Consider the following 136,863-nt stretch of genomic DNA (forward strand, 5'->3'; position numbering starts at 1 on the left):
CGGTGGCCCAGGCTCTTAACTCCTACAAGGTTCTCCATCCCACCTATAAAGTGAGCTCAAGACTGGGTGCGGTGGCTCAAGCCTGTGATCCCAGCACTTTGGGAGGCCGAGGCGGGGGAATCACTTGAGGTCAGGAGTTCGAGACCAGCCTGGCCAACATGGTGAAACCCCGTCTCTACTAAAAATACAACAATTAGCCTGGCCTGGCCGGGCACGGTGGCTCATGCCTGTAATCCCAGCACTCTGGGAGGCCGAGGTGGGAGGATCACCTGAGGTCAGGAGTTCAAGACCAGCATGGCCAACATGGCGAAACCCCGTTTCTACTAAAAATACAAAAATCAGCCGGGCACAGTGGCCTGCGCCTGTAATCTCAGCTACTTGGGAGGCTGAGGCAGGAGAATCGCTTGAACCCGGGAGGCAGAGATTGCAATGCGCCGAGATCGTGCCACTGCACTCCAGCCTGCGCCGCAGAGCGAGAATCCAACTCAAAATAAAATAAAATAATAAATAAAGTGAGATCAGAACACCTTCAGTTCTACCCTGTAAGGAGCCAGGAAAGTGATGGACAAAGCCCTTAGCAACTGTAAACTGCTTTGGAGATGCAGGGAATAATTTTTTTTTTTTTTTTGAGAGGAGTCTCACTCTGTCGCCTAGGCTGGAGTGCAGTGGCGCGATCTCGGCTCACTGCAAGCTCTGCCTCCCGGGTTCATGCCATTCTCCTGCTTCAGCCTCCCCAGTAACTGGGACTACAGACGCCCGCCACCACTCCTGGCTAATTTTTTGTATTTTTAGTAGAGACGGGGTTTCACCGTGTTAGCCAGGATGGTCTCGATCTCCTGACCTCGTGATCCGCCCGCCTCGGCCTCCCAAAGTGCTGGGATTACAGGCGTGGGCCACCGTGCCTGGCCGATGCAGGGAATAATGTTAAGGCCTTTCAAGGTCTGCTGGAGTCCTCTCTCCAGGGGCCGCCCAGCTCTCATGCTCCCCCTACCCTCTCTCCCACCCCAAAATTCATTGTTCACCCATCTTATTCCATTTTTTCTTTCTTTACTTTCCGAGGTGATAACTTCATAATCAGGCAAACTGATCCCATTGGATGTGCCAATGCAATAAGAAGGAAGGTCATGTTCCTGGAATCCCACATACAGGAATTCCAACAGAGGGTTAAAGGGCTAAACAGGAATAACACCAAGGGTTAAAGGGATGAGAATCAGGACTTCTAGGCTGAGGCAGGGCAAAATGCAACTGACAAATTACTCAACATTTTTTTAATAGGACTTCCCCCCATTTCTGATTTCTGAAAGTGCTAACACACTGTGCGTCTCACCAAACTGCAGATTGCAGTTAAGGTGCCATATGCTTCATGATGGGAAAGAACTTCAAAAAGTTACAGGTTTCAAGGAAAAAATCACTAGTGGCCAAAGGGAGAGACTATCATATGCTAATCCCGCCCCTTTCGCCAGAAGCCACACCTTCCACCAACAGAAACTCTTGGATTGGCCCAACCCTCACACACTTCCAGTTCCATCAGCCATTCAGAATTAAAAGTTTACCAACGTTTCGGCCCCTCCCCTTAAGTCCAAGCCACTCAGAAGCAAGTTGTCACTGTAAGTCCCGCCTCCAAACAGCTCACTGGGCCAATGGAAAGCCATCTTGTTCCAGGCTTCATTCTCACACATCTAGGAGAGCCGGTTTTCCTCTCAGCTAGAGAACAAGTGGCTTTCAGCTGCCTGAGTGCTCAGAGGTTGCAGGGTGGCGGCCTATTCTGGGATGGAGGAGAGATCTGGCTGAGAGGAGACAGCCCTGGCGTGGCTGGCCTAGGTTCCAGGATTACCCTCTACCCAGTAGAGTGGTGGTGATGTGGTGTGAACCACTGAACCACCCAATGTTTACTAAGCACTGTAGCTTAATCTCCATAACGCTGTAGGGGAGGGCGGATTGTTCAGCCATTTTACAGAAGAGCAAAGTATATTCTGAGAAGGCTATGGACTAGATCTCACAGGAATTTTTTTTTTTTTTTTTTTTTTTTTGAGACAGTCTCCAGCGCCAGGCTGGAGTGCAGTGGCGCGATCTTGGCACACTGCAGCCTCCGCCTCCCGGGTTCAAGCGATTCTCCGGCCTCAGCCTCCTGAGTAGCTGCACCACCACGCCCAGCTAAATTTTTTTTTTTTTTTTTTTTTTTTGAGACGGAGTTTCGCTCTTGTTGCCCAGGCTGGAGTGCGGTCGCGTGATCTCGGCTCACCGCAACCTCTGCCTCCCGGGATCAAGAGATTCTCCTGCCTCAGCCTCCCAAGTAGCTGGGATTACAGGCATGTGTCACCATGTCCAGCTAATTTTTGTATTTTTAGTAGAGACGGAGTTTCTCCATGTTGGTCAGGCTGGTTTTGAACTCCCAACCTCAGGTGATCCACCCGCCTCGGCCTCCCAAAGTGCTGGGATTACAGGCATGAACCACCGCACCCGGCCATGCCCAGCTAATTTTTGTATTTTTAGTAGAGACAGGGTTTCACTATATTGGCCAGGCTGGTCTCGAACTCCTGACCTCAAGTGATCCTCCTGGCTCAGGCCTGTAATGCCAACACTTTGGGAGGCCGAGGCAGGAGGATCTCTTGAGGCCAGGAGTTTGAGACCAGTCTGGGCAACATAGTGAGACCTTGTCTCTACCAAAAATAAAAGAATTAGCCGGGCACAGTGGTGTGCACCTGCGGTCCCAGCTACTCAGGAGGCTGAGGTAGGAGGATCGCTAGAGCCCAGGAGTTTGAAGTTGCAATGAGTTCTGATGGTGCCACTGTGCTCCAGCCTGGGTGACAGAGCGAGACCTTGTCTCTCTCTCTACACACACACACACACACAGACACACACGTATATATGTATATATATGTGTATCTATGTGTGTGTATGTGTGTGTATATATACACATACATACATATATACACACATATATATATGTATATGTGTGTGTATATATATATAGAGAGAGAGAGAGAGAAAGAATAAAGCGCCAATCAGTATTAGTGCCATTAATAATGGAGATAGGCCAGGCGCCGTGGCTTACGCCTGTAATCCCAGCATTTTGAGAGGCCGAGGCGGGTGGATCACTTGAGGTCAGGAGATCAAGACCAGCCTGGCCAACATAGCAAAACTCCTTCTCTACTAAAAATACAAAAATTAGCCGGGCATGGTGGCACGTGCCTGTAATCCCAGCTACTCTGGAGGCTGAGGCAAGAGAATCACTTGAACCCAGGATGTGGAGGTTGCAGTGAGCCGAGATAGTGCCACTGCACTCCCGCCTGGGCAACAGAGAGAGACTCGGTCTCAAAAAAAACTTTTTTTTTTTTAAGAGACAGGATCTTGCTCTTTCGCCTAGACTGGAGTGCAGTGGCACAAATCATAGCTCACTGCAACCTCAAACTCCTGGGCTCAAGAGATCTCCCACCTCAGCCCCCTGAGTAACTGAGACTACAGGCACATGTCACCACACCCAGCTAATTATTGTATTTTTTGTAGAGGCAGAGTCTTGCTATGTTGCCCAGGCTGGGCTTGAACTCCTGGTCTCAAGCCATCCTCCTGCCTTGGCCTCCCAAAGTGCTGGGATTACAGACATGAGCCACCTCGCCAGGCCATAATAAGCCACCTTGAATCTTCATACTTGCCAAGCTGAAAGCCTGGGCATCTCAGGATTCTGGTGACCAAGACTTCCTCCTCTGGATTTTTGCTTTTGAGTGTTTCCCTCTTAGACCCCTCTTCTCCCTGTCCCACTGTGAAATCATTGCGAAGTCTTCTGCCATCCCCCTTATCACACCCCATTCGGTGACCTATCTGGACAATTCCCCAATCTGTGAATCAAGTCTCGACCTTCCAGGCTGTCTCCAACTATCTGTGGAACATCTGTGTTGTGATGAGAGCAGTGAAATAAAAGATGTGAATGATTTACACGAAATGACCTGGATCCCTCATAAGCTTTTTCTCTTTTTATTTTATTTTTAAAATTTTTCATGGACACACCATCTTGCTACGTTGCGCAGGCTGGTCTCAAACTCCTGGCTTCAAGTGATCCGCCCACCTTGGCCTCCCAAAGTGCTGGGATTACAGGCGTGAGCCACCACCTCTGGCCAATACCTTGCATGCTTTACAACATTCACAATCAGCTCCTCTTGCAGACAGAGGAAGGAGACCAGAGATGAAAGGGTTAAGTAATTGGCTCCAAGTCACAGAGCCAGTGAGCTCCTAAAAGGCTTGCTCAGAATGATAGACTAAAAGGAATCATCTAGATCATCCCACAAGGCAGATATCAGAGATGCCGCACTCTCCTGGTGAGTCATGAAGTCACGGCTTTCTCAGCCTCAAAGAGGATGTAGCACCCAACTTCCAGTAAGGATGAAATAAAGTAATGTGTGTAAAGTGCCTGGCAGAGCATTCCTGGCACAACATTTCAATTGATGGTAGGTATTATTATCCAGCCAACTGGAGCAGCAATTCTCACATGGGGTGTATCACAGCCTGTACTTTGGAATTCAGGCATAACAGAAGCCTCTTGTTTATTCTGCAGTCAGGACTGTCAGGGCTCGAGGAACACCCACAGGAACTTCAGGAATCAGGCAAGAGAAAGAGGGAAAATCACTACGTGTGACCATGAACTGTTTTATTTGATTTTTGGAGACAGGGTCTTGCTCTTTTGCCCAGGCTGGAATGCAGTGGCACAAACACAGCTCACTGCAACCTCAAACTCCTGGGCTCAAGTGATCCTCCCGTCTCAGCCTCCCAAGTAGTTGGCAGCACCGATGCGCACCACCAAGCCCTGCTAATTTTTAAAAAAATTTTTGTAGACACAGAGTCTCACCATGTTGCCCAGACTGGTCTTGAACTCCTGGGCTCAAGTGATCCTCCTGCCTCGGCCTCCCAAAGTGCTGGGATTACAGGTGTGAGCCACCGCACCTGGCTATAAACTATTTACTTATTTATTTATTTATTGAACAGAGTTTCGCTCTTGTTGCCCAGGCACGATCTTGACTCACTACAACCTCTGCCTCCTAGGTTCAAGAGATTCTCCTGCCTCACCCTCCCAAGTAGCTGAAATTATAGGCATACACCACCACACCTGGCTAATTTTGTATTTTTTAGTAGAGAAGGGGTTTCACCATGTTGGTCAGTCTGGTCTCAAACTCCTGACCTCAGGTCATCCATCCACCTTGACCTCCCAAAGTACTGGGATTACAGGTGTGAGCCACCACGCCAGGCTTAATATAAACCTCTTTTAGAACAGGGATGATGTCACAGTTATTTTTATGCCGCTGGTACTTAGGTACTTAGTTCAGTTCTTGGCACATAGTAGGTGCTCAATTCGTATTTCTGAATGCACGAATGCCTCCAGCCTATGTCTGCAGTTGGGGACAGTGAGACAGACGGATCACTTATCTCAGGTCACCCAATTGACCTGAGGTAAAGATAAAACCTGACTCCTGGTATCCCTGTTTTCTGTTTGTTTGTTTGTTTTGTTTTTGTTTTTGTTCTGAGACGGAATCTCACTCTGTTGCCTGGGCTGGGCTGGAGTGCAGTGGTGCCATCTTGGCTCACTGAAACCTTTGCCCCCCGGGTTCAGGCCATCCTCCTGCCTCAGCTTTCCGAGTAGCTGAGATCACACTCAGCTAATTTTTTTGTATTTTTAGTAGAGATGGGGTTTCACCATGTTGGCCGGGCTCTCAAGTGATCTGCCCGCGTTGGCTTCCCGGTCTGTTTTTTTTTTTTTTTTTTGAGAGAGAGTCTCCCTCTGTCCCTCTGTCCCCCAGGCTGGAGTGCCATGGTGGTGGGATCTCAGTTCATGGCAACCTCTGCCTCCCAGGTACAAGTAATTCTCCTGCCTTAGCTTCCCAAGTAGCTGGGATTACAGGCACCCACCACCACACCCAGCTTTTTTTTTTTTTTTTAAGTAGAGATGGGGTTTCATCATGTTGATCTCACATGTTTCATCACATTTAGTAGAGACAGGGTTTCATCATGTTGATCATCACCTGATCTCAAGTGATCCGCCTATCTGGGCCTCCCAAAATGCTGGTATTACAGGCATGAGCCACTGTGCACCCTGATTCCTAGTATCCTAATCCCAAACCAATCCATAGCCCAGCCTCACACTATACTTCTGAAGGTTAGAAGTGTGACTAGCGTGCTTAGATGTACATGAAGTTTCACATCTGTGCTCCTCCAATTGTCAGCTTCCTCTTTCCCATGCACATAAACCAATACTGGCTACAAGGTCTGTTCATTTATTCAGCAAGCATTATTGTCATCTTCTCAGGGCCTGGATAATTCCACTTCTTCTTACAAGTAGCTCACTTTAGCTGGCTGTTAAAAATACACTGTTTTGAGCCGGGCGCCGTGGCTCACGCCTGTAATCCCAGCACTTTGGGAGGCCGAGGCGGGCGGATCATGAGGTCAGGAGATCGAGACCATCCTGGCTAACACGGCGAAACCCCGTCTCTACTAAAAATACAAAAAATTAGCTGGGCGTGGTGGCAGGTGCCTGTAGTCCCAGCTACTCAGGAGGCTGAGGCAGGAGAATGGCGTGAACCCGGGAGGTGGAGCTTGCAGTGAGCCGAAATTGCACCATGGGACTCCAGCCTGGGCGACAGAGCGAGACTCGGTCTAAAAAAAAAAAAAACACGTTTTATTTATTTATTTATTTGTTTATTTTATTTTATTTTATTTTATTTTTGAGATGGAGTTTCACTCTTGTTGCCCAGGCTGGAGTGCAAATGGCGCTATCTTGGCTCACCACAACCTCCGCCTCCCGGGTTCAAGCAATTCTCCTCCCTCAGCCTCCTGAGTAGCTGGGACTACAGGCATGTGCCACCATGCCCAGCTAATTTTGAATTTTTAGTAGAGACAGGGTTTCTCCATGTTGATCAGGCTGGTCTCAAACTCCTGACCTCAGGTGATCCACCTGCCTCAGCCTCCCAAAGTGCTGGGATTACAGGTGTGAGCCACCATGCCTGGCCTAGGCTACACCAGCCTGGGCAACATAGCAAGACTTTGTCTCTACAAAAAAAATTTAAAAAGTAGCCAGGTGTGGTGGTGCACACCTGCAGTCCCAGCTACTCAGGAGAATGATGTGAGAGGATTGCTTGAGCCCAACAAGTCAAGGCTGCAGTGAGCCCTGATCGTGCCACTGCACACTGCAGCCTGGGTGACAGAGCAAGATCCTATCTAAAAAAAAAAAAAAGCCCAACACTTTTTTTTATCTGGAGAATATTTAACATACACAAAACCAGAGAGAATACATATTTCAAAGTATCACTTTGTATATGATAAATATATATAGTTTTAGCCAGGTGTGGTGGCTCATGTCTGTAATCCCAGCACTTTGGGAGGCTGAGGCGGGTGGATCACTCGAGACTAGCCTGGCCAACATGGTGAAACTCCATCTCTACTAAAAATACAAAAATTAGCTAGGCGTGGTGGGGCACACCTGTAATCCCAGCTACTTGGGAGGCTGAGGCAGGAGAATAGCTTGAACCTGGGAGGCGGAGGTTGCAGTGAAAATTTACAGAACAATCTCATTTCTTCCACAAATAAGTTGGAAGAAGAGACAGAGAGAGACGGAGAGGAAATCTACAGATTAAAAGAAAATTAAGGCTGGGCACGGTGGCTCACACCTGTAATCCCAGCACTTTGGGAGGCTGAGGCAGGCAGATTGCATGAGATCAGGAGTTCGAGACCAGCCTGGCCAACATGGTGAAAACCCATCTCTACTGAAATTACAAAAATTAGCCCGGCTGGGCGCGGTGGCTTACGCCTGTAATCCCAGCATTTTGGGAGGCCAAGGCGGGTGGATCACGAGATCAGGAGTTCAAGATTATCCTGGCCAACATGGTGAAACCCCGTCTCTACTAAAAATACAAAAATTAGCTGGGTGTGGTGGTGTGCGCCTGTAGTCTCAGCTACTCGGAAGGCTGAGGCCGGAGAATCGCTTGCACCCGGGAGGCGGAGGTTGCGGTGAGCCAAGTTTGGGCCATTGCACTCCAGCCTGGGCAACAGAGTGAGACTCCATCTCAAAAAAAAAAAAAAAAAAAAAATTAGCCGGGCGTGGTGGCATATACCTATAATCCCAGGTACTCGGGAAATTGAGACAGGAGAATTGCTTGGACTCGGCAGGAGGAGGTTGCAGTGAGCCGAGATCCCACCATTGCACTCCAACCTGGGTAACAGAGCGAGATTCAGTGAAAAGACAGAAAGAAAGGAAAAAAGAAAAGAGAGAAAGAGAGGGAGGGGAGGGGAAGAAGGGAAGGAAGGAAAAAGGAAGGAAGGGAAAGAAAAAAAAAGAATCTTGTGGCCAAATGTGTGGGGGTTTTTTCCCCACACACCAAGTAAGCAATCAATTCTGCAGCCGGTGTCTTTCAACCCAGTTCAATCTGGACACTACCTGGAGGTAGTGATAGATCCCACGTGGAGGCTCAGTCCCACAAGACTGTCCCCCACTACCAATGCCACTCACAAGCCTCAGGTTATTCTACCTGCACGTCTGACTGACCGGCTATATACTGAGGGTCCCATGACCCCCTGTTGGGTTCAATTAATTTGCTAGCATGACTCACAGAACTCAGAGAATCACTCACTTATATTCACCTGTTTATTATAAAGGATATTACAAAGGATACAGATGGGCCAGGTGTGGTGACTCACGCCTGTAATCTCAGCACTTTGGGAGGCTGAGGTGGGAGGACTGCTTGAGGCTAGGAGTTTGAGACCAGCCTGGGCAACATAGCAAGACTCCATCTCTAAAAATAAATAAATAAAATGAACAAACAAACAAAAACAAAGGATACGGATCGGCCAGAGGCAGTGGCTCAAGTCTGTAATCCTAGCACTTTGGGAGGCCAAGGAGGAAGGATTACTTGAGCTCAGGAGTTCGAGACCAGCTTGTGCAACATGGTGAAACCCTGTCTGTACAAAAAATAATACAAAAAATTAGCCAGGCATGGTGGTGCATGCCTATAGTCCCGTCTACTTGACAGGTTGAAGCAGGAGGATCACTTAGGCCAGGGAGGCGGAGGTTGCAGTGAGCTGTGATGGTGCCACTGCACTCCAGCCTGAGAGACAGAGTGACAGCCTGTCTCAAAAACAAAAACAAACAAACAAACAAAAACAGGGCTGGGCTCATGCCTGTAATCCCAGCCCTTTGGGAGACCAAGGCAGGAAGATCACTTGAGGCCAGGAGTTCAAGACCAGCCTGGCCAACATGGCCAAACCCCATCTCTATTAAAAATACAAAAATTAACCAGGCATGGTGGCACATGCCTGTAATCCCAGCTACTTGGGAGGCTGAGGCAGGAGGATTGCTTGAACCTGGGAGGCGGAGGCTGCATTTCAGCCTGGGTGACAGAGTGAGACCCTGTCTCAGAAAAAAGAAAACAAAACTATACAGATGAAGACATGCCTAGGGTGAGGCATGGGGAGTGGGGTTTGGAACTCCATGTCCTCCCAGAGTGCACCACCCTCCAAGAACCTCCACATTCTCACCTATCCAGAAGCTCTCCAAACCCAGTCCTCAGGTCTTTTCCAGGTGCTTCCTTGGATAGGCATGATTGACACCAGTGTAGAAGTGTGATTGGAAGCTGGGGCATGGTGGCTCACGCCTGTAATCCCAGCACTTTGGGAGGCCAAGGTGGGCGGATCACTAGAGGTCGGGAGTTCGAGACCAGCCTGATCAACATGGAGAAACCCTGTCTCTACTAAAAATACAAAATTAGCCAGGTGTGGTGGCGCATGCCTGTAATCCCAGCTACTCGGGAGGCTGAGGCAGGAGAATTGCTTGAACCTGGGAGGCAGAGGTTGCAGTGAGCCAAGATCGTGCCATTGCACTCCAGCCTAGGCAACAAGAGCAAAACTCTGTCTCAAAAAAAAAAAATGTGATTGGACAAAAAGGGTACCACCTAATACTAACAGACCGAGTGGGGAAGCCCAGCCAGGCCTGTCTGTTCAGATTCTCCTCGGCCTCTCTCTGTGTAGTGTTCCTTCCTCCAGGGGATGGGGCAGGACCTTTTCTGAAATGAGGGTCTCATGACCCACAAGCAGACAAGGTAGGTCAGAGCATCTCTTAATAACCAGCTTCAGACAGAACGGTGAGGGAAGAAGATTCCAGTATATTTTTAGTTTCTATGGCCTGCCTAGGTGAGAAAAAGGAGCAGGAGAGAGGAGGCCAGGAGGAGGTCAGAGACAGACAGATTGTGTTTTCTGAAGCCTGCTTCTGAAGCCAAAAGTGCCCCCACATTCTAACAAAAGACTGTCTTTCACTTTTATCGCTCTGAAGCTGTTCCGAAGTTGCTTCGGGAATTGAGGACATAGGCCAACTACTCTAACAAGAGAAGGGCCGATTGTTTTAGTTACTTAGGAAATAACAAGGGCTTTGGGAGTTATGAGCCAAGAACCTTGGACCTATATATAGGATCTATAAATGGATATATAGATAATAGCACAGTGCCCTTAAAAAAGAGACCTGAGAGAGACCCTCCTCTCTTCTCCGTGTGAGGTTAGGGCGAGAAGATGACACACGTGATGAAGTGAACCCTCTCCAGACGCCATTTCAGCTGGTGCTTTGATCTCGGACGTCCCAGATTCCAAAACTTTGAGAGCTATATATATATATTTTTTGAGACGGAGTTTCGCTCTTGTTGTCCAGACTGGAGTGCAATGGCACAATCTCGGCTCACCGCAACTTCTGCCTCTCGGGTTCAAGCGATTCTCCTGCCTCAGCCTCCTGAGTAGCTCGGATTACAGGCATGCACCACCACGCCCAGCTAATTTTGTATTTTTAGTAGAGACAGGGTTTTGCCATGTTGGTCAGCCTCTTCACTCTTGTTGGCTGGGCACGGTAGCTCACTCTTGTAATCCCAGCGCTTTGGGAGGCCAAGGCAGGTGGATTGCTTGAGGCCAGGAATTAGAGACCAGCCTGGCCAACATGGTGAAACCCCATCGCCACAAAAAATACCAAAATTATCTGGGTGTGGTGGCACATCCTTGTAGTCCCAGCTACTCGGGAGGCTGAGAGGCTGAGGCAGGAGAATTGCTTGAACCCAGGAGGCGGAGGTTGCAGTGAGCCGAGATTGTGCCACTGCACTCCAGCCTGGGCAACAGAGCCAGACACCGTCTTAAAAAAAAAGAACCCATGGATTGAAACATGTTTAATGTGTTTCAATCCAATGCAGTTGCCTTTTTTTTTTTTTTTTCAGACGGAGTCTCGTTCTGTCGCCAGGCTGGAGTGCAGTGGCATGATCTCGGCTCACTGCAACCTCCGCCTCCCGGGTTCAAGCAATTCTCTTGCTTCAGCCTTCCGAGTAGCTGAGACTACAGGCGCACACCACCACACCCAGCTGATTTTTGTATTTTTAGTAGAGACGGGGTTTCGCCATGTTGGCCAGGATGGTCTCGATCTCTTGACCTCGTGATCCGCCTGCCTTGGCCTCCCAAAGTGCTGGGATTACAGGTGTGAGCCATCGCGCCCAGCCTGCTGTTGCCTTTCTTACTGATGCTCAAGTTATTTAATTTTTGGATAAATTGCTGTTTTAAAGCAATACAGAGGGCCAGGTGCGGTGGCTCACACCTGTAATCCCAGCAGTTTAGGAGGCCGAGGTGGGATGATCGCTCCAGCCCAGGAGTTCAAGACCAGCCTGGGCAACATGGTGGAACCACTGCACTCCAGCCTGGGTGACAAAGCTAGACCCTGTGTCAAAAAAACAAAATAACAAAACAAACAAAAAAACACAGAAGGTCGTGACAGATTTTTTTTTTTTTTTTTGAGATGGAGTCTCACTCTGTCATCCAGGCTGGAGTGCAGTGGCGCAATCTCTGCTCACTGCAACCTTCGCCTCCTGGGTTCAAGTGGTTCTCGGGCCCCAGCCTCCCAAGTAGCTGGGATCAGGGGCACCTGTCACCATGCCCAGCTAATTTTTGTATTTTTAGTAAAGATGGGTTTTCACCATGTTGGCCAGGCTGGAGAAGGTCGTGATAGATCTTTAAGCAGAGCTATGGGGATGGCAAGGAGGGCCCTGGACCAGCCTGGCAGGTTGGCAGGTTGGGGAAGGTGTCTTGAAAATGGAACCTAAACTGAGTCTTGAAACTCCCCTTCCAGATAAGAGGTGCTGGGTCCCTCAGGTGGGAAGGGACAGCCTGAGTAAAGCCCAGGGCTGAAACACAGCCTGGTTTGCAAGAACAAGCAGTTCTGGGTCGTCTGCCCTGGGTGGGGCTGCACCTTGGACCCAGCCTGTAGGCAGAGGCTGGCTAGCCCCCGAGGACTTCAAGCAAGAGGGACAGATTTGCCTTCTGTGTAGAGACCGCCCTCTGGTGGCCACATGGAGGATGGCAGGAGAGAATAGCGCCGAAAGAAAAGCGGCAGGCTGAGCTCATAAAGCTGCGAATGCTGTTCCTTCTTCCTCTTTTTCAAAAGACGGATTTTGGGCCGGGCTTGGTGGCTCACGCCTGTAACCCCAGCACTTTGGGAGGCCGAGGCGAGCGGATCACGAGGTCAGGAGATCGAGACCATCCTGGCAAACACGGTGAAACCCCATCTCTACTAAAAAAAAAAAAATACAAAAAGTTAGCCAGGAGTGGTGGCAGACGCCTGTAGTCCCAGCTACTCGGGAGGCTGAGCCAGGAGAATGGCGTGAACCCGGGAGGCGGAGCTTGCAGTCAGCGGAGATCGCGCCACTGCACTCCAGCCTGGGCGACAGAGCGAGACTCCATCTCAAAAAACATAAATAAATAAAATAAATAAAATAAAATAAAATAAAAGACGGGTTTTGCTCTGTTGCCCAGGCTGGTGCTGTGGTGCAATCTTGGCTCAGCCTGTAACTCCTGGCCTCAAGCGATCCTCCCACCTTGGCTTCTCAAACTCTGGGATGACAGATGCATACTACCATACCCCGCCCATCCCCAGTGTCTGGAAAATGTGCCCACTGGAGAAATCTATTGGCCGGATTGTGACTGGTTGGATGCTCCCACGGCAGGAAAGAGGGAAGGACAAGTGGCCACGTCGAGGCCTGCCTGAACTCCAAGGGTATCCAGGCCGAGGTTGCTCAAACCCAGAGCTGATTTATTTTTATTTTTATTTGTTTTTATTTTTTGACACAGTCTTACTCTGTCGCCCAGGCTGGAGTGCAGCGGTGCAATCTCGGCTCACTGCAACCTCCGCCTCCGGGTTCAAGCGATTCTCCTGCCTCAATCTCTGGAGTAGTTGGGATTACAGACACCTGCCACTACGCCCAGCTAATTTTTGTATTTTTGGTAGAGACGGGGTTCACTATGTTGGCCAGGCTGGTCTTGAACTCCTGGTCTTAGGTGATCCTCCTGCCTCGGCCTCCTAAAGTGCTGGGCTTACAGGCATGAGCCACCGTGCCTGGCCTGAACGAAACATTTCTATGCTCCAACTTAAAATGAATGTAGAACTTATTATCTGAGAATGACCCAGGGAAGTCATGGGACTGCCCATATTTTCATGCAATAAAGGGAAAATTCTTCCCACAAATAAATTTTATAGGACAGTAGAAGCAAATATAGGGCATTCCAATTACATTTCAATGAGTTATTCTTGATGAAGTCCTGGATACACAAAGCCAGCCAGCAAATAGGATTGACCAAAGTCAGAGGATGCTGTGACCACCCCAGGGCTCTTTTTGTTTGTCTGTTTGAGACGGGTCTCGCTTCGTTACCCAGGCTGGAGTGCCGTGGCACGATCTCGGCTCACTGCACCCTTGACCTCCTAGGCTTAAGAGAGTCTCCCACCTCTACCTCCCAAGTAGCTGGGATGACAATCATAAGCCACCACACCTGGCTAATTTCTAGAATTTTTTTTTTCATTTTTTTCATTTTTTTTTCTTTTTAGCCGGAGTTTCACTCTTGTTGCCCAGGCTGGAGTGCAATGGTGCGATCTTGGCTCAACACAACCTCCGCCTCCAGTGTTCAAGCAATTCTCCTGCCTCAGCCTCCTGAATAGCTGGGTCTACAGGAGAGCACCACCACGCCCAGCTAATTTTTGTATTTTTAGTAGAGACGGGGTTTCACCATGTTGGCCATGATGGTCTTGATCTCTTGACCTCGTGATCCACCTGCCTCAGCCTCCCAAAGTGCTGGGATTATAGGTGTGAGCCACAGCACCCGGCCATAGGCCATAAGCTTTTTTTTTTTTTTTTTTTTTTTTTGAGACGGAGTCTGGCTCTGTCTCCCATGTTGGAGTGCAGTGGCACAATCTCGGTTCACTGCAAGCTCCGCCTCCCGGGTTCACGCCATTCTCCTGCCTCAACCTCTCAGTAGCTGGGACTACAGGCGCCCGCCACCACGCCTGGCTAAGTTTTTGTATTTTTAGTAGAGACGGGGTTTCACCATGTTAGCCAGGATGGTCTCGATCTCCTGACCTTGTGATCCGCCCGCCTCAGCCTCCCAAAGTGCTGGGATTACAGGCGTGAGCCACCACGCCCGGCCTCAGCTGTGTTCTTAACTCTATTTTTCCTTCACTGGGGATGGTACCATTTCCCCGTCCTGTTAAGTGCCCTTGACTGCTCTTACCTTTAGCTCTTGGAATTCCGCCATCTACCCTAACTTCACCTCCACCTAAATCCTGCTCACTCTTCAAAGCCTGCCTCTCCACGCATCCTCCCTCCTAACTCCATCCCAATGCCCAACAGCTCTTTGCTAAGCAGATGCCTTTATTTACAGACAAAGAAGTAAACAGGCAAAAGGAAGAGGCTTGTCCAAGGTCATGCCACAGACTGAACTCTCACTGGGAGGACAGTTCAGGGTCCTGATACCCAATCTAAGGCAGCAGCTTTGTAGCACATCAGGATGGGGGCAGGTCATGCCTGGCCATGTTCACTTCCAGAATGATTATAGCTTTAACAACATTTTTTTTTTTTTTTGAGATGGAATCTCGCTCTGTTGCCCAGACTGGAGTGCAGTGGTGTGATCTCGGCTCACTGCAACCTCTGCCTCCTGGGTTCAAGCGATTCTCCTGCCTCAGCCTCCGGAGTAGCTGGGATTATAGGCATGAGCCACCATGCCCGGCTAATTTTTGTAGTTTTAGTAGAGAGGGGGTTTTGCCATTTTGGCCAGGCTGGTCTTGAACTCCTGACCTCAGGTGATCCACCTGCCTTGGCTTCCCAAAGTGTTGGGATTATGGGCATGAGCCACCACGCCCAGCCTACTATAGCTTTAACCATCTTTTTTTTTTTTTTTTTTTTTTTTTTTGAGATTGAGTCTCGCTGTGTTGCCCAGGCCGGAGTACTGTGGTGTGATCTCAGCTCACTGCAACCTCCGCCTCCTGGGTTCAAGCAAGTCTCCTGCCTCAGCCTCCCAAATAGCTGGGATTACAGGCACATGCCACCATGCCCGGCTAATTAACAACATTATTTTTTAATTTTTGTAGAAATGAAGTCTCACTATGTTGCCCAGGCTGGTCTTCAACTCCTGGGCTCAAACGATCCTCCCACCTTGGCCTCCCAAAGTGCTGGGATTACAGGCGTGAGGCACTGCGCTGGGCCCAGAACTACCTTTTATTGGAGGCATGGAGTCCACAGTGGGTGGAGGTCTCAGTGCCTTGGGCTCAGGGGCTCAGCGAAAGGCCGCGGCCAAGCCTAGATGAAGGTGAGGCAGGTGGAAGCGGGGACCCCACAGCTTTCCTTGTGCTCCTCGAAGAGCTGCTCCAGGGCCATCATGTAGAGGGCGTGATAGTGATTGACTTCCTCCTCGGTGGGGTGGAGGCGCTGGGGGACAGGGATGGGGCGGCCCACTGCAGGGAGAGGGAGACAGGTGGGCGAGGGATCCCTGATGCCCACGCAGCTGCTGGTGGCCGTCCCCCCGGAGGTGGGCACTCACCCACAGTGGTGATGGGCACAGCAAAGGGCAGCAGGCCCCAGGAGGTGGCTGAGAAGAGACCACGACCCCAGAAGATGCAAGGAGAGAAGCCCATGAACTTCTTGAAGGTGAGCTGGCACCAATGCTGCCAGGAGCCTGTGGCAAAAGCCTTAAGTCTAAAGATGTCATTCTCCCCAAAGGAGTACACGGGCACCAGGGACGCCCTGGGAAGGAGCAAGAGAGAAGAGGGGGCTCAGGCTGCTGGACTGCTCCGAGATGGGCACCCCCAGGGGCTACAAGTCCTTCCCACTACGTCCAGATGCTACCTCCCAGGGTCATTCAAAGCACATGACTATGGCTACAAAGAAAGATCTAGAAGACAGGACTCGCATTTCTTTCTCTTTCTTTGTTTTAGAGAGAGGGTCTTGTAACCACACCTGTAATCCCAGCATTTTGGGAGGCCACGGCGGGGGGATCATTTGAGGTCAGGAGTTGGAGACCAGCCTGGCCAACATGGTGAAACCCCCGTCTCTGCAAAAACATAAAAATTAGCCAGGTGTGGAGATGGGTACCTATAATTCCAGCTACTACAGAGGCTGAGGCACAAGAATCGCTTGAACCTGGGAGGCAGAGGTTGCAGTGAGCTAAGATCACACCACTGCACTTCAGTCTGGGTGACAGAGTGAGACTTTGTCTCAAAAAATAAATAGGCTGGGTGCAGTGGCTCATGCCTATAATCCCAATACCTTGGAAGGCTGAGGTGGGTGGATCACCTGAGGTCAGGAGTTCGAGACCACCCTGACCAATATGGTGAAACCCCATCTCTACTTAAAATACAAAAATTAGCCAGATGTGGTGACGTGCACCTGTAGTCCCAGGTACTTCAGAGGCTGAGACAGGAGAACTGCTTGAACTCGGGAGGTGGAGGTTGCAGCGAGCCAAGATCGCACCACTGCACTCCAGCCTGGGTGACAGAGCAAGACTCCATCTCCAAAAATTAAAAATTAGAAATTTTAAAATAAATAAATAATTTAAAAAATTTTAAAAGAGACAAGGCCTTGCTCTCTTGCCCAGGCTGGAGGGCAGTGGTGCAATCATAGCTCACTGCAGCCTCAACCTTCTCCGCTCAAGCCATCCTCCCACCTCAGCCTCCCGAACAGCTGAAACTTCGGGCGTGCACTACCACACTTGGCTAATTTATTTTATTTTATTTTTGTAGAGATGATGTCTCCCTATGTTGCCCAGGCTGGTCTTGAACTCCTGGCTTCAAGTGATCTTCCTGCCTTGGCCTCCCAAAGCACTGGGATTGCAAGTGTGAACCACCACGCCCAGCTGGGACTCACATTTCTTGAGACACAGTTGTGTAGTGGGCCTTCTCATAGTCATTTTCTCATTCGGTCTTTGCAATAACAACATCGTGGCAAGGTAGGTATCAGCCTTCTTCGCAAGTAAAGAAACAAGTCCGGCCGGGCACGGTGGCTCACGCCTATAATCCCAGCACTTTGGAAGGCCAAGGTGGGCGGATCACTTGAGGCCAGGAATTCGAGACCAGCCTGGCCAAAATGGTGAAACCCCGTCTCTACTAAAAATACAAAAATTAGCCCGGAGTGGTGGTGGGTGCCTGTAGTCCCAACTACTCGGGAGGCTGAGGCAGGAGAATCATTTGAACCCGGGAGGCGGAGGTTGCAGTGAGCCGAGACCACGCCTTTGCACTCCAGCCTGGGCGACAGAGCGAGACTCAGTCTCAACAACAATAACAAAAAAAGAAACAAGTGCAAGGTCTTGCCTTTGAGTTGGGGTCAGAGAGGGAAGCCAGGGCTTCTGAGACCGAGGGCCCTGCTATTTGCATTATGGTCCTGTCTCCACGGATGTGGGAGGGAGCCTAGGGTAAGCGGGCCCCATGTTTGGTACCGAGTCATGCCCTGGAGAGCCCACGTGGGCCTCGGTGCAGGGCAGGGCGCTGGTCTCTGGGCACCCAGATCCCCCCTGCAGGGACCTAGATGTCTGGGGACTGAGAGAGGGCATAAACCAGCAGAGAACTGACAGGTAGGGCCTGCACGCGCACTCACCCGTGCCTCAGCGCCAGGCGCACGAAGCCTTTGCGCTTCTGGAGCGTTAGGCAGTGCTCCCCGGGGACTGAATACAGGGCCTCATGCGCACCCCCAACCATGATGACCACGGCCTGCCCGAGCTGGGGCTGGGACAGGATGAAGTCCAGGCTCTGGCGGCTCACGGGACAGAGTCCTGTGGGCAGGAGGAGGTGGAAAGTAGTTCCCATCTGCCTCCACGGCACCCCCGCCCCTCACCCAGCCTTTAGTTCCAAGCCCCCTACCCCCATCTCCAAGGCGGGGAACCTACCCAAATGCTCGCTGCAAGTCTGGGCAGTGCTCAGGCTGGCCCCTGTCCTGGGTGGGGGACTTATTATGGGGGGGTGGTCCCAGAGGGGCTGGGGAACATCTGGTCAGGAGTCTCCTCCCGTTCTCCTCCTCCCATTCGGCTCACCAAAGGACATGATGTAGTCGCGATAGACCGGGAGGTAGAAGAGGCCAGCCAGCACGGCTAACCAGGGCCGGAGCCCCGGGAAGAGCTGGGAGAAGCCATTGCTCTCGGTGGAGAAATTACAGAGGAAGCCTGTACACATGATCCCATGAGGGTGGGCGCCCAGCACGTAGTTCCGATCCGGGGGCAGCTCTGCCGTTTTCACCAGCTTCGGGGTGTTGAGCAGGATGAAGGGAGGATGGAAGGCAAGACACCGGCTAAAAAGAGGGGCCCTCCACCCCAACAGAGTTCCGAGTTAAAGGTTCTTAGGATAGGGTCAAGGGCCACCCCAACAGAGTTCTGAGTTAAAGGTTCTTAGGATAGGGTTAAGGGCCCAGGTTTTTTTGTTTTTTTGTTTTTGAGATGGAGTCTTGCTCTGTAGCCCAGGCTGAAGTGCAGTGGCACGATCTCGGCTCACTGCAACCTCCACCTCTTGGTCCCGGTTCAAGCTATCCTCCTGCCTCAGCCTCCCGAGTAGCTGGGATTACAGGCATGCGAAACTATGCCCAGCTAATTTTTGTATTTTTAGTAGAGACGCAGTTTCACCATATTGGCCAGGTTGGTCTTGAACTCCTGACTTCGTGATCTGCCTGCCTTGGCCTCCCACAGTGCTGGGATTACAGGCGTAAGCCACCTCACCCACTCTCTCTTTTTTTTTTTTCTTTTTTTGAGGCAGAGTTTTGCTCCTGTTGCCCAGGCTGGAGTGCAATGGCATCATCTCAGCTCACCACAACCTCCGCCTCCCTGGTTCAAGCAATTCTCCTGCCTCAGCCTCCAGAGTAGCTGGGATTACAGGCATGTGCCATCATGTCCGGCTAATTTGTTTGGTATTTTTAGTAGAGATGGGGTTTCTCCATGTTGGTCAGGCTGGTCTCGAACTCCTGACCTTAGGTGATCCACCCACCTCAGCCTCCCAAAGTGCTGGGATTAAAGGCTTGAGCCACCACAACCACCTTTTTTTTTTTTTTTTTTTTTTTTTTTTTAGAGACAGGGTCTCACTCTGTTGCTCAGGCTGGAGTACAGTGGCGCAATCATGGCTCACTACAGCCTCCAACTCCTGGGCTCAAGCAATCCTCCCACCTCGGCCTCCCAAAGTGCTTGGATTACAGGCATGAGCCATGGTGCCCCACCAAGGCCCCACTCTTGAACATCATCCACTCCCAGGCCGGGCGCGGTGGCTCAAGGCTGTAATCCCAGCACTTTGGGAGGCCGAGGTGGCTGGATCACTTGAGGCCAGGAGTTTGAGACCAGCCTGGCCAACATGTTGAAACCCTGTCTCTACTAAACTACAAAAATTAGCCGGGCATGGTGGCGGGCACCTATAATCCCAGCTACTAGGGAGGCTGAGGCATGAGAATAGCTTGAACCTAGGAGGCGGAGGTTGCAATGAGCTGAGATTGCACCACTGCACTCCAGCCTCGGTGACAGGAGACTCAGTCTAAAAAAAAAAAAAATCCATTCCCTGTCCCACTGCCTGAGCTTAGGCAGCGGAGAGCTCAGGCCCCAGCACAAGGAAGGGCTCCTAGGTGTGGGAGGGAGATGGGGAGAGGTAGGAAGCAGTGTTTCTGCAGGGTGACCCATCACCTTGACAGGATAATAATCCCTTAGTTGTCTCCAAATTGCCCAGTTCCTTATCCACTCCGAACGCCTTCCACCTGCGGACAATGAGATACTGGTGGGCGAAACCCCGGAGTCACCTCCCCTCACCCCCCATGTCCCCACCATCTCTGGCTACCTGGGCCCCCGTCCGGAGCTCACCTTGGTTGGGTGTGTCCCAGTCCACATAGAGCCACACCAAGTAAAAAACAGAGAAGGGCCAGAGTGACGTGAAGAGGAGGACAAAGACAAGAAGGGAGAAGAAAGGGCCTGGGGGAAGAGAGAGAAAGAAAAGAGTTCACTTCTGAAACTCCATCATTCCCTCCAGCTGCTCCCTTCCCTTCCTCCCCTTCAGAACAACCAGCTATCTCCTCTGGCCCTCTCCCAGACCAGTCACCTGGTCACTGTCCTCAGGCATGCAAGCCAGCAGCCCAGCCACTCTCCCTCCAAGCCCTACTCCCCTGGCAGACCCCAGGCACCCACGCCTTCCCAGCTCTCACCCATGAAGAGGAAAGTGAGCACATATTGGTAGGCGCCCACTGCTTCTAGATGCTGCTTCTGCAGGGTTTTGGAAGTGGTTGGGGGCAGCAGGGTTGTGGCAACTCCCATTGCAGAAGCTCCCCTCTTCCAGCAAGATCCCAGAACCCGGAGGACAAATGATGAAGGCTTGGATGTGGACCTGGGCAGACTTTCTCCCTACAGGAGCCCAGCTTTGGGGGCCTGGCTAAGTCGCAAATCACCTCCCAGAGTAGCGTGTGTCCGTAGGTGTGTGAGTGGGGAGATCTTTGGATCCAGAGCCCCAGATGTCTCTGGGTTTTTTCTCAGCCTGATCTTTGAACTTCCTGTCAGTCACCAGTCTGGGCTGGCTGCTGGGTGGGGCTGGGAGGCGTAAGGGGTGTGCAAGGGAGAGGTGACACCCGAGTGCCTCAGGAATTGATGTTGGAGTGGACAAGAGTGATCTGGCTAGCCCCACCCACTGGGTCCCAGGCGCTGGAAGGGGCCAGGAGCCCTGCTGAGACTATTTGACCTCCAGTTGGGGTGGGGGCAGGGCCTGGTCCGGGGCATCTCCAGGAACGTCAAGGTCACCACCCCTGCCTGGACCTCCCCCGCCATGCACAAACACACACAGGCTGCAGGTCTGTTTCCCACTTTAATTTTTTTCTTTTTCTTTTCTTTTTTTTCTTTTTTCTTTTTTTTTCACACGTTGTCTCGGTCACCCAGGCTGGAGTGCAGTGGCACGATCTCGGCTCACTGCAACCTCCGCCTCCCGGGTTCAAACGATTCTCCTGCCTCAGCCTCCTGAGTAGCTAGGATTACAGGCGCGCCACCACGTCTGGCTACTTTTTTTTTTTTTTTTTTTGGATTTTTAATGGAGATGGGGTTTCACCATGATGGCCAGGCTGGTCTCGAACTCCTGACCTCAAGTGATCCACCCGCCTCGGCCTCCCAAAGTGCTGGAATCACAGGCGTGAGCCACCGTGCCCGGCCGCCAGTCTTTAATTTCACTTCCCCACCTGCAGTCACCCAGCGGACAGGCGAGGCCAGGCGGTGGGGCGCGCCTCCGTGAGGACCAGGTGTCTGTCGGCGGGGACACCATAGCGCGCCTGGTGCTCCTCGAAGAGCTGCGTGAGTCGCCCCACGTAGCGCGCTTGCAGCGTGTCCACCTGGGCCGGACTGGGCGGGGGGCTCTGCTGCACGGGAATCGCCGACCCCACTGCGGGCGGGACGGGAGGCGATCTGGGCTGGGATCCCCGGTTCTCCTCCTCTTTTCCTCCTTGGGGACAGGCGGGAACAGAGTTCAGGGCTGGCGCGGTGGCCAAAGGCCAGTCTGGGTGGCGAGGCCCCAACCCGGGACGGGGAGGGAGCGGGCCCTGGGCCAGGATCGCGGGGCGGAGGCCGGGGCTCACCGACGGTGCGGATGGGCGCGCGGAAGGGCAGCGGGAGGCCCCGGCGGCCCAGGAACAGCTGCAGGGCCACGCTTAGCAGCGGACGCAGAGCCTCCTGCGTCCTCTGCACCCACGAGCTCTGCGGGTTCGGCAACTGCTGGAAGAGCTCATTCTCCCTGGAGAAGACAGGCACTAGGGAGGCCGCAGGAGAGCATGGCGCGGCTGACTCCTGGCCCCGGGGTCCGCGGGTGGCGCCACTCTCCTCCTCCCCGGCCCGGCAGCCCTGGGGCGTCCCCACCGGGTCACGCTCGGGTCCTCACTCGAGTTCCAGAGCTGACTTAACCAATCTCTTCTGATTCCGAATCGGCAAGCTCAGTTGTCCGGGTTTTGCCTCCAGCGCCTGCAGGGGCCCTCCCACGCCAGGACAGCCACCTGGCCACCACTGAGGCAGCGGGACCTTGACAAAGGAGACCAAACCTGGGGGGATGGCAGAAGCTGGGGGACCCAACGCCTGGGTCTTATTTACTTATTTATTTAGGGACGGAGTCTTGCTCTGTTGCCCAGGCTGGAGTACAGTGGCCTGATCTTGGTTCACTGCATCCTTGACCTTCAGGGCTCAAGTGACCCTCCCACCTCAAGCCTCCCAGTAGCTGGGACCGCAGGTGTGTACCACCACACCTGGCTAAATTTTTGTTTTTGTTTTTTCTTGTGTAGAGATGGGGTTTCACTGTGTTGCCCAGGCTGGTCTTGAACTCCTGGCCTTAAGCGATCCTCTCGCCTGCGCCTCCCAAGTGCTGGGATTACAGGTGTGAACCACCGCACCCAGCCAAAGCCTGGGACTTGGAAAGAAGAGTGGAGAGGACATGGGGAAAGGAGAGCTGGGCCCCAGTGTCCCCTGGGAAGAGGATGGTGGGGCGGGAGACAGCAGCAAGGTCCCCCTCTTCTCACCACCTGACATGATGTAGTCCTGGAAGAAGAGGAGATGGAACCAACAAGGCAGCATGAGCAGGTGTGGTGGGAGTTTGGGGAAGAGGCAGGAGCAGCCCGTGGGCTCTGTGCAGAAGTTGGCGAAGGCTCCCACGACCAGGACCCCGTGAGGGTGGAAGTCAAAGAGGTAGTTCCAGGAGGTGCCCAACTTTGCAGTTTTAACTAGCTGGGGAGCAGACGGGCGCACCCCACCCCAACGGGGAGATTGCACTTTGGGAGATGGTGGTCCCAAGAGTCTATTCTGAAGCCCCAACCGCACCCAGCACCCCACAGCCCAGGTCCTCACCGAGAGGGGGAAGTAGTCACGGAAATGTCTCAAACTGCCCAGTTGCAAACCCAGGCAGATCTGCGGGCTCCAGCCCTGGGTATGTTTCTATCCCAATAGAGCCAGACCAGGTAGAGGACCGCCAGCATCCAAGCCCAGCCGAGGAATGCAAGAGCCAGGCTGCCAGGTGCACCTGGGCTGGAAGATGGGGCAGGGGGAGCTCACAGTACAGGTGTTTAAGACCATTCAGTTGTTGCTCCTACCCATCCAGTGGCCTGAGCGGTGGGAGCTGCAGACCAGTCTTCTGTGGCAGGCTGAATGCTCCAGTCTTCAGTAGGGAACTGCTAGATAGCACAGAGGGCACCTGCATGCCTTCAGACCAGTCTGCAACCTCAGGTTGAGTAGCAGTGAACTCAGGAGCCGGAGCAGTCCATTCACCCTGAAATTCCTCCTTGTCACAGCCTTTTCAGCAGCAGCCTGCTCTTCTTTTTCAATGTCTTCATGATCTCTGTAGAAGTAGAGATCAGGCATGACCTCCCACGGGTGTTCACAGGAAATGGTGCCACACATGCGCAGAACTTCCCGAGCCAGCATCCACCACATCAGACCCACTGAGTGAGCTCCCTTGTTGTTGCTTGGGATGGCAATGTCCACATGGCGCAGAGGAGAATCTGTGAGACACAGAGCAAGGTAGGTAGGTTAACATAAGATGCCTCTGTGAGAGGCTGCTGATCAGCCCTGGGGTCAGTAAACACAAGAAGCCGTGGCTCCCGGAAGGCTGCCTGGATCTGGTTAGTGAAGGTTCCAGGAGTGAAGCGGCCAGCGATTGGAGTGGCTCCAGTGGCAGCAGCAAACTTCAGCACGGCCCTCTGGCCAGTATTTCTGGAGGGCATGACACTGACATCAGCGGGGTTTTCAATGGCAACAATGCCACGAGCTGCCAGCAGAAGCTTCTCCCAGGTCCTCTTCAGATTTGGGATGTAGATGCCATCACTTTTCCTTTTATACATGTACTGTTCCATCTGTAAGTCAAGATTGGTGCCACCTAATTGGTTTCCTGCTGCAAGGAAATTAAGGACATCTTCCTCCTTCATTTGCAGGACATCAAGGGCTCCGGATGTTGTGAAAGTTTCTAAGTTACAACAGGAATCCAGAACAACGCCGGATGGAGCCCTCTGTGGGTAGCGTGGAAAGCTTTTTTTGTTTTTTTTGTTTTGTTTTGAGACGAAGTCTTGCTCTGTCACCCAGGCTGGAGTACCGTGGCACGATCTTGGCTCACTGCAGCCTCCGTCTCCTAGGTTCAAGCAATTCTCCTGCCTCAGCCTCCCGAGTAGCTGGGATTACAGGCCTGTGCCACCACACCTGGCTAATTTTTGTATTTTTAGTAGAGACAGGGTTTCACCATGTTGGCCAGGCTGGTCTCAAACTCCTGACCTCAAGTGATCTGCCTGCCTGCCTCGGCCTCCCAAAGTGCTAGGATTACAGGCGTGAGCCACTGAGCCCGGCTTATTTATTTTTTTGAGTTGGAGTTTCATTCTTGCTGCCCAGGCTGGAGTGCGATGGCGTGATCTCAGCTCACTGCAACCTCCCCCTCCCAAGTTCAAGCAATTATCCTGCCTCAGCCTCCCAAGTAGCCGGGATTACAGGCGCCCGCCACCATGCCCAGCTAATTTTTGTATTTTTTAGTAGAGATGCGGTTTCACCATTTTGGCCTGGCTGGTCTTGAACTCCTCACCTCGTGATCTGCCCGCCTCAGCCTCCCTAAGTGCTGGGATTACAGGCATGGGCCACCATGCCCAGCTTAATTATGTATTTTTTAAGTAGAGACAGGGTTTCACCATGTTGGCCAGGGTGGTCTCAAACTCCCAACTTCAGGTGATCCATCCACCTCAGCCTCTCGAAGTGCTGGAATTACAGGTGTGAGCCATCGCGCCCAGCTAATTTACTTTTTGTAGAGATGGGGGTCTTGCTATGTTGTCTGGGCTGGTCTTGAACTCCTGGCCTCCAGTGATCCTCCGCCTGCCTCGGCCTCTGAAAGCACTGGGATTATAGGTGTGAGCCACTGTGCCCAGCCTGGGAAGTCCTTCTTTTTGTCTGTGCCCTCTCATGCACTTTTGTTTTGTTTTTTTTTGAGATGGAGTCTCACTCTGTGGCCCAGGCTGGAGTGCAGGGGCGCAATCTCGGCTCACTGCAAGCTCTGCCTCCTGGGTTCATGTCATTCTCCTGCCTCAGCCTCCTGATTAGCTGGGACTACAGATGCCCGCCACCACGCCTGGATAATTTTCTGTATTTTTTAGTAGAGACGGGGTTTCACCGTGTTAGCCAGGATGGTCTGGATCTCCTGACCTCGTGATCCGCCCCCCTTGGCCTCCCAAAGTGTTGGGATTACAGGCGTGAACCATCGCGCCCGGCCCCTCTCACACAGTCTCCAGCTCAGGCAATACAGCGGAAGGCGAAAGTGGGAGCCAGTGAAGCTCCCAGGTTCCCACGAGGGTCTAACATTCTGCCTCTCCCTTTTCCTCTTGTCTTCCCTTTTCTGGGTCTCTCCCCTCTACGCTGCTGGCAGGAGGGGAGATGGGGTTAATGGGCAGACCAATGGACTCAAGACTTACAAACTGTCCTTTATTCAGAGTGAGGCTGCGGAACATTAATAATTTATCACACGGGGAGTCCCCAGAAGCCCTGTGCCCACGAACCCCTGTGGGCGGAGGAGAGAGGCGGGGACTCCGGGAGCTTCCTGAGAGGGCCGTGTCTTGGCAGCAAGGTGACATATTCAGTTCAGGCACGCGGAACATGCACTCAGGAAGTGGGGAGACAGAGAGACCCATCCCCCAACTCCCAGGACGGGGGCCAGGCCCCCTAAAAAGGCACAATGGCAGGGCAGGTTTGGCAGAGTGGTTGAGTGTCAGGGGTCGACAAAGGACACCATGATGTAGCGTGTGCCCCAGGTCGTTGGCAGCCCCTCGTGGTAGTGGGTGAGGCGGCCGGGGTGCAGGAGTGCCCAGCCCTTCCTCGGGGAGGAGATCACACAGTCGTAGCGCAGGAAGCGGCAGCCACCTCCCTGGAAAGAGAAGGGAAAGGAAACATGGAGTGAGCAGACGTGGGGCCTGGGGAGCAGGCAGATACAGGGGGCAGGGCGGCCAGACCAGGGGGCACGGTGCAGCAGACCGGGGTGACAAGGGAGATGGCAGATATGGCAGACACCGGAGGCTGGGGTGCCTGCAGACAGGAAGATCCAGGAGGAAGCAGAGGCCGCCTGCCCAGAAGCGATCCAGGAGCTGATACCCACAAAATCACTGGGAAATGGGCAGGGAGGGGAGCTGGGGGTGCACACAGGGGCTCTAGGTGGGGAACCGAGGGCCCTGAGGTGAAGCGTGGGTGGGTAGTGTGGCTGGGGCGCACCTCATAGTCCAGGCCCTTGTGGTTGAGGGCAACGTTGAGGGTGAAGGTGGATGAGTCGTGGTGTGGCCGCAGAGACGGCTGCTCGTCTGGCCGGTAGCGAACCACAAAGTTCATCACCGCCCGCGCCTGGGGGAGAGGAGGGAAGAGGCTGCAGGGACAGCTGTGGGTGCAGGGGGTCTTTTATTTTGTATTATTATTATTCTTTTGAGATAGTCTCGCTCTGTCACTCAGGCTGGAGTGCAGTGGTGCGATCTTGGCTCACTGCAACCTCCGCCTCCCGGTTTCAAGCAATTCTCATGCCTCGGCCTCCCGAGTAGCTGGGATTATAGGCACCTGCCACCACACCCGGCTAATTTTTGTATTTTTAGTAGAGACGAGGTTTCACCATCTTGGCCAGGCTGGTCTTGAACTCCTGACCTCAGGTGATCCACCCACCTCGGCCTCGCAAAGTGCTGGGATTACATGTGTGAGCCACCACGCCCGGCCATCGCAGGGTGTCTTCAGGGAGATGATGGTCCCTGTCCAGGGAGGGGCGGCGGGACCCCTGCGTAGGAGGCTCTCGCTGCTCACTGGCATTAGATTAGGGCCAAGCCTCACCTCGGGTCTCAGCCTGGCGCCCTCCCTCCCCTGGGGTGCCTCCTGCAGCGTCTCATTCCCCTGGGAACTAAAGTGCATGGAGCCCAAATGCTGCCGGGGCCGAAAGGGGTCTGCGTGGAGACTTCCTGCCTGGGACTGGGGTGGGGAAGGTGGGGAGGCAGCTGGCAGGTGGGCAGCGCACCTTGGTGTGGTAACCGGGAAACAGGCTCTCGGTCATGGGGCCCACATACGTCCGCAGCAGCTGCAGCCACTGGTCCTCGTACCCCACCTGCTTCATGTGGATGTCCACGGTGGGCACATTCTCGTAGCCTCCAGCCAGCCTTGAATCCTGGGGGCGGCGGGCACTGAGCCACCCGCCCCTCCAGCCATGGCGCTCCCCACCCCAGGGCAGTCCAGCCTCCTTCCTCCCGTCCTCCAGCCTTCACACCTGTGTTCCTCTGTGCAGAACAGTCTTCTTTGCTACTTCTCAGCCTGACTCACTGCTCCCGGCCCTTCAAGTCTCAGCTAAGATGTCACCTGTCCTGTGAAGCTCCCTACTCCTCCCAAGTCTGGGTCAAGGCTTCCCCGTGGCTTCTATTGCACCCAGGCTGCTCATCGCAGCCTTAGAAGCTGTGTGGTGGCTGCTGCTCACAGCAGGGCAGAGCTCGGCTGGCATGAGGCATTCCTGCAGTGCAGTCTAGGACAGTGGCCCAGGAATGATTTCCTTTTCTCTTTTTTCAGAGACAGAGTCTTGCTCTGACACCCAGGCTGGAGTACTGCGGCATGATCATAGCTCACTGCAGCCTCTAACTCTGGGGCTCAAGTGATTCTTCTGCCTCAGCCTCCTAAATAGCTGGGACATGCCACCATGCCCGGCTAATTTGTTGGTTTTTCTGAGATGGAGTTTCGCTCTTGTTGCCCAGCCTGGAGGGCAATCTTGGCTCACTGCAACCTCCGCCTCCCGGGTTCAAGCAATTCTACCTCAGCTCCTGAGTAGCTGGGACTACAGGCGCCCGCCACCATGCCCGGCTAATTTTGTGTTTTTAGTAGAGATGGGGTTTCTCCATGTTGGTCAGGCTGGTCTCGAACTCCTGACCCCAGGTGATCCACCTGCCTCGGCCTCCCAAAGTGCTGGGATTACAGGCGTGAGCCACCGCACCTGGCCCAAACTCGGCTAATTTTTAAATTTTTTGTAGAGACAGGGTCTCGCTATGTTGCCCAGGCTGGCCTCAAACTCCCCCTGCTCGAGCAATCCTCCTGCCTCAGCCTCCCAAAGTGCTAGGATTACAGGCATGAGCCACTGTGCCCAGCAGTAAATATTTCTTGAATATATGAATGAATGCAGTTGTGACCCCAGGGTCTGCCTCCCCCTTGGGAACCCCTCTTTGCTCCCATTTTCCTGATTCCATTGTTTGTTTACCGGATCCCGCACCTCCTCCTCTGGGAAGCCCTCTGCCCTCCTCGCCCAGGCCCTTACCTCATGCCGGCCGCCTGACCACTGGCCGTAGTGCTCCATCTCTGCCACCAGCTCATCACACATTTGTTCTGACAGCAGTGGGAACCAGTACACGTCCGGGCATGGCTGAGGATGGGGCGAGGGAGAACAGGGCTAGCTGACGCCACAGAACGGGGAAGGGGACAGGCAGCAGGCAGAATCGGAAGGGGCAGGGAGGAGCAGGGAAGGCTTTGTGAGAGCAGCCGGGGACCCACCAGGTAGGGGCTGAGGGAGTGGCAAGGCTGAGGACCGGTTTCTGGCACAGCAGAGGTGGCAGAAGGTCCTGGAGCCCCTCGTGCTGGGACAGTGGTTTCCAAACTTCTGTAACAGTGCATACCTCTTTTTTTTTTTTTTGAGATAGGGTATTGCTCTGTCACCCAGGCTGGAGTGCAGTGGCACAATCATAGCTCACTATAGCCTCGACCTTCTGGGCTCAAGCGATCCTCCCGCCTCAGACTCCCAAGTAGCTGGAACTACAGGCACATGCCACCATGCCAAGCTAATTTTTTCTTTTCTTTTTTTTTTGAGACAGGGTCTCGCTGTGTCACCCACGGTGGAGTGCAGTGGCGTGATCTTGGCTCACTGCAACCTCTGCCTCCCAGGTTCAAGCGATTCTCCCACCTCAGCCTCCCGAGTAGCTGGGACTACAGGTACACGCCATCACACCTGACTAATTTTTGTGTTTTTTTTTTTTGGTAGAGACAGGATTTTGCCATGTTGGCCAGGCTGGTCTCGAACTCCTGACCTCAAGTGATCTGCCTGCCTCGGCCTCTCGATGTACTGGGATTACAAGCATGAGCACCACTCCTGGCCTCATTTCTTATTTAATTTTTTTGTTGTTGTTGTATAGGCAGATTCTCGCTATGTTGCCCAGGCTGGTCTTGGACTTCTGGCCTCAACCGATCCACCCACCTTGGCCTCCCAAAGTGCTGGGATTACAGGCATGAGCCACTGAGCCCAGCCCCATTCTTCTTTTAAGATGTGATTTCAAGCATAACACCAGTATACCCAATACACAGGAGAAGAGAGGCTGTCTGATCAATGCTGGCTTTGGGGGCAAGAGTCCTTTCTGTTCGGCCTCTGCCTTCATCTTGTCTGAACAGAAAACCCTCAGATCTCTGGGGAACTCAGTGTGAAAACTTTGAATCCAGGCGGGGGCCCCCAAGAGGCGATGGCCATGAGGGCAGGGGGTGGGTGGGGAGGCTGCGTGGGCTCACCTGCTCCACGATTCCTTCCCCTTCCAGGGCCCGGCTGTAGTTCTCGTGGATGTACTGCTCCTTCCAGTCCTGTGGGAGGGTAGGGGGCACATCAGATCTGTGCCCCCCTCGCTCCCAGCCCCCAGGGGACCGCCCCCTCCCGCTCAGTGTCCTGCGCTGGCAGCAGCCATCACGTTTGGTGTCTTCCTTAGCACAAGGCGGGGAACCTGTGTGCTCTGGGCGTGGGGGCCCCACTCACGACGGGGTTGTCGAAGATCTGCCAGAGGTCGGGGTGCAGGTGCTCCGTGTCATATCGGGAAGTGGCCAGGAGCCGGCCAAATTCATGCTGATTGCTCAGATGGAGGAAGATGCCCTGTAGTGGGGTGGGGGTGTCCGTGATGCAGGCGATGCCTGGAGTCCGGGGGACTGCCCCCAGGCCAGACCGTGCACCCGCGCTCACCTTGTCTCGAAAGCTCTTACAGAAGGCCATGTCCGGGTCTGTGTCACTGCCCGAGAACACGTCCCTCTGGGGCAGCTCCATCCGCAGGGTATCACCCCGGATCACATAGGCCTGGGAGATGTATGGTACATTCCACACACCCCTGGAGGCACCGACACCGCGGTCAGCTGGGAGGGCGGCCCCCCAAATTCCGCCCAGCTCATCCCGGGAAGTCCTTCTTCCCTCAGGGTATCCCAGTCCCTGAACATAAGGACCCTGCATATCCCTTGTCAAGCACTGCTGGTCACAACCACCCCACCTCCCAAAATGCAGTCAGTTCCTACCCCAAGCTGTGGCACTTCTTTTTTGTTTCTTGTTTTTGGTTTTTGAGACGGAGTCTTGCTCTGTCACCCAGGCTGGAGTGCAGTGGTGTGATCTTGGCTCACTGCAACCTCCACCTCCCAGGTTCAAGCAATTCTCCCACCTTAGCCTCCCAGATAGCTGGGATTACAGGTGCCAGCCACCATGCCCGGCTGATTTTTGTATTTTTGGTAGAGATGGGGTTTCACCATGTTGGCCAGGCTGGTCTCGAACTCCTGACCTCGGGTAATCCACCTGCCTCTGCCTTCCAAAGTGCTGGGATTACAGGCGTGAGCCACCGCGGCCGGCCCTTGTTTTTTATTTTCTTGAGACAGGGTCTCCCTCTGTTTCCAGGCTGGAGTGCAGTGGTGGAAACATGGCTCACTGCAGCCTCAACCTCCCAAGTTCAAGTGATCCTCCCACCTCAGCCTCCGTAGTAGCTGGGACCACAGGCACGTACCACCGTGCCCAGCTAATATTTTAAGTTTTTTGTAGAGATAGGCTCTTGCTATGTTGCTCAGGCTGATCTTAAACTCCCAGGCTCAAGCAGTCCTCCTACCTCGGCCTCCCAAAGTGGTGGCATCAAAAGTGTGAGCCACTGCAGCCAGCCTCGTGGCACCTCTGACTGGTGACCACTCCAAACCCCTGAGAGTAGGGGGCTTGGGTCTACCTGGGCCCCGGGTCGGAGGAGGCGGGGGGCTGCAGGCTGGCGGGACTCACACTCGCTTCCGCTGCACCAGCTCCACGTAGTCCTCGGAGCGGGCATAGTACTCATCGGGGCTCAGGGCGCCCCAGAAGTTGGACCACAGCTTGCCGTGGCGGGACAGCATGGGGGCGATCACCTTCCTGCGGACAGGTGGGGGTGAGGGCTGAGCAGACGGGAGCAGGCCTGGGGAGCCCGGTGCCCAGGGCAGGAGTGGGGTTCCCAGGGCCTGTTGGGGTGCCCTCCGGCTGCGGGGAGAGGGGGTAAGCCACCTGTTCTCCTCAATGAGGATACGCAGGGTCTGCAGGTTGGTGAGGACAGTGTCGGCGTCCAGGCTGAAGTAGAACTCACACTCGGGGTCCTGCCGACACAGGTCCCTGGAGGTGAGAGGCGAGTTGAGACGGCGGCGGGTGGGGAGGCGGTGTGGGTGGGGTAACTGGCCCATGCCCCCAGGAGAAGAGGAGGGAGGCAGTGTCTATCCTTCCTTCCCCAGGCTCTCTGCTGTCTGGGTGAGCTGGCAAGGGCAGGGGTGACAGCATGGGGGCTGCAAGGACGCGAATGGGGAGGCCCAGGAGGAGCTGGATGGGTGACAGGTGAGGCAAGGGCCAGGCAGCAGGTGGCAGCACCCCTGACCCTATAGCCTCATCCCACCCTCTCCTCCCCCCAAGCACCCGCTCACATGGCCATGTCCCTGGCCTCGCCTGGGCTCAGAGCCTCCTCCGGCCCCACGAGCTTCACAGCTGAGAAGTGGTCCTGGAGCTGCGGCCAGGAGTCAGCGATGTGGGGCTCATGGAAGACCTCCTGGGAGGGGAAGACATAGGGGGATGGGCTCAGAGGGCAGGGAGGTGGCACCTGAGGGATGGGGGTGCAGGAAGGAGATGGGGGTGGGGGCACGAGAGTTCTGATCAGGGCAGGGAAAGGGTCCCTCAGGAGAGGCTCCAATGGGGGAGTCTCACGTTGTTGTGCAGAAAAAGGGTGACCCTGTCGGGGGGATAGTCCAGGAGTAGCAGCCGCTGCAGGAAGCGGGGCAGAAACGGAGTAGGCTGTTCCACAAACACGGCCAGAAACACCCGGGGGGGAGGCTGGAAGATGCAACACGCAGGGACTCAGAGAGAAGCCCAGACTTCCCTGCTGCCCCCACCCAACCTCCACCCTGACAGGTGCAGGGACCCAGGAGCGATGCCCCCACCGCCCCCCAGTCCGCTGTCCTTGCACCTCCTGCTCAGCATGCTGCCCTCTTGTGCCCCTCCCCGGCACCTCCACCTCACCTGCCCCCCCGGGAGTGCCCTCCGGTCCTGGTTGCAGAAGCCACAGCCTCCCTCAGGAGTCCAGCCATTGGGGACGTAGTTTCCCAGGTAGTTGAGCTGCAGCTGTTGGGGACAGACTGAGGCTGAGTGGCTGAGGCCTCCAGGGGTGGAGGTGGGGGTCAGGCACCTCTGCTATGGGGGCTGGGAAGGGCCAGCTTCTCAGAAGGGTTGGAGGTGCCTGGGGGTTGGGGCAGGGCGGGGCGGGGGTTGAGACCACTGGTGGCACCTTAGTGGGACCGTTTCCATGGACCACAATGGGGAGCGTGTCGTAGGCCACGTTCCGGATACGCACACGGTTCCGATCAAACTTTAAAACCACTTCATCTGGGGAAGAAAAAGGCCAGGCTTCAGACCCCCTTTCTCTGGGAGCTACCAAGCAACACATTCTTCTAAATATGGGGTCCCAAATTCTCCAGGGAATAAAGGGACACCAGGGCTATCCTGGAGTGTGGCTCGTTGTGGGCAGGAACCTTTGGGTTCTGACCAGGCTGCTGGCCCAGAGAGCTCCACTGCCTACTACCTGCGTGATCACACCGCAGCTGGGCGAGGAAGGGGAGGGTGAGCTGAGCGGGAGGCCAGTAGGAGCCTCAGCATCCCTACCCCTCCTCATATTATCTCTCTCCTTGTTTTTTTTTATTTTTATTTTTTGAGATGGAGTCTCACTCTGTCACCCAGGCTGGAGTGCGATGGCGTGGTCTCGGCTCACTGCAACCTCTGCCTCCTGGGTTCAAAAGATTCTCTTGCCTCAGCCTTTCAGGTAGCTGAGACTATGGGCACATGCCACTACACCTGGCTAATTTTTGTATTTGTATTTTTTGTTTTTTATGCTGAGATGGAGTCTCACTCCCAACACGCAGGCTGGAGTGCAGTGGCACGATCTTGGCTCATTGCAACCTCCACCTCCAGGGTTCAAGCGATTCTCCTTCCTCAGCCTCCCGGGTAGCCGGGATTACAGGCGCGCACCACCATGCCCGGCTAATTTTTGTGTTTTTAGTAGAGACAGGGTTTCACCATGTCGACCAGGCTGGCCTTGAACTCCTGACCTCAGGTGATCCACCTGCCTCGGCCTCCCAAAGTGCTAGGATTACAAGCATGAGCCACCACACCCAGCCTAATTTTTGTATATTTAGTAGAGACTGGGTTTCACTATGTCGGCCAGGCTGGTCTCAAACTTCTGACTTCATGATCTGCCCGCCTCAGCCTTCCAAAGTGCTGGGATTACAGATGTGAGCTGTCGCACCTGGCCTTTTTTTTTTTTTGAGAAGGAATCTCACTCTGTCACCCAGGCAGGAGTGCAGTGGCGCAATCTCGGCTCACTGCAAGCTCTGCCTCCCGGGTTCCAGTGATTCTCCTGCCTCAGCCTTCTGAATAGCTGGGATTACAGGCACCCGCCACCACGCCCAGCTCATTTTTGTACTTTTTTTTTAGTAGAGACGGGTTTTCGCCATGTTGGCCAGGCTGGTCTCAAACTCCTGACCTCAAGTGATCCTCCTGCCTGGGCCTCCCAAAATGTTGCGATTACAGGCGTGAGGCACCGTGCCTGGCCTCTCTCTCTCCCCGTTCTCCCCATCCCCTGAGGCAAGTCACCAACCCCTCCACAAGCTGTTTTCCTCATCTGTACAAGAAGGATAACCAGGGACCTTCCCTTTGTTAAATGGAATCACAGAAGTAGACCGGGCACAGTGGCTCATGCCTGTAATCCCAGCACTTTGGGAGGTCGAGGCAGGCGGATCACCTGAGGTTGGGAGTTCGAGACTAGTCTGGCCAACATGGTGAAACCCTGTCTCTACTAAAAATACAAAATGAGCTGGGCGTGGTGGCGCACGCCTGTAATCCCAGCTACTCGGGAGGCTGAGGCAGAAGAATCACTTGAACCCGGGAGGTGGAGGCTGCGGTGAGCTGAGATTGGACCACTGCACTCCGGCCCGCGCAACAGAGCAAAACTCTGTCTCAAAAAAAAAAGTCCCTGGCCCGGTGCCCAGGCACAGCATGTGTGCAACAGATGCCAGACACGTTTTTGCTTCCCTTGCTTCTGGTAGTACCATCAGCACAGTGCAACTTACACAACCACCCACTCAGAAGCCTGACAAAACCACATAGAGGTGGGCTTGGATCAACCCAGCTCCTCCAGAAGCCTCTCCCAGCTCAAGACCCCTAGCTGCAGAGGCTGCGCATCGCCCACCTGCGGCTGTCTTCCTCCTCACCTAAAGCCCCGTTGAGGTTCTGAAAGATCCGAGACTTATGATCCAGATTAAGGCTGAGTTTCTCCTAAATGGAATGAGATGCGATGGAGTGGTTAAAATGGAAGGAGTGGAAAGGACATCATTTCTCACTTTTCTCTCTCTTTTTTTCTTCTCTTGCTTTTGTTGCTTAGGCTGGAGTGCAATGGCACGATCTCAGCTCACTGCAACCTCTGCCTCCCGGTTTAATTGATTCTCTTGCTTCAGCCTTCCAAGTAACTGGGACTACAGGAGAGTGCCACCACGCCTGGCTAATTTTTGTATTTTTAGTAGAGACGGGGTTTCACCATGTTGGCCAGGCTGGTCTCAAACTCCCAACCTCAGGTGATCCACCCGCCTCAGCCTCCCAAAGTGCTGAGATTACAGGCATGAGCCACCATGGTTTTCCTTTTTTTGTGAGAGACAGAGTCTCATTTTGTCACCCAGGCTGGAATGCAGTGCTGCAAAACATCCTCAAACTCCTGGGCTCAAGTGATGGTCCCACCTCAGCCTCCCAAGTAGCTGGGATTACAGGCGTACACCATGAAGCCTGGCTAATTTTTTCTTTCTTTTTTTTGTAGAGATGAGGTCTCAACTATGTTGTCCAGGCTGGTCTTAAATTCCTGGGCTCAAGCAATCCTCCTGCCTAAGCCTCCCAAAAGTCTTGGATTACAGGTGTGAGCCACCACGCCCAGGCACACATTTTTCTCTTTGCAACCCCCTTTGCTCCTCCAATCCCATTCAGCCTGAGGCCTCCACTCCCACAGAGCTGCGGGATGCGCCCACTCCTCTGCCTTCCCTACCCTCAGTCCTGGGTCCAGGTAGAGCCGTGTGTAGAACAGCTGGTCATCGTCATCATCCTTGTACTTCCACTGGCGCACGATTTGGTGGATGGTGGTGGCAAAACCGATGAATCCTGGCGGGGACGGGGAGTGTTGACCTCGAGACTCCCAGGGTCCCAGGGCCTGTCCCCCAGGCCGTCTCCAGCCCTCAGGCACCTTTAACACTCTGTGTCCCACCGCTCTTGGCCCCTCTGCCTTGGGCACTCTGCCACTCACCACCAGAGTTGAGGAAGCGCTTCCCCGTGCCCACCTCAGGGTACTGCTCCGCCAGCCCCCACTCGGGCCAGCAGAAGCTCTCTGCAGAGAAGAGCAGGCGGCTGCCACTCTGGACGAACTTCTTCAGCAGCTCTGTGGGGCTGCCGGCCAGAATCACGTCGTAGCTGGGTGAGGAAGGGGAGGATGGGCAGGGGTCCACTGGGAACCTCAGCATCCTTACCTCGCTCCCTATCCCCAGCCCCGTTACCTATCCACAAACATGATGATCATATCCTCCCGGTCAGCGTATTTCTCCATTTCCTTCTTTAACCACCGGACCTTCTGTCCTCCACCAACTGTTCGAGCCACATCACCCCCTCGCCACTCCTCTCCCAGGCCCAGGGTCTGTGGAGAAGATGCCCCATGCCAGGCAAGGGGTGGGGAGTTGTGGGGGGAACTCCTGACCAGGCTTACCGTGGGGACCTGGGCATCCAGACTTCAGCCCACCCCTCCTGCTGGGACCCCCTCCCAGGGGCCTTTCCCTTTCCTCACCTGCACAGTGTAGTTGAAGAACTCCGCAGAGCGCAGGAAACGCAGGTACCCCTCGGTTTCAGCTGTGGCCACAGTGATCACCAGCAGCTTCTCTGTTACCAGAGGGAAATGACACTTGAGATCCACTGCCCAGCTCCGGGCCTCACGTGCTTTGCTGTCCTCCCTCTCACTCGACTTCCCTCCCTTTCTTCCTTCCCATTCTTAAACTCTTCTCACCCAGGAACACTCTGACCCCAAGGAGGGCAGGGTGGGAGTGGTGCCCAGGAATTCCGAGTCCCTTTGCATAGGGAGGCTGGAAACCCCAGTTCAGGGTAGTGATGGGCGAGGGGCTTGGCGCGACTCAGCCTCAAGAGCACGCTGGGCGGGGGACGGGCCAGACACCTCCTCGAGCCTCCGACCCTCTCCGGGCCAGGCTGGCAGGCACGTCAGCCTCTGCCCCCTCGGCCGTGCCGGGCCTCCCCGGGATCTCACCTGGGTTGACCGGGTCTCGGCCCCGGGGCCGGTCGGAGGCTGAGGCCGCAGGGGGCAGCAGCAGCGGCAGCAGCAGCAGGAACCGGGGTCCAGGCCCCGAGGAGGTCATGGTGGGGAGCGGGCCCAGACAGCACCCAGGATCCTGGGATCTCCGCTACGCGCCTGGATCCCAGCTCCGGAGGGGAGCTCCGGAAAGGGGGCGCTCGGGCTGCTGTGCGGCCGCCGCGGGGAGCAGCTTGGCTGGGGCTACGCCCTGAAAAAAAGGCGTATCCGGAGGCTACAGAAAGCTCCAGATGCCGGCGCCACAGACAAGGCGAGGATTGTCCCGGGCGCACGGGAGGCGGGGGAGGGGCGGCGGCTCGGGCCGGCGGGCGGGAGACAGGGACTCTGGGCTGAGCCAGCCGCTTGACACATGTGGAAGCTGAAACCTGGACAGGGGACGTGACCCCTGGCGGAGGGTCGGGCGGGACGCGGGGGCGGGTCCTGGCCGCAGCCCTGCCCAGAGAGTGCGGGCGGAAGACGGGGAGAGCGAGGGGCTGGCGGCGACAGGGAGGGAGGAAGCCTAGGAGTCCGCCGCGGGACGGAGGCCTGGGGGAACTGGGAGTTCAGCTTTCTGCAGAGGGCCACTAGGAACCTCGGATTGCCCACGGAAGCCAGCCACTTTCTTTGACAGTCCAGCCCACCTCCTCTTCTGCCCGGAGAAGCTCCAGGGGCTGCCTTTGTGATCACAGCATCTTCACAAGGACCAAAGGAAAATAAGATTTCTCGTAAGAACACCGTGACCACATCTTTAAAATGACCCATTTCGTGGCTCCCACAAGATTTACACCTCCACACTGAGGCCGGAAGTGGTTTTGCCCCTATAAAACATGGCGAAAAGCTTTCTTGTCTCCAAGGAAACGCCACGTAATGAGTCAAAGCTGTGGCGCACGCGCAGAAGTACAAGCTACCGGAAGTGATGGCACCCCTACTAAAGCCTTGGGGTTAGTACGCGTGCGCAGCAGTCTCTTCTGACAGTCGTGTTGTGCCAATGGTGGAGAAGAAAACTTCGGGTATGTGAGCCCCCGCGGTTCGCCCCCTTCCCCTTCCCAAGTCCAGTCCTAGAATTTTCTTACCTAGTCATTCCTCTTTTTTGGTCTCGCTCTTTCGCCTAGGCTGGAGTGCAGTGGCATAGTCATAGCTCACTGCAGCCTCGAATTCCTGGGATCAAACCATCCTCCCACCTCAGCCTCCGGAGTGGCTGGAACTGCAGGCATGAGGCCCCACGCCTGGTTAATTTTTAATGTGTTATGTGGTGACGGGCTCTCGCTATGTTGCCCAGGTTGGTCTCCAACTCTTGGCCTCAAAGCGATCCTCCCGCGTGGGCCTTCCAAAGTGCTGGGATTACAGGCGTGAGCTGCCGCGCCCGGCCCCAGCTATTCCTCTTAAATCCCTTCCTCAGCCCTCGGGTCCTGCCGTTGACCCTTCATTCACGTTTTATTGGTGCCTGCTCCAAGCCGGGCGCTGGGGATGAAGAGGAGAAAGACCCCTGTTATCCAAGCATTGGCTTTTTCTGGAAGGGGGCCAGAAACGCAGACCTAACACTGTATTTTACTGTGATTTGTGATTTGTGCTATGGCAGAGGGAAGCACAGCGCCTGGGAACAGGGAGACGTGGCATCTAGCCCAGGTTCTGGGAGGCAGGGGACTGTGAAAGCTTGAAGGAAAAATGAAAAAGCTTGAATTGAGTCTTGAAAGTCTAGTTAGGGTTTCTCTCAGTGGGAACCTCACGTGCAAAGGCAGTGAAGCAAGAAAAAGCAAGTCACTTAGGAAGCCAAGTCCACAGTTTGGATCTTACAGAGTAATAAGAAAGGATCGAAGGCTGGGGAAAGGTTACATTTTGAAAGGCATTATACACACTGCCCAGGAGTTTGAACTCTGTAGGGAAACACTGGAGAGCCAGCAAAGGCTTTTTTTTTTTTTAGACAGAGTCTTGCTCTGTCACCCAGGCTGGAATGCAGTGGTTCTATATAACTCACTGCAGCCTCAACCTCCCATGCTCAAGTGATTCTTCCGCCTCAGCCACCTGAGTAGGTGGAACTACAGGTGGGTGCAGGCCACCATGCTGGGCTAGTTTTTATATTTTTTGTTGAGATGGGTGTCTCACTATGTTGCCCAGGCTGGTCTTGAACTCCTGAGCTCATGTGATCCTCCTGCCTCGGCCTTCCAAAATGCTAGGATTACAGGCATGAGCCACTGCGCTTGGCCCTTTTAGTTTTTCTTTCTTTCTTTTTTTTTCTTTTTGAGACGGAGTCTCGCTCTGTCCCCCAGGCTGGAGTGCAGTGGCGCAGTCTCGGTTCACTGCAAGCTCTGCCTCCCGGGTTCACACCATTCTCCGGCCTCAACTTCTGGAGTAGCTGGGACTACAGGTGCCCGCCACCACACCCAGCTTATCTTTTGTATTTTTAGTAGAGACAGGGTTTCACCATGTTAGCCAGGATGGTCTTGATCTGCTGACCTCGTGATCCACCCGCCTCGGCCCCCCAAAATGCTAGAATTACAGGCATGAGCCACCGTGCTTGGCCCTCTCAGTTTTTCAAAGGCATCGCAGTCTCCCAGCCATGAGTTTTTTCATGTTGGCCTCAAGGTCTGAAATACCCCGCTGTCTCCCCTAGCCAGGTCATTCACCAGTTAGGCCTTAACCTGGACTTACCTTCTTCTGGGAAGTCTTCCCTGACTACTCCAAGGCCAGGTTGGGTGTTTCTGTCCTGGGCTCTGCAGCACTTTATACTTCCGTATCCTAGCCTACTCCGTGCTGTACTTACTGTGTTTGTTTCATTAATCATTTGTGTTTGCCACTGGACTGTAAGCTTTGGCATCCCTAAAACCTAGAGCACTGCCTGGCATTTGGAGGGGAGACAGAGTAGTACAGTGGTCGTAATCATGTTTTTTTTTTGTTTGGTTGGTTTTGGGTTTTTTTTTTTTTTTGAAACAGGGTCTTGCTCTGTCACCCAGGCTGGAGTGCAGTGGCACAAACACAGCTCACTGCAGCCTTGAGCTCCTGGGCTCAAGCAATCCTTGCGCCTCAGCCTCCTGAATAGCTGGGACTACAGGTGTGTCCCACTACACCTGGCTAATTTTTGTATTTTTTTTGTAGAAACAGGGTTTTGCCATGTTGCCCAGGCTGGCCTCGAACTCCCGCGCTCAAACAATCCACCCACCTTGGCCTCCCAAAGTGCTGAGATAACAGGCATGAGCCACTGCGCCTGGCAAGGTCATGCTTTTTGATGCTGGGTAGTTCTTTGACTCCTGACCTGGCCACTTGTTAGCTATGTGAACTTTGGACACATTTCTTAATCTCTGAATGTTGGTAAATTGGGGATGATGATACTGTCCCATACAGCTGTTGTAAGGGTTAAATGGTTCAAGTGTTGCAAAATGCTGAGCACGTGCCTGGCTCATAGTAAGTGTCCAACAAGTGATAGCTACTGGGGCTGCTGCTGTTATTATTATGGTTAACAGGTGGTTAATGAATAAAGAGATATATTATGCAAAATTATCAGAATCTGGCAAACAGCTGATAAGGCAATGAGGAAAGAGGTTTTTTGTTTTTTGTTTTTGAGACAGGGTCTCTCTCTGTTGCCCAGGCTGGAATGCAATGGCGCGATCTCAGCTCACTGCAACCTCCACCTCCCGGGTTCAAGCGATTCTTGTGCCTCAGCCTCCCGAGTAGCTGGGATTACAGGCATGTGCCACCACACCCTGCTAATTTTTGTATTTTTAGTAGAGACATGGTTTCACCACGTTGGTCAGGCTGGTCTCGAACTCCTGACCTGAAGTGATGAGCCCACCTCAGCCTCCCAAAGTGCTGGGATTGCAGGGGTGAGCCACTATGTCCAGCCGAGGAAAGAGGTTTAAAATAACTTCTAGGTTTCTGGTTTGGATGTCTGCATAGACGGTTCCATTTGCGTAGAGAGAATCTGCAGGAGAAGCAGACTTGGATGGGAATTTTTTTTTTTTTTTTTTTGAGTTGCAGTGTCCACGGGGCCAGTGGGTGATTTCTTTTTTCCTTCTTTCTTTTTTTTTTTTTGGAGACAGTCTTGCTCTGTCACTCAGGCTGGAGTGGTGGCACGATCACGGCTTGCTGCACACTGCAGCCTCAACCTCCCGGGCCCATGTAGTCCTCCCACTGCAGCCTCCCAAGTAATTGGGACTACAGGTGTGTGCAACCACGCCTGGCTTATTTTTTAATTTTTTGTAGAGATGGGGTTTGGCTATGCTGCCCAGACTGGTTTCTAACTCCTGGCATCAAGCGATCCTTTGGCCTCCCAAAGTGCTGAGATTACAGGCGTGCGCCACCACACCCGGCCTCACCAGGCGCTGGCTGCATGGCCAGTTCTGGAGCCCGGGAGCAGGTTCTGTGTTGAGGGAGTCACTCTGGGAGTCATTTGCTTGTGGGTGATCATCAGAGCCCTTTGTTTGGATTCAAAATCCCAGGAAGAGTGCATAGACTGAGCAGAGAAGAGGGCCAGCCACCTCCATAGAGGCAGGGAGAGCAGCCGAGCTGGAGCCGGAGGATTCCTGGACATGGAGAAGGCCTGCAGTTTTGTCAAGGAAGCAAGCAAAGGGTCTCTTTCTACTCGATGAAGGTAGTCAGCACCGCCACAGGGTGGACAGGGCTCAGGTCCAAGGAGGAGGAGGAAGGCACACTGGAGCTGCTCTGGGGCCCAGAGCGTGGATGGGTGGTCCCCCAGGATGACCAGGCAGGTGTCAGATTTTGGGGTTTGAGGAGAGGATGGGAGGTGAAAAAGTGACACATCACGTGAGTTGCTGTGAAGGAGAAGGAGCTGTGAAGCCGAGTAGACACATGAGCATCGCCAGCTCTTTGATGGAAAGTGCCGGTTGAGGAGGAGGGGTTGAAGATGGGAGAGGGAGGGAATGGGCTGGAGGTGAAGGCTCGGGGTCAGTGGTGGGACTTGGGGGGCTCCAGGGCAGGGGTGTGCCCACTTGGCATCACGTTTGTGGGTAGGTGGCCTGGAAGATGAGCGTATCCAAGCGTGGGTGGCCCCTGGTTCCTTTGAGGTAGGAGGTGAGATGCTGAGTGTGAGGGCCATGTGTATTGAGGGCCCAGGACAGCCTGGAAGCCCCAGGGCGCTGTGACCTCCCCAGTCAGCAGTGAGCTGTTTTCAGGCCGGGGCTCACTGGCTGGGACTGGGATTGAGAGGAAGGCGGAGAAAACAGGCAGGAGAAACTGAAAGGGTCTCAGCTGGCGGGACAGGAAGTGTGGGCCCAGGGGCTTGGCCTGGGAGGAGACAAGGGGACCAAGGGCTTGGCGATGGGGATGAGATCAGAGAGCTGCAGCTTCCACCCCGGGTGCCTTCCTCGCCCTGCCCAGAGCGGCGGCCACACTGCTCTTTCTCGGAAGCCCTGTAACTTTGTGTGCCCTGCTCCATCCAGTTCGCTCCCAGGACCCCGGGCAGCGGCGAGTGCTGGACCGGGCTGCCCGGCAGCGTCGCATCAACCGGCAGCTGGAGGCCCTGGAGAATGACAACTTCCAGGATGACCCCCACGCGGGACTCCCTCAGCTCGGCAAGAGGCTGCCTCAGTTTGATGACGATGCGGACACTGGTGAGGCGGATGGAGGAGGAAGCGGGGGATGGGACTGAGAGGAGGGCGGGAGAGTCCGCCCAACTCAGGCTGTGGGAGGACCCAGGAGCTCCTGGTGCCTCTGCCAGTGACTGGCTCCCATGGCTGTGAGCAACCACACCCCCTTTCTGTGCCTCAGTTTCCTCTCGTGTATGTGAAATAAACAAGAGAGACTGGATAAGCTCTGACACGAAGCCTTAGGCTTGGGGGCATGGAGGTGACTGTCAGCTGGGATTGGAGAATTGGGGTGGAGGGCAGAGGCTGGTAGCGAGGGGCTGACTTAGAGCCAGGAGGGCAGGGCCAGGTGTGGTGGCTCACACGCCTGTAATCCCAGCATTTGGGAGGCTGAGGTGGGCGGATCACTTGAGGTCAGGAGTTCAAGACCAGCCTGGCCAACATGGTGAAACCCCATCTCTACTAAAAATACAAAAACAAAATTAGCCAGGCATGGTGGTGGACACCTGTAATCCCAGCTACTCAGGAGGCCAAGGCAAGAAAATCACTTGAACCCAGGAGATGAAGGTTGCAGTGAGTCAAGATCGCACCACTGCACTCCAGCCTGGGTGACAGAGTGAGACTCTGTCTCAAAAAGAACCAGGAGGGCACATGGGCATGGGGAGTGATGAACCAGAGAAAGCTGCTGTCTTTCTGGGCAAGTGCCAAGCAACGGATCACCCTTGACCCCTAGGAAAGAAAAAGAAGAAAACCCGAGGTGATCATTTTAAACTTCGCTTCCGAAAAAACTTTCAGGCTCTGTTGGAGGAGCAGGTGAGAGGAGGGTCGGCCTGGGAGGACCCCACAGGGAAGGGGTGAGCCTGGCCCGGGCAGGTGTTCGCTGCGTGGGTGGGCGGAGGAGTCCTAGAGCCGGCCCCTTGTCTCTGCAGAACTTGAGTGTGGCCGAGGGCCCTAACTACCTGACGGCCTGTGCGGGACCCCCATCGCGGCCCCAGCGCCCCTTCTGTGCTGTCTGTGGCTTCCCATCCCCCTACACCTGTGTCAGCTGCGGTGCCCGGTACTGCACTGTGCGCTGTCTGGGGACCCACCAGGAGACCAGGTGAGCATGAGACCTGCTGTCCACTCCCACTCCCTCCTTCCCATAGCCTCCCCAGACCTCTCTCCCCTCATCCTGGCTTCCCCTCTGTCTGCAGGTGTCTGAAGTGGACTGTGTGAGCCTGGGCATTCCCAGAGAGGAAGGGCCGCTGTGCACTGCCCGGCCTTCAGAAAGACAGAGTTTCATCACCCAATGCAGGGGGAGCTCTTCCTGGACCAAGGGAGGAGCCGCTCATTCACCCAACAAAACTGTGTCTTACCTGCCAGGAAAGACCAGCCTCACTCCTGGGAACTGTCTGGCAGGTAGGCTGGGCCCCTCAGTGCTGTTAGAATAAAAAGCCTCGTGCCGGAAGCCTTCCTGTTTGGTCGTGGTGTGTTTGAGGTGATGGTAATGGGTCACCCGTCTCTCCTGCTCACGGCTCTGTCTCTCTTCCTCCTGCCTCCCACTCACCCCTGCCACTGTCCGCCCCTCTGTGTCCCTGATCGCGAGAGATTCTGTCCCATTTTCCTGCCACCCCCGAGCCCCTGCCCTCCTTGGCTGCTTCTTTAAGTCTTTTTGGTTATTGATTTAGTTGTTTAAACTATTTTATTTATTTATTAGAGACAGGGTCTCGCACTGTAACCCAGGCTGGAGTGCAGTGGTGCGGTCTCAGCTCACTGCAACCTCTGCCTCCCAGGTTCAAGGGATTCTCCTGCCTCAGCCTCCCAAGTAACTGGGATTACAGGTGGCCACCACCACGCCCAACTAATTTTTTTATATTTTTAGTAGAGTTGGGGTTTTGATGTGTTGGCCAGGCTGTTCTCGAGCTCCCAACCTCAGGTAATCTACCCGCCTCGGCCTACCAAAGTGCTGGGATTATAGGCGTGGGCCACTGCGCCCGGCCATGTTTTTCCTTTTTATTTCTCCAGTTGCTATATTTTCAAAGTACAGCTAGGTTCCAGGGATGGGTGACAGGGAGGTGGCGGGAGGACTGTGGAACATGTGCAGAATGGTACCGCGGAGGGAGCTTGGCCTGTCTTCCTCTCAAGGTACTTAGGCAAAGGGGAGTGGTCCTTGTCCTTGGTGCTGCCAGACTGAGGGAGCAGTTGTCCTTAGGAAGCCCCTGTTACCAGGGGCTGCAGTGTGTGAAGTTATTAGCAGTACGGAAAACCCAGAAGTTTCTGGGAAACATGGGGGAATTCATGGTATAGAGCAAATTTGTCCAACCTGCAGCCTGCATGTGGCCCAGGATGACTTTGAATGCAGCCCAACACAAATTCATAAACTTTCTTAAAACATTATGAGATTCTTTTGCGATTTTTTTTTCTTTTAGCTCATCAGCTATCGTTAATGTTAGTGAATTTTATGTGTCTCCTAAGACAATTCTTCTTCCAATGTGGCCCAGAGAAGCCAAAAGAGTGGACACCCCTGGATTAGAGGCCCTTGGTCTGGGTGGCCCTGGGTGCTGTGACTCATGTGAACTTCTTATACCCATACCTTGTCTAAATGAATTGCAAGCTGTAATCTCTTAAGGTCCTTTTGGTTGCTGTATTAAGGCCCAGAACCCTGTTAACCTCATAGCAAAGCAAGTGCTTAGTAAGTATCCATTGAACAGATGGCCTCATTAAGATATTAGAGAGATCCAGCAAAGTCAACGTTAGGCACCATTTTTTTTTTTCTGAGATGGAGTCTCGCTCTGTTGCCCAGGCTGGAGTGCAGTGGCGCCATCTCAGCTCACTGCAACCTCCACCTCCCAGGTTCAAGTGACCCTCATGCCTCAGCCTTCTGAGTAGCTGGGATTACAGGCGCCCACCACTATGCCCAGCTAATTTTTGTATTTTTTGTAGAGATGGGGTTTCACCTTGTTGGCCAGGCTGGTTTCGAACTTCTGACCTCAGATGATCCACCCGCCTCGGCCTCCAAAGTGGTGGGATTACAGGTGAGAGCCACCGTGCCTGGCCAGTCACCATCTTAGGCCTTCACTTTTGGGTACTTTCCTGGGGGTTGGCTCAAGTATTCCCCAGGGTTTTCTTGAGGAACTGCCTCCCTTTCTCTGAAGACTTGCAGCTGGGCAGGCAGTACTGGTTTTGGTGTCAGCTTCATGTTGGGGGGCTGATGTCAGGATTCAGAGACAATCCAGGTGAGGTGGTTTTTCAAGATGGCTCAAAAATCTTTGTCCTCCCATTAAAAAGTGGAGTGTTACGGCCAGGCAAGGTGGCTCACGCCTGTAATCCCAGCACTTTGGGAGGCTGAGGTGGGCAGATCACTTGAGGTCAGGAGTTTGAGACCAGCCTGGCCAACATGGTGAAACGCTGTCTCTACTAAAAATACAAAAATTAGTTGGGCATGGTGGCATGTGCGTGTAATCCCAGCTACTCTGGAGGCCGAGGCAGCAGAATCGCTTGAACCTGGGAGGTGGAGGTTGCAGTGAGCCGAGATCACATCATTGCACTCCAGCTTGGGCAACAGAATGAGACCCCGGCTAAGAAAAAAAAAAGGCCGGGTGCAGTGGCTCACGCCTGTAATCCTAACACTTTGGGAGGCCAAGGCAGGTGGATCACCTGAGGTCGGGAGTTTGAGACCAGCCTGGCCAACATGGTGAAACCCCATCTCTATTGAAAGTACAAAAATTAGCCGGGCGTGGTGGTGGGCACCTGTAATCCCAGCTACCTGGGAGGCTGAGGCAAGAGAATTGCTTGAACCCGGGAGGTGGAGGTTGCAGTGAGCTGAGATCTCACCATTGCACTCCAGCCTGGGCAACAGAGTAAGACTCCATCTCAAAAAAAAAAACACAAAAAAAACAAAACAAAATTAGCCAGGCATGGTGGCATGTGCCTGTAATCCCAGCTACTCAGGAGGCTGAGGCAGGAGAATCGCTTGAACCCGGGAGGCAGAGGTTGCAGTGAGCTGAGATCGCGCCATTGCATTCCAGCCTGGGCAACAGAGTGAGACTCCGTCTCCAAAAAGAAAAGAAAAGACTATTTCGGGGCTGAACAACACCATCTGTGCTTCTCCGTGGCATCCTAGGCCGGGATTCCCGTCCAGCTTGCACTGTCAGCACAATCTCTTTGGATTCTTTCCTAACTTAGCTGACTGTTTCATATTTTGTGGTTATAAAAAGAGGCACACTGGTTCTGTTCAATGTAAGATTTCTCTCCCCAGTGACGTACTCCACCTTCCAAAATGACCTTAAGAGGACAGGGCTGGACCCCGAGGGCCTCTGGTTGCTCTCTGATGCCATCCATGACATTCTCTAGGAAGCTGAGTCCAGGGTCTTTGGACCCCCATTGAAAAACCATAATTCGGCCAGGCAGGTGGCTCACGCCTGTAATCCCAACACTTTGGGAGCCCGAAGCAGGCGGATCACTTGAGGTCAGGAGTTCGAGACCAGCCTGGCCAACATGGTGAAACCCAGTCTATACTAAAATTACAAAAATCAGCTAGGTGTGGTGGCACACGCCTGTAATCCCAGCTATTTGGGAGGCTGAGGCAGGAGAATTGCTGGAACCCAGGAGGCAGAGGTTGCAGTGAGCTGAGATCACGCCATTGCACTCCAGCCTGGGTGACAGAGCAAGACTCAGTCTCAAAAAAAAAAAAAAGAAAAAAGAAAGAAAACCATAATTCCCCAAGGACAGCCTGAAACAATTTGGCCAGCTTCCTTCATGCTAGGGAGATTTTTTCCTACCTTGGGAGACACCTGGTCTTTGGGAAATGTATACTCTGCTCTAAGGTTCTAGAAGGTAAACCTAGTGTCATGTGATAAGGGCAGCACCCCCCCTTTCCTGGGAGCACAGAGGAGGAAGAGGTTGGTGCCAGGGTTTGGAAGTGTGGACACGGGTGGTTACTCCTAAAAACTTCAATGAGGCTGGGTGCTGTGGCTCAGGCCTGTAATCCCAACGCTTTGGGAGGCTGAGGCAGGAGGGTCTCTTGATCCTAGTAGTTCGAGACCAGCTTGGGCAACACAGGGAGACCCCATCTCTACAAAAAATTTAAAAATTGGCCGGGCACGGTGACTCATGCCTGTAATCTCAGCACTTTGGGAGGCCGAGGCAGGCAGATCACGAGGTCAGGAGATCGAGACCATCCTGGCTAACACGGTGAAACTCCGTCTCTACTAAAAATACAAAACATTAGCTGGCCTGGTGGCGGGCACCTGTAGTCCCAGCTACTCGGGAGGCTGAGGCAGGAGAATGGCGTGAACCCAGGAGGCGGAGCTTGCAATGAGCCGAGATTGCGCCACTGCACTCCAGCCTGCGCGACAGAGCAAGACTCCGTCTCAAAAAAAAAAAAAAAAAAAAAAAAAAATTAAAAATTAGCCAGGTATGGTGGCGCACACCTTTAGTCCCAGCTACTCAGGGAAGGATGGCTTGGGCCTGGGAGGTTGAGGCTGTGGTGGGCAGCAATCACTTTACTGCAGTCCAACCTGGGCAACAGAGCAAGACCTTGTCTCAAAACAAAACAAAAAAAAGATCTTGATTTTAATTGATGTGAGTTAGGAGAGCCAAGAATTCTGGGAAGCAGGGCAATTGTGTCTTCAGTCTTGGAGAAATCCTGGTCTGAGTACTAACTAGTGGTGTAGCTCGGACAGGTCACTTCACCTCTCTGATGCTGTTGGAGCCATGCTGCAGCTATTGCAAGAATTCAATACACCTAGCCCGAGACCTGACTTCTAGTGAGTACGCAGCAAATGAGAGCGCTTGATGATACTGCCAAGACCTAAAGCATGTTGTTGAGTTTTTCACAGCCAGCTCCCTGGGGACTAACCCCAGCACCTGGCCCAATTGTCAGGTAGCCAGCAGTTTACATTTACATTTCTTTTTTTGAGACAGAGTGTCACTCTGTCGCTCAGGCTGGAGTGCAGTGGCGTGATCTCGGCTCACTGCAACCTCCACCTCCCAGGTTCAAGTGATTCTCGCGCCTCAGCCTCCTGAGTAGTTAGAATTACAGGTGCCCACCACCATGCCCCGCTAGTTTTTGGATGTTTTTTATTTTTTATTTTAATTTTTTTGAGACAGGGTCTCGCTCTGTCACCCAAGCTGGAGTGCAGTGGCACGATCTCAGCTCACTGCAACCTCTGCCTCCCTGGTTGTTCAAGCAATTCTCCTGCCGCAGCCTCCTGAGTAGCTGGGATAACAGGCACCCGCCACCTTGCCCGGCTAATAATTTTGTATTTTTATTAGAGATGAAGTTTCATTATGTTGGCCAGGCTGGTCTCGAACTCCTGACCTCAGGTGATCCGCCAACCCCGGCCTCCCAAAGTGCTGGGATTACAGGTGTAAGCCTCTGCGCCCGGCCAGTGGTTTACATTTGTGTTTGCTCCTAGGCTGTGGGTTCTTTGAGGGCACAGGCCCACTCCAGCTTCTAGCAGGGAAGCTGCTCAGTATGTGTTCTGAAAAAGGGCAAATGTCTCCATAACCCTTTGTAGTCACGTGACCACCCGGGAAGAAATCAAAACTCAACCTGATGACCATATTAAGGCACACACTTAAATGCTGAGTTGTAAAACTGGGCACAGGTTGTTTTTCCTGAAGGGGGAAGAAGTGAGAAGAGGCAGGCTGGTGTTGGGAAAAGGAGGTAGACATGTGGGGGTGGCACACTGGAGACTTTTGGAAGTGCCTGGAGGTGTCAGCAGTTGTAATTGACTTTTGTCTTCCTTCACTGTAGGGAGCACTCTCATGGCCTTTCAGGATTGTAAGACACTTTTTGTTTGTTTTTCAAGACGGAGTCTTGCTCTGTCGCCCAGGCTGGAGTGCAGTGGCACAATCTCAGCTCACTGCAATATCCATTTCCCGAGTTCAAGCAATTTTCCTGCCTCAGCCTCCTGAGTAGCTGGGATTATAGGTGTGTGCCACCACTCCTGGCTAATTTTTGTATTTTTAGTAGAGTTGGGGTTTCGCCATGTTGGCCAGGCTGCTCTTGAACTCCTGACCTCAGGTGATCCGCCCACCTTAGTCTCCCAAAGTGCTGGGATTACAGGTGTGAGCCACCGCTCCTGGCCCTAATTTTTATTTTTTTAGTAGAGATGGGGTCTCGCTACGTTGCCCAGGTTGGTCTTGAATTCCTGGGCTTAAGGGATTCTCCCGCCTTGGCCTCCCAAAGTGCTGGGATTATGGCCATGATCCACTGAGCCTGGCCTGTAAAAGACACTTCTACTGAGCCTGGCCTGTAAAAGACAGAAGACGGTGTGGAAGGAGAGGATTGCAGTTGGACACAGACTTGTTGGCCACAGGACCCTTTATGTAGGGAGCAGCTCAAAAGGCACCAGGGCTTCTGGCCAGGCGCAGCGGCTCACACTTGTAATTCCAGCACTTTGGGAGGCTGAGGCAGGCGGATTACATGAGGTCAGGAGTTTGAGACCAGCCCGGCCAACATGGTGAAACCCTGTCTCTACTAAAAATACAAAAAAATTAGCTGGGCATGGTGGCGCACGCCTGTAGTCCCAGCTACTTGGGAGGCTGAGGCAGGAGAATCGCTTGAACCTGGGAGGCCGAGGTTGCAGTGAGCCAACATCGCACCACTGCACTCCAGCCTGGGTGACAGAGCAAGACTCTGTCTCAAAAAAAAAAAAAAAAAAAAAAAAAAAAAGCACCAGTGTTTCTGGCTGGAGCCCAGCCAAAAGGATCCCAAGGATCTCAGCCCCAAGGTGAAGGTGTGTCCAGGGCCCAGGAAGCAGCCTGGTGTGATGGTGGAGCACGGTTTATCCAGAGGAAAGGGAGCAATGGGGATGGAGAGGTGGGCCAGGCCCAGGCGGCATGTCAAGTTCATAACTGTCGGGCTTTCTTCTGGCGGGGCCAGGAGCTGCCAAGGCAGGGCGGTCGGTGGTTCTCCAGGAGTGCATTAGGAAGACCGTGCTTGAGACGCCCAGTTGGGGGAACCCTGTAGTTGTGGGGGGGCAGGAGAGGATGAGGGCCTGTCCCAGGACCAGGCAGTGGAGAAGAGAGAGAAGTAGATGGGTGTGAAAAACACCATAGAGGGAGAGTCTGGAGGATTTGGCAATGAACGGAGGAGAGGAAGTGGTGGAGCAGAGGGGAGGGAGAGGTTGTCCATCTGCAGACAGAGATGTCAGCCATGCTGGTGACAGGGGTGATGGGGACTGCAGCTCTGCGGAAAGTGATGAATTCGATGTGTCTGGAGCCCACATGGTAGGAACATACATGTACTTCTGAAGCGCAGGGGAGAGGCACAGGTGGAATGCCAATGCAGATCTCTCCATTCCAGGGGAGGGTTGGTGAGGGCGAATGAGATGAAGGAGAAAGGGGAGGGGGCTGTGGTCAGAATCCAGGGCTCCCCAGGGGACTGGCCACTTGTTCGCACTGCAGAGGATAGTGCTGGGATAGGGCTCCATTGCCCACTTTGCTGGATACCAGGCTTCTTCCTAGCGGCCTCATTGTCCTTTTGTTTTCTCTTTTTCTTTTTTTTTTTGAGACAGGATCTCCCTCTGTCGCCCAGGCTGGAGTGCAGTGGTTCAATCACAGCTCACTGCAGCCTCCAACTCCTGGGGTCAAGCGACCCTCCCACCTTGGCCTCCTGAGTAGCTGGGACTACAGTAACGCACCACCATGCCCGGCTAATTTTTGTATTTTTTTTTTTTAGTAGAGAAGGGGTTTCACCATGTTGGCCAGGGTGGTCTTAAACTCCTGACCTTAAGTGATCCTCCTCACCACCCCCCCTCCCCCGCCTCAGCCTCCCAAAGTGCTGGGATTACAGGCATGAGCCACCACACCTGGCCTCACGGTCTCATCTTAAGCGGGTGCAGCTCTGTGCTTAGCACCCACTGGGCCTGCAGCAAACCCACCCACAACCCAGAACCGTGTCTCAGCCGGACACCACCGAGGTGCACACACACCCACCGACAGACCTCCAGAGGCTCTTCTGGAAGGTACTGTACCTTCCCCGGAGAAAGTCTCTGCACCATTCCCAAGTTAATGTTAAACAGAATTTCAAAAGGCTTATCACTTCTGATAACCATCCATGCTCAGGCCCAGGGCACGCAGCTCTGCTCTAGACTGGCCACGGAGAGTGAAAGGAGCAGCTTGGGGTCTCAGGCTGGCCAGGGGCCATCTCTGCTATTTCCAGTTTCCTGCAGCCGGGACTTCCGGGATCTGCTCCTTGGTGACTCTTACCAGCAATTATGTGCCACTGGCGAAATCACTTGCAACCCCTCTTCTATTTTGTTGTACAACACAGCCCCAAAGTGGTGGACAGGGTGGCAGTCTGGGGTCCCAGACCTGAACCGACCCCTGGCACCACCCCTCACCCCTTGCTTGGCCGGCCGCTTCTGACACCTTCAAGCCCTGAACGGTCACAATATACATTTATTAATGAATGTATTTATACACAATACAAACGTGCGGGGACACCGTCCCCTTCACAGCCCAGAACCCAGGGTCAGAAGATGAGGGATCCAGCCTCAGGGGGGAGATATGCGACTTCCCAAGAGCAGTTCTTGGCCTGGAGGGGCCATGGGAGTGCAAGACACGGGGCCGTGACCGGGGCGGGGCTACGGGAGCGGGGCGTGGCCGGCCCCTGAGGTTACTATAGGGGAATGGGCCCCGGCCAGGACCCCTCTCCTTGGGGCAGTGGGAAGACAGCGGGGCCCACGGGCCAGAGCTGCTACACGTAGGCGTTTCTGCCGTATTTGCCAAAGCTGCTGTCGCCTTCTTGGTCCGAGGTGGCGACGGGCATCACGGACACTGGAGCCTGGTAGGACCGCCGGGCGCTGCGGGGAGGGCCCGGGGTCAGAGCGGGGGCGCGGCCCTCCTCTCTCCAATCCCGCCCGGCCCCAGCCTGCGCCTCACCCTGCTCACCTGGCGGCTGGGTCCTCGTCAGAGCCGCAGCAGCAGGCGGAGCAGAGGCAGAGGCCACCCAGGATGGAGATCAGTGAGGCGCTCCAGCCCAGGTATAGGGCGGGGCCCAGCTCGTACCTGCGCACAAGGGCGGCGCGGGGGCGGGGGACAAGTGAGACGCCAGCCGGGGGGCAGGGCTGAGTCCCACCCGCTGCCCCGAGGGCGGGGGGTGGGGGGTTTCCTCACTCACTTGGTTCCGGGGTACAAGGGGTCGAAGAAGTCCCGGGTGATGTTGAAGGCGTACCAGGAGATGGCCACCATCCCGCAGATACCTGAGGACCGGAGGACGACCCCAGTCCAGTCCAGGGGGAGGGACAGTGGGGGAGGGGGCTTAGGGGAGAGGCAGGCAGGGGCTGCCCAGAGTAGGACGGGGGCACCAAGTCCCAGAGCAGCAATTTCACTCAATTCCTTTCTCCCCACCCCAGTTTATAAGCCTTCCTCCTTCCTGGGGTCAACTTCTCAGGGTAGCCCTTAGGCCCCAAGTCCAGCCCACCCAGCTCATCTCACACTACCTCGACCTCCTCCTGCCTCTTCTCTCTTTGGTCCCAGATCTACCTAGTTCATGCCCACCTCTAGGGCCTTCATCCCATCATCTCCTCACCCAGATGGAGCCCCATCCAAATCCCGCCCACCCTTGAAACCTCGAAAACCCAGCTGGGCCATGGGAGTCCAGGGTCGTCCTTTCCTGAAGCCAGGCAGACCCCCGGGCTAGCACCACCCTGCTCACTGGGGGCTTGTCCTCTTGCAAGCCACCTGACCTTTCTGGGCCTGTTTTACCTCTGGAAAACAAGCAATACCCACCCTACCTCAAAGGCTTATTGTGAGGCAATGGGTACAGAAATGTTCTGCAAATTGAAAAGCAATGGCCAGATGGCATTGTTTTTGTTTTTTGCTGAGACGGGTTCTCACCATGCTGCCCAGGCTAGTCTGGAACTCCTGGGCTCAAGGCAGTTCTCCTGCCTTGGCCATTTTTTTTTGACAGTCTCACTCTTTCACCCAGGCAGGAATGCAGTGGCACAATCTTGGCTTACTACAACTTCTGCCTCCCAGGTTCAGGTGATTCTCCTGCCTCAGCCTCCAAGTCAGTGGGACTACAGGTGCCTGCCACCACGCCTGGCTAATTTTTTTTTTTTTTTTTTTTTTGGTATTTTTAGTAGAGACAGGGTTTCACCATGTTGGCCAGGCTGGTTTTGAACTCCTGACCTCAGGTAATCCACCCACCTCAGCCTCCCAAAGTGCTGGGATTACAGGCGTGAGCCACTGCACCCCACTCTGCCTTGGCCTTTCAAAGTGCTGGGATTACAGGCATGAGCCACCATGCCCCGTGGTATGGCACTGTGGACGTGCACTGTGTGTGTGCGCCATAGTGTACACCCTAACTCTGCTCCCCAGCCAGGATGTAAGCTCCCAGAGGCAGCCGCTCAGTCTTATCTTCGAAGTCCCTCCCACACCTGGCCGTGGCCAGCCCCTACTGGGAGCTCAAGAAACACTGCCGATGGGCTGATTTGCAGCCAGGAGATCTGGGGAGTACAGATGAGGCAGGGGTGAGCAGGTGTCCATGCAGCAGGGTAGGGGAGGCAAGCATGAGGAGTGGGAATTGGAGAGGAGATTAGATGAGGACAAAGCAGCCTGAAGTCTGCGGTTGAGGGGGACCCCCGGCCCCCACCGCCATGCAGACCCCCGCCCCATCACCTTCCCCCAGTTACCGGCCAGAATATGGAGGGCCCCTGCGGTGGCCGCCAGCTTGGCTTTCCTGGAGAGCTCCAGGCCCCCAATGTTGGTGCAGCGCAGGCCCGCTATGCCTAGCAAGAGGCCGAGGAAGCCCAGGAGGATGGCGGTGATCATGAGTGCCCGGCAGGCCTGAATATACCCTGGGGGCGGGCACAGTTGTCAGCCTTTCCCATCTCCCCTCTGCGACGGAGCCAGCCCGACAGCCGCTCACCATCCCGGGTTCAAGTGATTCTCCTGCCTCAGCCTCCCCAGTAGCTGGGATTACAGACACGCACCACCACGCCCGGCTAATTTTTCTGTTTTTAGTAGAGACAGGGTTTCACCATGTTGTCCAGGCTGGTCTCGAACTCCTGACCCCAAATGATCTGCTTGCCTCGGCCTCCTGAAGTGCTGGGATTACAGGCATGAGCCACTGTGCCAGGCCCCCCTCACCTTCTTGCTCTCTTGTACCTAACAGTCCCCACATCCTCTCCTTCCCCTGGGCTCCTCCAGCCTACCCAGTTGCAGTCACCCTTCCCTCCTTAGGCATCTGGGCCCCTCCCACCCTGCTCCCCACTCCTCCCATGCACCCAGCACGCTTTGCTTGTGCCTGGATTACAGGCTTTCTCCTGGGCACTCTTGACACCTGAGCTGGGCAACTCTATTCTGGGGGCCGTCCTGTGTACTGTGGGATGTTCAGAAGCCTCCCTGACCTCTACCCACGGGGTGCCAGTAGCAACCCCCTCCCCACAAGCTGTGACAATCATTGTGCAAAGTCGCCCGGCTGAGAACAACTGCCCTATCGGGTTGCTCTCACGTTGCTGGGTATACAGAAACCACAGCTAAGCATCGCTGTCGCCTTCCCCACGTCTGATTCCACTCCAAGTCCTTCACTGTCCTAGCCCAGTGCTGGACATTTTGACCTTGGTTTCTTCCTGGAGTAACAGGTAGGGGGCAGCGGTGCTGTACAGCAGAGGGCCTAGGGCAGTTTTAGAGACAGGGTCTTGCTTTGTCGCCCAGGCCAGAGGACAGTGGCGCCACTACAGCTCATCACTGTAGCCTTGATTGAACTCCTGGATGCAGGCGATCCTCCTGCCTCAGCCTCCTGAGTAGCTCAGGTTACAGGTGTGGACCACCACACCCGGTGGAGTTTCTGACCTAGGTGGAATCCTGGGCCCAGGACCGATCCAGGTCAGTCTAGCTCAGTCTTTCAGTGCCTCAGTTTCCCTTTTCTCAGAGCTGGAGGCTGCGGGCTCCCTCTTGCTTCCCCCTTCTCCTCCCTTCTCTGTCTTTGATAGTTGCCAAGCATTCCAAGGACCTTGCACCCCTTTCCCGGGTGGGGCATAACTGTTGGTGCTGAAGGGGAAAGGCTGGGTCCCTGCCAGGAGATGCAGGGTGCAGAGTCGGGGGGTAGGCAGGAGGGGCAAAGTTCTCTGGGAGCACTTTCTTCCTCCCAGCCACTCCCTCTGGGGCTGACACGAGTCTGAGTCCCCAGGTGGCTCTAGCAGTCAATGGAGAGATTATGGAAGAGCCCAGGGGCACATGGGCTGCGTGGCCAGGGGCTGGGGTGCACGGTTGGGAGACGCAGTCAGGTCCCTCTCCCAGGACCACCCCAGCCGTGGAGTCTGAATGCCGGCTCCCCTCTCCTGCCTGTGTGACTCAGGGTGGGGTGCTGCACCTTGCTTCTGTAAAAGTTTCCCCCTACTTCCCCACTGTGGAAAAATGTAGGCAGAAGCACCTAGCCCAAGGCCCGGAACCTGGTTACCCTCTACCCCTGTGCCCTGGGGACTCTGGCACCATCTTTCATGCAGTTGCCAGGGGTGCCCCTCTCAGGTGTGCAGGCTCACAGCAGAGCCCCCTCCTCACAGCATGATGTGTCTGGGAAGTGGGTGTAGGGGCTGCCTCCAGTGTCCCTTCTGGACACTCAGAACTCTGGGGTTCTGGCCCAAGTTGTGCTCAGCTTTTATAGGGTTTTTTTTGGCAGGGGGGGGCCGCCGGCCCTGCATACAGTCAGTCCTAGAGAGATGGATGAAAACAGGAAGCCTCTGCCGCTGCCTCAGGAGGGGCTGGGAGTAGTGGGGGCACAGGAGACCCACCCAGGCCCCCTAACTGCTCAGAGCAGCTCCAACATCCCCGGGGGTGAGCTCTCAAGCCCCGCTTCACAGCCAGTGTCACCCTCGGCTCCTTCCCTGCCACACGGTGCCTGGTGAGTGGACTGGCCCTGAAGGACCCAGGAGGGCGTGCAGCGGCACCACACACAGTTCACGGTCGCCAGCGCTCAGTCTCTGGCATAGGGCAGACGGAAGGGAGACTGCCCCGGAGAAACAATGGGGCGGCCTCATCTTAGCGGGGAGCAGGGAGCGGGAAGGTGCCGCAGCCACAGAAAGAACTGCCCTGGGCCCAAAGAGCTGTTGGCTCCAGCCCTCTAAGACCCCAGAAAGACACTGTCCTGGAAGCCCCACACACCTGCACACACACCGCCTCCTTACAGCGGACGCTCAACCTGCAACTTGCAAGACGCCTCCCTTCACAGGGGCCCTTTATAGACATCAGCCGGACAAGGAGACCAGTGCCCCCCGACAGTGAGGCTGGGGAGTCTGTGGAGCCTGGAAGTTGATCAACCTCTAAGAATCCAAGATGGGGCCTCCTCCCCCTGCCCACCCCAGCAATCCCACCCCCAAAACATGCTCAACCGTACTGAGTGCCTATGTGTGTTAACATCACGCTAACATTCTGCACTTTCTCAGTCACCTGTGAACTAGGACTCTCACCCTAACCCTACAGGTGGGAGATGAAGCTGGTTTCGTCATTTGCCCACAGCACAGGGCTGGGAAAGGGGGTCTGATTCTGGTGCCTGCACCTGTAACAGCTAAAAGTGCCACACTAGCGCAGGGGGCCACGTGTGGCAAGGTCTTCACTCCAGTTCTAGGCAGGGGCCGCCCCCAGCACTCCTGGCTGTGGGAACTCAGACCCGCAGAGCTTAATTCAGGGCTCCCTGCATCCTCACGGAAGTACCCGCCCTCCCCTGGGGTCTCTGCAGCTTCCCCGCCGCCCTCTCTCCCTGGAGCGCTCCCCACCCCATACCAGAGAGGGCCAGCATGGACGGGAACTCCCAGCAGTTGTAGACGCCCAGGGAGTCGGTGGCACAGCTAAACCAGAGGTTCTCGAAGATGGTGTTGGTGGTGATGACGTTCCCATGCACAGTGGACACTCGCCAGTAGCTGTTTGGCAGAGTCACCCCCAGCATCAGCAGCCCCACGGCTGCCATGAAGAAGCCAAAGGTTTCCACAGCCATCGACATGGTGGGATGCAGGACCCTGGGGGGCTGGTGCCCCAGAGAGGGGGAGGGGCAGAACCCCTAGGGAACTGGAAGGGGCTGCGGCTAAGGAGGGTTGTCCGGGCAGGCTGGGGTGGAATCAGCCTCAGCCTCTGCCTGCCTCTTCCTCGGGCTCAGGTCCGTCTCCACTTTCTGCCTCCAGGTTTCTGCCTCCCTCCTGCTCTGTGGGTCTCTCTGCTTCCTGGCAGGTCAGAGGAATGAGCTAAGCCTGCGCGCGGCAGCTGTTGACGAGATGGAGGGAATAACCGAAACGGGCCAAAAGTCCACCCCCTCCCCCCAGCCTCTGGGCTGCCCCGGGCTCCCCGCCCCACGAGGGTGGGGGGGCAGACTTACCCTGGAGCCACTGACGGATACAGCAAGGAGGGGCCCCCAAGGGAGGCACTGGGAACTGAGGGGAAGCGTCTGTCTCTGACTCAGCTTTCATTGGGGGCCAAAGAACGGAGTAAGAGGGACAAGGAGTGAAAAGATGACAGAGACAGACGTGAGAGCAATAAGGGACAGAGACGGAGAGAGAATGAACAGCAGCCTTCAGTGGTGAAGGATGGAGGAACCATGAGAACAATCTAAGATACTCAGACCGAGGGGTTGGGGCATATGAGTCTCTTAAGGAAGATCAAGCTGGAATGAGGGGATGGGAGGGTAGGAGACCCACAGCTCTGGGCTCCATCCAGCCTGGAATGGAACTCGGCCCCACCATCCATTCACCAGGGAACTCAGGCGGGGAGTTTTAGTCCCCTGAGCTTCTGCTCTGTCGGTGACACACCCGACTGCTTACTGCAGGGGCTGTGGTGAGAACTGGGACCAGGGGCCGGGCGCAGTGGCTCTCGCCTGTAATCCTAGCACTTTGGGAGGCTGGGCTGAGACGATTGCTTGAACTCAGGAGTTCAAGACCAGCCTGGGCAACACACTGAGACCTCGTTGGGACCAGGGAGTCAAGCCCCCCGCACATAACCAGCGCTTGGCACCGGGAACTGTCCTGGATGTGAGTGTCACAGGGCTGAGGCCACCAGGGAGTCGCTCTCACCCAAAACTCAAATTTCCTCCTAAGTTGATCTTTGACTCAGCATCGAGCCTGGTCCTGCTGCCAACAGCCTGGAGCGTGATCCTGTGGCTAAGCTCTGCAACCTGTTCCCAGTTATCAGGGACTGTCACCCACTCTATTCGTTAATGATGATGGATTAGCAGCCTCTGGTCCCCATCCCGAGCCAGTGCAGAGCACCTGTCCCAGGGCGGACACTCTCATCTCCTGCTCCGGTTCCCTAGGGCTCTGTCCCTGGGGGCCATCAGCACTGGCTGCGCACCTCCCTGGCCCCACCGCCCTGCTGGGCTTCTCTAGCCTCCCCTCAGGTGTTTCCTCCCTACTCCTGTGCTGGCCTGGGCTGTGGAACGAGAGGTATGCAGTGAAGCAAAACAGGCCCATGCCGAGCCTGGCACGAGGGGGCGAAGCTGGCTAGGTGGGGCTGAGTCCTGACCTTCCAGCCCACAGGCGAGAGCTGGGGCACCCTGGGCTCTGACCTCTCCCGGGACCCCCGCCTACTCCGTGCCAGATGCAGGATTCCTTCCCCTACTGGGCTCCCCCTCCCCAGAGGAGGAGGTAGGAGGAAGGGGAGGCCACAGGAAGACAAAGGGAGGGGAGGGTGGGGAGGAGGAAGCCAAGGGGGCCTGCTGTGGAAAACTCCACAGAAGTAGCTGAGTGGGTCAGAGGAGAATGCAGGCCTGAAGCCCGGCCTGGCCCCGAAGTTCTGCCCGCCCATGCTCAGGTCACTGCCTTCTCCCAGGACTCTGGGACCATGGAAAAGCCCCATGTCTCCGAGCTGCCAGGCACTCTCAAGGACGTGGCTTCAGGAAAGGGAGGAAGGAAGGGTGTGGGCTCTGGGCTGCGGGGTGGACAAAGAACCCCGTGCCAACCTGGAGGGCAGGGGCAGGAGAGGACCAGGAGTGACGTCTCCGCCCCCTGTGCCCAGCGTTCGGAACCCACCCCTCCCCTCAACGCAGACACGGGGGTTCCCAAGCCACAGCCCCGTTTTATTTACACTCATCCCAAAGCACATGATGGGGCTGAAGGACGAGTCTCAGGGGAGCAGAAGTTAGCTGAAGGCCACAGAGGATAGAGACAGGGGTGCAGGGGGAGAACAGGGAAAGGACAGCGAGGATGGACAGGCCCTCCTGGAGCGTTCTCCGTGGGCTCCCGCGCCTCCTTCAGGATTTGGACTTGGACACAGCAAGTCCGATGAGTCCGGCCAGTCCCGCCACACCCAGGGCCATGCCTCCCACGATGGCCATGCCCACGAGTCCATCTGGGGAAGGAAAGGGACAGTGTCAGGAGCCCGGCCCCTGCGGGAACCCTGACCGTCCCCTTCCGCCAGCCCTGCCCCTCAACAGAGGCACACCCCTACCTGGAGTCGCAGGGCAAGGGGCTCTAAGAACTGGAAGGGGTGGGGCTGAGGGGCTGCCTGGAAGGGTTCATTTACAGAGAGACCAAAGTGCCCAGGCGTGGGGAAGAGCGGGGCTGAACAAAGGGGCCGAGGCTGTCACCTTTCTTCATGGCCTTGTCAATGAGCCGCTCCAGTTCCTTGGCCTGGTTGTTCTGGGGCTCTGTCTGCAGCAACCCGCGGACGTACTTTAAGGCCTTCTCGTATTCCTGCGCTCGGGGAAACGCGCACGCGTCATACACACCGCAGTGTTTTTTGTTTGTTTGTTTTTTAATAAGAGACGGGGTCTTGCTCTGTCGCCCACGCTGGACGGCAGCGTCGCAATCACAGCCCACTGCAACCTCAAACTCCCAGGCTCAAGCAGTCCTCCTGCCTCAGCCTCCTGAGTAGCCGGGATTACAGGCGTGAGCCACTGGGCCGGCTACACCTCAGTATCCACCACTCCCCCTGCCCACGTGAAGGGCCTTCCCTTCTTCAGCCCTGGGGGCTCCTCCCTCGACCTCCACCCCCTCCCTCCCTCCAGCCCCACCCCACGGAGTAGAGTCCACAAACAACCCCAACTCTGCGGGAGATAACAGCGCAAGGCTTGGGCCTGCACCCAGTCTCTTGACGTCACCTTCCTCCCCACCCCCTCGCCACTCTGATCTTCCCTCGGAGTCCTCATCTGACACCGCTCTGCACCTCTGCACCCCTTCAGCCTTCCCGCTGTCCAGGGCTTCACCCTGGAGGACACAGTAAGAAGGTCCTGCAGCCCCAGAGGAGGGTGAAGGGAACGGGGTCCCCACCTCACCTTGAGCCGGTAGTTCCCCACGGCCAGGTAGAAGACGTAATCCCGCTGTTCCTCCTTGCTCCCTTTGGGCAGCAGCTCTGGGGAGGGGCAGAGAAGAGGGTGAGAAATGCTTCTTTCCTAATACTTTCCTAATACTGTGTCCCAGAGGCCCCTTCCACTCTCTGAATGCCTCTGTGATCCTGGGAGGGTCACAGTCCTAAGCCTCCCTTTCAGCTCCAGTCACTCCCAGCACCCTAGCCAGAGCTCTGGGACAGGGTGAACCCCAGCTGTGCCAACACCCCAGTGACAGAACATGCCTTTTATCAGTATTACAGTCAACTGGTCCATCCAACTGAAATGAGGAAATCGGGGCCCTGGAGAAGCCAAAGGCAGCGTGACTCAGTTTTGGCATCTGCTGTGGTATTTTTTTTCAGACGGAGTTTCACTCGTCGCCCAGGCTGCAGTGCAATGGCGTGATCTCAGCTCACTGCAACCTTCGCCTCCTGGGTTCAAGCGATTCTCCTGCCTCAGTTTCCTGAGCAGCTGGAATTACAGGTGCCCGCCACCACGCCTGGCTAATTTTTGTATTTTCAGTAGAGATGGAGTTTCACCATGTTGGCCAGGCTGGTCTCAAACTCCTGACCTCAAGTGATCTGCCTGCCTCGGCCTCCCAAAGTGCTGCCGTTGTGGTTTTAACTAAACTGCCTGCTGTACAATTATTGTTTAAAAAAAAAAGTTAGGACTCCCTCCCCCTTTAAAAAAATCAGCTCAAAACTCACCTTCAATCAGCCTTCCCCAAAGACCCCACCTGACTTTGTCTTCCTTTTTTTTTTTTTTTTTTTTTTTAAAGAGACAGGGTCGGCCGTGAGCCATAGCTCATGACTATAATCCCAGCACTTTGGGAAGCTGAGCCGGGCGGATCACCTGAGGTCGGGAGTTTGAGACCAGCCTGACCAACATGGAGAAACCCCGTCTCTACTAAAAATACAAAATTAGCCGGGCGTGTTGGCACATGCCTGTAATCCCAGCTATTCGGGAGGCTGGGGCAGCAGAATTGCTTGAATGCGGTAGGCAGAGGTTGCGGTGAGCCAAGATTGCACCATTGCACACTCAGTCTCGGGAAAAAAAAACCAAAAAACGGAGACAGGGTCTCGCTCTGTCACTCCAGTCTGGAGCACAGTAGCATGTCCATGGCTCACTGCAGCCTCAAACTCCTGGGGTCAGTGATCCTCCTGCCTCAGCCTCCCAAGTAGCTGGGACTATAAGCACACACCACCATGCCTGGCTAATTTAAACATCTTTGTTATACAGACAGGCCAGGTGGTCTCAAATTCCTGACTTCAAGCCATCCTCTGGCCTTGGCCTCCCAAAGTGCTGAGATTACAGGCATGAGCCACAGTGCCTGGCCCCACCTGACTTTCTTAATTCAGAGACTTCCCAGAGGATAACTGTACTGTATGCACTAGAATTTGTTGCTAAATAATTCTGCAGGTGTTTATAAATCTTCCTGTCTGTACTGTTTTCTCAACTAGACTGGCAACACTTAGAGAAGCTGTTTCTTCTACACCTACACCCTGCTGTAGAATAAACCTGAAAATATGAATTGCCGAAGTAGACAAACATAGGGTAAAATTATTTGTATCTTTTAAGAAAGAGTCTTATTTTTATAGATTTTTTTTTTTTTTTTTTGAGACGGAGTCTCACTGTGTCGCCCAGGCTGGAGTGCAATGGCGTGATCTTGGCTCACTGCAACCTCTGTCTAGCTAATTTTTGTATTTTTAGTAGAGACAGGGTTTCACCATGTTGATTAGGCTGGTCTCGAACTCCTGACCTCGTGATCCGCCTGCCCTGGCCTCCCAAGGTGCTGGGATTACAGGTGTGAGCCACTGTGCCTGGCCATTTTTATAGATTTTCAATAGGCATCCTTTGCTAACACAGTCAGCATTCTGTATTCATAGATTCAACGAACCATGGATCAAAAATACTCAGAAAAAAAAAAAAAGATAGTTGCATCTGTATTGAACATGAACAGACCTTTTTTTCTTGCCATTATTCCCTAAACAATACACTATACTATTTACACAGCATTTACATTGTATTTGGTATTATAAGTAATCTACAGATGATTTAAAGTATATGGAAGAAGGTGCACAGGTTACATGTAAATACCATGCGATTTTATATACGGGACTTGGGTGGCTATTGGTATCTGTGGGGGTGGGGTTCCTAGAACCAATCCCCCATGGCTACAGAGGGATGGCTGTACACTGACTGTGTGCTTATAAATGATTATTTGAACACAAGGAGCTACAGAGAAATTAAGTGGTTAAGTATTGTGGCCTCTGACAAATGATGACCCACCTAAAACCAATAGGAAATAGGGTTCCCATCCAAAAAGCACTATCTGGCTGGACGCGGTGGCTCACACCTGTAATCCCAACACTGTGGGAGGCCGAGGTGGGCAGATCACCTGAGGTCAGGAGTTAGAGACCAGCCTGACCAACATGGTGAAACCCTGTCTCTACAAAAAATACAAAAATTAGCTGGGCGTGGTAGTGGGCGCCTGTAATCCCAGCTACTCAGGATGTTGATGCAGGAGAATTGCTTGAACCGGGAGGTGGCGGTTGCAGTGAGCTGAGACAGCGCCACTGTACTCCAGCCTGGGGGACAGAGCAAGACTCCGTCTCAAACAAAAACAAAAAACAAAAAGCACTATCTGCTCACAATTTTGTAGGACAGTCCTCTGTACCTCTTCCATGCCACAAAAGATTCTCAATAGCTGCTAAGCAACACGGTGGTGGTGTTGGGGGGAAGGGCATGGGCCTAGGTCTCACAAAACGGGAGCTTCTAGTCCCAATTCAGCCATTAACTGATTAGTTGCGTGACCTCAAGTCACTTTCCCAGATCAAGACAGTCCTGGGGGAACTGACATGCTACACTCTGTCTGGCAAAACAATGGTGGGCGGTAAGTAGCCAAAAGTTCACTGGGAGACGTCAAGCTAAGTATAGCCCTTGGTGCAGTAAATCTACCGGAGACAACTCAGAGGTGCCTGGACTACGGGGCCCACATCGCAGAGCAGCCCAGATGGCAGCGGGAAAGGGAGAGTACAGCGCCTCACCCTCGAGCAGCACGATGCCTTTACGGATGTCATCATTGTACTTGCTCCGCACCAGGCACCAGGCGTACTCAAACTGCGTGCTCTTGGACACCGAGCCTGCTGCCTTCTCAGACTGAAATTTCTTTTCAAACTTCTGCCACAGGGGAGAAAAGGAATCATTTAGAAATGTAGGGCGTCAACCATTCTCTATCTGGACATGCCATCTCCCTGGCTCTGCCCCCTTTCCCTCGCAGGTCTCGGTATCTGGCATCCCAGCTTCTGCTATCTCCATGCCCGGGACCCAGGCTTTCGGCTCCTCCGGGCCTGCGGGCCAGCTCTTGGGACAGAGGCCCCCGGTCTCCCCTCCCCCCGGCGGTACCGAGCGGAGATGCCACCTGGTGGCAGCTCCAGGCACCGCTCCCGGAGCAGCTGACCCCGGCGGCCGAACAGTAAACACGCTGTCAGAACTGCTCAACAGCCCACGCGGTCCTCATTTGAGGCTGCTGGCCCCATCCTGCCCCACCCTGCCGGGCCTGGACCTTTTATTGTCCAAGAATAGAAGTAGTGCCTACCTCCTAGAGCTACAAAGACTGAGATCTGGCATGCGATGCCTTAGCACCGTGCCGGACGCAGTAATAGGTGACACCTTATGATGGTCACTGTATTCCTCCACCGCTGGAGGAGCGCCCTGAGCTCACAGCTCCTGCATGATCCCAGATCCCGTCAGTCTAACCACGGTCGGGCTCCAGGCCCGTAGTCTGAGGTGTGGGGGCTCAGGACACTACAACTCCCAGGAGCCTCTGCGGCATAGCGGGCCCTCCGGGCAGGAGCCAGGCGCTGTGGAGGCTGCCGGGAGCCGTAGTTCGGCTTCCCTCGGCCAAGCCGATGCCGGGAGGAGGGTTCGGCCCCTACCTGACTCTCCTCAGGACCCGCCCTCCGACCTTCCCTTTCCCTCTGTCCGGGCCAGGCCTCACCAGCAGGTCCTCCACAGACACCAGCTCGTTCAGCACGGCCTCCATGGCCACTGCCCCCGCGAGCCTCACACTACAGTCTACTGTGCCACAGTCTCCATGGCCCAGTGGCAGGGGCGGAGAACCACTTCCGGCGTCCGGCGGATGCTGGCACGACCTGGCGACGCCCCGCCCCTTACTCTCAGTTCTGCAGCGCCGGCGGGGCGCTAGTGCGCAGGCTCGGCCGGTCCCTCCAGCCCGCAGACTGCGCGCAGGGAGACATTCCCCAGGTTGGTCTTCCCAGGTGCCTCAGCCGGTGCCTTCCTCTGTGGAGGCTTCCCTAAGGAAACTGGAGGCCATGTCTTGGCGGTTAGCCCCCAGGATGAAAACAGCAAAAAGAGGGTGGGTAGCTGACCAGAGATCACAGTACATTAGGGTGCCAAGCTGACGCCCCTCAGAAATCTAGGACCTTGGAGGCCACGTGACTATTCATCGCCTGCAACAAAATCTTAACTAGAACGGGGAGCCCGGCGCGTAGCTCACGCCCGAAGCCCAACAACTTGGGAGGCCGCGGCGGGAAGATCGCTGGAGGCCAGGAGTTCAAGACCAGCCTGAGAAACATAGCGAGACCCTATCTCTACAAAAATTTTTAAAAAATTAACCGGCGTGGTGGCGTGCACCTGTACTCCCAGCTACTGGGGCGGCTGAGGCAGGAGGATCGCTTGAGTCCGGGAGTTCGAGGCTGCAGTGAGTTATCGCGCCACTGCACTCCAGCTTGAGCGACAGAGACCTTGTCTCAAAAAACCCACCAGAGGCAGGAGGATCGCTTGAGTCCGGGAGTTCGAGGCTGCAGTGAGTTATCGCGCCACTGCACTCCAGCTTGAGCGACAGAGACCTTGTCTCAAAAAACCCACCAACAGCAGCAAACTAGTATCGGGGTTTCTTGGGCCTCTGCTGACTCTCACAATGCAAGAGCAGAGGCAACTGGATCTGTAAACCACACAGCCAGACAGGGGTAGTCATAGGAGACACTATCAACGGGAAGTTTTTCAAAAAGCAACGGCCCCATTATTGGCAGAGAAGGTCCAATTTTCAATATTTTTTACATAAACCATTTTGGGAGTGCACCCCAGGCGGGAAACCTGCCACATGGGGTCACGGGCAATGGGGAGCTTAGCAGTGAGGAGCTATCAGAGCATGGGAAGGAGAAAGGTGTGGACACCTCTGGCTTCAGTTTCTGTGCAGTGAGGGGACTGGGTAAGTAGCAACTTTCAAATTCTTTTTCCCTTGAGTCACATTGGAGTGTAAGTTCCTTGAGGGCAGAGACTTACCTTGCTTATCCAGCATCTAGCACAGGGCTTGGCAGAGAGTGAGGGCTCAATAAATATTTGTTGAATAAACACGGAAAAAGCAAATTAATTGTAAACAAGGCACTGCACATGCAGAGGATAATCATCCAGACACCTTCCGCGTTTGCAAAGCCCCTTTAATTTTTATTATTTTTTAGAGACAGAGTCTCATTCTGTGGCCCAGGCTGGAGTGCGTGCAGCGGCACAATCAGAGCTCACTGCAGCCTTGACCTCCTAAGCTCCTGTAATCCTCCTGCCTTAGTCTCCCAAGAAGCTGGGACTACAGGTGTGCACCACCACACCCAGGTTGTTTTTTTGTTTTTTTTCCGAGACAGTTTCTCGCTCTGTCACCCAGGCTGGAGCGCAGTGGCACAATCTCGGCTCACTGCAACCTCCGCCTCCTGGGTTCAAGCGATTCTCTTGCTTCAGCCTCCCAAGTAGCTGGGATTACAGGCGCCGGCCATCACACCCAGCTAATTTTTGTATTTTTAGCAGAGATGGGGTTTTACCATGTCAGCTAGGCTGGTCTGAAACTCTTGACCTCAGGTGATCAGCCTGCCTCGGCCTCCCAAAGTGCTGGGATTACAGGCGTGAGCCACCGTGCCCAGCCAAGCCTCTAATATTTTTCTCCTCATAATAGTCTCGTGAGTTAGAAAGACAAGAGTTATTCTTCCCTATTTGGCGTGGATGGTTGAAATGACTGATACAGTAAGCTCTGTAAGCCTTGAGAGAATCCCCAGGTTGGGGAACTGGCTGCCCACTAGCATAAGCCTCAAGGGGAAAACTTCATGTTCATTCAGAGAAGTATACAGCATCTAATTTTGCCTGGGCCTTGGGGTGGGCACAAAGGACACTAGGGCTGAGTGCAGTGGCTCACGCCTGTATTCCCAGCAGTTTGGGAGGCCAAAGCGGGTGGATCACCTGAGGTCAGGAGTTCGAGACCAGCCTGGCCAACATGATGAAATCCCATCTTTACTAAAAATACAAAAAATGCACCTCTGCCCAGCCGCTGTGCAACCTTCCAAGTGTGAAGTGACAGCCTTGTATGTGATCTTTCTGCCCTCCCCAAGTTTGCATTTTCAACATTAAAGTTTACTTTTTAATTAAAATATATATATATATATATATATATATATATATATATGCACACAAAAAAAATTAGCCGGGTATGGTGGTGGGTGCCTGTAATCCCAGTTACTTGGGAGGCTGAGGCAGGAGAACCGCTTGAACCCGGGTGGTGGAGGCTGCAGTGAGCCGAGATCCCATCACTGCACTTCAACCTGGGTAACGAGAGCGAAACTCCATCTCTAAAAAAATAAAAAATAAAAAAGATGGACACGATATGAAGCAGGTGACTGAAAACAGGACTGAAGACGGGAGGCAAACACTGGCAGGGCAGGGGACACAGGAAGATGAAGGGGGCACTCCTTCTATTAGGAGGCTCCTTTTTGGGGGGCAGCTTGAACCACAGTCATGTTTATATTTGCTGCAGCCCTTGGTAGAGGCCTGGTGCATGGCAGAAGCACCATCAGGATTTGCTGAATGTCAACAAGGGATGAAGGGAGAGTGATTTACTCAGGTGGCTCAGTTGTGTGCCAATGAAGAGATTCGTAGTCTGTAGCTTTTCAAGTCTAGTTAGCATAGTCATCCACCTCCGACATAGTGATAGAAAGTAGTCCCTGTTAATTTTACACCCAATGGCTGAGCGCGGTGGCTCACGCCTGTAATCCCAGCACTTTGGGAGGCCAAGGCGGGCAGATCACGAGGTCAGGAGATCGAGACCATCCTGGCTAACATGGTGAAACCCCGTCTCTACCAAAAATACAAAAAAGAAATTAGCCGGGCGTGGTGACGGGCGCCTGTAGTCCCAGCTACTCGGGAGGCTGAGGCAGGAGAATGGTGTGAACCCGGGAGGTGGAGCTTGCAGTGAGCCGAGATCATGCCACTGCACTCCAGCATGGGTGACAGAGCGAGACTCCGTCTCAAAAAAAAAACCCTTTCATGCCTTCTCATTGCCCTTAAAACAAACACAGCCTTCAAGGTCCGTTAGGATCTAGCCATGCTTAATTCTCTTCCTCATCTATCACTACCTCTCCTGGTATGTACTATGTACACTGGCCCTATAGGCCTTCCTTCAGCTCTCAAACCCCTGGTGGCCACAGCTCCGCTACACAGGCAGTCCTCTCTGTTTGGAACATCTGTCTCCTCCTCCATTGCTTATTTGGCTCATTCATTCCCTCATGATTTAATTCATTCAAGAAATACTAATTGAGCTCCTGCTATGTAGTAGGTGCTCAATTAGTTGCCTACAAATAGTAGCCTGGCACAGTGTAAGCCAAGGTGGAGCTTACATTTTCATGGGGAAAACAGAAAAAAATAACTCAACAAATAAAAGCACTGTGACATAATAAGACCTATATATTTGGGGCCAGGCCCGGTGGCTCATGCCTGTAATCCCAGCAGTTTGGGAGGCCGAGGCGGGCAGATCACCTGAGGGTGGGAGTTCGAGACCAGCCTGACCAACATGGTGAAACCCGTCTCTACTAAAAATATAAAAATTAGCCGGGCGTGGTGACAAGCACCTGTAATCTCAGCTATTGAGGAGGCTGAGGCAGGAGAATCGCTAGAACCCAGGAGGTGGAGGTTGCGGTGAGCACAGATCGCGCCATTGCACTCCAGCCGGGGCAATAAGAACGAACTCTGTCTCAAAAAAAAAAAAAAAAAAAAAAAAAAAAAAAAAAATATATATATATATATATATATATATATATATATATATATACACACATACAAACACATATATATATTTGGTCTCTGCCCTGGTTCCCAACACAAAGGTCCTAAAATCCTTGTAATTTCCTGAGTGATAGAAGTAATAAGAGCATCTTTTTTTTTTTTTTTTTGGAGACAGCGTCTCACTCTGACCCCAGCTTTGACTGCAGTGGCGGGATCCTGGCTCACTGCAGCCTCGACCTCCCAAGTCAGGCGATTCTCCCACCTTGGCCTCCCAAGTAGCTGGGACCACAGGCACACACCACTACACCCGGCTAATTTTTGTATTTTTTTGTAGAGACGGGGTTTTGCCATGTTGTTCAGGCTGTTTTGTTGCCCACGCTGGTCTGGAACTCCTGAGCTCAAGCAATCCACCCGCCGTGGCCTCTCAAAGTGCTGGGATTACAGGTGTCAGCCACGGCGCCCGGCCAATAAGAGCATCTTACACAGAGCTCCAAAATCCCTTGCAACATCCTGAGTGACAGGAGTGCCTTTTCTTCTAATGAAGTGACTCGCTGGGCTCCTGGACAGCATCAGGATGAGGGCTGGTCACCAGGAAGACCAAGCCAGGATTTGAAGTTTAGCCTCTTAAGCTTGAACTTTTAGCCTCCCCCCTCATCCTTTGGGGAAGAGAGAGGAGCTGGAGATTGAGTTAATAATCGATCATGTCTAAGTGATCAAGCTTACATAAAAAGCCCTTAACTTGGCTGGGCACAGTAGCTCACACCTGTAATCCCAGCACTTTGGGAGGCCGAGATGGGTGGATCATTTGAGGTCAGGAGTTCGAGACCAGCCTGGCCAATATGGTAAAACCCTGTCTCTACTAAAAATACAAACATTAGCCAGGCAAGGTGGAACGTGCCTGTACTCTCAGCTACTCGGGAGGCTGAGGCAGCAAAATCGCTTGAACCTGGGAGGTGGAGGCTGCAGTGAGCCGAGATTGCACCACTGCACTCCAGCCTGGGCGACAGAGCGAGACGCTGTCAAAACAAAACAAAACAAGGCCAGGCGCAGTGGCTCACGCCTGTAATCCCAGCACTTTGGGAGGCCGAGGCGGGCGGATCACCTGAGGTTGGGACTTAGAGACCAGCCTGACCAACATGGAGAAACCCCGTCTCTACTAAAGATACAAAATTAGCCGGGCATGGTGGTGCATGCCTATAATCCCAGCTACTTGGGAGGCTGAGGCAGAAGAATCACTTGAACCTGAGAGGCGGAGGTTGTGGTGAGCCGAGATTGCGCCATTGCACTCCAGCCTGGGCAACAAGAGCGAAACGCTGTCTCAAAAAAAAGAAAACAACACAACACAACACAAAACAAAACAGAACAAAAATTACTCCTTTGGGAAAATGATGAAAGAAAAAAAATTGAAGAAAAGGAAGACATGAAGATATTCATTCCTGCATTATCTGTGAAGGTAAACAAACAACAAAAATGCCAGGGAATGGTTTTATTAAATGATAATACATCAATATAATGGAATAATATACAGCCTTAAAGTCACAGTCACATGGATTCTATGCCTGTGGACAGTAATACTCAAAACAAAACAAAGAAGTATCTACTTCTCAAATTCAGACAGGTGGGTGAGCAGAAAGGAAACTGACATCTTAGGTTGGTGAGACTAAGACCTAGAACTGGTGTATATGGGCAGATTCTGGGCTCTGGACCCCTCCCTGGAGTACACCAGCAGCTGGGGCCTATTTTGCACTTCCTGCTTCAGCCTTTTGCACAAGAAGGGCTCAGCAAACACCCGCTGAACAGGATTCCATATTTGCGTTCTTCCAATTTTCAGTAATCTGTCTCCTCTACTTCCCAGTTCCATCTGCTATCCAGTTAGAAAGTCCTGTCAACTATCAATTAATTCATTCACCCATCAAAACATTTAAGAACCTACTATGTTTAGGAGGCTGAGGTGGGAGGATTGCTTGAGCCCAGAAGTTCGAGACCAGCCTGGGCAACACAACGAGACCCCAACACTAAGTTAAAAATAAATACATAAAAATCTTACAAAAAGAACCTACCAGCCGGGCACGGTGGTTCATGCCTGTAATCCCAGCACTTTGGGAGGCTGAGGTGGGCGGATCACCTGAGGTCCGGAGTTCCAGACTAGCCTGGCCAACATGGTGAAACCCCATCTCTACTAAAAATACAAAAATTAGGCAAGCATGGCGGCGGGCACCTGTAATCCCAGCTACTTGGGAGGCTGAGGCAGGAGAATCGCTTGAAACCAGGAGGCGGAGGTTACAGTGGGCCCCAAGATCGTGCCATCGCACTCCAGCCTGGGCGACGAGAGAGACTCCATCTCAAAAAAAAAAAAAAAAAAAAAAAAAGAACCTACCGTGTGCCAGGCCAGTCGCTCTTCTAAGTGCTGGGTAAGACAAATGAACTAAAGAGGTAATAGTCCTTGCTCTCATGAGAGTTACATGTCAATGGAAGAAACACAAGACTGCTCACCAATAAACACATGTCAGGCCGTCCCTGCCTCGATTCTGTCACCATACCCAAACAGGCTGCAGACTTCCTCCTCAACCCGACCTGGTTACCTGGTGTATTTCGAAGTGCAAATCCAAGCTCATATGTCCAGATGAAAATACAGCCTAGGCCGGCCGTGGTGGCTCACGCCTGTAATCCCAGCATTTTGGGAAGCCGGGGCGGGAGGATCACTGGAGGTCAGGAGTTCGAGACCAGCCTGGCCAACATGGCGAAACCCCGTCTCTACTAAAAATACAAAAATTTGCCAGTCGTGGTGGCGCGCGCCTGTAATCCCAGCTACTCGGGAGGCTGAGGCAGGAGAATCGCTTGAACCCGGAAGGCGGAGGCTGCAGTGAGCCAAGATCTAGCCACTGCACTCCAACCTGGGTGACAGAGCTAGACTCCGTCTCACAAAAAAACAAAAACAAAAAAAGCCCCTAAAATACCGTCTAGGCTACTCAGGATCCTGTTTAAATTTCTTACCACGCACACGAAGCCCTCCAGGCTCGCCCCTGCTCACCTTTCCAGCTTCATCTCCAGGCACCCACGCACCCCGCACACGCAGATGTCTTCACGACAGCCACTTTTCTTCTGCTCGGAGCGTTCCTTCTACCCACCATGCCCGGTCAACAGATCCTCAACCACTAGACACCAGAGGTGTCTACACCGCAGGCTCGGCGAGGCTCGGGGACGGTCCCCTCCTCTACGCGGCCTCCCGTCCCTTCGGCTCCTTGGAGGCGCGGCATCCTGTACCTTGGAAAACAACGCTCTTCCAGTCCTACTGTCCTTTAGCTGGACACGGACCGTGCCTCGTTCATCTCTCTGACAAAGGCCGGGAACTCAAGAAATCATTTCTTGAGTGAATGAAAGAGTAACGGTAGGAGGTCCGAACAGAACGCTCAGAACCTCCGGGCGTCTAGGCTTCCGGGTGTCGGTTTCGAGAGGGAGGAGGAAGCGCTTCTTCTGGGGCCGCTCTAGGAGGAGGACTCGGTGGGCTGGAGGACTCGGAGCAACGCTCAAGGCATCTGCGCAGGAGCCACCCTAGGCGGGGAGGCGGGGCCGAGCGAAGCCCGGTGCGGGGCACGGGGACCCCACTGGCCAATGAACGACTCAGCTCTGCAGGAGGGGCGCGGCGCCACGCCACCTGGAAGTGAAAGAGAATGTCCATCGCTTTTATCAGATTATTTTATTTTCAGAAGTTGTCATCTCGGGTACTAGGCTTAGTACTTGGGTGACGAAACCATCTGTACAACAAACTCCCGTGGCACGAGTTTATCTATATAACAAACCTGTACGTGTACCCTGAACCTAAAAGTTTTAAAAAAGTACTGATCAGCCGGGCGCGGTGGCTCACGCCTGTAATCCCAGCATTTTGGGAAGCCGAGGCGGGCGGATCACGAGGTCAAGAGTTCGAGACAAGCCTGACCAACATGGAGAAACCCCGTCTCTACTAAAAATACAAAATTAGCCGGGTGTGGTGGCGTATGCCTGTAGTCCCAGCTACTCGGGAGGCTGAGGCAGAGAACTGCTTGAAGTCGGGAGAAGGAGGTTGCAGTGAGCCGAGATCGCGCCACTGCACTGCAGCCTGGGCGACAGAGCAAGACTCTGTCTTAATAATAACAATAATAATGCATGAAAGAAAAGAATCAAGTATTATAGGTTGGGCACGATGGCTCCTGCCTGTAATCCCAGCACTTTGGGAGGCCAAGGTGGGGGTACCACTTGAGGCCAGGAGTTTGAGACCAGCTTGGGCAACATAGTGAAACCCCGTCTCCACAAAAAAATTACAAAAATTAAGCCAGACACGGTGGTGAATGCCTGTAGTCCCAGCTACTCGGGAGGATGAGATGGGAGCATTGCTTGAGCCCAGGAGTTCATGACTGGAGTGGGCAGAGATTGTGCCACCGCACTCCAGCCGGGGCAACACAGTGAGACCGTCTCAAGAAAAAAAGAAAGAAAAAGAAAGGAAGGAGGGAAGGAAGGAAGGAAGGGAGGGAGGGAGGGAGGGAAGGAAAGGAAAATAAAAGATCAAATAGGTATTAGCATGCTCCTTTCTTTTTTCTTTTTCTTTTTCTTTTTTTTTTTTTTTTGAAACAGAGTCTTGCTCTGTCTCCCAGGCTGGAGTGCAGTGGCATGATTTCAGCTCACTGCAACTTCTGCCTCCCGGGTTCAATCGATCTTCCTGCCTCAGCCTCCCAAGTAGCTGGGTTACAGGTGTGCACTACCACGCCCGGCTAATTTTTGTATTTTTAGTAGAGACGGGGTTTCACCATATTGGCCAGGCTGGTCTTGAACCCGTGACCTCAAGTGATCCTCCCGCCTCGGCCTCCCAAAGTGCTGGGATTACAGGCAAGAGCCACCGTGCCCAGCCAGCATGCTCCCTTTTTGCTAAGCTACACAAGGGAGTCCAGATGTATTCATTCATTCATTCGCCTGTTCATTTAGCAAATATTTATCCAATATGTGCAAATTATTGGTAGAAAAATGAGTCTAGAGTTGACTCAGGTCAGCTAAGGACAGCATTCCTACTCTACCCGCTACCTCACGTTCTAAAAGGTAACAGTTACAATTGTTATTTTTGATGGTGTCACTAGCACACTTAATGGCTTTATGCACAGTTTTTTGTTGTTTTTTGTGGTGGTGTTGTTGTTTTGTTTTGTTTTGTTTTGAGACGGAGTCTCGCTCTGTCGCCCAGGATGGAGTGCAGTGGCGTGATCTCATCTCACTGCAACCTCCTCCTCTTGGGTTCAAGCGATTCTCCTGCCTCAGCCTCCTGAGTAGCTCCGATTACAGGTGCACGACACCACATGCAGCTAATTTTTGTATTTTTGTAAAGATAGAGTTTCACCACGTTGGTGAGGCTGGTCTCAAACTCCTGACCTCGTGATCCACCCACCTCGGCCCCCCAGAGTGTTGGGATCACAGGTGTGAGCTACCGCGACAGGCCTCTTTTTTTTTTTCTTTTTTTTCTTTTTGAGGCAGGGTCTTGCTCTGTCGCCCAGGCCGGAGTGCAGTGGCCCGATCACAGCCCACTGCAGATTCCACCTCCCAGGTTCAAGCAATCTTCCCGCCTTGGCCTCCTAAAGTGCTGGGATTCCAGGTGTGAGCCACTGTGCCTGGCCCAGAATTTAATTTATCATAGCAATGATGTAGAGTTGTGGTTGCAGTAGAAACGGTTTAGGAGGATTTAGCTCCCTGTAATCTTCATTAGCTTTCCCTTCCCAAAACCACCCCAAGTAATTAGATTATGGTCTTACTGATATCTGAATACTTAGGGTGTAGACACAGCTTCAACCCCTTTCAACTACACTACTACCCCCAAGTCCCTCCTCTATAGCTATTCTAGAACTTTCACTGGTCTGCTCCCCTTTTTCCTCCATATCCTAGTTCCAAGCTTGTAAGTATCTAAGACACCCCATATTAGTCAGTTGTTTCAAGGTGATCACAAAGGAAACCTTGACTAGTTATCACCAAGAAATAGATCTGCAGTCTGGGCAACATAATGAGACTGTCTCTACAAAATATTAAAGAATTAGCCAGGTGTGGTGGCGTGCACCTGTAGTCCCAGCTACTCGAAAGGCTGAGGTGGGAGGATTGCATGAGCCCGGGAGTTTCAGGCTGCAGTGAGCTATGATTGCACCATTGCACTCAGTCTGGGTGACCGAGCAAGACCCTTTCTCAAGAAGAAGGAGAAGTTGGCTGGGTGCAGTGGCTCATGCCTATAATCCCAACACTTTGGGAGGCCGAAGTGGGTGGCTTACCTGAGGTCAGGAGTTCAAGACCAGCCCGGACAACATGGTGAAATCCCATCTCTACTAAAAATACAAAACTTAGCTGGGCATGGTGGCACATGCCTGTAATCCCAGCTACTCTGGACGCTGAGGCAGGAGAATTGCTCGAACCAGGGAGGCAGAGGTTGCAGTGAGCCGAGATCACCCCACTGCACTCCAGCCTGGGCAACAGAGTGAGACTCCGTCTCTAAATAAATAAATAAACAAACAAAAATTAGCTGGGTGTGGTGGTGGGCGCCTGTAGTCCCAGCTACTCTGGAGGCTGAGGCAGGAGAATCACTTGAGCCTGGGAGGTGGAGGTTGCAGTGAGCCGAGATCGTGCCACTGCACTCCAGCATGGGGCGACAGAGTGAGACTCCATCTCAAAAAAAGAAGAAAAAGAAGAAATCAGTCTTCAGTAAAATCAACTGATCAGCACCACAAGAATAAACATGATAAGCATATCTGTTAACCAGAAAACTCAAAACTATTTTCACAGGATGTCTGTACATCACCTTATATTCAACACACAAATATTTTCTGTTGTTTACTCTGGAGTAAAGTTGTTATCAAAGACAAATCTCATCATGCTATATTGATACTCTGAAGGACTTTTCCCCTTAAGCTTGCGTCTAAAACTCCATGGATCTCCAATCAATAGCTTCCTTTTTCATTGAATGGGGAATTGGTGATATTTACATTTTCTATTGTTTCTACATGTGAGACTGGGAATGAGAAGATGCCGAATGGAAAGGAGGAATATTTTGCAGAAGTGAAATCACTGTCTGGATGTGACTCACACCCATAATCTAATCCCGGCTCTTTGGGAGGCTGAGGCAGCAGGATAGCTTGAGCTCAGGAGTTCCAGACCTGCCTGGGCAACATAGCAAGACTCGGCATCTATTTATGTATTTTAAAAATTGTGGTGGAGAAAAATTCCATGACTGTGATAAATGTGGGAAAACCTTCAACCACAATCCAAACTATAAACAAATTTGTGTGTGTGTATATATATATATATAAATTTTTTTTTTTTTTTTGAGACAGAGTCTCCATCTGTCACCCAGGCTGGAGTGCAGTAGTGCGATCTCGGCTCACTGCAACCTCCACCTCCCAGGTTCAAGCGATTCTCCTGCCTCAGCCTCCTGAGTAGCAAGCACCACCACGCCTGGCTAATTTTTGTATTTTTAGTAGAGATGGGGTTTCACCATGCTGGCCAGGCTGGTCTTGACCACCTGACCTTGTGATCCGCCCACCTCGGCCTCCCAAAGTGCTGGGATTACAGGTGTGAGCCACTGCGCCTGGCCAAATTTGTATAATTAATACAAGAGAGAAACGTACTTAATGTGGAAAAGCTTTCAGGGAAAATGAATACTCATTTGGTATATGATAATTTACATTGGGGCGACTACTCACATCTTTGAGTGTTTTGAATATGGGAAGTCTTTTGTTCAAGCCTCACGCTGCATTCAGTTTCAGGGAATTCACCTTAGAGAGAAACCAGGTGGCTGGAAAGGGAGTGGAAACATCTTCAGGCAGGCCTCCAGGCTTCTTAGGCACCAGGAATTCACAGCAGAGAGAGAGCCCCTGTGAGTTGGAGGCTTTCAATCAGTGCTCAAACCTGGGGCCACATTGGTTATTCATACCAGGAGACAAACCATACAAGCATAGCACAGGTGGGAACGCATTCTGGAAACATATAAAACTGACCGGGCACGGTGGCTCATGCCTGTAATCCCAGCACTTTGGGAGGCTGAGGCGGGTGGATCACAAGGTCAGGAGTTCAAGACCAGCCTGGCCAATGTAGCGAAACCCTGTCTCTACTAAAAATACAAAAATTAGTCAGGCATGGTGGCGCGTGCCTGTAATCCCAGCTACTCGGGAGGCTGAGGCAGGAGAATCGCTTGAACCCAGGAGGCAGAGGTTGTGGTGAGCCAAGATCACGCCACTGCACTTCAGCCTAGGCAACAGAGTGAGACTCCATCTCAAAAAAAAAAAAAGGGTAAAACTTACTCAAAGCTGAGTGCATTGGTGTGTGCCTGTAGTCCCAGCTGCTCCAGAGGCTGAGGAAGGAAGATTTGCTTGAGTCTAGGATTTCGAGGCCAGCCTGGGCAACAGAGCAAGACCTGTTCCCTTAAAACAAAACAAAGCCAGGTGTGGTGGCTCATGCCTGTAATCCCAACACTTTGGGAGGCCGAGGCAGGCAGATCACTTGAGGCCAGGAGTTAAAGACCAGCCTGGCCAACATGGTGAAACCCTGTCTCTACAAAAAATATGAAAATTAGCCAGGCGTGGTGATGCACGCCTGTAATTCCAGGTACTCAGGAGGCTGAAGCACGAGAATCAGCTGAACCTGGGAGGGGGAGCTTGCAGTGAGCCAAGATCGTGCCACTGCATTTCAGCCTGGGCAATAGAGTGAGATGCTGTCTGAAAACAAAACAAAAAAGAGAGGCTGGGCAAGGTGGCTCATGCCTGCAATCTCAGCACTTTGGGAGGCTGAGGTGGGAGGATGGCTTCAACTCAGGAACTCAAGACCAGCCTGGGCAACATAATGAGGTTCTGTCTCTACGGAAAAAAAAAAAAAAAAAAAGAAGGCTGGGCGCGGTGGCTCATGCCTGTAATCCCAGCGCTTTGGGAGGCTGAGGCTGGCGGATCACAAGGTCAGGAGACCGAGACCAGCCTGGCCAACATGGTGAAACCCCATCTCTAGTAAACATACAAAAATTAGCTGAGGATGGTGTCGGGCACCTGTAATCCCAGCCACTTGGGAGGCTGAGGCAGGAGAATTGCTTGAACCCAGGAGGCAGAGGTTGCAGTGAGCCGAGATGGCACCATTGCACTCCAACCTCGGTGACTGGGCGACAGGGCAAGACTCCGTCTCAAAAAACATTAAAAAGGCTAGGCGCGGTGGCTCACGCCTATAATCCCAGCACTTTGGGAGGCCAAGGCAGGCAGATCACCTGAGGTCAGGAGTTCAAGACCAGCCTGGCCAATATGGTGAAGCCCCATCTCTACTAAAAACACAAAAATTAGCCAGGTGTGGTTGCCATGCTTGTAATCCCAGCTATTCAGGAGGCTGAGGCAGGAGAAACTTGAACCCAGGAGGCGAAGGTTGCAGTGAGCTGAGATCACGCCACTGCACTTTAGCCTGAGCGACAAGAGCAAGACTCCGTCTCAACAAACAAACAATAAAATAGCCATGTGTGGTGGCATGTGCCTATAGTCCCACCTACTCAGGAGGCTGAGGCGGGAGGATCACTTCAGCCCAGGAGATTCAGGATGTAATGAGCTATGATTGTGCCACTGCACTCCAGCTCGGATGACAGAGCCAGATGCTGTCTCAGTAAAACCAAAACAAAACAATCAACTTTTCAGCACCAAATAATTCACATGAGAGAGAAACTCTCTTTGTGCAGAGCATGCAGGAAATTGCTTGGAGGAAGTTCAATCCTTTCTCCTCATCAGATAATTCCCACTGGAGAAAAAACCTTATAAGTGCAAGCAATGTGGGGAAGTTTTCAGTGGTGATTGAGCCTCATTCATCATCTGACACTTCATGTTGGAAAAAAGCCTCAGGGAATGTGAAGACGATGGAAGAGGTTTCAATCCAAGCTCACCTCTTTTTTTTTGAGATGAAGTCTTGCTCTGTCACCCAGGCTGGGGTGTTATGGTGCAATCTCAGCTCACTGCAACCTCCCCTCCCAGGTTCAAGCGATTCTCCTGCCTCAGCCACCCAAGTAGCTGAGACTACAGGCACGCACCGCCACACCCAACTAATTTTTGTATTTTTAGTAGAGACAGGGTTTCACCATGTTTGCCAGGCTGGTCTTGAACTCCTGGCCTCTTGTGATCTGCCCGCCTCGGCCTCTTAAAGCACTTGGATTACAGGCATGAGCCACCACACCCGACCACCAAGCTCATCTCTTATTGGCTATTAGAGAATTCACAGTAAAGAAATGAGCTGGGGAAGCTTTCTGAGGGCACTAAAAGTTTATTAAACATCAGAGCATTTATACCACAGATAAGTTCTGCAGACATATGATTTTCACCAGCCTGGGAGACATGGTGAAACCCCATCTCCACGAAAGATACAAAAATCAACCAGACATGGTGGTACTTGCCCATATTCCCAGCTACTTGGGCGACAGAGGCAAGAGGATCGCTTGAGTCCAGGTGTTTGAGACTGCAGTGAGCTATAATCTCACTGCTGCGCTCCAAACTGGGCGACAGAGTGAGACTGTCTCAAAAAAAAAAAAAAAAAAAAGAAGGAGAGGAGAAGAAAAAATAAGTAACTATTGGGTACTAGGCTTAGTACCTGGGTGATGAAACCATCTGTACAGCAAACCCCCGTGACGCGAGTTTGGCTATATAACAAAACTGCACATGTACCCCTGAGCCTAAAATAAAAGTTTTAAAAAAAGATTTTTAATGTACACCATTATAAATTATTCTGAAGTTTGTAATCCTCTCCTTTCCAAAACTCTCTTAGTACTTCCATAATGCCATTTAGGTCCTGTATTTTGACTTATATGAGGTTTTCTCTTATATCATGGGGGGTTTAACACATATTTATTAAATCTAAGAAGTAATAAATATAGGAAAAAACAGACCTTTAGAAGTCCAGAACTCCATCAAATATTGAAGGAACCTCAAGGACAAGTCAGAGTCTTTTTTTTCTTTTTCTTTTTTTTTTTTTTTTTTTTGAGGTGGAGTTTCCTTCTATCACCCAGGCTGGAGTGCAGTGGCATGATCTCACTGCAGCCTCCACCTCCTGGATTCAAGCAATTCTCCTGCCTCAGCCTCCCAAGTAGCTGGGACTACAGGTTCCTGCCACCACCCCCAACTAATTTTTGTATTTGTAGTAGAGACGGGGTTTCACTATGTTGGCCAGGCAGGTCTTGAACTCCTGACCACAGGTGATCCATCTGCCTCTGCCTCCCAAAGTACTGGGATTACAGGCGTGAGCCACCACATTTGGCCAATTCTGCGTTGTTAAGGATTGCTTCAGATGGGTAATGGTGGGGCAACCAGGCTTAAGTTCAAAATTTAATGGAATAATCTTCATTTGTAGGGTAAATTGAGGATACCCATGTGATGAAAGATGCTTGTTTGTTTTATATTAAAATCTTAGAATTTTATAGAAGGAAGTGATTGAAGACTTTTTTATTATTATTTAAAACTTTTAGGCTGGTCACGGTGGCTCATGCCTGTAATCCCAGCACTTTGGGAGGCCTAGTCGGGAGGATCACTTGATTTGCTTGAACTCAGTAGTTCAAGACCAGCCTGGGTAACATGGCGAAACCCACATCTCTATAAAAATTTAAAAAATTAGCCAGGCATGGTGGCATGTGCCTGTAGTCCCAGCTACTTGGGAGGCTAAGGTGGGAGGATTGCTTGAGCCTGGCAAGTGGAGGTTGCAGTGAGCTGAGATTGTGTCACTGCACTCCAGCCTAGGTGACAGAGTGAGACCCTTTCGCAGAAAAATAAATAAACAAATAAATTTTAAAAATAGAGATGGAATCTCACTCTGTTCCCTAGGCTGGTCTCAAGCAATCCTTGTGCCTCAGCCTCACAAAGTGCTGGGATCACAGGCATGAGCCACCACACCTGGCCAATTCCACAATTCCACATTGTTTTGTTTTTGAGGTCGCCCAGGCCAGAGTGCAGTGGTGTGAGCATGGCTCACTGCAGCCTCCATCTCCTGGGCTCAAGTTATCCTCCCACCTCAGCCTCCCAAGTAGGTGGAACTACAGGCATGTGCCACCACGCCCAGCTAATTTCCTTGATTTTTTTTTGTAGAGAGGAGGTCTCACTATGTTGCCCAGGCTGGTGTCAAACTCCTGGGCTCAAGCGATCTGCCCACCTTGGCCTCCCAAAGTGCTGGGATTACAGGCATAAGCCACCACATTCGGCCAACTTTGCATTGTTTTGTTGTTTCATTTTGGTTTGTTTTTGAGGCAGAGTCTTATTCTGTCTACCAGGCTGGAGTGCAGTGGTGTGATCTTGGCTCACTGCAACCTCTGCCTCCTGGGTTCAAGTGATTCTCCCACCTCAGCCTCCCAAGTAGCTGGGATTACAGGCATGTGCCAACACGCCGAGCTGATTTTTGTATTTTTAGTAGAGACAGGGTCTCACTATGTTGCCCAGGGTGGTCTCAAACTCCTGACCTCAAGAGATCCTCCCACTTTGGCCTCCCAAAGTGCTGGGATTACAGGTGTGAGCCACCACACCTGGTCAGTAATTGAAGATCTTCAATTCAGTTGCTCACTTTTTTTTTTTTTTTTTTTTGAGACGGAGTCTCACTCTGTTGCCCAGGCTGGAGTGCAATGATGCAATCTTGGCTCACCACAACCTCCGTCTCCTGGGTTCAAGCAATTCTCCTGCCTCAGCCTCCCGAGTAACTAGGATTATAGGCATGCGCCACCATGCCCAGCAAATTTTGTGTTTTTTGTCGAGATGGGGTTTCTCCATGTTGGTCAGGCTGGTCTCGAACCTGACCTCAGGTGATCCTCCTGCCTCAGCCTCCCATAGTGCTGGGATTACAGGCGTGAGCCACGGTGCCTGGATGAGTTGCCCATTTTTTAATTGGCAAACATGATCAAAGAGGTTGGGTAATTTTCTCAAGGTGTGGTAGTGGGAATTGAAGCCTTTCTAGGTCTCTTGACTCTATAAATTGTCTGCAGTAATTTTTCTATTCGCTATTATCTTTTTGATATGTGGTAGGTCAACTTATTTTTTAAAAAGTAATTTTGAGGTAAAATCATCTGTTTCTGGTCAAAAGTCAGGTAGCTAAGTCCTTCATGAAGAGGAATGCCTGCATGAGCTAGATTACTCAAAGCGTTATAGTATAAAAGACACCCCCTCCCATCTCTTGGAAGCCTTCAAATACTCGAAAGAATGTTCCAGAAGGCCGGCTGTGACTAGGAGCTGAATAGAGGCTGCTTCCTCTGAAAAATAAGATCACGTCAAGCTGGGCAAATCTGAGAGCTATGAACCTTCCTAAATGTCAAAATTGCTAAGGTATTTTTAAAACTCGGAGGCTTTTATTGACTTAACAACTGAGAAGATGAAAGCAGTGGAAAACGTGAAGAAATCATGCTTTTGTTAGGTGTTGAATTGCCGGAGATGTATCTGTGTCATGAACTGAAGTGCGTCTCCCAAATTTATATGTTGAAGTCCTAACCTCCAGGACCTTAGAATGTGACTATATTTGGAGATGGGGTCTTTAAAGATGTTAAGTTAGAATGAGGTCATTGGGGTGGGCCCCCACCCAATCTGACTGGTGTCCTTATAAGAAGGGGAGATGGGGCCGGGTGCAGTGGCTGATGCTTGTAATCCCAGCACTTTGGGAGGCCGAGGCAGGCAGATCACTTGAGGTCAGGAGTTCCAGATCAGCCTGGACAACATGGTGAAACCCCGTCTCTACTAAAAATACAAAAATTAGCTGGGCATGATGGCACGCACCTGTAGTCCCAGCTACCTGGGAGGCTGAGGCAGAAGAATTGCTTGAGCCCGGTAGGTGGAGGTTGCAGTGAGCCGAGATTGCGCCACTGCACTCCAGCCTGGGCGACAGAGGGAGACTCTGTCTCAAAGAAAAAAAAAAAAAGAAGGGGAGATGGGGCCGCGCATGGTGGCTCACGCCTGTAATCCCAGTACTTTGGGAGGCTGAGGTGGGGGGAATCACTTGAGGTCAGGAATTGGGATCAGCCTGGGCAACATAGCAACATAGCAAGACCCTGTCTCTCCAAAAAAAAAAAAAAAAAAAAGGCTGTGGGGTGATAGATTAGGACACAGACATTCACAGAGGAAAGAGGACATGAACACAGGGAGAAGGTGGACATCTGCAGGCTAAGGAGAGAGGCCTCAGAGAGAATCAACCGTCACCTTGGCCTCAGCCTCCCAGCCTCCAGAACTGTGAGGAAATAGATTTCCGTTGTTTAAACCATCCAATCTGTGGAACTTTGTTCAGAAAGCCCTAGCAAATTTACTGCAACATGCAAAAGCGGGCTAGCTCAGCAGGGCACAGTGGCTCACGCCTGTAATCCCAGCACTTTGGCCGAGGCGGGTGGATCACCTGAGGTTGGGAGTTTGAGACCAGCCTGACCAACATCGAGAAACCCCTCTCTACTAAAAATACAAAATTAGCTGGGCATGGTGGCACATGCCTGTAATTCCAGCTACTTGGGAGGCTGAGGCAGGAGAATCGCTTGAGCCCGGGAGGCAGAGGTTGCAATGAGCCGAGATCACACCATTGCACTCCAGCCTGGGCAACAAGAGCAAAATTCAGTCTCAAAAAAAAAAAAGTCAGCTAGCTCATGTCTTTTTATTATTTTTGAGACAGGATCTTGTTATGTTGACCAGTTTGAAGTGTGGTGGTACAATCATAGCTCACTGTAGCCTTGACCTCCTGGGCTCGAGGGATCCTCCCGTCTCAGCCTCCAGAGTAGCTGGGACCACAGGCATGCACCACCATGCCTGGATAATTTTTATATTTTTTGTAGAGATGGGGGTCTCTTTATGTTTCCCAGGCTGGTCTCGAACTCCTGGCCTCAAACAATCCTCCTGCCTCTACTTCCCAAAGTCCTGGGATTACAGGCATAAGCCACCACGCCTGGCTTCATGGTACTGAAACACTCTACAGAGTACTGGTAAGTACACAATACAATTTTCCTTTAGATTCAGTTTTTCTATCCCAGAACTTGCTGAATGTGATTCCCAGGCAAGCCTTGTGCATTCCTGGACTGTTTCCGCCATGCATTCTGAGTGTGGGATGCAGAAACAGATTTTCAGATATGAGTGCTTTATTAACTCCCAAAAGGCACAAAGAAAAAGATCTTTGGTCCAGGCACAGTGGCTCACACCTGTAATCCCAGCACTGTGGGGGACCAAAGCGGGCGGATCACTTGAGGTCAGAAGTTGGATACCAACCTGGCCAACAAGGAAAAACCCCGTCTCTACTAAAAATACAAACATTAGCCGGGCAATGTGGCAGGCCCCTGTAATCCCAGTTACTTGAGAGGCTAAGGCAGCAGAATCACTTGAACCCAGGAGGCGGAGGTTGCAGTGAGCAGAGATCACACCACTGCACTCCAGCCTGGGTGACAGAGCAAGACTCGGTCTCAAAAAAAAAAAAGAAAAAAGAAAGAAAGAAAGGAGGAAGGAAGGAAGGAAGGAAGGGAGGAAGGAAGGGAGGGAGGGAGGGAGGGAAAAGAAAGAAAAGAAAGGAAAAGAAAAGAGAAGAAAAGAAAAGAAAAGAAAAAGGTATTTGCACATTTCTGATCACAGAGGCCCTGAAGATGGATCTGCTGGCCTTTTACTATTCTTAGAAACCTGCTTGGTGTTTGGGAGGAGGGTTGGAGAAGGAGGCAAGAGCTGACCTTCCTCGCCCTGCAGAAGCATGCGGGGGTGGCTGTTCTGTGTTCAGTGAGGCATCACGTGTTTTCCTCCCCTTCTCTGGCCAGGCACTGGTTGTCCCATGTGCCCTTAGCTCTCAGAGCATCCAGCTCTGCCAACCTTGCAGGAAGATCTGGGGGTAGAGGGATTGGGGGAGAATCTTTATTGGGGCCACACACTCTGCAGCCTCATAGGACTGGTGGGGCAGGAGCCAGGGTCCAGTTGACCCTGATGAAAAGCTTAATGAAGATATGTAGCCCAGCTCTGGTCGGGCACAGTGGCTCTCACACCTGCAATCCTAGTGCTTTGGGAGGCTGAGGCGGGTGGATTGCTCGAGCCCAGGAATATGAGACCAGCCTGGGCAACATGACGAGACACCCCTCTTTATTTTATTTTAATTTTATTTTATTATTTATTATTTCTTTATTTCTTTATTTTTTGAGACTGAATTTCACTCTTGTCGCCCAGGCTAGAGTGCAATGGTGCGATCTCGGCTCACTGCAACCTCCGCCTCCCAGGTTCAAGCAATTCTCCGGCCTCAGCCTTCCGAGTATCCGAGTAGCTGGGATTATAGGCACGTGGCACCATGCCCGGCTAATTTTTATATTTTTAGTAGAAATGGCGTTTCATCATGTTGGCCAGGCTGGTCTGGAACTCCTGACCTCAGGTGATCTACCCGCCTTGGCCTCCCATAGTGCTGGGATTACAGGGGTAAGCCACCATGCCCGGCCGATGCCCCTCTTTATAAAAATACATAAAATTAGCCCGATGTGGTGGTGCATGCTCGTAGTCCCAGCTACCGAGGAGGCTGAGGTGGGAGCATTTCTTGAGCCTGGGAAGTTGAGGTTGCAGTGGACTGTGATCGTGCTGCTGCACTCCAGCCTGGGGGACAGAGCAAGACCCTGTCTCAAAACAACAAATAAATAAATAAAGCAATTATTATAATATGATGGTCAAAGTGTTCTTATTCAGTTAGCCTCTCACCAGAGCTTAGCGGAAGGGTCTTCAACTCCAGACTGCAAGTTAAGGAAAAGTTTTGAAGAGGTAATGGCAGAAATGAGTTTTTTTCTGTTTTTGTTTTTTTGTTTGTTTTTGAGATGGGATCTCGCTGTGTTCCCCCAGGCTGGAGTACGGTGTTGCAATCATAGCTCACTGCAGCCTGGAACTCCTGGGCTCATGTGATCCTCCCATCTCAGCCTCCCAAGTAGCTGGGACTACAGGTGCACCACCACACCCAGCTAATTTTTTAATTTTTTTGTAGAGACAGTGTCTTGCTATGTTGCCCAGGCTGGTCTCAACCTCCTGGGCTCAAGCGATCCTTTCTCCTCGGCCTCCCACAATGTTGAGATTAGAGTTGTGAGCCACCATGCCCACCCAGGGTGATATTCTGTTTTTTTTTTGTTTTGTTTTTGAGATGGAGTTTCACTCTTGTCATCCAGGCTGGAGTGCAGTGATACAGTGGCGCAATCTTGGCTCACTGCAACCTCCGCCTCCTGGGTTCAAATGATTCTCAGGATTACAGGCATGAGCCACCACGCCTGGCGTCCATATTTCAGAAAATTTTCAATCTGTGGTTGGTTGAATCCATGCATGGGGAACCTGCAGCTATAAGGGTCAACTGTATTGGCCTCGTCAGTCAGGAAGTGGTCCTTCTTCTGTTTTCTGGAGATTACGTGTAATTGGTGTCGATATTTCTTTAACTATGAGTAGACTTCTCCAGTGAAACTATCTGGGTCTGGAGATATCTTTTTCAAGAGTGGGAGGAAAGAGTTAATACAACAGGTCTGTTTCCCCCCCTTTCTCACTTATCTCTGTAGCCAAGGTGATGGCTGTTTGTCAAACTCTGAAAACCAAACTTCTGGAATATTCACATAGTTACTGGTTCAGATGTTATTCTCCATGGCCAAAACAGTGAGCCCAGATGAACCACGCTGTCAGCAGATTTAAAGTAAACATAAAGATTCATGATACTTGGCCAGGTGCAGTGGCTCATGCCCGTAATCCCAGAATTTTGGGAGGCCAAGGCGGGCGGGATTGCTTGAGGTTAGGAGTTCAAGACCAGGCTGGCCAGCATGGGAAAAACCTGTCTCTACTGAAAATACAAAAAATTAGCTGAACATGGTGGTGAACGCCTGTAATCTCAGCTACTTGGGAGGCTGGGGCAGGAGGATCACTTGAACCTGGGAGACAGAGGTTGCAGTGAGCCAAGATCACACCACTGCACTCCACCCTTGGTGACAGAGCGAGACTCCGTCTCAAAAAAAAAAAAAAGAAGAAGAAGAAGAAAAATAAGCTACAGTAAGCTATGAGCATGCCACTGCACTCCAGCCTGGGTGACATAGTGAGACCCCATTTCTAAAAAAAAAAGAAAAAAAGATTCATGATGCCCAACCTGTGGTTAAGGGCTGTGTTTGGTCACATGGCAGGAATGTTGCCCAGGCTGGAATGCAATGTCGCGATCTCAGCTCACTGCAACCTCCGCCCCCTGGGTACAAGCTATCCTTCCGCCTCAGTCTCCTGAATAGCTGAGAATGCAGGCGTGTGCCACCACACCCGGCTAATTTTTTTATATTTTTAGTAGAAATGGGGTTTCACCATGTTGGCCAGGCTGCTCTCGACCTCCTGACCTCAGGTGATCTGCCCTCCTCAGCCTCCCAAAATACTAGGATTACAGGCACGAGCCATCACGCCCATCCCACAAATGTTTTAATTTTTTTTTTTTTTTTCCAGATGGAGTCTCACTCTTGTCACCTAGGCCGGAGCACAGTGGCGTGGCCTTGGCTCACTGCAACCTCTGCCTCCCGGGTTCATGCGATTCTTCTGTCTCAGCCTCGCGAGTAGCTGGGATTACAGGAGCCCACCACTATGCCTGGCTAATTTTTTTTTTTTTTTGAGACGGAGTCTCGCTCTGTCGCCCAGGCTGGAGTGCAGTGGCGCGATCACAGCTCACTGCAAGCTCTGCCTCCCGGGTTCACACCATTCTCCTGCCTCAGCCTCCCGAGTAGCTGGGACTATAGGCGCCTGCCACCATGCCCGGCTAATTTTTTTTGTATTTTTAGTAGAGACGGGGTTTCACCGTGTTAGCCAGGATGGTCTCGATCTCCTGACCTCGTGATCCGCCTGCCTCGGCCTCCCAAAGTGCTGGGATTACAGGCGTGAGCCACTGCGCCCGGCCCCGGCTAATATTTTTGTATTTTTAGTAGAGACAGGTTTTCACCATATTGGCCAGGCTGGTCTGGAACTCCTGACCTCAGGTGATCCGCCTGCCTTGGCCTCCCAAAGTGCTGGGATTACAGGCGTGAGCTACCACGCCCAGCCTAATTTTTTTTTTCTTTTTAATAAAGACGAGGTCTCACCATGTTGCCCAGGCTGGTCTCAAACTCCCGGACTCAAGCAATCCTCCCACCTCGGCCTCCCAAAGTGCTGGGATTACAGGGGTGAGCCACTGCGACTGGCCTAACCACACAAATTTTGACACCAGAACTCAAGTGGAATTTCCTGGGCAAGGACATCTCACACAAGTCCTTGCAGTTTGCGCCTGGAAAAGATATGTCTGTGCATTCCTGCAGAGAGAGGATAAAAAAGTGTGCATTTGACCTCTCCAGCCTTCATCTATTAATACCCTGTTTCCTGCTGTTCTTGTATTGTATCCTCCGCTGTAATATATCTTCACCTAGAGCATAACTTTATCTGCAGTCACGTGGGTCCTTCCAGGGAATCACCAAACTAGCTGTATGTGACCACGAAGACAAGAAATTGTTTTATTAAAACTATGAATTCAAGGCCAGGTGCGGTGGCTCATGCCTATAATCCTAACACTTTGGGAGGCTGAGGTGGGTGGGTCACCTGAGGTCAGGAGTTTGAGACCAGCCTGGTCAACATGGTGAAACCCTGTCTCTACTAAAAATACAAAAAATTAGGATTACAGGTGGTGGGCTCCTGTAATCCCAGCTACTCAGGAGGGTGAGGTGGGAGAATCGCTTGAACCTGGATGGCAGAGGTTGCAGTGAGCCGAGATCGTGCCACTGCACTCCAGCCTGGGTGATGGAGTGAGTCACCATCTCAAAAAAAAAAGGGGAATTCAGCTGGGCATGGTGGCTCACACCTGTAATCTTAACACTTTGGGAGGCAAGGCAAGTGGATTGCTTGACCCCAGGAGTTGGAGGCCAGCCTGGGCAACTTGGCAAAACCCCATGTCCACAAAAAATTAAAAAATTAGCTGAGTGTGGTGGTGGGCGGCTGTAGTCCCAGCTACTCAGGAGGCTGAGGTGGGAGGATCACCTGAGCCCAGGAATTCAAGGCTGCAGAGAGCCGTGATTATGCCACTGCACTCCAGTGTTGGTGACAAAGTGAGACGCAGTCTCGAAATGAAATAAAATAAAATAAAATAAAAAACCATGAATTCCATTTTTAAAATTGTTACAAGACTTTAAAAATTATGTTTCATATTGAGTGTTTTTTGGTACTTTGTAGTTTTCAAGGAATTGGTCCATTTCTTCCAGCTTGTTGGATTTATATGGGTAGAGTTGCTTGGTATCCTTACTATCCTTTTATCAGTTTTTTTGGTTTTTTTTTTTTTTTTGAGATGGAGTCTCGCTCTGTCACCCAGGCTGGAATACAATGGTGCAATTTTAGCTCACTGCAACCTCCACCTTCCTGAAGCGATTCTAGTGCCTTGGCCTCCCGAGTACCTGGGTTTACAGGCGCCCGCCACCACACCCGGCTAATTTTAGTATTTTTAGTAGAGACAGCGTTTCACCATATTGCCCAGGCTGGTCTTGAACTCCTGACCTCAGATGATCCACCCACCTCGGCCTCCCAAAGTGCTGCGATTACAGGCATGAGCCATCGCACCTGGCCTTGTTTTTTTGTTTTGTTTTGTTTTGTTTTGAGGTTTTGAGATGTAGTTTCACTCTTGTTGCCCAGGCTAGAGTGCCATGGCACGGATCTCGGCTTACTGCAATCTCCGCCTCCCAGGTTCAAGCGATTCTCCTACCTCAGCCTCCCAAGTAGCTGGGAGTACAGGCATGCACCACCTCGCCTGGCCCTCTTTTTTAAAGACAGAGTCTCACTCTGTTGCCCAGGCTGGTGTGGAGTGACATGATCTCAGCTCATTGCAGCGTCTGCCTCCCGGACTCAAGTGATCCTCCCACCTCCAGCCTCCCGAGTAGCTGGGACTAAAGGCGTGTACCGCCATGCCTGGCTAAGTTTTGTATTTTTATTTTTATTTATTGTTTTATGAGGGCTACAGCGGCAGGTGGCAAGGCGCCACGCCTGAGTGGGGATGGCGAGATTGTTCTCCAATCGCCAACCTCAATGGTGCAACGGGAGACGGACATGGGAAGGCTATGACGTCACGGGCCCTGTGACGTTATGGCAGGATACGGGGAAGGGAAGCAAAGCGAGGTAACGGGCAGCGGACTATAGCAAGAATATGGAATGCATCACGAATCTGTGTGTCATCCTTGCGCTGGGGCCATGCTAATCTCTGTATCGTTCCAATTTTAGTATATGTGCTGCCAGAGCAAGCACAATTTTTGTATTTTTTGTAGAGACAGGGTCTTGCCATGTCACCGACGCTGGTGGCAAACTCCTGAATTGAAGTGATTCGACCGCCTCGGCCTCCCAGAGTGCTGGGATTACAGGCGTGATTCACAGCACCTACCCTCAAATGGATATTTTAAAACAAAAATACAACAACAAAAATTTAAAACTCACTGGATGGACTCAGTAACAATATGAAGGTGAGGAAGAGTCAGTAGACAAAGGTGGATTGATAGAAAGCACTCAAACTAGCCGGTCACGGTGGCTCATGCCTGCAATCCCTGCACTTTGGGAGGCTGAGGTGGATGGATCATTTGAGGTCAAGAGTTCGAGACCAGCCTGGCCAACATGGCGAAACCCCGTCTCTAGTAAAAATGCAAAATTAGCTGGGCGTGGTGGTGCGCACCTGTAATCCCAGCTACTTGGGAGGCTGAGGCAGGAGAATTGCTTCAACCTGGGAGGTGGAGGTTGTGGTAAGCCAAGGTTGTACCATTGCACTCCAGCCTGGGCAACGAGAGCAAAAAAAAAGAACAACAACAACAAAAAGAACCGAAACTGGGACTGGGCACGGTGGCTCACGTCTGTAATCCCAGGACTTTAGAAGGCAGAGGTGGGTGGATCACCTGAGGTCAGGAGGTTGAGACCAGCCTGGCCAACATGGTGAAACCCCGTCTCCACTAAAAATACAAAAATTAGCCAGGTTTGGTGGTGAATGCCTGTAATTCCAGCTACTCGGGAAGCTGAGGCAGGAGAATTGCTTGAACCTGGGAGGCAGAGGTTGCAGTGAGCCGAGATCGTACCACTGCACTCCAGCCTAGGCGACAGAGCAAGACTAGCATCTCAAAAAAAAAAAAAAAAAAAAAAAAAACAGAAAGAAAGAAAGAAAAGAAAAAGATCAATGGGATTACTTGGCGTATTTCTGTTTCTTTCAGGGAGATTTATCTGAAGAAAGAGAAAGGATTATTTCAGTATTCTCTGAAAAGCTTATTTTGAAAAGAGCCCTAGATCTTATACATAATTTCCTCATGATTCTCCAGAATTCTAAAAAGGGAAGCACATTGTTAATGTTATATATTTTTTTCATAGGGCTATTTTTAGACCGGACAGAATAGCAGAATAGTTTGTGTTTTGTGTGGACTTCAGAGTACATTGAAGCCTGTAAAATAACCACTCTTGTTACACATCTATATCCAAAGTCATATGACTCCAAGCATAGTATGACCCTTGTATATTACTAAAGACTACCCTATTGTTATGTTTTTTTTGAGACGGAGCTTCGCTCTTGTTGCCCAGGCTGGAGTGCAGTGGCATGATCTCGGCTCACTGCAACCTCCGCCTCCCGGTTCAAGCGATTCTCCTTCTTCAGCCTCCCAAGTAACTGGGACTACAGGAGAGTGCCACCATGCCTGGCTAATTTTTGGATTTTTAGTAGAGACGGGGTTTCGCCATATTGGTCAGGCTGGTCTTCAACTCCTGACCTCAGATGATCCTCCCGCCTCGGCCTCCCAAAGTGCTGGGATTATAGGCGTGAACCACCACGCCTGGCCATGTTTTTGCTTTTATGATGTGTTTATTATAATTAGAATTCGATGCTGCTGCAGGATATGAGTAATTATTAAGAGAAAATATGACTTTTTAACAAAGCAGTTCCAGGAATACATTGTAGAGAAAAAAGATGACTACTTAAAATAGGGCTATTGTTAAAATGTTATCTATATTAAGGAACCTTCGTGAGATCCCCGACATCATTGTGAACACAACCTTTTGTGATTATGTTACATGATTTTTCCTTCATCCTTTTTCATTTTATCTAAGTTCTTGGCCATGCAGACACAACTGACAACACTTAACCCCTCTTGAAGACATTTTTCAATCTCTAAGTGACTATTAACTCTAACATATCTATCTTGTTTTTACCACAGCATTTTGAAAAATCAGAGTAGGCTGGGAACAGTGGCTCACGCCTGTAATCCCAGCACTTTAGGGGGCTGAGGCGGGCGGATCTCCTGAGGTCAAGAGTTCGAGACCAGCCTGGCGAACATGGTGAAACCCCATCTTTACTAAAAATACAAAAATTAGCCGGGCATGGTGGCGGGTGCCTATAATCCGAGCTACTCAGGAGGCTGAGGCAGGAGAATCGCTTGAACAACCCGGGAGGTGGGGTTTGCAGTGAGCTGACATCACACCATTGCACTCCAGCCTGGGTGACAGAGCAAGACTGTCTCAAAATAAAAAAAAAATAAATAAATAAATATAGAAAATAAAAATCTGATTAATAGGGAAAATCTGTATGTATATTTAGAAAAAAAATGCTTTTCAGGACTGGGCGCAGTGGCTCACGCCTGCAATCCCCGCACTTTGGGAGGCTGAGGCAGGTGGATCACCTGAGGCCGGGAGTTTGAGACCAAACTGACCAACACGGAGAAACCCTGTCTCTACTAAAAATACAAAATTAACCGGGCACGGTGGTGCATGCCTGTAATCCCAACTACTTGGGAAGGCTGAGGCAGGAGAATCGCTTGAACCCAGGAGGCGGACATTGTGGTGAGCCGAGATCGCGCCATTGCACTCCAGCCTGGGCAACAAGAGCGAAACTGCATCTCAAAGAAAAAGAAAAAATGCTTTTCAAATTTTTGCATTTCTGACAACTAGACGTCCCCACCTGCCAACCAGTCTTGTGGCCCCCACCCAGGATCTGACTCAGCCCAAGAGGACAGCTTTAATTCCCTGTGATTTCATCTCCTCCATCCAACCAATCAACAGGCCCCCTACCCTAGCCCCTGCCCACCAAACTATCTTGGAAAAATCCCTAATCTCCAAGCCATTGGCAAGATTGATTTGAATAACATCTCCACCTCCCGCATGGCATAGCTGGCTTCGCATCAATGAAACTCTTTAATGCCATGGTCTTGAGTGGACTTTGTTTGTGTGGCGGTCAGGAAGAATCCCTTGGGCCATTACAAATATGGGGACATTGTGGAGAACCATTTTAGGGACCCCATCCCATTGAGTGCCACAAATACAGAAAAAATCCATGATCCCATTTACATGTTTTAGAAGCGAGAGAAACTCCAAATAAGATATGGCCAAGTTGTGCAACAGAATTTAGAATTTATTCAATATTACAGTGTTTGTATCACAGAGAACATCTTTGTCATTTATATAGGCAATTTTCCCTGGGGCTTCCATGCTATTGAACACTGTAACGTTTATTTTGGAGAGAATCCCTGGGGATGGGGGAGGCATTGTCAACATTCCAATGCAGCATCAGCTAATTCAGATGCAACAAAGACTCTATCAATGCAGAAACGTGCAAAGAGCTTTCGGGAAAGTACAGCTCATTCAACATCGGAGAATTCACAATGGAGGAAAATCATATGTGCGTAATGGATGTAAAAATGCTTTGAGATGGTGCCCAGAGCTAATCAGACATCTGGGATTTTGTAGCAGAGAGAGGCCTTGTGAGTATAATGGATGAGGAAGAACCTTCAATCAGAGTTCCATACTTAGACAATATCAGCTAATTCGGTTGGGACTTAAAATGGTCATACGTAATGAAGACGGAAAACTCGGGGAAGCGTGGAGAATACGGAATGTGAGATCATCCACACTGGAGAGAAGCCTCGGGAGTATAATTAGTGTGGAAAATCACTTGGGGACAAGCTTAGCTTTTTCATCATTGGAGAATTCACACAAAAAAAGGAATGAGCTTGGACAGATCGTGGGAGAACTTTCAGGCACTAATCAGGCCAATTCATCCCCGAGAAAAACCTTGATGACGAAGAAGGGGAAAAAGTCTTCCAGTTTTTTTCCTTATTGGATTTCACAGAATCCTCAGTGATATATAGAGAAACGTGCTGGAGGAGTTCAGGGTTTATTAATATTCACGTTAAAGCATTAATCCCATTAAAGTAGGGGTTTAAACTTTTTTACTTCTTTCACCGCAATCAAAGCTTTCATTCCTTACGTCTCTATTGAGTGAATGAAGCAACAGGCAAACATCAATGGTGCATTGGCTTTGCCCTTCAAAACGTCATACAAGCCGGGTGTGGTGGCTCATGCCTGTAATCCCAGCACTTTGGGAGGCTGAAGCGGGTGGATCACGAGGTCAGGAGCTCGAGACCAGCCTGGCCAACATAGTGAAACCCCGTCTCTACTAAAAATACAAAAATTAGCCGGGCATGGTGGCACATGCCAGTAGTCCCAGCTACTCAGGAGGCTGAGGCAGGAGAATCTCTTGAACCCAGGAGGCAGAGGTTGTGGTGAGCCGAGATCATGCCTCTGCACTCCAGCCTGGGCAACAGAGCGAGACTCCATCTCAAAAAAAAAAAACAAAAAAACAAAAAATCATACAATATGTGGGGTGCAGAAGGACAGTATTGAGAGGTGCTGGGTTTGGTGCCAGAATCTGGCAGTTGCAAATTCTAATATCATCGCAACACACGCGTGTGTGGGCCCCATATATCTGATGAACTTCCAGGGGCCACATCTCTACAAATGCTGAAGATTATTTGGAGATGGGAAAATGGGGCTGGGGGTGCTTTTTCTCCAGGTCTGAGTAAAATGAAGTAATGTGTATTTATTTCTTTTTTTTTTTTTGAGACAGAGTCTCACTCTGTCACCCAGGCTGGAGTGCAGTGGCACGATCTTGGCTCCCCGCAAGCTCCACCTCCTGGGTTCACGCCATTCTCCTGCCTCAGCCTCCCCAGTAGCTGGGACTACAGGCGCCCGCCACCACGCTCGGCTAATTTTTTGTATTTTTAGTAGAGACAGCGTTTCACCGTGTTAGCCAGGATGGTCTTGATCTCCTGACCTCGTGATCCGCCCACGTAGGCCTCCCAAAGTGCTGGGATTACAGGCGTGAGCCACCGCGCCCGGCCAGTAATGTGTATTTCAAAGATACATTAGGAGGATGCCAGTTTATCTTTGTTTTATATTTTCAAAAACAGAGATTTAAAGAGGACGGGCTAGAGCTCTTGCATTCAGCTTCTCATTTCATAAGGGAAGAATCAGGCATATGTCTTGTGTTGAAGCAACACACACACACACACACACACACACACACACACAAAACACGTTGTTTGGCGAAAGTCGGACCAGAAGAAAGCTTTCTCTAGTCCTCATCAACTGATTGCTTCTCTCCTACCAGCCTCGTTCCTTGTCCTTGGACCAGCATTCTAAGTCTTCCAAAATACATCCTTGCCTCTCCCTACAGTAACTCTCTCATTGAGTTCTTAATAGAGGTGAGTTAGGTTTTGCAGATTTCTGGCTCCTCGCTCTGCTTAGAGAAGCCAGAAAGAGGCCAGGCACGGTGGCTGATGCCTGAAATCCCAGCATTTTGGGAGGCTGAGGCAGGTGGATCACGAGGTTAGGAGTTCAAGACCAGCCTGACCAACATGGTGAAACTCCGTCTCTACTAAAAATACAAAAATTAGCTGGGTGTGATGGTGCATGCCTGCCTGTAATCCCAGCTGCTCAGGAGACCGAGGCAGGAGAATCACTTGAACCCGGGAGGCGGAGGTTGCAGTAAGCCAAGATTGTGCCATTGCACTCCAGCCTAGGCGACAGTGAGACAAAAAAAAAAAAAAAAAAAAAGAAGATGTCTGGAACTTTCCCAGATATCTCTTTCTTTCCTTGTCTGTGTCCCCTAGGCCTTGGGGTTAGGACTCAGAGCTGGGATTCCTCTGTAGGCAAGGACCAATCCTGATTCTTATTCCTTCCATATAAGCAATAATTCAATTTCTAATGTCTAAACTTAGGTTGATTTTCCACTGGGAGTTATAGCAAGAGCCACGGGTTTCTGAGAAGGGGTGAGGGATGCTTTAGGCTGCAAGTAGCAGAAATCTGCCTAGAAAATAAAGACACGTGACTTACAGATCAGAGACTGGAAGTGGGGGTTCCAGGATAGGTATGGTGGCTCAACGCTCTCATAGAGGACGTAGGCTCTGCCATCCTTAGTGTGTGGGCTTTTCCCCTTGGTCTTGTTGCCTCATGGTCTCAAGATGGTCCAGATCCCAGCCATCTCCCCATACTTTTGTTGTTGTTGTTGTTGTTGTTGTTGAGACAACGTCTCACTCTATTGCCCAGGCTGGAATGTAGTGGCGTGATCTCAGCTCACTGCAACCTCTGCTGCCCAGGTTCAAGTGATTCTCCTGCCTCAGCCACCCAAGTAGCTGGGATTACAGGCACCTGCCACTGCGCCCAGCTAATTTTTGTTGTTTTTTTGTTTGTTTTTGTTTTTTGGAGACGGAGTGTTACTCTGTCACTCAGGCTAGAGTGCAGTGGTGCCATCCCGGCTCACTGCACCTCCGCCTCCGAGGTTCAAGTGATTCTCCAGCCTCATCCTCCTGAGTAGCTGGGATTACAGTCATGTGCCACCATGCCCAGCTAATTTTGTATATTTAATAGAGACGGGGTTTCACCATGTTAGCCAGGCTGATCTCGAACTCCCGGCCTCAGGTGATCCGCCCACCTCGGCCTCCCAAAGTGCTGGGATTACAAGCGTGAGCCACCTCTCCTGGCAAGTGGGACGGCATGCTGCATGGGCTGGGAATCCCCATATGTTTCACCAGCACAGCTAAGTCATCTGCCCACTTTTAAGCCAACTGACAGCCAAGGGAATGAGTGGCAAACTGGCAACAGTGACACCCACAGGCAGGAGGCAGCCCGGGTTGGCTTGTCTCGGCCTTTTGTGGAGTCCCAACTCTGTTGTCACCCTCTCCTCCTTTATCCTCTTGCCAAAGCCAAGCTCATTTTCCCTCCACAATGAGGGGATTTTCTCCATGGTATAGCTGATTTTGGTTTTGCTTCGACGGCCAAGTTTCTTCTCCAGTGTAATTTCGGCCAGCACACTGGTCCGACCAGGCCCTACTTGTCCTCAGGACATCTTGTGGCTTACTAATTCTACTGTCTGCTTTTTCCGCCCCAGTTTCCAAAAGGGAATTGGCTGGCCTGGGTGACTTCCCTACATTTTTGAGCCAGATGACTTCAAAAATCGTTGGCCAGCCTATATGGGATCCTGGTCCAGTGAACTGTATATTTGGGGGCTTGGGGGGTGGAAGAGAGGCAGGGTCACATGGTGTCACACAGCTGCCTGGGCAGCGGTTTCCATGGAGGGGCCAGGGGTAGCACAGGTGATGGTGCAATGGCCTAGGGCATCCATAGAGGGTTGCCATAGAGATGATGGCGCAATGGCCTAGGGCATCCATAGAGGGTTCTCAGAGCCCAATAACTGTACTAGACAACAAGGCTGCTCTGTTGGGAAGAGAGACCAAGTGGAAGAACATGAGGCACCAGTCACGTGACTGCAAAAGCCACTTTGGACATTTCAGCCCCAATAGCTGCTGCGAGAACAGGAGGCCTCAGACATAGTGGAGCAGAAATAAACCAGAATACAAGACTCACGAAACTGAGGGCATCATCACATTCTTGAGTCCGAACGGCCTCAAGGCTTCCATGGCTCGAGAATGTCCCCCAGTTCCCACAGCAGAAATTCCAGTGCCTGTGGGTAGAAAGCTTGAGTTCCCTCATGAACATGGCTTTAATAGGGATTGGAAGTGTTTCTTGCCTACTAGACTTAGGATCTTGGGAAACTTTTTGGCTTTGACAGGCTGAAGAAGGGACTGTGGAGGTAGGACTATTTCTTTCTTATTCTTTTTCCTTTCTTTCTTTCTTTTTTTTTTTTTTTTTGAGACGGAGTCTCGCTCTATCACCCAGGCTGGAGTGCAGTGGCACGATCTCAGCTCACTGCAACCTCCATCTCCCAGGTTCAAGCAATTCCAGGCAGGACTATTTCAAGATAGCCACGTAACAGACAGAAAACGGGCTGGTTCTTCCAGCAAATGGAATTTTAAAATTCCTCAATGGGGCCGGGCGCGGTGGCTGACACCTGTAATCCCAGCATTTTGGGAGGCCAAGGCGGGTGGATCTTGAGGTCAGGAGATCGAGACCATCCTGGCTAACATGGTGAAACCCCATCTCTACTAAACATACAAAAAATTACCTGGGCATAGTGGTACGCACCTGTAGTCCCAGCTACTTGGGAGGCTGAAGCAGGAGGAGAATCGCTTGAACCCGGGAGGTGGAGGTTGTAGTGAGCCGAGTTCACGCCACTGCACTCCAGCCCGGGAGACAGAGCAAGACTCCGTCTCAAAAAAAAAAAAAAAAAATTAGCCATGTATGGTGATGTGTGCCTGTAGTCCCAGCTACTCAGAAAGCTGAGATGGGAGGATCACTTGAGCCCAGGAGGTCACGGCTGCAGTGAATTATAATCATGCCACTGCATTCCAGCCTGGGCAACAGAGCAAGACCCCATCTCTTAAAAAAAAAAAAAAGTTACCACTTTGGGGAAATTGCAGACTCTAAGCCTAAACTCTACTGGCCCGATACACATGGGAAAACATTTGGTCAGGATTCTGGAAGAATATCAAAGAATTCACAGGGCAGAGGAAAGCTTTGAATATTATGAATGAGGGAAAATTTCCATTCATCTCATAATTCATACTAGAGAGACTCCCAATGAATGGCACCAGCGGAGGAAAATCCTCAGACGGAGGCGAGCAGTTATCGGAGATGCGAAAATCACAGGGGAGGACGTGGCACAGAATAGCGTGGAACCCACGTCACAGCTTGCGCCCAAGAGCATCACACGGGAGAGAACCTGCGTCCTCAATGAACGGCGTTCCAAAAAAGCACAACCGCACCAAGCATCAGATAAGCCATTCTGAGCTCAGTCTTTGGAATGTAATGAATTGGGGGTGGTGATCATTTGAGAAGAAATCAGCCCTTATTCATCAGCTGATGATTCCCACTGGAGAGAGGGCGGGTGTTCGTCACGGATGACGAAGCTCTGGGGGTGCTCCGATCACATATAACACAAGAGGCTGCAGAGGGGGCCCAAGGAGGGCTGTCAGGGGGGCCTCAGGGTACACGTGACATAAAACGTTTACAAGAGGAAAACATGATGAAAAGGGCAAATTTAGAAAGTGATTTCGGGCTGGGCACTGTGGCTCGCACCTGTAATCCCAGAACTTTGGGAGGCTGAGGTGCGGCGGGGGAGGGGAATCACTTGAGGCCAGGAGTTCAAGCCTGGGCAACATAGCAAGACCCCATCTCTACCAAAAATCAAACATAAATCAATAAAACATTTTTAAAAGCTTTTCTTTTTTGGAACTTGTCCTGTTAGCACCAGCAATGGCTGTGGGGAATGCAGACACCCTTTGGGGGAGTTTGCTCAGATGACACAGTCGTGCACATGTGATCCTTGGGGCAACTCACAGGGGTGCCCTAATGCCATGTACAAGAATCCAGGCCCAGGCCAGGCGCCGTGGCTCACGCCTGTAATCCAGCATTTTGGGAGGCTGAGGCAGGCAGATCACCTGAGGCCAGGTGTTCCAGACCAGCCTGGCCAACATGTTGAAACCCCGTCTCTACTAAAAATACAAAAATTAGCCATGCATGGTGGTGTGTGCCTGTAGTCCCAGATACTTGGGAGGCTGAAGCAGGAGAATCACTTGAACCCAGGAGGCAGAGGCGGAGGTTGCAGTGAGCCGAGATCACACCACTGCACTCCAGCCTGGGTGACAGAGTGAGAATCTGTCTCAAAAAAAAAAAAAAAAAAGAGGCTCGTGGCCTCTGGGGAACACGCCCCACGAGAAACTGCGGTGGCGGCTGCTTCGTTCATTCCTTCATTCTTTTCATATCTTTGGAGCATCTGTTCTGTGCCTGGCACTACTCTGTGGGGGGATAGAGGACAGGGCAACCTTGGGGGTCAGAGGTGGGTCAGGGAAGTAGCAGCTGCTATTTCAGATTACAGGGGTGTATGTGTCCCAAGGTTCCAGAGGGGAGGGAGCTTAGGTGGGGGCTCTGGGAAAGAGGGAGGAAGACCCTGATCTAATGACTGCCTACCACGTGTCAGGCTGGCAGGTGATGTCTCACAGCAACCCTGCAAGCTTGGTCCTGTTTTCTGCACTTTGCAAATGGAGAAAATAAGGCACATGTACAGCTGGTAAGTGGTAGAGTCGGTACTGAGACTGGGTTGGCCTCACTCCAAATCCCATTTCTCTTATTTATTTATTTATTTTTAATTTTTATTTTTTTCTGAGATGGAGTCTTGCTCTGTCACCCAGGCTGGAGTGCAGTGGCGTGATCTTGGCTCACTGCAACCTCCGCCTCCTGGGTTGAAGGATTCTCCTGCCTCAGCCTCCCAAGTAGCTTGGCTTACAGGTGTGTGCCACCAAGCTTGGCTAATTTTTGTATTTTTAGTAGAGACGGGTTTCACCATATTGTCCAGGCTGGTCTCAAACTCCTGACCCTCATGATCCACCCGCCTCGGCCTCCCAAAGTGCTGGGATTACAGGCATGAGCCACTGTGCCCGGCCTCTTTTTTTTTTAAATTTTTTAGAGACAGGGTCTCACTCTGTCACCCAGGCTGGAGTGCACTGGCGTGATCATGGCTCACTGCAGCCTCAACCTTCTGGGTTCAAGCCATCCTCCTGCCTCAGCTTCCCGAGCAGCTGGGATTATAGGCATGCACCACCACACCTGGCTAATCTTTGTTTTTTGTAGAGATGGGGGTCTTACTATGTTTCCCAGGCTGGCCTCAAACTCCTGGCCTCAAGCAATCCTCCTGCCTCAGCTTCCTAAAGTGTTGGGATTACAGGTGTGTGCCACCGTGCCTGGCCCAAATCCCATTTCTTTCCACCATCACAAGGAACAGAACTGGTCCTTCAGCAGCACTGTTCCTTGGGATGTGTCTGCAGAGGCTTGGGAGACAATGAGAGGCACCCAGTAAACAGGGAGGAAAGGGGGTGGAAGGACATGTACTGGCTTTTGCAGACCCTCCTCAGGGAACAGTGAACACATTCATTCCTTCATTCACACATTTAGTCAGTTTTTTGCAGCAACAGGATCTCGTTCTGTCAGCCTGGCTGGAGTACAGTGGCACAATCATAGCTCACTGCACCCTTGAGCTCCTGGGTTTGAGCGACTGTCCCACCTCGGCCTCCTGAGTAGCTAGGACTACAGGCCACGCCACCACACTTAGCTAAGTTTTTAATATTTTGAAGAGATGGGGTCTCACTATGTTGCCCAGGCTGGTCTCAAACTTCTGGCCTCAAGCGATCCTCCCACCATGGCCTCCCAAAGTGCTGAGATTACAGGTGTGAGCCACTGTACCTGGCCATATTTAGTAAAATCCTTACTGAGCCCTATGGGGTGCCAAGCACAGCATCGAGGTGCTGGGGATATGCGTGCGTGAGGCTGACACGTGCTTACCCTCATGGGGCTTCCATCTGAGAAGGCAGGCAGGCACTCCAGCACGCTAAGTGGTGTGACAGGGGCTCATTGGGCCCCATGGAAGCTCAGAGAATGACATAACACAGACTCGCAGGGTGGAGGGAGACTTCTGGGAAGAGATAACTGCTTATGAAAGGCTGGGAAGGCCAGGTGGGATGGGGTCATGCCTGTAATCCCAGCACTTTGGAAGGCCGAGGCGGGCAGATCATGAGGTCGAGATCGAGACCATCCTGGCCAACATGGTGAAACCCCGTCTTCACTAAAAATACAAAAATTAGCTGGGTGTGGTGGCGCACACCTGTAGTACCAGCTACTCGGGAGGCTGAGGCAGGAGAATCGCTTGAACCTGGGAGGCAGAGGTTGCAGTGAGCAGAGATCATGCCACTCTGCCCTTCAGCCTGGGCCACAGAGTGAGACTCCATTTTTTTAAAAGAAAAGAAAAGAAAAGAAAAAAGGAAAGAAGGAAGGAAGGAAGGAAGGAAGGAAGAAAGAAAGAAAGAAGGAAGGAAGGAAGGAAGGAAGGAAAGAAAGAAAGAAAGAAAGAAAGAAAGAAAGAAAATGCTGGGAAGAGCCTTCTGGAAAGGTGCATGCAGGAGGGTCTGCTGGTGGCAGAGCTGAGTGATCGCAAACGCAGCTGACATGAGCCCAGTGCTGTCTGGTAACAGTATGTGGGGTGGCGGGTGGCAAGGAAAAAGGCCGGAAGCGAGACCAGGGCATCCGGGGCCCAACAGGCCTTATAAGGAGTTCAGACTGGGTCCTAGGCAATGATGGGAAACCGGTGAAAGGTGTGAAGCTGGGGGTGATGACCCGTGAAGCCCGAGGCTGCAACACAAGGGGAGAGCTGTCCAAAGGTTCGCCAAATCCTGGCCGGGCGCGACGGCTCACGCCTGTAATCCCAGCACTTTGGGAGGTGGAGGCTGGTGTATCACCTGAGGTCAGGAGTTCGCGACCAGCCTGGCCAAGGTGGTGAAACCCCATCTCTACTAAAAATACAAAAATTAGTTGGGCATGGTGGCGCATGCCTGTAGTCCCAGCTACTCGGGAAGCTGAGGCAGGAGAATCGCTTGAACCTGGGAGGCGGAGGTTGCAGTGAGCTGAGATCGCACCACTGCACTGCACTCCAGCCTGGCGACAGGGCGAGAATCTGTCTCCAAAACAAACAAACAAACAAACAAAAAAACAATTAGCCAGGCATGGTGGTGGGTGCCTGTAATCCCAGCTACTTGGCTGAGGCACGAGAATCGCTTGAACCCAGGAGGCAGAGGTTGCAGTGAGGCGAGATTACACCATTGCACTCCAGCCTGGGCAACAGAGCAAGACTCCATCTCAAAACAAAAACAAAAACAAAAACAAAACAAAAAAACAAAAGAAAAAGCAGTATGCAGGAAGGTCTGTGGGTGGCAGAGGTGAGTGATCGCAATCGCAGCTGACATAAGCCCACTGCTGTCCAAAAACAGAGGCTGTGGGGTGGCAGGCGGCAGGGAAGGAGGCTGGAAGCTGGACCAGGGCATCCTGGGCCCGACAGGCCTTATGGGTCCTGGGCAATGATGGGATATTGGTGAAGAGTGTGAGGCTGGGGGCGATGGCCTGCGAAGCCAGAGGCTGCAACACAAGGGCAGAGCTGTCCAGAGATTTGCCAAATTCGGGCAGAACGATGCAAGAGTGAGCATGTGAGTTCTGTCTTTTTTCCCTCATGAACCAAGGTTTCCAAGAGGCGCACTGAGCAGTGAGCAGGAAAGCTAGGAGCGACTAAGGGTGATCCGAGTGGGAGCTGCCAGCACCAGGTGCCAGAGCTGCGGTTTCCAGCTTTGGAGCCAACGTTCTTGAGCACACATCCCCCTCTTGTGGTCGAGAGCGGTATTGCCGCTGAAGAGAAAGGCTAGAGACCTCCTCCAGGCTCTCATCCTGAAAACCCCAAGGTATAGGCCAGGGGCTGCATCTACTTTGTGAACCCCACGAGATTTCCCACTTCTTTTTAAGAAAGATCTGATTGCCGGGCGCGGTGGCTCATGCCTGAAATCCCAGCACTTTGGGAGGCCGAGGCGGGCGGATCACAAGGTCAGGAGATCGAGACCATCCTGGCTAACACGGTGAAACCCCGTTTTTACTAAAAATGCAAAAAATTAGCCGGGCGTGGTGGCGGGCGCCTGTAGTCCCAGCTACTCGGGAGGCTGAGGCAGGAGAATGGCGTGTACCCGGGAGGCAGAGTTTGCAGCGAGCCGAGACTGCGCCACTGCACTGCAGCTTGGGCGACAGAGCGAGACTCCGTCTCAAAAAAAAGAAAAAGAAAAAGAAAAACCTGTTTTAGGCCGGGTGCGGTGGCTCACGCCTGTAATCCCAACACTTTGGGAGTCCGAAGCGGGCGGATCATTTGATGTCAAGAGTTCGAGACCAGCCTGGCCAATATGGTGAAACCCCGTCTCTACTAAAAATACAAAAATTAGCCGGGTGTGGTGGCGGGCGCCTGTAATCCCAGCTACTCTGGAGGCTGAGGCAGGAGAATTGCTCGAACCCGGGAGGCAGAGGTTGCAGTGACCTGAGATCGCACCATTGCACTCCAGCCTCTCCATAGACTCCATCTCAAAAAAAAAAAAAAAAAAAAAAAAAAAAAAAAAAAAAAATTCTGATTAATGGGGAAAATCTCCATGTATGTATACTTAAAAAAATGCTAGAAAGACACTGAAATGTTACCAGAAATTCTTTCAAGAATATGTGACTAATTTTTTTCACTTTCTTTATATGTATTTCAAAATGTTCTATTTCATGCCTGACTTTTGTTGATAAGACAAAAAATGTATTATGATTTAAAAAAAAAGAAAGGCCGGGTGCGGTGGCTCACGCCTGTAATCCCAGCACTTTGGGAGGATGAGGCGGATGGATCACGAGGTCAGCAAATCGAGACCATCCTGGCTAACACAGTGAAACCCTGTCTCTAATAAAAATAGAAAAAAATTTAGCTGGGCGTGGGGGCGGGCGCCTGTAGTCCCAGCTACTTGGGAGGCTGAGGCAGGAGAATGGCGTGAACCCGGAAGGCAGAGCTTGCAATGAGCCGAGATGGCGCCACTGCACTCCAGCCTGCGCGACAGAGCGAGACTTCGTCTCAAAATAAATAAATAAAATAAAGAATAAAATAAAGAAAAAAAAAAAAGAAAAGAGGCCAGGTGCGGTGGCTCACGCCTGTAATCTCAGCACCTTGGGAGGCCGAGGCGGGTGCATCACGAGGTCAGGAGTTTGAGACCAGCCTGAACAACATGATGAAATCCCATCTCTCTACTAAAAATACAAAAATGAGTCAGGCTTGGTGGCGCGCGCCTATAATCCCAGCTATTTAGAGGCTAAGGCAGAAGAATTGCTTGAACCCAGGAGGCAGAGGTTGCAGTGAGCCGAGATCGCGCCATTGCACTCCAGCCTGGGCAACAGAGCAAGACTCTGCTCAAAAAAAAAAAATTTGGCTGGGCGCAGTGGCTCAGGCCTGTAATCCCAGCACTTTGGGAGGTCAAGGCGGGCAGATCACCTGAGGTCAGGAGTTCGAGACCAGCCTGACCAACATGGAGAAACCCAGTCTCTACTAAAAGTACAAAATTAGCTGGGCATGGTGGCACATGCCTGTAATCCCAGCTATTCCGGAGGCTGAGGCAGGAGAACCACTTGAACCCAGGAGGCAGAGGTTGTGGTGAGCCGATTGCCCCATTGCACTTCAGCTTGGGCAACAAGAGCGAAACTCCCCCCCCCAACCCCCGCCCCCCAAAAAAAAGAAAGAAAGAAAGAAAAGAGACCAGGCATGGTGGCTCATGCTTGTAGTCTCAGCACTTTGGGAGGCTGAGTGGGGAAGATGTTGTGAGGCCAGGAGTTTGAGACCAGCATGGATGACATAGCCAGATCCGTGTCTCAAAAAAAAAAAAAAAAAAGAAAAAGAAAAAGAAAAAAAGAAAGAAAGAAAAAGAAAAGAAAATGAAAAAAGAGCAGAAGTGACAGACAAGTGGCCCGAGAGGGGACTAAGGTGGAGGCAGGTCCCGGTGAGGAGCCGCTGCCTGGCCATCTCCCGCACTCTTCCAAACCTGGTGGTGACAACACCACGCCAGGATTCCCGAAGGACACCCTCCCCGTGTGCCTCTCCAGACACATCCTTCGTGTCCCTTCAGCTCACACATATGTGGCCTCTCTCGGCCATGACCTTGGCAGTCCCTGCCCCTAGGCCTTTTTCTCACGTGCTCCCCTTCCCCTCAAAGTCACATTGACCTGGTCAATTTTTTTTTTTTTTTTTTTTTTGTGAGACAGTCTTGCTCTGTTGCCCAGGCTGGAGCAACCTCCGCCTCCTGGGTTCAAGTGATTCTCCTGCCTCAGCCTCCCGAGTAGCTGGGATTACAGGCACGTGCCACCATGCCCGGCTCATTTTTGTATTTTTAGTAAAGACGGGGTTTTACCATGTTGGCCAGGCTGGTCTCGAACTCCTGACCTCAGGTGATCCGAGGTCACTTGGCCTTCCAAAGTGCTGGGATTACAAGCATCAGCCACTGTGCCCGACCTGATCACTTCTTTCTTCCTTTCTGGTGTTTGATCTCTTTATCCCAAATCTCTAAATTCCCAAACTTCTTGCCCATTAGCCACAACTCTCAGAAATGGACCTCATAGGGCAGGGGACACAGCCTCTTTGTTCTGACGATAAAAGCAGGTGTTTACCCAGCACTGGTTGGTGCTGTTGGCATAGACTCTGAAAGCTCTCAAGCTCTCTGGGCTCACGTCCCAGGTTTCTCCCCACCCCCACCTGGTGTGTTGCATGAACTGGAGCCAGTCACCTCCCTGGGCCTCTATTTCCTCAGCTCTGAAACAGCAATGCGAACAGCACAGTTTCAGGGGGCTATTCTGGAGCATTATATATGCTCATAGATGGGCCTGGCACAAAGTAAGTCCTCAGTAAATGTCAGCTACTCTTATTTCCTAATACCCTGTATTCATCTCTTCATCCTCCTTCCTCGTAATTATCCACTTTGCCATTTCTATTCCTGTCCATCAAAGCTTCTCCCAGTGTCTTTCCTGATCACCTGTGTCCCCTCCTCTCCTACTGCTGACATGCACCCCGGGCCATTTTCCTTACCAAGACCTCCCATCCCTCATCCTTCAAATGTCTGCTTATCTCTTGCCTCCTCTTGGAAACCTTCAGATCCCATGTAGCACCTTGGGCATTTTTGTATTTAGAAGCCCATCTTTTGACACCCACTCCATGATAATTTAACACCAGCAGTTCACCAGACCTGGGGTTGGCTGCCTTGGGGCCGGCAGTGTGGTTTAGGAGAAAGAGCGCTGAGCCGGGGGCACAGGGACCATCTCTGCATGGGCTCTGCCACCAGCTCCTCCGACCACAGTGCAGGTGGCCCTTCCTGGGTCTGCATCTTATGGTAAGGAGGAACTTTAGGGCTGCAGGGAACTCTAACAGCCCGTAGTTTTGAATCCAGCACTTCCTGAGCCCCCAGCATGGGCTACGGTGTGTGCTGCGTGCTTTTCTCTGTTCATTCCACAAATTTCAATTGAGCCAATATTGGCTGTACCCTGTCCTAGGTGATGGGGCTGCAAGGGAGATCAGGACAGACTGTGACATCCTTCATAGAACAGACATAGTTAAATATTACAGACTTGTTTGGAGGTAGGTCTCAGTGCTCCAATGTTTGCAGATTTTGACCAGCTATTTTGGGAACGTTTCACTGTCAACAGGTAGGACTGGCAGAGCCACCAGGTGAGCCCAGGTCTGAGTGACTTTGAGAGTGGCTCACTCTCCAGGCACCCTCCCTGGACAGGGGTGAGTCTGATGCCTTCTCGTGGGGAGATCAGCCTCCGACGGGTGGGGTGTGGAGGTGATAGGTCAGAGGTGCCTGGATAGGAAGTGACTCTGCCATCACTTCCTGTGTGAGCTGAGGCCTGGGATGAGGATGGGGCAATCGATGGGGAAGTGGGGAGCACTGTGCTGTGGGGTGGGCGGGATGCGGACATATCTGTGTTTCTGCTGTGTCTCCTGTTCCTCCTCTGGGATTGGGACTATTTCCATCCTGCTGACCCCTTGCCACTCACACTTGGGGGGCTGCCTCTTGGGTTAGAACTTCCACCCCCGCGGTCTGTTGTTCACTGACCATTACCGTCATTGTAATACTCCATGATGTTGTTCAGGGTCTCCATAAAGATGTCCTCCCTGGCCTTCTGAAGTTGGCTCTGCTTCTCCCAGTCCTCTACTCCTTCCACGTGTCTCCATGGTCCCAGGGGCTCAGCCTTCCTGTCTTCACTGTTGTAGTGGAAGAAGGCACGGTCATTGAGGAAGACAGTGCCCTGCAGCCTGTGGGTGCCTTTGCCAGGCCTGGACAGCCCAGTGTAGAGATAGGTCAGAGAGTAATGACCTGCAAAAGAAAAGACTCTGAGGGCTGGGGTCCATGCAAGTGTGTCCCACTGTGGGGCTGCGGAGGGCCAGGAGGGGAGGCCTGGCCACTGGCCTCTTCATCCCCAGCTCTCTCCTCTGCCATCAGCTTCACACCATCGGAGCCTCACTCAAGGAAACAGGCTCTACATTCACGCTGGGGATGATATTTCAGAGACCATTCTGTGTCTTCACTACAGAATTTAATCTGCTTGGCACAGAAGAAGATAACATTTCTCAGCCTCCTTATAGATAGATTGGAACCATACGACTGAGCTTTGTCAAACAAGAATGTGACTGGAAGTGACTGATGTCTTTCTTCTGGTCCAAGACCCTACCACCTGGCTTTCCCCTACTGTCTCTTATCCCTTTTGTTGATGACTATGGAGACCACAGGATGAAACAGAAGAGTCCCAAGATGCAAACAGCCTGGATCCCTGAGTCACCCTGTGGAGGAGAGGAAACTTGCCCAATCTGCATTGAACTTAACATGAGAAATAAACATTTCTAGTCTAACCGGACAAATACATATAGTTAGAAAGTGTAGGGAGGTGGATTTACTAGAAAACTCAAGAAGTGACCTAGAATGGATCAGCATAGGGTAAGGCTAGGAGACCTCTCAGAATTCCTGGCATTGTACCTTGCAGTTTGGTACAAGATGGAAGTTGAGAGAGTGGGACATTTCCACAATTAGTTCCATAGTTAATTTAGAATATAATTTACACGAGTGTTAGTAACGTTGGAGGTCATATGGCAGATTTCTAATTTAAGTACTGAAGTCATTCTTGCTCATGAATTTCTGAATGTGATTAGCTTTTAAATCAGTAGACCTTGAGTAAAACAGATTACCCTCTACAGTGTGGATGGGCCTCATCTAATCAGTGGAAGGCATCAAGAGAAAAGGCTGAGGTCCCCCCAGAGAAGAAAGAATTTTGCTTCCAGACTACCCTTGGACTCAGGACCGCAACACCAACTCTTTCCTGGGTCTCCAGCCTGCTGGCTTGCTTTGCTGATTTAGGACTTTTAGCCCTCAGAATTGTATGAGCCACAAGAAATATTAAATAAAACTCCTCCCTTTCTCTCTTTTGTATACACACACACGTATATAATTAGTGTATATACACAGTGTATATTCATATATACATATATGCATGTGTATACAATGTATATTAGTTTTGTTTCTCTGGAGAACCCTGAATAATTAAGATTTTGGTGCAGAATGGGATTAATATTATAAATGTGATTATTATAAAACTAACATGAAACACCTATTCTGACAACTTGTAAATGTCATAAATTTTTAACTCACACAACTGAGAAGCCATTCGCTTCCATGTCTTTATCCTGCACATTCTCATGCCACAGCCTCCTTCCCCTATCCTAGAAGTGACTCTTGATCTCCCCAAGCTCCCACTGTCTTCTTTTCGGGCCACTAGCCTTCCAGACCCACTGCAGCTGTGTCTGAGTGTGGGGTGAGGGCATGGGTTTCCTTCTAGCACCATCCCTCCAGCCGACCTCCCTTCCCACTTTCCCCTTGGGGCTGCTCTCTCTTTCCCTCAGCGTCAGGCAGGTGTACCCAGCCATCGGAAGGAGGGAAGGAACAGGAGCAGAAGCAGCTCCAGGCATGTGGTTCCTGCTCCGTCCTGGCTCTCTACCCCAAGCAGGTCGCTTGGTCTTTGGAGTCTTTGTTTTCACGTAAACTAAGGGGTTTTAGATTCAGATTCCTGAAGGTCTTATTTTGGGTGAGGGCAGAGGCTCCCTGAATGCTCCTGGAAGTGTGTGAGCTGAGGGAGTTGACAGCCTTGGGCACCCGTTCCTGCCCTATACCAGGGAATCCCAGCTGCATCCAGCCCTTCTCCCAGCCACATGTCCTGTTCCTCACCTCCTTCCAGTCCTCTCCAGCATCCATCCTTTGCTTTCCCTACTCACCATCTTGGGTCTCCTGGGGGATAGCAGGACCCAGAAGGTGCAGCAGAGACAGCAGGACAGGCACCATTCTTACCATTGTGTCTGCTTGGAGGGTTCTGGGCCGGAGGCACAGGTATTATCCTGGGTCCTGGGGCCATGCCCAGGGGAGGTGAATCTACAGGCCAATGGGAGTGCCAGGCCGGGCTCCTCCCCTGACAGTAAGAAAGAAGTATGCACAAGCCAGGCTGGGCAGAGATTGTGACCAGTGAGTCTATACACAGGATATGCAAATTCAGAGCTGAGACAGTTGATCTCTGGACTGAGGCTTTGTGTGTGCCTGGGGCGGAAGGATGCCAGTGTGTGGGAGGTGTGTGTGATGGGTGGCAGGTGCCTGGGATGTGTCGCCCTTCCAGTCTATTATGACACCCTCTGGGGTCACTTGGGTGTTGTCAGACCACACTTCATCTCTGCCTTCTGGAAAAAGCCTCAACATGTCCAGGACGTGGACCTGGGTAGACCCCAGCTGGGGTGAGACCCTCACTCTCCTCCCACACCTGATCCTGCCAGAGCTGTCTGGAGGACATTCACATTCCCATCTCTCCCTCCTTCCTTTCTGTGCCTGTGGAATCCCAGCCTTCCATGATGGAAGCAGAAAGAGCCGCATCCTCCTTTTGCAGCCTCCCTGGCAATAGAAGGAGCAGGTGTGCACAAGGTTTATGCTCAGCAAGCCGAAGCTACTGCCTTGGATATCGGGTCAAGTGTTAGGGAAACAAAGAGGGGGGCACAGTGGACAATGTTTTCTGGTGGTCTTGGCAGGGGCTGCAACTGCCAGCTCCCGGGGGCACTGGGGCTGCAGTAGCTGCGGGGGCTTCTGAGTTCCAGTCCCTGGGGATGTTGTAGTTCCCGTGCTGTGGCCTCTGCTGCCCCCTGCTGGCAGCTTCTGTGTGTTTACCAGGCCGGTTGCTGGTGTGATTTTGACTGTTGCGCTCCTCTGGAATTCTGAGCCTGGGTTCTCCATCCTTTCTGTGGATTCTGAGAGCTAACCAATAAATACGTTTATTTTCTGCTTAAGGTCAGAACTGCGTCAGAACTGCATGACGTTTCTAGTAACAAATGCTCCTGGCGGATGCGGAGATTGGTACAAGGATTGTTTCCAGGCAGTAGTTACTCAGGGAAATGGAGGGCTGGGAAGCTGAGATTGGTTACGGGGCCAGATTGGGGCTGAACGCAGTGAAAACACAGGGGTCTTGGGGGATCCTGGCAGGCCTGGTGTGCAGTGATAACTTCAACAGTTGGCTGAGGTATCTGTTGTGGTAGATTGGAATGAAGTGCCCATTGAAGGTGCTGACTTAAAAAAAAGTCACAAAGCCAGGCGCGGTGGCTTAAGCCTCTAATCCCAGCACTTTGGGAGGCTGAGGTGGGAGGATCACAAGGTCAGGAGTTCGAGACTAGCCTGGCCAATATGGTGAAACCCCGTCTCTACTAAAAATACAAAAATTAGCTCGGTTTCGTGGCGTGTGCTTGTAATCTGAGCTACTCCGGAAGCTGAGGCAGGAGAATCGTTTGAACCCGGGAAGCGGAGGTGGCAGTGAGCCGAGATTGCGCCACTGCCCTCCAGCCTGGTGACAGAGCGAGACTCCGTCTCAAAAAAAAAAAAAGTCACAAAATGGGTTATTGGGTTATTTAATTTAAAAGGAGAGCTTGGGTCAGGCTCAGTGGCTCACACCTGTAATCCTAGCGCTTTGGGAAGCTGACGTGGGAAAATCTTTTGGGGCCAGGGATTCTAGACCAGCCTGGGCATGGCAGCAAGACCTCACCCCTACCCAAAAGAAAAAAAAAAATTAGCCAGGCATGGTGACGTGTGCCTGTAGTTGCAGTTACACAGAAGGCTGAGGCAGGAGGATCACTGGAACCCAGCTATGATGGTGCCACTGCATTGCAGCATGGGTGACAGAGTGAGGCTCAGTCTTTTTTTTTTTTAGAGGGAGTCTTGCTCTGTTGCCCAGGCTGGAATGCAATGGCACAATCTCAGCTCACTGCAACCTCTGCCTCTCGGGTTCAAGCGATTCTCCTGCTTCAGCCTCCTGAGTAGCTGGGATTACAGGTGCCTGCCACCATGCCTGGCTAATTTTTGTATTTTTAGTAGGGATGGGGTTTCGCCATGTTGGCCAGGCTGGTCTCCAACTTCTGACCTCAAGGATCTGCCCGACTTGGCCTCCCAAAGTGCTGGGATTACAGGCGTGAGCCACCGCACCCGGCTGGGAGGTCTATATTTGGGCTGAGTCCTAGAGCCTATGCTTTCCAGGCAGAGCCAACACAGAGGAAGCAGGTAAGGGAGAGGCTTTGTGTGGGGTTGGAGGTGGCTGCTGCAGGACAGGGCACAGCACAGCCACAGTGGCCTCACTCCGATTGGCTTCACTGGCTCTCACAGTACAGATCCCCTCAGGCAAGACCCCAAATGCAGTAAAAAGTAGATTCTTCTACAGCGAGACCCAGTGAGGAAACAGCTGGTGCACAGACTAGTAGAAAAATAAAGTGACTGGAATCACAGCGTTGCAGCCTCTGAGGCCAAAGGCTCCAGGGATTGGGTTAAGAAGCAGTCCTGTGCTGCCCCCAGGACTGTGGTGGGAGCAGCGGCAAAGTGGCAGTTCCTGGGACTGGGGCAGGCCGGGCAGATTCCTCAATCCTTTTGTGGAGGTGAAGGCAACTCCATCTTGGATGCTGATCGCCACGTTGACTTATCATTAACCCTAGTTCCGGGAAGGCCTCTGAGATTTTATTTTTTTGAGATAGAGTCTCACTCTGTCATCCCAGCTGGAGTACAGTGGCCCGATAGCAGCTCACTGCAACCTCTGCCTCCTGGGTTCAAGCAATTCTCCTGCCTCAGCCTCCTGAGTAGCTGGGATTACAGGCGCCCATCACTACACTCGGCTAACTTTGTATTTTTAGTAGAGAAGGGGTTTCACCATGTTGGCCAGGCTGGTCTTGAACTCCTGGACGTCAGGTGATCTGCCTGCCTCGGCCTGCCAAAGTGCTGGGAATACAGGCATTAGCCACTGTGCCTGCCCTAGACTGCCTTTGTATGACTAACAGATTAGCCACAAGATTAGAAATTATGGTTTAGGAGTCATGCAGCTGGAGGCTACAAAATTCTGACCCTTCCTAACCCACTCCTAAAATCAGTGCTTGAAATTTTTTTTTTTTTTTTTTGAGATAGAGTTTCGCTCTTGTCACCCAGGCTGGAGTGCAATGGTGTGATCTCAGCTTACTGCAACCTCTGCCTCCCGGGTTCAAGCAATTCTCCTGCCTCAGCCTCCCGAGTAGCTGGGTTTATAGGCGCCCACCACCATGCCTGGCTAATTTTTTGTATTTTTAGTAGAGAGAGGGTTTTGCCTCAGGTGCTCTGCCCACCTTGGCCAAAGTGCTGGGATTACAGGTGTGAGCCACCGTGCCCAGCCTGGTGCTTGAGATATTTTGCAGACCCTGCACTTGATGGATCAGCTGGCACCACCCAGATGGATAAACTGGCTCAACCATCTTGTGGCCCCACCACCCAGGAACTGACTCAGCGCAAGAGGACAGCTTCAACTCGCTGGGAATTCATCTTCAACTCAAACAATCAAAACTCGACTCACTGGCCTTCCCCCATACACCAAATTATACTTAAAAACCCTGATCCCCGAATGCTCAGGGAGACTGATTTGAGTAATAATAAAACTCAGGTCTCCAGCACAGCTGCCTCCGTGTGAATTATTTTCCAAGGCAATTCTCCTGTCTTGATAAATCGGCTCTGTCTAGGCAGCGGACAAGGTGAACCCGTTGGGCAGTTCTACTCTTCCTTGGGCCCCTCAGCTTCCTTGGACTTTGGGGATAGGTTTGCATAGACCTGCCACCTCGGAACATCCTTCCTCCTATTGTAACCGCCCAAGGGGTTCACCTTGCCCGCAGCCTAGACAGAGATCAAGACAGGGGAAGTGCAATAGAGAAAGATAATTCACCCAGGGCCAGCTGTGCCAGAGACTGGAGTTTTATTATTACTCAAATCAGTCTCCCTGAGTCGGGGATCAGACTGTGTTTTTTTTTTCTTCTTTCGAGACAGAGTCTCTCTCTGTTGGCCAGGCTGGAGTGCGGTGGCGCAATCTCTGCTCACTGCAACCTCCACCTCCCAGGTTGAAGCAATTCTCCTATCTCAGCCTCCCTAGTAGCTGGGACTACAGATACCCACCACCACGCCCAGCTAATTTTTGTATTTTTAGTAGAGAAAGAGTTTCACCACATTGGCCAGGCTGGTCTTGAACTCCTGACCTCAAATGATCCACCCACCTCAGCTTCCCAAAGTGCTGGGATTACAGGCGTGAGCTTTTACAGAGTTTTTAAGGATAATTTGATGGGTAGGGGACCAGTGAATGGGGAGTGCTGGCTGGTTGGCTGGGGTTTGAAATCACAGGGAGTCAGAAGCTGTTCTCTTCTGCTGAGTCAGTCCCTGGGTGGGGGCCACAGATCTGGTTGACAAGTCCAGGTGGGGCCATCCGGTTGATAGAAATGCAAAAACCTGAATAGCCATCTCAAAAGGCCGATCTTAGGTTCACAATAGTGATGTCACCTTCAAGAGTGATTGGGGAAGTTGCAAATCTTACTACCTCCAGAATAATGGCTGGTAATACTTAGAATTCCAGCCCTTCTTATTCTAACTTCATGGCTGGTGGCCTTTCTTTCATTTTACAAGAACAATTTAGCTTTGGGGAAGGGCTATTATGTTTAGTTTAAACTACAAACTAAATTCTTTCCCAAGGCTAGTTCCGCCTACACCCAGGAATGGATGACAGTTTAGATGTTAGAAGCAAGATGGGGTTGGTTAGGTCTGATGTGTTTCGCTGTTACGATTTCCTTAGTTATAATTTGCAAAGGCGGTTTCACTGTGTTCCCACCAGGGGTTGTGGAAAGGGAAGGTCGGGTGTCAGAAAAGGGTCTTTCAGGCTAGAGTGAGGCCTCTATTCTTGGGGTGGGTGGTTGGAGACCAGGACAGAGGAGTGCCCCCGTTTAGACATTGCCTTGTGAGGGCTGGCCTCTGGCTATCCTAAACACAACAAGCCTCGCCCCCACTTATCCTCACCTGGGGCTCCTCTTCCTTCAAGGCTGGGGCACCCGAGGAAGGACATGGATGATGACACAAAAGCAACTCTCATTTCCTACATGTCCTTGAGTTTCAGGCATGGGTACTGCTTCTCCGAAGACCCCTGAATACAGGGACACAGGTGCAGTCACATGACTTAGGCCTTTCTTTTCTGTTTTTTGAGTCGGAGTCTCACTCTGTCCCCCAGGCTGGAGGGCAGTGGTGCATTCTTGGCTCACTGCAACCTCCACCTCCTGGGTTCAAGCGATTCTCCTGCCTCAGCCTCCTGAATAGCTGGATTACAGTTGCCCGCCACCACGCCCAGCTAATTTTTGTATTTTTAGTAGAGATGGGGTTTCACCATCTTGGCCAGACTGGTCTTGAACTCCTGACCTCATCATCCACCTGCCTCGGCCTCCCAAAGTGCTGGGATTACAGGCATGAGCCACTGCACCCGGCCACTTTAGGCCTTTAACTCTGCCATAACTCCTTTTCTTTAAAACATTGATTTTTTTTCTTTGATTTTTGAGACAGGGTCTTACCATGTCACCTAGGCTGGAGTGCAGTGGCCCGTCCCAATCTTGGCTCACTCTGTAACCTCCACACCCCAAACTCAAGGGATCCTCCCACCTCAGCCTCCAGAGTCCCAAATAGCTGGGACCACAGGCGCATGCCACTACATCTGACTATTTTTTTATTTTTTGTATTTTTAGTACGGAGAGTCTTGCTATGTTGCCCAGGCTGGTCTAGAACTCCTGAGCTCAAGAATCCGCCCACCTCGGCCTCTCAAAGTGCTGGGACTATAGGCCTGAGCCACTGTGCCCGGTCTGGAGTCCGCATTTTTAACTAGATCTCAGGTCATTTGTGTGCACACTGAACTTTGAGAAGCTCTGATTTATTTATTTATTTAGACAAAGTCACACTCTGTCACCCAGGCTGGAGTGCAGTGGCGAGATCTCAGCTCACTGCAACCTCTGCCTCCCAGGTTCAAGTGCCTCTCCTGCCTCAGCCTCCAAGTAGCTCCAAGATTACAGGTGCCCACCACTACGCCTGGCTGATTTTTGTATTTTTAGTAGAGACCAGGTTTCACCATGTTGGCCAGGCTGGTCTTGAACTCCTGACCTCAGATGATACACCCGACCTCAAATGATCAGCCCATCTTGGCCTCCCAAAGTGCTGGGATTATAGGCATGAGCCATTGTGCCCAGCCCAAGAAGCTCTGATTTAAAATGCAGTACTCAATAAATTGATGAAGGTAGTTGAAACAATCTCTAATATATGTGACAGTTTAGAGTTTATAAAATAATTCCATATTTGTTATTTCATTTTATCTTTTTTTTGTTTTGTTTTTTTTGAGACAAGAGTCTCACTCTGTCACCCAGGCTGGAGTACAGTGGTGCAATCTCGGTTCAGTGCAACCTCCACCTCCTGGGTTTAAGTGATTCTCCTGCCTCAGCCTCCTGAGTAGCTGAGATTACAGGCGGCTGCCATCACATCTGACTAATTTTTGTAATTTTAGTAGAGATGGGGTTTCACCATGTTGGTCAGGCTGGTCTTGAACTCCTGACCTCAGTCAATCTACGGCCTCAGCCTCCCAAAGTGTTGGGATTACAGGCGTGAGCCGCCGCACCCAGCCTACTTGAGTAGTTTCCTTTTTTTTTTTTTTTTGAGGTGGAATCTCGCTCTGTTGCCAGGCTGGAGCGCAGTGGCATGATCTCGGCTCATTGCAACCTCCTCTTCCTGGGTTCAAGTGATTCTCTTGCCTCAGCCTCCTGAGTAGGTGGGATTACAGGCGCCTGCCACCACGCCCAGCTAATTTTTTTGTATTTTTATTAGAGATGGGGTTTCACCGTGTTAGCCAGGATGGTCTCGATCTCCTGACCTCATGATCTGCCCGCCTTGGCCTCCCAAAGTGCTGGGATTACAGGCGTGAGCCACCACGCCCGGCCAAGGATCTTTTTTTTTTTTTTTGAGATGGAGTCTCACTCTGTCACCCGGGCTGGAATGCAGTGGCACCATCTCAGCTCACTGCAACCTCCGCCTCCTGGGTTCAAGCAATTCTCTTGCCTCAGCCTCCCGAGTAGCTGGAATTACAGGTACGTGCCACCATGCCTGGTTAATTTTTGTATTTTTAGTGGAGATAGGGTTTTGCCATGTTGGCCAGGCTGGTCTCAAACTCCTGACCTCAGGTGATCCGCCCACCTCTGACCCCCAAAGTGTTGGGATTACAGGCGTGAGCCACTGCGCTGGGCCCGATTAAGTATCTTTAGATGGGAAGATGATCCTGGAGTATCCAAGTGGGCTCTAGAAGATGCAATTAGAAGTGTCAGTATAAGAGAGAGAGAAGAAGATCTGAGACGGATACCTAGAGAAAGCAATGTGGGAGCTGGGCATGGTGGCTCACGCTGTAATCCCAGCACTTTGGGAGGCTGAGGCACATGGATCACTTGAAGTCAGGAGTTCGAGACCAGCCTGACCAACATGGCGAAACCCCCAAAAATACAAAAATTAGCCAGGTGTGGTGGCAGGCACATGTAATCCCAGGTACTCGAGAGGCTGAGGGATGAGAACTGCTTGACAGCCCATGGGGCGGAGGTTGCCGTGAGCTGGGATCATGCCATTGCATGGTAGCCTGGGCAAAAGAGCAAGACTCTGTCTCAAAAATAAAATAATAAGGCCGGGCGAGGTGGCTCACGCCTGTAATCCCAGCACTTCGGGAGGCCGAGGTGGGCGGATCACGAGGTCGAGAGATCGAGACCACCCTGGCCAACATGGTGAAACCCCGTCTCTACTAAAAATACGAAAAAAGCCGGGCATGGTGGCAGGCGCCTGTAATCCCAGCTACTTGGGAGGCTGAGGCAGGAGAATCGCTTGATTCCGGGAGGCAGAGGTTGCAGTGAGCCAAGATTGCACCATTGCACGCCAGCCTGGGCAAAAAGAGTGAAACTCTGTCTCAAAAAAAAAAAAAATTAATTAATAAAATAAAATAAAATAATATAAGTCAGCGGGCGGTGGCTCATGTCTGTAATTCCAGTACTTTGGGAGGCCGAGGCAGGCGGATCACCTGAGGTTGGGAGTTTGAGGCCAGCCTGACCAACATGGAGAAAACCCGTCTCTACTAAAAATACAAAATTAGCTCGGTGTGGTGGCACATGCCTGTAATCCCAGCTACTTGGGAGGCGGAGGCAGGAGAATCGCTTGAACCCAGGAGGCAGAGGTTGCAGTGAGCCAAGATCGCTCCATGGCACTCCAGGCTGGCCAACAAGAGTGAAACTCTGTCTCAAAAATAAAATAAAATAAAATAAAAAAACACAGATCTGGCCACATTAATTTTCCGTGAAAAAATCTGTCAGTGGCACATTAATGCCTGTAAGATGATGCCAAACTCCTTGCCTGGCCTAAGGTGCTCTTCACCGTCTGGTCCCTCATCTTCTCCCTCATGCTCAAATACACAAACATACATGCACACATTGACACTCCTATGTTCACAATCGCTCTCTCACACACACTCACACTCACTTGAGCCATGCTGCACTACAGAATTCCTATGATTGGGCTGTTTTAGCTTCTGTGAGTTTCATGAGCTCCTGCAACGTCTCTCATAGAAAGAAAGTTGTTTCATCTCAACACATGTGTGGCAAAAACTGGTTTGTTCAGCATGGAATAGAAAATGGTTCTGCTGCTGCGCACAGTGGCTCATGCCTGTAATCCCAGCACTTTGGGAGGCCAAGGCAGGAGGATCACCTGAGGTCAGGATCTTTCCTTTAAAAGAACTGATCGTTGAAACCATGACGGTGAAATTCCACATTTAAACATATTTGTACCTCAACTCATGTTTTTCAATATCATGAAAAGTCCATCCAGGCCAGGCACAGTGGCTCACACCTGTAATCCCAGCACTTTGGGAGGCTGAGGTGGGCAGATCACAAGGTCAGGAGTTTGAGACCAGCCTGGCCAACATGGTGAAACCTCGTCTCTGCTAAAAATACAAAAATTAGCTGGGCATGGTGTCAGATACCTCTAATTCCAGCTACTCCGTAGGCTGAGGCAGGAGAATCATTTGAACCTGAGAGGCAGAGGTTGCAGTGAGCCGAGATGGCGCCACTGCACTTCAGCCTGGGCAACAGGGTGAGACTCCGTCTCAAAAAAGTCCATCCACAAAAAATGCATATTTTTACATAAATGATTATTACAAATTTCTAACAATATGTGACATTTCAATATACATGATTATGTTGACATTACGCAGCTGTAAAAGAGAACAAGGCAGCCCAGGCCTGGTGGCTTATGCCTGTAATCCCAGCACTTTGGGAGGCCAAGGCGGGCAGTTCACTTGAGATCAGGAGTTCAAGACCAGCCTGGCCAACATGGCGAAACTCCGTCTCTACTAAAAATATTATACAAAAAAATTAGGCGTGGTGGCATGCGCCTGTATTCCCAGCAACTCGGGAGGCTGAGGCAGGAGAATCGCTTGAACCCAGGAGGCGGAGGTTGCAGTGAGCCGAGATCACAGGACTGCAGTCCAGCCTGGGACGACAGGGCTAGACTCCTTCTCAAAAAAAAAAAAAAAGAAAGAAAGAAAAAGAAAAGAACAACGCGGCTCTGCGAGTACTGACACAAATCCCCAGCATAAAAAGTGAAAAATGCACACCTTTGTGGAAAAGTGTGAATAGTCTGCTCCCATTTCTATTAGCAAACACACCTGTGGGCACACTGAGGTTTCTGTCCAGTCTGGAAGGGGAGGGCGGGGCCTTCCCGGGAGTGAAGGGGATGGGGCCGACCCGGACCCTCCAGGGAACGCCCTTGAGTAACTCGCGCACTTGGGACCCCGTTTCCACCCAGGACCACAGGCTCAAGATGGCCTGGTAGATGCAGCCGGCACGCGCCTCTCCTCCGACGGGAACAGAAGGAGCCGGTAGGTTTTCACACTTGCAGCAGATCCGCTAAGAGAACGAGGGATTTAGCTGAGAAGCCACTGGGAGCCCGAGGAGTGGAGCAGAGGTACCCAGGCAGCCTGCGCGCAGAAATCGGATCGGCGGGGACGGCCTGCAGCCCCCGCTCGCGGGGAAAGGGTGAGTGAGAGACCCCGGGGCTCCGCAGTCCCCCTACTGACTTCCACAGCCCCCCGACCCTCGCGGGCCTCCAGAATGGGCAGCGGCCGAGAGATTCCCCAGCGGCATTGCAGGAGCCCACGTGGAGCCCACGGGCTTCCCTGCCCTGAGCAGCTGGAGCTGCAGCCCCCGCCACCCCGAGAGTCCAGCCCCGAGGGCAGCTCCTGCCTTGCCTGCGGTTACCGCCGCCGCCAGCTGAGGGCCAAGGAGGGAGAGGGGAGGCCAGGCGCTCTCAGGAGTCCCAAAGGACAAATAACCTCGCCGCTGCCGCGGGACCCAGACGCGAGCCAACTGCTCGCCCGCCCTGCCCCGCCTGAGCTTTCCGCCGGCAGCCTGGGGCCCAGCCCTTCCCTGTCTGTCACAGCCAGAGCCCAAACCCCGGGGGCCTGAGGACAGTCCGCTGGCGGTTCCGTCCCGCGAGGACTGGAGCACAGGGGCCTGGGGATTGGTGGCTGCGGGTTTTGTCCGTCAACGTTGGCGGCTGAACACTCCTCCCCGGGGTCTGAGGTCTGGGGCACAGCCTGCCGATACCACCACGGACAGGCCAGGGGACTCGCTTGCCCCTCCCACCCATCAACACCTGCTGCCCCCGGGCCTGAGATTAGCCGCATGCCCAGCCAGGGACTGTCACTACCAGCATTCGAGCAGGGCACCTAGACGCCCACGAAGAGACCCACAAATCGCTACCCTGAACCCACTAACGCCAGGGCCAGTGTACACTGCTCTGGGGCTCAAGAACAGGCAAGCACAGTCTCCACTAATAACCACACCCTAAGTCACCCAAGTAATGTACAGAGCCTACACTTCTACCTCAAACCAAAGCCAAGATCCCCTACTTAACCACATCATATCTACATCTTCAGGAAGAAGTCCTCCCCTACAAAGCGAATTCACAAACGGAAGAAGTGACTATTCCACAGGATGCGCAGATCTCAACGGAAGGACCCAGGAGGCATGAAAAAGCAAGGAAATGTGACGCCTTCAGAAGAAACCAGTAATTCTCCAGCAACAGATCCCCATCCAAAAGAAATTCAGGAAAGCTCAAACAGAGAATTGAGCAGAGAATTGACCGGACTGATTGTAAAGAAGGTCATCAGCATGGAAGAGTCTTTTGAACAACAACATAAAGAAATGAGGAAAAGAGGTGGGGAGATATATGAGATGATTACCTGCCAGAAAGAGGTTTTAAAATTCAACAGAAGAGTATTTCTGGAACTGAAGAAATCATTGGATGAAATACAAAGTACAGTCAAAAGCTTCAATGATAGACTAGAACAAATAGAAGAAAAACTCTCAGGGCATAAAATCTGAAGCATTTTTCTCACTTTAAAGATTCATGGGTTGTACTCTGGCCATTAATGTGAACAAAACCTGTTGGGTTAGTTCTTATTCTGGGGTCTTGGGTAATCGTTAGAGCGAAATAAAAATAATTTCCCTTAGAGATGGTCGATTTTGCAAGATTAGTTATCATCCAGCAGTTAGGTAAAGATGATCTGATTCAGTTACTGAATCTGATCAGTACTGAATTCAGTACGCACAGGAATCCTAACAGGTGAATGTAGCTGAAGTACATTGTCATGGTCAAAAAAAGCCACTCTCTCTAACAGATTGCCCACACAGCTACATGTCAGCCCTCCTCGCTGCAAACCTGACAAACACTGTAGCATTTTATTATTTATTTATTTATTATTTAGAGATGTGGTCTTTCTGTACCCAGGCTGGAATGCAGTAGTGCAATTTCACTGCAGCCTCCATTTTCCGAGCTCATGCAATTATCCAGTCTCAGTATCCCAAGTAGCTGGGACTACAGGCATGAGCCATGAGGCCTAATTTTTTTTTTTTTTTTGGTCGGAGTTTTGCTCTTGTTGCTCAGGCTGGAGTGCAATGGCGCGATCATGGCTCACTGCAACCTCCACCTCCCAAGTTCGTGCCTCAGCCTCCAGATTAGCTGGGATTACAGGCACCCACCACCACATCCAGCTAATTTTTGTATTTCTAGTAGACATGGGGTTTCCCAATGTTGGTCAGGCTGGTCTTGAACTCCTGACCTCAGGTGATCCTCCCGCCTGGGCCTCCCAGAGTGCTGGGATTACAGGGGCTGAGCCACCATGCCCAGCCTCCTGGCTAATTTTTGAACCTTTTTGTAGAAACAGGGTTTCACCATGTTGCCTAGTCTGGTCTTGAACTCCTGAACTCAAAGTGATCTGCCTGCCTCAGCCTCCCAAAGTGCTGTGACTGCAGGAGTGAACCACACTTTGCCAAGCACACCCTAGCATGTTAATTCATCATTCTTTTTTTTTGGAGACGGAGTTTTTGCTTTGCAGGAGCCGAGATCTCGCCACTGCACTCCAGGCTGGGCGACAGAGTTAGAATCCATCTCAAAAAAAAAAAAAAAAAAATTAAAATTAAAAGAAAAAAGCATCCAAAAAATGCATACATCAACGTAAAGGATTTTTTTTTTTTTTGGTGATATGGAGTCTCGCTCTTGTCGCCCAGGCAGGAGTGCAGTGGCGCGATCTTGGCTCACTACAACATCCGCCTCCCGGGTTCAAGCGATTCTCGTTACTCAGCCTCCCAAGTAGCTGGGATTACAGGCGCCCGCGACCACGCCCGGCTGATATTTTTATTTTTAGTAGAGACGGGGTTTCCCCATGTTGGCCAGGCTGGTCTCGAACCCCCTACCTCAGGTGATCCACCCGCCTCGGCCTCCCAGAGTGCTGGAATTACAGGCGTGAGCCACCGTGCCCGGCCAAATAGTCTATTTATATTAGCAAACACACCTGTGTGCACACGGAGCTTGCGGACCAGTCTGGAAGGGGAGGGCGGGGCCGACCCGGACCCTCCAGGGAACGCCCTTGAGTAACTCGCGCACTTGGGACCCATTCCCACCTAGGACCATAGGCTCAAGATGGCCTGGTAGATGCAGCCGGCACGCGCCTCTCCTCTGGCGGGAACCGAAGGCGCCGGTAGGTTTTCACACTTGCAGCCGATCGGCTAAGAGAACGCGGGATTCAGCCGAGAAGCCACTGGGAGCCCGAGGAGCGGAGCAGAGGCACCCAGGCAGCCTGCGCGGAGAAATCGAATCGGCTGGGACGGCCTGCAGCCCCTGCGCACGGGGAAAGGGTGAGTGAGAGACCCCGGGGGCTCCGCAGTCCCCCCACGGACTTCCACAGCCCCCTGACCCTCGTGGACCTCCATAGTAGGGGGCAGCGGGCGAGAGATTCCCCAGCGGCGTTGCAGGAGCCCACGTGGAGCCCACGGGCTTCCCTGCCCTGAGCAGCTACAGCTGCAGCCGCCGCCGCCCAGCTGAGGGCCAGGGAGGGAGCGGGGAGGCCAGAGGCTTTCATACGTCCGAAAAGACTAATAACCCCACCGCCGCCGCGGGACTCAGACGCGAACCAACCGCTTGCCTGCTCTACCCCGCCTGAGCTTTCCTGGGGACCAGCCCTTCCCTGTCCGTCCTAGCCAGCGACCGAACACCGGGGCCCTCAGGCCAGTCCGCTGGTGGTTCTGCCTCCTGAGGACTTGCGCACGCGGGCCAGGGGCCTGGGGATTGGTGACTATTCTGCCTCTTCCGGCACCGTTGGCGGCTGAACACTCCTCCCCGGTGTCTGAGTTTAGGGGCCCAGCCTGCGGATAACACCTCAGGCTACCTACAGGCCCGGGGACTCGCGTGCCCGCCCAACCTGGTCAGCCACCTCCAACACCAGCAGGGACCGCCTGGATTCCGGAGGGTTGCCCCCACAACTGCAACTACCCTGCCCACATCACACCCACTGCCCCAACGCCTGAGATCAGCCACACCCCCAACCAGTGGCTGCCACTACCAGCATTAGAGCAGGGCACCTAGAGACACACGAATCACTCCCCACAACCCGCTAATAACAGAGCCAGCATGCACTGCTCTGGGGCTAAAGAATAGGTAAGATCAGGCCACCACTGGGGCCCAAATACTGGCCCACCTGGCCGCCTAGTCCCCAGCAACCACAGCCTCCACTAATAACCACACCCTAAGCCACCCAAGAAATCATACAGAGCCTACAGTACTACCCCAATCAAAGCCAAAGTGCCCCAGCTAACCAACACCCTATCTACATTTTCAGGAAGAAGTCCTCCCCTACAAAGCGAGTTCACAAACTTGGAAGAAGCCACTTTCACAGGATGCACAGATCTCAACGGAAGGACACAGAAAACATGAAAAAGCAAGGAAATGGGGCGCCTCCAAAGGAACCCAGTAATTCTCCAGCAGCAGATCCCCATCCAAAAGAAACAGAAGATATTTTGGAGAGAGAATTGAACATACATATTATACAGTTGATGGGCATAATACAAGCATCATTTGGAAAAGAACAGAGAAAAAAGATGGAAGGAGTTACCGTTCTGCAGGAAAAAATTATCAACTCCAGTGATATTATTAAATACAACCTAATGACACTTCTGAAGCTGAAGAAATCACTGGATGAAATACAAAGTAAACTCAAAAGCTTCAGTGATAGACTAGAACAAGTAGAAGAAAGACTCTCAAAACTTGAAATCTGAAGCATGTTTCTTAAAGATTTAATGGGTTATTATACTCTGGCCATTAATGTCAACGAAATCTGCTGGGTTAATTCTTAACTGGGGTCTTGGATAATCATTAAAATGAAATGAGAATAATTTCTTTTTGAGATGATCAATTTTGTGAGATTGATTTTTTTTTTTTTTTTTTTTTTAATGAGACTGAGTCTTGCTCTGTCGCCCAGGCTGGAGTGCAGTGGCATGATTTCGGTTCACTGCAACCTCCGTCTCCCAGGTTCAAGAGATTTTCCTGCCTCAGCCTCCAGAGTAGCTGGGACTACAGGCGTGTACCACCACACCCAGCTTATTTTTGTATTTTTAGTAGAGATGGGGTTTCACCATGTTAGCCAAGGTGGTCTCAAACTCCTGACCTCAGGTGATCCGCCCGCCTCGGCTTACCAAAGGGCTGGGATTACAGGCATGAGCCACCAGGCTGGCTGAGATGGATTCTTGTTAGGCAGCAGTCATGGAAAGATGATTTGATTCAGTTGACATTAACAGTACACACGGTAATCCTAACAGGTGAATGTAATTTAAGCTAAATTACCAGGCAATTGTCATAGTCTGGAAAACACACTCTGCCAGGTGAGATGGCTCAGGCCTGTAATCCCAGCACTTTGGGAGGCCGAGGAGGGTGGATCACCTAGGGTCAGGAGTTCAAGACCAGCCTGGCCAACATGCTGAAACCCCGTCTCTATTAAAAATAAAATACAAAAAAAATTAGCCGGGCGTGGTGGCGGGCGCCTGTAGTCCCAGCTACCGGGAGGCTGAGGCAGGAGAATGGCATGAACCCAGGAGGCGGAGCTTGCAGTGAGCTGAGATCGCACCACTGCACTCAAGCCTGGATGACAGAGTGAGACCCCCGTCTCAAAAAATAAATAAATAAAACTTTTGGAGATAAATGCCAACAATCTTCCAAAATATCCTGGGTGAGCTGTACACCCACGCTGCTACAGTGTACTCACTAAAGTCAAAAGTTGGAAACACCCAAATTGCCAACAGATGAATGGATAAACAAAATGTGGTCTGGCCATATGATGGAATATTATTCTACCTTCTTAAGGAAAGAAAGTTTTTTGTTTTGTTTTCCAGACAGAGTCTCTCTTTGTCACCCAGGCTGGAGTGCAGTGGCGAGATGTCGGCTCACTGCAACCTCCACCTCCCAGGTTCACGTGATTCTTGTGCCTCAACCTCCTGAGTAGCTGGGATTACAGGTGTGCCCCACCATGTCTGGCTTATTTATTTATTTATTTATTTAGAGATGGAGTTTCATTCTTGTTGCCCAGGCTGGAGTGCAATGGTGTGATCTCGGCTCACCACAACCTCAAGCCTCCTGGGTTCAAGCAATTCTCCTGCCTCAGCCTCCCGAGTAGCTGGGATTACAGGCATGCACCACCACGCCTGGCTAATTTTGTATTTTTAGTAGAGACAGTTTTGCCATGTTGGCCAGGCTGGTTTTGAACTCCTGACCTCTGGTGATCCACTCGCCTTGGCCTCCCAAAGTGCTGGGATTACGGGCGTGAGCCACCGTGCTCACCTTAAAAAGGAAGGAAATTCTGACACATGCTGCAATCAGGTGAACCTTGAGATCATTAGGTTACCTGGAATAAACCAGTAACAAAAAAACAAATACTATATGATTCCCCTTGTATAAAGGACTTAGAGGAGGCAACATCAGAGACAAAAAATAAAATAGAATGGTGGTTGCCAGGGCCTGGGGGAAGGAGGAAAGGGGAGTTGTTCAATGGTTATAGAGTTTCAGTTAGGGATCATAGAAAGTTCTGGAGATGGATGGTGGTGATGGTTGCATAACAACGTGAGTGTATTTAAAGCTACTGAACTGTATACTTCCAAATGGTTAGAATGGGCTGGTCCTGGTAAGGTGGGTGGATGGATTCAGCTCGCAAGTTTGAGACCAGTCTGGGGAGCATGGTGAAACCCCGTCTCTACAATAAAAATTTGGGTGGTCGTGGTGGTGCGATCCTGTAGTCTCAGCTACTTGGGAGGCTAAGGTGGGAGGATGGCTTGAGCCAAGGAGATGGAGGTTGAAGTGAGCCCAGATGGCACCACTCCACTCCAGCCTAGGCTAAAGAGGCAGGCTGGGCACGGTGGCTCATGCCTGTAATCCCAGTACTTTGGGAGGTTGAGGCAGGCAGATCACAAGGTCAAGACTTTGAGATCATCCTGGCCAACATGGTGAAACCCTGTATCTACTGAAAATACAAAAATTAGCTGGGCGTGGTGGCATATGCCTATAGTCTCAGCTACTCGGGAGGCTGAGGCAGGAGGATGGCTTGAACCCAGGAGGTAGAGGTTGCAGTGAGCCAAGATCACACCACTGCACTCCAGACTGGCAACAGAGTGAGACTCCATCTCAAAAAAAAAAAAAGGTTAGATTGGCAAATTTTATGTTATGGACAGTTTGTCACAAGATAGCAGTATTGTTAAATTTGAAAAAATACTGAGTGACTAAATTTTTAGGTTTATAATATAAAAACAAAACATTTCTTTTTTGAGATGGAGTCTCACTCTTGTTGCCGGGGCTGGAGTGCAATGTGCCATCTTGCACATTGAGGCCAGGCTGGTCTCAAACTCTTGACCTCAGGTGATCTGCTCACCTTGGCCTCCCAAAGTGCTGGGATTACAGACGTCAGCCACCGTGCCCGGCCTGCCTTATTCTTTTTTACAGCTAAATAATATCAATATAATCATCTATATTGGAATGTCACATATTGTTAGATGTTTGAAAAATCTTTTGTGTTGAAATATGCATTTTTATAGATGGCCTTTGAACAGTATTGAAAAACATGATTTGGGGGTATAAATATGTTTAAATGTGAAATTTCAGAGAGATGATTTCAGTAATCATTCCTTTCAAAGGTAAAGATGGGGCTGAGCACAGTGGCTCACGCCTGTAATCCCAGCATTTTGGGATGCCAAGGCGGGCAGATCACCTGAGGTTGGGAGTTCGAGACCAGCTTGACCAATATGGTGAAACCCCATCTCTACTAAAAACGCAAAATTAGCCGGGCGTGATGGTGCATGCCTGTAATCCCAGCTACTTAGGAGGCTGAGGCAGGAGAATCGCTGGAACCCAGGAGGTGGAGGCTGCGGTGAGCCGAGATCGCGTCGTTGCACTCCAGCCTGGCCAACAAGAGCCAGACTCCGTCTCATTAAAAAAAAAAAAAAAAAAAAAAAAAAAAAAAGAATAAGGTGTCTCTGTGAGTACTAACACAAATCCCCAGTATAGAAAGTGAAAAATGGCTGGGCGCCGTGGCTCACGCCTGTAATCCCAGCACTTTGGGAGGCCGAGGCGGGTAGATCACGAGGTCAGGAGTTCAGGACCAGCCTGGCCAACATGGTGAAACCCCGTCTCTACTAAAAATACAAAAATTAGCTGGGCGTGGTGGCGCTTGCCTATAAACCCAGCTACTCGGGAGGCTGAGGCAGGATAATTGCTTGACCCTGGACCCGGGTTGCAGAGAGCCGAGATCGCGCCGCTGCACTCCGTCTCAAAAAAAAAAAAAGTGAAAAATGAACACTTTTGTGGAAAAGTGTAAATAGTCTGCTTCCATTTCTATTAGCTAACACACCTGTGTGCACATGGAGCTTTCCGTCCAGTCTGGAAGGGGAGGGCGGGGCCTTCCCGGGAGTGAAGGGGGCGGGGCCGACCCAGACCCTCCAGGGAACGCCCTTGAGTAACTCGCGCACTTGGGGCCCGTTTCCACCTAGGACCACAGGCTCAAGATGGCCTGGTAGATGCAGCCGGCACGCACCTCTCCTCTGACGGGAACCGAAGGAGCCGGTAGGTTTTCACACTTGCAGCAGATCAGCTAAGAGAACGCGGGATTCAGCCGAGAAGCCACTGGGAGCCCGAGGAGCGGAGCAGAGGCACCCAGGCAGCCTGCGCGGAGAAATCGGATAGGCGGGGACGGCCTGCAGCTCCCGCGCGCGGGGAAAGGGTGAGTGAGAGACCCCGGGGCTATGCAGTCCCCCCACGGACTTCCACATTCCCCCGACCCTCGCGGACCTCCAGAATAGGGGGCAGCGGCCGAGAGATTCCCCAGCGGCGTGGCAGGAGCCCACGTGGAGCCCACGGGCTTCCCTGCCCTGAGCAGCTGCAGCTGCAGCTGCAGCCTCCGCCACCCCGAGAGTCCAGCCCCGAGGGCAGCTCCTGCCTTGCCTGCGGTTACCGCCGCCGCCAGCTGAGGGCCAGGGAGGGAGAGGGGAGGCCAGGCGCTCTCAGGAGTCCCAAAGGACAAATAACCCCGCCGCTGCCGCGGGACCCAGACACGAGCCAACTGCGCGCCCGCCCTGCCCCGCCTGAGCTTTCCGTCCGCAGCCTGGGGCCCAGCCCTTCCCTGTCTGTCACAGCCAGAGCCCAAACCCCGGGGGCCTGAGGACAGTCCACTGGCGGCTCCGTCCCCTGAGGACCTTGAGCAGGAGGGCCAGGGGCCTGGGGATTGGTGGCTGTTCTGCCCTTTCCGCCACCGTTGGCGGCTGAACACTCCTCCCCGGGGTCTGGGGTCAGGGACCCAGCCTGTGGGATACCACCCAACTGCAACTGTCCTCATCCACATCACACCCACTGCTCCAGGGCCTGGGATCAACCACGAGCTTAGCTGGGGCTTGCAGGGACCAGCCCCACAGGGTCGGGGGGCTTCTCCCTGTGTGCGGCGACTAGAGAGTGTAGAAATAAAGACACAAGACAAAGGGATAAAAGAAAAGACAGCTGGGCCCGGGGCACCACTACCACCAATGCGCGGAGACCGGCAGTGGCCCCGAATGTCTGGCTGCGCTGTTATTTTTTGGATACAAAGCAAAAGGGGCAGGGTAAAGAGTGTGAGTCATCTCCAATGATAGGTAAGGTCACGTGGGTCACGTGTCCACTGGACAGGGGGCCCTTCCCTGCCTGGCAGCCAAGGCAGCGAGAGAGAGACAAAGAGAAAGACAGCTTACGCCATTATTTTTGCATATCAGAGACTTTTAGTATTTTCACTAATTTACTACTGCTATCTAGAAGGCAGAGCCAGGTGTACAGGATGGAACATGAAGGCGGACTAGGAGCGTGACCACTGAAGCACAGCATCACAGGGAGATGGTGAGGCCTCCAGATAACTGCGGGCAAGCCTGACTAATGTCAGGCCCTCCAACAAGAGGTGGAGGAGCAGAGTCTTCTCTAAACTCCCCCCGGGAAAGGGAGACTCCCTTTCCCGGTCTGCTAAGTAGCCTGTGTTTTTCCTTGACACTGAGGCTACCACTAGACCACCGTCCGCTTGGCAAGGGGCGTCTTCCCAGAAGCTGGCGTTGCCGCTAGACCAAGGAGCCCTTCTGGTGGCCCTGTCTGGGCATAACAGAAGGCTCGCACTCTTGTCTTCTGGTCACACCTCACTATGTCCCCTCAGCTCCTATCTCTGTATGGCCTGGTTTTTCCTAGGTTATGATTTTAGAGCAAGGATTATTATAATATTGGGATAAATTAATTACTACCAACTAATGATTAATGATACTCATAATCATCTCTAAGATCTATATCTGGTATAACTATTCTTGTTTTATATTTTATTATACTGGAACAGCTCGTGTCCTCGGTCTCTTACCTCGGCGCCTGGGTAGCTTGCCGCCCACAGGGGCTGCCACTACCAGGATTCGAGCAGAGCACCTAGAGGACTCCAAATTGCTCCCCTGAACCCATTAATGCCAGAGCCAGCCTACACCACTCCTGGGCTCAAAGACTGGCCCACCTTAGCCTCTTAGTCCCCAGCAACCACACCCTCCACTAATAACCACACCCTAAGCCACCCAAGAAATCACACAGAGCCTATAGTACTACCCCAATCAAAGCCAAAGTGCCCCACCTAACCAACACCCTATCTACATTTTTAGGAAGAAGTCCTCCCCTACAAAGCAAATTCACAAACTTGGAAGAAGCAATTTACACAGGATGCGCAGATCTCAACGGAAGGACACGGGAAACGTGAAAAAGCAAGGAAGTGGGACGCCTCCAAAGGAACCCAGTAATTCTCCAGCAACAGATCCCCATCCAAAAGAAATTCAAGAAATGTCATATAGAGAATTGTGGAAACTGATTTTAACCAAGATTAGAGGGATTCAAGAGACTTCTGAAAAAGAAAGTAAGGAAATGTCAACAGCAATTCTGGATATGGTTGAGGTATTTACCAACCAGATAGAGTTTTCCAGAGCACATGGCAAATGTGGAACTGAAGAAATCACTGGATGAAATACAAAGTATACTCGAAAGCTTCAATGATAGACTAGATCAAGCAGAAAAAAAACTCTCAAAACTTAAAATCTGAAGCCTTTTACTCAATTCAAATATTTAATGGGTTGTACTCTGGCCATTCAGGTGAACAAAATCTGCTGGGTTAATTTTTTTTTTTTTTTTTTGAGATGGAGTCTCGCTCTGTCGCCCAGGCTGGAGTGCAGTGGCGGGACCTCGGCTCACTGCAAGCTCCGCCTCCCAGGTTCACGCCATTCTCCTGCCTCAGCCTCCTGAGTAGCTGGGACTACAGGTGCCCGCCACCACACCCGGCTTATTTTTTGTATTTTTAGTAGAGGTGGGGTTTCACTGTTAGCCAGGATGGTCTCGATCTCTTGACCTCGTAATCCACCCGCCTCGGCCTCCCAAAGTGCTGGGATTACAGGCGTGAGCCACTGCGCCTGGCCTTGGGTTGTTATACTGGGGTCTTGAATAATCATTAAAGGTGAAATGAAAATAATTTCCTTTTGAGGTGGTCAATTTTGTGAGATGGATTCTTGTTAGGCAGCTGTCATGGAAAGATGATTTAGTTCAGTTGACATTAATAGTACGCATGGTAATCCTAACAGGTGAATGTGGTTCAAACTAAATTGCCAGGGAATTGTCATGGTCTAGAAAAGCCACTCTCTCCAGTAGACTGCTCACACAGCTACATGTCAGCCCTCCTCACTGTGAAAGTGACAGACACCCTAGCATTTTTATGCATCTCCCTTAGGTGCCTCAACTTTTTCTCCCACTCTCAGCTGAAAAGAGCTACATCTACCATTTCATCTACTTAGTGTATTTTCTTATTGGCTATGTTAAAAAATTACAAACATAACAATTATGAATGAAAAATAACTCCATGGCTGGGTGCAGTGGCTCACACCTGTAATCCCAGCACTTTGGGAGGCTGAGGCGGGTGGACCACAAGGTCAGGAGTTCAAGACCAGCCTGGCCAAGATGGTGAAACCGTCTCTACTAAAAATACAAAAATTAGCCGGGTGCAGTGGCAGGCACCTGTAATCCCAGCTGCTTGGGAGGCTGAGGGAGGAGAATCAGTTGAACCCGGAGGGTGGAGATTGCAGTGAGACTCTCAAAAAAACAAAACAACACAAAAAAATCTCCTAAGATGATTAAAACAAACTTGCTTCTACAATAAACCATAAACTCACCATATCTAGTGATTCTGTACATTAAATCTTTTGAACATGTTTACCAATTTGGTGTTATGAAAAATTTTTTAGAGGTTGTGTATGGGCTGGGCACAATGACTCATGCCTGTAATCCCACCACTTTGGGAGGCTGAGACGGGCGGATCACTCAAGGACAGGAGTTCGAGATCAGCTGGGGCAACATGGCAAAACCCCATCTCTACAAAAAGTACAAAAATTAGCCAGGCGTGCACTAATTAGTGGGCTGGACCATTACTGGTGTGTGTATCTCTAGTCTCAACTACTCAGAGGCTGAGCTGGCGAGATCAGTGGAGCCCAGGAGATTGAGGCTGCTGTGAGCTGTGGTCATGCCACTGCACTCCAGCCGGGATGACAGAGTGACACCGTGTCTCAAAAAAACAAAAAACAAAAAATTGTGTCTGTACTCCACTTTCCAACTGGATATAGTGTCCATATCAAGGTCATCTAAATAAATATAATGTTTTGGAGAGAGTTTTTGTGTGTGTGTGTGTGACGGAGTCTCGCTATGTTGCCGGGGCTGGAGAGCAGTGGCGCGATCTTGGCTCACTGCAACCTCTGCCTCCTGGGTTCAAGCGATTCTCCTGCCTCAGCTTCCTGAGTAGCTGGGATTACAGGTACCCGCCACCAGGCCCAGCTAATTTTTTGTGTTTTTAGTAGAGTCGGGGTTTCACCATGTTGGACAGGCTGGTCTCGAACTCTGACCTTGTGATTTACCTGCCTTGGCCTCCCAAAGTGCTGGGATTACAGGTGTGAGCCACTCCACTCGGCACTTTTTTCTTTTTTTTGAGATGGAGTTTTGCTCTTGTTGCCCAGGCTGGAGTGCAATGGCACAATCTCGGCTTACTGCAACCTCCGCCTCCCAGGTTCAAGCGATTCTCCTGCCTCAGCTTCCCAGGTAGCTGGGATTACAGGCACGTGCTACCACGCCCAGCCCAGCTAATTTTTGTATTTTTAGTAGAGACGGGGTTTCACCATGTTGGACAGGCTGGTCTTGAACTCCTGACCTCAGGATTTCCACCCGTCTCAGACTCCCAAAGTGTTGGGATTACAGGCGTGAGCCACTGCACCCGGCCTCCAGGCTCAAGCAATTCTTATGCCTCAGCCACATGAGTAGCTGGTATTACAGGTGTGTGCCAACATGCCTGGCGAATTTTTGTATTTTTAGTAGAGATGGGGTTTCGCCATGTTGGCCAGGCTGTTCTTGAACTCCTGGCTTCAATCAGTTCTCCCATCTTAGCCTCCCAAAGTGTTGGGATTACAGGCGTGACCCACTGCAACTGGCCAGGCACTTCAGTTTTTTTTTTTTCTCTGTCACCAGGCTGGAGTGCAGTGGTGCGATCTCGGCTCACTGCAGTCTCTGCCTCGCGGGTTCAGGCAATTCTCCTGCCTCAGCCTTCTGAGTAGCTGGGACTACAGGCATGCCCCACCATGCCCAGCTAATTTTTGTATTTTTAGTAGAGACGGGGTTTCACCATTTTGGCCAGGATGGTCTCGATCTCTTGACCTTGTGATCCGCCTGCCTCGGCCTCCCAAAGTGCTGGGATTACAGGCGTGAGCCACCACGCCCAGCCAGGCACTTCAAATTTTTTGTCACTCTGTGTGTCTGTGAATAACTGAGAAAGTGCCACAGTATTGATTTGGGGGTTACAAACATATTTTAGTGAGTAGGCTAATTCTCAAATACAAAATCTATGAATAAGGATCAAGTATACGTTCATTTGGCATTTTAAGTACCCCAGGTTCCCTCATTATCTGAGGGAGGGCAGCATATGAAACTTATTTAGACCTCTTTTTAAACATTTAATGTAATTTAATTTATTTGAGACAGGGTGTCTGTTGCCCAGGCTGGAGTATAGTGGCGCGATCTCGGCTCAGTGCAATCTCTGCCTCCCAGGCTCAAGCAATTCTTATGCCTCAGCCACCTGAGTAGCTGGTATTACAGGCGTGTGCCAACACACCCTGTGAATTTTTGTATTTTTAGTAAAGATGGGGTTTTGCCATGTTGGCCAGGCTGGTCTTGAACTCCTGGCCTCAAGTGATCCGCCTGCCTTGGCATCCCAAAGTGCTGGGATTACAAGTGTGAGCCACCGCTCCTGGGCTAGAACTCTTTTTTTTTTTTGAGATGGAGTCTTGCTCTGTTGCCCAGGCTGGAGTACAGTGGCGCGATCTTGGCTCACTGCAACCTCTGCCTCCCGGGCTCAAACAATTCTTATGCCTCAGCCTCCCAAGTAGCTGGGATTACAGGCACGCGGCACCACACCCAGCTAATTTTTCTATTTTTAGTAGAGATGGGGTTTCACCATGTTGGTCAGGATGGTCTCGATCTCCTGACCTCATGATCCGCCCACCTCGGCCTCCCAAAGTGCTGGGATTACAAGTGTGAGCCACCATGCCCCGCCTAGAACTCTTATAGAGAATGAAGAATGCGTTTTGATTTTCTTTTTTGCATATCCAAGACATTGCACTCAAGTTTCTGAATCGGCCTATTAGGTTGGTGCAAAAGTAATAGTGGCTTTTGCCATTAAAAATTAAAAATGGCAAAAACCACGATTAGTTTTGCACCAACCTAACATTTAGGAAAATGGAGAGCTCCACGATGGTGGGAATTTCTGTCTTTTTCATTTATGCTGTCTATGGTCAGCAGCTAGAACAGCAGTGCACACACAGCAGGTGCTCAGCCAGTCGGTATTTGTTGGGTGAATCAAGGAATGAAAATCACATTCAAGCCAATACACGTGATTAAACTACTGTTGTATCATTGGGCTGCGACGGTTACAATTCCACAAACTGTATAACTGGACATATGTGAGGTGGTAAATCCCTCCATTTTACAGGTCTTTGGGAAGTTCTGGGGCCAGGAAATCCAAATTCGATAATAGGATTTTCTCAACTGAACTCAGGGCAGAGCACAGATGGTCTGAGTGAATGCCCTGCATGACAGGTGCCTTCCTGCAGGTAGGAACACTTCCTCTGCAGTCAGAGGGAGAAGAAAACATCAGGAGCTGGATGTGATTTCAGATCTGCACCGAGAAACATGCTGATTTCACTGGGGATGTGGCAGTCCCAGGTGAAGGCTGGCTAGGTCATAATTGACATCTCCTCCCTGTCTCTGCTCTCAGACATGGAGTTGATTATGCTTTTTAAATACTTTATGAATTCCATCCGGATCTCCTCAGGGTCATCTTCCAGGTTTGAGTGCACCAGCTTCAGCTTGTTCAAGGGTGGCGCTTGAAAATGAAGATAAGGTTAATTAGGCAAAGAGTTTCCATGAAGGGCCATTTATAGCTCGCAATGAAACTTCTAGAAGAAATTTAACTTTCTGAAGTTCACAGATCAAGTTGTCTTCTTGACACCAGAGAACAGAGAATGGGTTTACTATACTGCCCCCTGGCGACAGGATGAAAACCTTACAAACCACTTTCCAGGTCTTCTGTTCTTAAACCAGAAAGGAATAGATTCTCTATTATTCTCATTTTGTTTCTGAATATTTTGTGAGTTCTTTTTCAGGATGACTGTGTCACCTCTGGGATGTGTGTTATGTGAATTGGAGGTTTTTCTCCAGAAAAGTTCTTTCAGAAAGAGTGCCCCCCTAGTTGTACCCAAGAATAGCTACAAGGATTTTCCCACTCTGTATTCTGCTCTTTTTTTTTTTGAAACAGAGTTTCACTCTTGTTGTCCAGGCTGGAGTGCAATGGCACAATCTCAGCTCACTGCAACCTCTACCTCCCAGGTACAAGTGATTCTCTTGCCTCAGCCTCCTGAGTAGCTGGGATTACAGGTATGCACCACCACCCCTGGCTAATTTTTGTATTTTTAGTAGAGATGGGGTTTCACCGTGTTGGCCAGGTTAGTCTAGAACTCCCGACCTCAAGTGATCCGCACACCTTGGCCTCCCAAAGTGTTGGGATTACGGGTCTGAGCCACCGCACCCGGTCTTTTTTCTTTTCTTTTTTTTTTTTTGAGATGGTGTCTTGCCCTGTCACACAAACTGGAGTGTAGTGGTGAGATCTCAACTCACTGCAATCTCCGCCTCCTGGGCTCAAGCAATTCTCCTGCCTTAGCCCCCTGAGTAGCTGGGAGTACAGGCGCCTGCCATCATGCCTGGCTAATTTTTGTATTTTTAGTAGAGACGTAGTGGACTCACATGGAGAGGGTAACAATTGCCTAGGGTACAGTAGGTGCTCAGTAACTGGACAGAGCTGCTGGTTTCTAGGACATGGGACAATATGTAGGTGTCCAAAACATTCAAGACAAAAGAGGAAGAGAAATTCCAGTTTCCTTACACAAAGACAGGCTTCCTTTATCATCTCCAGAGCCTGGTTTGTGGTGTGCAATTAGCATACACTGTGTGTCCTGTAAGGACGGCTGTTGGACAAAGCAGGAATACCACATCTCCATTTCCTTCCGGTGGCTTGGGATGTCAGCATTGAAGACGATCACCACTCCATGAGCATCCTTCATCAGGGCCGGCCAGCAGGACTCGAACCTGCGAGGAAGAAAAGGAACAAGAGGGAAAGTTAGGTCATTCTGGTTTCTAACTGTGGACTTTAAAAAGAATATCTTAGTATTAAAAGTTGGTCTATGACGGCTGGGCGTGGTGGCTCACACCTGTAATCCCAGCACTTTGGGAGGCCGAGGCGGGCGATCACGAGGTCAGGAGATCGAGACCATCCTGGCTAACACGGTGAAACCCCGTCTCTACTAAAAATACAAAAAAGTTAGCCGAGTGTGGTTGTGGGCACCTATAGTCCCAGCTACTTGGGAGGCTGAGGCAGGAGAATGGCGTGAACCCGGGAGGCAGAGCTTGCAGTGAGCTGAGATCGTGCCACTGCACTCCAGCCTGGGTGACAGAGCGAGACTCCGTCTCAAAAAAATAAAAAAAATTTAAAAAAAAGTTGGGGGATGACTTTTTTTTTTTTAAGAGACAGGGTCTTGCTCTGTCTCCCAGGCTGAAGTGCAGTTGTGGGATCATAGCTCACTGCAGCCTCCAATGTGGGCCCAAGTGATCCTTCTGCCTCAGCTTCCTGAGTAGCTAGGACCACATCAGGTCAATTTTATTTTT

At 51.8% G+C, this 136,863-nt stretch overlaps 8 protein-coding genes, 1 long non-coding RNA gene, 1 other non-coding gene and 1 pseudogene across 18 annotated transcripts in view; 2 read left to right on the forward strand and 9 right to left on the reverse strand.

The window, feature by feature from the left end:
• Positions 1 to 11,775: 11,775 nt before the first annotated feature.
• MOGAT3 (monoacylglycerol O-acyltransferase 3) lies at positions 11,776 to 21,330 on the reverse strand. 4 transcript variants are annotated; one of them, XR_008536512.2, is made up of 8 exons: positions 20,469 to 21,330; positions 20,131 to 20,238; positions 19,957 to 20,027; positions 18,337 to 18,541; positions 17,904 to 18,078; positions 15,856 to 16,058; positions 15,531 to 15,769; positions 11,776 to 12,562 (listed from the first exon to the last, which is right to left on the reverse strand). XR_008536512.2 is itself a non-coding variant. In XM_527842.8 (7 exons), exons 1-7 carry the CDS (start codon positions 20,575 to 20,577, stop codon positions 15,615 to 15,617), a joined length of 1,026 nt encoding a protein of 341 aa, XP_527842.3. In that variant the 5' UTR covers positions 20,578 to 21,330; the 3' UTR covers positions 15,197 to 15,614. The 4 variants fall into 4 exon arrangements, 3 of the variants coding, with proteins under 3 accessions (XP_527842.3, XP_016813404.1, XP_016813403.1); XM_527842.8 differs by lacking the exon at positions 11,776 to 12,562 and having other exon boundaries at positions 15,197 to 15,769; XM_016957915.4 differs by lacking the exons at positions 11,776 to 12,562; positions 15,856 to 16,058 and having other exon boundaries at positions 15,197 to 15,769.
• Positions 21,331 to 21,398: 68 nt separating this feature from the next.
• LOC134810628 (putative diacylglycerol O-acyltransferase 2-like protein DGAT2L7P) lies at positions 21,399 to 23,255 on the reverse strand. The gene is made up of 5 exons (XM_063815945.1): positions 23,247 to 23,255; positions 22,803 to 23,214; positions 22,175 to 22,349; positions 21,876 to 22,030; positions 21,399 to 21,682 (listed from the first exon to the last, which is right to left on the reverse strand). Exons 1-5 carry the CDS (start codon positions 23,253 to 23,255, stop codon positions 21,489 to 21,491), a joined length of 945 nt encoding a protein of 314 aa, XP_063672015.1. The 3' UTR covers positions 21,399 to 21,488.
• On the reverse strand, positions 23,122 to 25,613 carry LOC107975894 (small ribosomal subunit protein uS2-like; annotated as a pseudogene).
• Positions 25,614 to 25,714: 101 nt separating this feature from the next.
• PLOD3 (procollagen-lysine,2-oxoglutarate 5-dioxygenase 3) lies at positions 25,715 to 37,369 on the reverse strand. 3 transcript variants are annotated; one of them, XM_054656162.2, is made up of 20 exons: positions 36,864 to 37,369; positions 36,393 to 36,484; positions 36,109 to 36,245; positions 35,862 to 36,025; positions 35,607 to 35,719; positions 34,789 to 34,852; positions 32,811 to 32,908; positions 32,546 to 32,647; positions 32,234 to 32,359; positions 31,957 to 32,078; positions 31,550 to 31,654; positions 31,295 to 31,420; positions 30,236 to 30,377; positions 30,035 to 30,148; positions 29,797 to 29,865; positions 28,562 to 28,666; positions 27,287 to 27,433; positions 26,944 to 27,052; positions 26,509 to 26,634; positions 25,715 to 26,167 (listed from the first exon to the last, which is right to left on the reverse strand). In XM_054656162.2, exons 1-19 carry the CDS (start codon positions 36,970 to 36,972, stop codon positions 26,510 to 26,512), a joined length of 2,169 nt encoding a protein of 722 aa, XP_054512137.2. In that variant the 5' UTR covers positions 36,973 to 37,369; the 3' UTR covers positions 25,715 to 26,167; position 26,509. The 3 variants fall into 3 exon arrangements, with proteins under 3 accessions (XP_054512137.2, XP_001153684.3, XP_016813405.3); XM_001153684.8 differs by lacking the exon at positions 26,944 to 27,052; XM_016957916.4 differs by lacking the exons at positions 26,944 to 27,052; positions 27,287 to 27,433.
• Positions 37,370 to 37,783: 414 nt separating this feature from the next.
• ZNHIT1 (zinc finger HIT-type containing 1) lies at positions 37,784 to 43,889 on the forward strand. Its single transcript, XM_016946043.3, has 5 exons — positions 37,784 to 37,915; positions 42,299 to 42,469; positions 43,176 to 43,255; positions 43,372 to 43,541; positions 43,636 to 43,889. The coding sequence occupies exons 1-5, from the start codon at positions 37,894 to 37,896 to the stop codon at positions 43,655 to 43,657; spliced, it is 465 nt and encodes a 154-aa protein (XP_016801532.1). The 5' UTR covers positions 37,784 to 37,893; the 3' UTR covers positions 43,658 to 43,889.
• A 7,925-nt stretch (positions 43,890 to 51,814) lies between these two features.
• Positions 51,815 to 59,282, reverse strand: CLDN15 (claudin 15). Its single transcript, XM_016946039.3, has 6 exons — positions 57,744 to 59,282; positions 57,158 to 57,631; positions 54,070 to 54,234; positions 52,554 to 52,635; positions 52,325 to 52,441; positions 51,815 to 52,236 (listed from the first exon to the last, which is right to left on the reverse strand). Exons 2-6 carry the CDS (start codon positions 57,372 to 57,374, stop codon positions 52,131 to 52,133), a joined length of 687 nt encoding a protein of 228 aa, XP_016801528.1. The 5' UTR covers positions 57,375 to 57,631; positions 57,744 to 59,282; the 3' UTR covers positions 51,815 to 52,130.
• A 132-nt stretch (positions 59,283 to 59,414) lies between these two features.
• FIS1 (fission, mitochondrial 1) lies at positions 59,415 to 64,841 on the reverse strand. Its single transcript, XM_016946040.2, has 5 exons — positions 64,684 to 64,841; positions 63,731 to 63,863; positions 60,633 to 60,709; positions 59,946 to 60,051; positions 59,415 to 59,707 (listed from the first exon to the last, which is right to left on the reverse strand). The coding sequence occupies exons 1-5, from the start codon at positions 64,726 to 64,728 to the stop codon at positions 59,610 to 59,612; spliced, it is 459 nt and encodes a 152-aa protein (XP_016801529.1). The 5' UTR covers positions 64,729 to 64,841; the 3' UTR covers positions 59,415 to 59,609.
• A 25,005-nt stretch (positions 64,842 to 89,846) lies between these two features.
• On the reverse strand, positions 89,847 to 89,950 carry LOC112209831 (U6 spliceosomal RNA). Its single transcript, XR_002944833.3, has one exon. It is a non-coding gene; the product is annotated as a U6 spliceosomal RNA (small nuclear RNA).
• Positions 89,951 to 105,597: 15,647 nt separating this feature from the next.
• On the reverse strand, positions 105,598 to 109,704 carry LOC463620 (zinc-alpha-2-glycoprotein). The gene is made up of 2 exons (XM_519279.8): positions 109,587 to 109,704; positions 105,598 to 107,640 (listed from the first exon to the last, which is right to left on the reverse strand). Exons 1-2 carry the CDS (start codon positions 109,660 to 109,662, stop codon positions 107,372 to 107,374), a joined length of 345 nt encoding a protein of 114 aa, XP_519279.2. The 5' UTR covers positions 109,663 to 109,704; the 3' UTR covers positions 105,598 to 107,371.
• A 9,756-nt stretch (positions 109,705 to 119,460) lies between these two features.
• On the forward strand, positions 119,461 to 124,461 carry LOC107971911 (uncharacterized). The gene is made up of 3 exons (XR_001714732.3): positions 119,461 to 119,750; positions 122,683 to 122,912; positions 123,893 to 124,461. It is a non-coding gene; the product is annotated as an uncharacterized LOC107971911 (long non-coding RNA).
• A 10,072-nt stretch (positions 124,462 to 134,533) lies between these two features.
• IFT22 (intraflagellar transport 22) overlaps positions 134,534 to 136,863 on the reverse strand; it is a 7,036-nt gene continuing 4,706 nt past the window's right edge. For all 4 annotated transcript variants that reach the window (XM_003318687.5, XM_001154629.7, XM_009443653.5 and 1 more), the window contains 2 exons: positions 136,085 to 136,287; positions 134,534 to 135,028 (listed from right to left, as the gene is read on the reverse strand). In XM_003318687.5, coding sequence (XP_003318735.1) covers positions 134,880 to 135,028; positions 136,085 to 136,287 — 352 coding nt within the window. In that variant the 3' untranslated portion in view covers positions 134,534 to 134,879. The remainder of the gene's footprint in view (positions 135,029 to 136,084; positions 136,288 to 136,863) is intronic.

The sequence above is a fragment of the Pan troglodytes genome, chromosome 6, assembly GCF_028858775.2.
Source record: "Pan troglodytes isolate AG18354 chromosome 6, NHGRI_mPanTro3-v2.0_pri, whole genome shotgun sequence".
Taxonomy (NCBI): domain Eukaryota; kingdom Metazoa; phylum Chordata; class Mammalia; order Primates; family Hominidae; genus Pan; species Pan troglodytes.

Excerpts from the sequence above, each read along its gene's own strand:
- MOGAT3 (XM_016957914.4), bottom strand. The coding sequence starts at position 20,577 with ATGGGAGTTGCCACAACCCTGCTGCCCCCAACCACTTCCAAAACCCTG. Across the intron at positions 18,079-18,336 it reads CGACTACATCATGTCCTTTG|GACTCTGTCCCGTGAGCCGC; the intron begins GTGAGCCGAATG and ends TCCTGCCCACAG. Across the intron at positions 16,059-17,903 it reads CGCCTGGCGCTGAGGCACGG|GGCGTCCCTGGTGCCCGTGT; the intron begins GTGAGTGCGCGT and ends GCTCCTTCCCAG.
- CLDN15 (XM_016946039.3), bottom strand. The coding sequence starts at position 57,374 with ATGTCGATGGCTGTGGAAACCTTTGGCTTCTTCATGGCAGCCGTGGGG. Across the intron at positions 54,235-57,157 it reads GTCCATGCTGGCCCTCTCTG|GGTATATTCAGGCCTGCCGG; the intron begins GTATGGGGTGGG and ends GCCCGCCCCCAG. Across the intron at positions 52,237-52,324 it reads GACGAGGACCCAGCCGCCAG|CGCCCGGCGGTCCTACCAGG; the intron begins GTGAGCAGGGTG and ends CCCTCCCCGCAG.
- ZNHIT1 (XM_016946043.3), top strand. The coding sequence starts at position 37,894 with ATGGTGGAGAAGAAAACTTCGG. Across the intron at positions 42,470-43,175 it reads TGATGACGATGCGGACACTG|GAAAGAAAAAGAAGAAAACC; the intron begins GTGAGGCGGATG and ends CTTGACCCCTAG. Across the intron at positions 43,256-43,371 it reads AGGCTCTGTTGGAGGAGCAG|AACTTGAGTGTGGCCGAGGG; the intron begins GTGAGAGGAGGG and ends TTGTCTCTGCAG.
- FIS1 (XM_016946040.2), bottom strand. The coding sequence starts at position 64,728 with ATGGAGGCCGTGCTGAACGAGCTGGTGTCTGTGGAGGACCTGCTG. Across the intron at positions 60,710-63,730 it reads AGGCATCGTGCTGCTCGAGG|AGCTGCTGCCCAAAGGGAGC; the intron begins GTGAGGCGCTGT and ends GCCCCTCCCCAG. Across the intron at positions 59,708-59,945 it reads TGACAAGGCCATGAAGAAAG|ATGGACTCGTGGGCATGGCC; the intron begins GTGACAGCCTCG and ends TTCCTTCCCCAG.
- LOC134810628 (XM_063815945.1), bottom strand. Across the intron at positions 22,350-22,802 it reads GGACTACATCATGTCAGGTG|CTTCTGCCATCCCCCCAGGT; the intron begins GTGAGAAGAGGG and ends TGGGTCCCCCAG. Across the intron at positions 22,031-22,174 it reads AAGTCAGCTCTGGAACTCGA|GGAGAATGAGCTCTTCCAGC; the intron begins GTGAGGACCCGA and ends TGTCTTCTCCAG.
- PLOD3 (XM_001153684.8), bottom strand. The coding sequence starts at position 36,972 with ATGACCTCCTCGGGGCCTGGACCCCGGTTCCTGCTGCTGCTGCCGCTG. Across the intron at positions 32,909-34,788 it reads GAACCTCAACGGGGCTTTAG|ATGAAGTGGTTTTAAAGTTT; the intron begins GTGAGGAGGAAG and ends TTTCTTCCCCAG. Across the intron at positions 30,149-30,235 it reads GTAAGAGCTTTCGAGACAAG|GGCATCTTCCTCCATCTGAG; the intron begins GTGAGCGCGGGT and ends ACCCCACTACAG.
- LOC463620 (XM_519279.8), bottom strand. The coding sequence starts at position 109,662 with ATGGTAAGAATGGTGCCTGTCCTGCTGTCTCTGCTGCACCTTCTGGGT. Across the intron at positions 107,641-109,586 it reads CCCCCAGGAGACCCAAGATG|GTCATTACTCTCTGACCTAT; the intron begins GTGAGTAGGGAA and ends TTTCTTTTGCAG.